This window comes from Lepeophtheirus salmonis, chromosome 9 (genome assembly GCF_016086655.4).
Source record: "Lepeophtheirus salmonis chromosome 9, UVic_Lsal_1.4, whole genome shotgun sequence".
In the NCBI taxonomy this organism is placed as follows: domain Eukaryota; kingdom Metazoa; phylum Arthropoda; class Copepoda; order Siphonostomatoida; family Caligidae; genus Lepeophtheirus; species Lepeophtheirus salmonis.
The window spans coordinates 27139021-27271945 of NC_052139.2; the positions used below are offsets into that span (position 1 = coordinate 27139021).

Below are 132925 nucleotides of genomic sequence, written 5' to 3' on the forward strand. Positions count from 1 at the left end.
TCACATGGACTTGAGGGGATTGGTCTGGCCGTTTCCTTTAACTCTTAGTCCAGTGTGGCATTTTTGACATAGTCCTTCTTCATCCGTAACGTTTAAGACTTGCTGACGGCGGTACTGGGGACACCCTACTGCTTACAGAGTGCAAAATGGAAATTCGTTGATCACGTTCAAGTATGATTTTCTCGACTTCTACATAAGCTAGAATGCTCAGATTTGTTTTGTTTAATCACTGAACCTTTATTAATTAATTAATTAGTAAGTCTTTAGATTTCAATGGACCACCCTGTATAGCAAAAGATTCCCTATGATGTAAAGCTGCAGTTAATTCGAAAATAATTGGAACGCTTGGAGTCATGTTTTTATAGCCCTTTCCTCTAATCGACACAACCACATTTTGTATCTAAATAAGAATAAAGCATAAATGAGGCCATAATCCTTTCAATATTATTAATAATACTAAGCTCTGAAATGAAAACATATAAATAAATGCATTGTTACAAAAAATAAAAATAATTTTTTGCATATTTGTTGAGCAGACTTATTCAAGCTCAATCTATGTTGAATCCTTCCAAATTGAATCAATTCATTAGACCGTATGAGGCTCATTGTCCACCATTTCAATAAGGCCTCATCAGAATGAAATAAGTCATATAATGTGTAAATATAATTATTAATTATTATTAAAAGTAATGGAATTGAATGCAGCGGGAAGTTTCATTGTTTAATGTTGTGTTAGTGTTTATGAATGCACACAACTTCTCATCTTTGAATATTTTATTTAGTAGTTGACAACAGCTTCTGAACTTTCATTGATGCCATATTTGAAATATATTACCATCCCTGATAAAGGAAAGAAGAAAAATTAATCATTTAACTGATGCACCAAAATTGTTTATTAATCCTTGCAAGAGGGGAAGGGTTAATTTATGAAAATGAGTAAATTTAATTTTATCCCAACTTTTAAGATGCAAAAAAAGCATGCTTCAGACACTTTCTAAAAGATAATTTTTCATTTCCAGCTAAATCTGTTTTCAAGGTAATAAAAAGAAACTTGCAAAGATTGCGATCACAAAAGACATAGTAACATAACTTTTTTTATTAATAATGTATAGATTTAATGTCAAATAAAAGGTTAAATGTCAAGAAAAGAGTAATTTATCTGAAAATTAATGATGAATTACAGAAGTAGGCATTTAACTAATTATCGCCAACTTATTTACACAAATTATTCTTATTATTCCTTTGGTTGTGCCACAGAGTAGCCATAATTTGTGCAACAATAAAAGGATGATCAATTTATAGAAATTATGGTTAAAAAGGGCCATATCCGCCCAGTATAAGTATCTTAAAACAAACAAAGGTTTTAAACTATAGCTTAAATTCTTGGGTATATCAACTCATCCCGCAAATTTGAATAGAAGGAATAAAAGTTTTAGCTCAAATTTTGTATGGTGGAGTATCTTTTAAGCACTTTAGAGAAAAAAAATTAATTGTCTTCCAACACCTTCCCCCCTTTACCCCAAAAATTGCATTTTCACACATGAACGCGTATTTTGTTAACCTATTTCCAAAGCAATAAAAAGAAACTCGGGAATGAAGGGATCATTAAGGTTATTTTATGCTGAAGGGAATAGTTATATAACATTTTAAGTTTTTAAAGTAGATTTTAAGATCCTAAAAAGGTCAAGGATCCCACAAAAGATACACTTCTTTGAAATTTTTATTTTAGATTGTATACTAGGTGTCCAATTTTTAGAGTGACCTGTTTATTCGATTTTTTGTTAGATTTTGATATATAAAAAATATGTTTCTAAATTCCAGTCTCCAAATGGCGTTTTCTGACCTCCATAGCCATTTGAAATCTACTTTTCTAAACGACATTTTACATTTGTAAAGGACTTTAAAAGTTTTAACTTTAAAGTTATTTTGTTGAATTGCAAAAGTTTCGTTAAGTTACTTTTTATCAAGTGATTCATTTGAATATAATTTTTATTTTTCATTTTGAAGTAAAATAAATTGTATCCTTGCCAAAATTTTGGATACTCATATGATCAGAACATTTTTATCCGATGGGTAACATCCACAAAATTCATTAATTTCCCGGAAATTAAAAATTATTTTTTCTAGAGATCTTAAAAGATGATCTCACATCTTAAAAGTAAGGCTCAAATGGAATTTGAATTTAACGCACCATCCCTAATACTAATGTTGAATCGGTCCGATGACTATTAGAAAGAAGGGGGAACAGGCTCAAACTAGAGACCTCCTATTGACGTAATAACGACACTTACTCAGGGTAATGTTCATCAAAGATACAAAGATAGGGTTAGAGCACGTAAAGAAAATGATTCTTTACACTTGTCTGCATAAATTATTGAAGGTGAAGAAGGATAAGTTTAACTGATTCCCGGTAAGTGTCAAATTGTATTCATATTATGTAAAGCATTATTATTTTCTCGGGATTTCAGTTTTCAAGATTTTTTGGAGAGGAGGGGTATCTGGGGATATTATTAAATCTCTGAGTGGAATTCCTGCTCCTAGCTAAGATGGAAGAAAATAATAAATTATAGATAGCTAGGACCATGGTACCACTGGAGAGTTAAACAACCTCCTACTTGAAACTTCGGGGACTTGTCTTTTTGAAAGAAGTTTTGATAACACTTCAAGATCTGAAATGACGTTGTTTTGAACAAAGTCGTTTAAGCTATTGCAGTTACTACAAAGCAGGAGTTCTCAAATGGGGGTATGGACACCCCTTGGAGTACTTGGAGGATCTCCAGAGGGTACTTGATATTTGGAAAGAATATTTAACAAGTGGTACATAACTCAGGAGTATCTGCAAGGGGTCGGCATCAACAAATTAAGGATTTTTTTGTATTTTTACTAAAATATAATATATACATATTTTTTTTTTCAAAAACTTAATATTTTATAATTAATTTAATTTTCTGTGTAATTGTATGATATTTTCCCAAAAAAGTTTAATATTTGCTTCTTTTTTTCCAACATTTAATATTTTTGAATTTATTTTCCAAAAAAAAATATGTTTTTGAGAATAGATGTGGATTTTTTAAGTATTTTTTGGGAATTACTAATGCTTTTTGATTTATTTTTTTTTTACAAAAATTTAATATTTTTTGAACAGCTGTGGATATCGAAATTGATTTCCAAAAAAAAATTATTGTTCAGTCAATAAGTCTAAGGATATTTGAAATGGCTTTTAAAATATAAATTTCTTTTTGTGAATAGCTGCAGATTATGATTTTTAGCAAAAAGTTTTCATTTTTACATTTATTTAAAGACCCTTCCAAAGTATAATTCTGCAGACAGGGCTTAATTAAAGCTAAAAACGCCTTGTGCTGGATAAGGGGAACTTGTTTGATAAATATTTAACAAGTTGTACATAACTAAAAAAAAGGTTGAGAATCACTGCTACAAAAGACCCATAAGGACTAGTCCTAGGACTGACAGATTCTACTAGGACCCAACTAATGGGACTCCAGTCTATTTAGTTTATAGTGAGACCGATTCAACACTATTATATACTTAGAGTGCACACTTTTATTTCCCTTCCTTTTTTTGACCAACTTAAGGCATTTTTTTTTATTAGTAAACTTGAATGAAAAAGGGAATTGAATTAAAAAATCGTGTAATTAATTCAGAAACTGTTCAGACCAGCCTTGTATAATAACAAAATATATTTGAGAATTGAATTTGAAATTATAAAATAACGGATATCAATTATCAGAGTATTGCATTAAGGAATTGAAATCTTTTTTTTTTTTTTTTTTTTTTTTTTTTTTTTTTTGCTTGATCAATTTATTTGATGTGAACTGAATAAGTTTTTTTTTTCTTCATTTATTTAGTTATTCATTACACGATTTTTTATTTCATTCCTGTTTCCTCTTCTTCTTTATACAACACTTCTTCAAATAGAAAACTAGCCTTAAAATGTTTAAAAAAATAAAGAGAAATGAGGGGGTGTATTCCTGGATCTCTGTTATACCCATAAAGACGTACCAATGAACATCCAAACTATGAATCGAACCAAAGTAAGAGGGGAAAGTCTTAAAATGAGGAAAATGTTGACTATGATCCCGAGTGTAGGTATCCAGGGTACTCCTGGAGTTACAAAACCAGATTGTCTGAAAATATATTTGAATAAGAAGTTGTAAATATGTCAAAGCTGATCCTTAAACACGTCTGCAGGGAATTTTGTTGCAAAAAAATTTGAAAAATTTAATTTTTCTGAAAAAAAATTCCAGGTATTAAATTTTTTGGAAAAACAATTTAAAAATTTACTGCTATTTTCAAAAAACCAAATATTTTGAAGAAAAATTCAAAAACCCAGAGTTGTTCACAAAAGTGATTTTTTTTGGCAAAAAAATTCTAAAATTAAATTTCAAAATTTAAATTTTTCGTAGAAAAATATCAAAAAACTCCTTTTTTTCAAAGACATTTAAATTTTTTGGAAAAAAATTTATAGCTATTCACAAAAAATTAAGTTTTTTGGCAAATATATCAAATAGTAAATTTTTGGAGAAAAATTTCAAAAATCCGAAGTTATTCACAGAGAATAAAATTTCGTAAAAAAAAAATTTTTTTTTAATCTTAACTATTCACAAAAAAATGAAATTTTTTTGAAAAAATATTCTAAACTAAAATTTCAAATATAATTTTTTTGAAAAACAATTTTAAATATCCAATTTTTCGGAACGAAATTTCAAAAATAAATAGGTTACAAATTTGTTCGAAGCAAAATTTTAAAAATCCTTAGATATAAAATTTTTTGAGAAAAATTGAAAAAATTAATTTAATATCAAGAAAAAAAAATTATTTGAGCGGCTACAGCTCCTCAATTATCTCCCTGTGGACACCCTTATCAAAATAACACTTACTTGTCTTGAGGAAATTTCGAAATGACATGAAGGACTAATCCAATCAAAAGTAAAAGAAATCCAACAACAAAACAAATGAAAATATTCAATGGGACTGTTGGAATGAGCAAATCCAAATCCATGATGAGGAGCTCTACAATGACTATGAGAATGAGGGCCAAGAAACATAGTTTGAGAACAATTTTCCCTGAGAGCTGTGAGACTGGAGTCTGTTCGTCCACTGGAAGTTGATGAAAGAATATATAATTATATAGAATGCCCCAAATGGAAGGACAAGTCTCTTCTTCCTCTCCGCAATCCACTCCCTCTGTATCAGATATAAATGAAGGATAGTTCTTCTGTTGGTCTGTTTGATAGCGAAGAATAAGTACACATCCGTCCACAAGTGTATAGGCGAGCAAAGTACCAATGCTCATCATTTCAACAAGAACCTCAAATGGTAAAATGAGAGCACAAACAGAGGCAATAAGACCCAAACAAAGAGTTGCACAAGCTGGAACACCCTTGTCGTTCACTTCCGATAAAAATCGGAATATAAGCCCGTCTTTAGCCATAGCATAAGCTATACGAGGCATCGGAAACATGGAACCAAACATGGAGGCGGTTAGTGCACTTACAGCTCCAATACAAATGACCCACTGAAGGAATGGGTAACCGATTTGAGCCCAAACCCGAACCAATGCTGCCTCCTCATTTAATTCTACATATGGAACCATGAGGGTTAGAATGATTGTGCAGGAAACGTAGGCAACCATGAGAATGATCAAAGACGTAATGATTGCCTTAGGGATTGATCTTTTGGGATCCTTGGCCTCTTCTCCAGTCGTTGCAATGACATCAAACCCAATGAAAGCATAGAAACATGTGGCAGCCCCTTTTAGTATGCCTCTTATACCAAAAGGAGCAAATGGCGACCAATTTGAGAGGTGAATGAAGAATAGACCGACAAAGACCACTATCACCCAGGACAAAAAATTAATTATGGAAAGAAAGTTATTTAATTGTATTGAGGATTTGACTCCATTTACAAAGACAAACATCATTACAAGGGTTATGAACCAAGCCAAAATATCCGGGGGTGAGTCTATAAAGGACAAAGACAATGGATTAAGAAACACGAAAGTATAAGTTGATTAGTTACCCCATACATCCCCCCAAGTAGAAGTAACATTACTGATAGCACCAGTAGAAAGTATATCCACACATGTGCTCAAGGCACTGGCACATGCAGCCGTTCCAATAATGTATTCTAAAATCATGTTCCAGCCAATGATAAAAGCAATAATTTCTCCAACGGTCACATAGCTATATATATAGGCCGAACCAGTGGTGTGAGGAACACGTACACCTAACTCTGCATAACAAAGGCCAGATAGCATGGCAGCAAGTCCTGCAACTAAATAGGAAATGATAACAGCTGGACCAGCCATGGTTTTAGCAACGATCCCAGTGACCAGATACATTCCTGTTCCAACACAGGATCCAACTCCAAGGGATATGAGATCCCCAGTTCCAAGAACTTTTTTGAGATTCTATGGTAAAAAAAGAAAACAGAACCAGCTTGTGATGGATAGACTCTAAATTTAAGAGGACGACTAGGGGTGGCGTCCGTAAGACTATTTATTAATTTTTTTAGAGGGGGGGGGGGGAGTTTTTTGGATTTCTTTTGAAAAAATACAATAACTAATTCGTTGAAAAACATTTCAAAAATCAATAGCTATTCACAAAAGATTTAAAAAATTACACATATTCAATTTTTGACAATAAATTTTTTGAAAAAAAATTTCAAATGTTAATTTTTTTGATAAAAAAACATTATTATTTGTTTCAAAAATCCACAACAATACAAAATAAATTGAACTTTGGAAAAATCCATGGCTGTGAACAATAAATGAACCTAATTTTTTTAAATTTCATATATTACATTTTTCTGAGAAAATATTCCCTAAAATTAAATTTCTTTGGAAAATATTTCAAAAATATTTTTAAAACAAAAAAATTACTTTTATTCACAAGAAAAAAATCAAATTTTACATTTTTTGCTCTGTTTTCATAAATTTCCCAAATAACTTGTTTTTTTTTTGAAAAAATCCCCTCAAAAATTAAAATTTACCTAATTCCTCGTTTCATTTTTTCAAGCTGCCAAAATAAATTTCTAATAAAAAGCAAAAATTCCTTCATTTGAGGGGGGCTACACCCCACTTTTGCGGACGCCCCTAATTATATATTTCCTTACCTTTGAGTCTTCATCTTCTTCTTGAAAATTTGTAATCTGTTTCAGGCGGAATAGCCGCTTCAGAGCCTGAGTATTATTCTGTTTTTCTTCCATGTTAACTCAAACAATTGACGAGTAATAATTCTGGTTATCCCCTCCACCTTTTTATGAAGAGTCTTAAGAACTTTTCTCTTTCTTATTTCTCTCTCCCTCCAAGTGAAGAAAACCACTAGTTGCTTCTTAAAATGAAAGCTTACTATTTCTTACTACTATTAATAATAATAAATAAAACCTTGCTACGAAGAAATAAATAAGAAACGACTCTCCATAGCAATGTATTATAATAATGTAATGTACCATTACATTAGATCCTTTCTTTTCCTTTTGAACCTCTTAAGAAGAAGAGAATTTTACCAAGTGATGGCATTGCTTTTCCATAATTGCCTAGTTTGTATCTAGACACTTCTTCAAAGTCAGAATTGAGGACATATGTTATTAAAGACGTTTAAAAAATCTGATCATTTTATTACTCTATGCAGCCAAATTAGGGTTGTGGAACTCCCACGGGTTAAAATCACCATGCATAATGCTATTTAAGCTATAAAATAAGAAAATGAGCTTTAAAAGATTGAATTAAAGCAGGTTAGGCTTTAAATGCCTTATTTTTAAATCACATTTTGAGAGTATGTACATTTTCGATTCAGAGCCATATTTCAAAATGAAATAACTTTATAAATAAAAAATTTAAGATTACAACGATTGTTACAAAAGATTCCATCATTCAAAAGAAGAATTATATTTTAAATTTTCTTGAATCTAATCATACAAACCCCCAGTAAAAAGAAGGGTCTGAATTGGAAGATTAGGTCTTACATCGAATAAAAAAAACTTGATAAAAACCCTATTACATCCTCTAAGCACAAATAACTCCGTTATATTGAGTAATGAAATTTAGATCCGTATAAAAGTATTTGTGATTTTAAGATATCAAAGATATCTTTTGATGATTTAAGTCGTTCATGCCGACCAAAACTATAATGGAAAATGGAATCTAATCAGATTTGAATTTTTAAATGTAATTCTTTACTTTCGTTCCTCTTTAAATTTTTTTTGTTTTAGATGCTCAATTGTTAACTTATTTCTGTCATTTCTTTTAAACAACACAATTAGTTTGTCAATTGATTTTTGGGTTGTCCCGTACTTTTCCTTCAGAGAACAATATGTGATATATGAAGAGTGTTTTAAATTTTTTTTTTTTTTTTTTTTTTGATATTAGTTAAAAATGTGGGCGAAAAGTATGAGCAATGCTCATTTTCATCAAAATTTCCAAGTCTGACTTTTTGGTGCTTTTTCTCATAAATGGATTGATGCTATTAGAGAATTTAATTTGCAATAATTTATCATCCCTCCATAAGAGAACATACTTTTGATGATGCAATTAGTGAAATGTGTATAACAAAAAAATCTCCCAAAATAGAACATCTTTAATTACTATGAGAACAATTGCGTCATTTATATTTTAAATCATATTTTTAACTCTTTCATCTATTTTGAATGTGTAAAATAATATTCAAATAAAATGCTTAAAGTACTTCTACATCGCTAAAAATCAAATTATTATTTTTAAAATAGTCCTAAAAACGTGGGTTTTCAAGTTTCAACAAAATATAATAGCTGTAGTAAACGGAAATCCAAAGGACGACTTAAGTAATATATATTTTAGTATGTATAAATGCGCTAGATAACATTGGAAAGATAAGATTTCGTACTACAAAACTTATTTGACAGTTTAGTGATTGTTTGACACAGTGTGTGCGTGTCAAAGATAGACACCTTCAAAGAGAAAATACGCCATAATTTATAGTTTTCTTTTAAAAAAGTGAAACTGCAGGCCAGGTAGATGAAAATGTGAATAACTTTTATGGTCCAGATAAAGGGGTTCGTCAATTCCGTTCCAGAGATTTTGAAGTCAAATTGTCGAAAATGTGGATAAATAATAAAAATCGTTGAGTCCAACGGTCTGGTATGCTCTGTTTTGATTGTCAAGAATATTAACTTAAAAATAAATATATACATTTATAGTATTAGGAAATCTACCCTCGAGGAAATGGCCAGTGGAAAATTGCCAGTTAGTAGAATTCCCCGGAAGAAAATTGCCAGTATTTTGTTCAAACTTCAGGATAACACATTATAAATTTCCTTAAAAACCACCTCCATTTCATACAATATATCCAAGGAATCCCTCTAATACCAAAAAATAGTTTCAAACCTTCAAGTTGTGCAAAGTACTCGGGGGAACCTCTGGATCCTGAAAACCCACTGCAAATTCATCCAAAGAGCCCTTCTTATATCAGAAAATAGTTAAAGTCCTTGGTTTTGCAAATTGAAAACAGCATTTTTTTAATTTTTCATGAAGTTTGAACAAAATACTGGCAATTTTCTCCAGGCAATCTTCCACGGGCAATTTTCCCCAGGGCAGTTTTCCACACAGGATATATATATATATATATTGGTTGATAATTATAATTACATTATATAATATTATAGTATATTATATAATGACGGCCATTCGTTTCCATCTCTTTGATTTCTCATCTTACAAACATACTCTCTCTCCCTTTTGGAAAGTAATTTGCTGTTTATATTGATCATTCTCGTACATTGGTAATTCTCCTCTTAGTCTTTTTGTAAACATAATCTCGGCTGGAGAATCACAGTCTCCCTTTGGTGTATTCCGAATTTCGGCTAGCGCTTTTTAAATTTGGCATAATTATAATCTACTTTTTCCATTTCATATTTTTAACTAATGATTCGACATGTCTATTTCACTGAGTGTAGTAAGGTGATGAAATCTCATAGAATATTAGTTACTTCTGTTGTTGTAGTCTTTTTCAATGGTTCAACCCAAGGAAATCCGGTAAATCTATCCACCATCAATAAAAAATCCTTCGTATCTGGGTGGAATAAGTCGAGGGATACTTGTTCCATAGGTTGACTTGCTTTCGTTTTATTATGTTCTGTCGGTTTTGGTTGAATTGGTTGAATTTCTATACATTTAGAGCACGACTCAATACTTGTTTTAATTGAGTTGTTCATACCAGGCCAAAAGTATTTATCTTGGGCTAACTTTCGGGTTCGAACATTAACGGGATAAGATATATGTAATTTCTTCAAAATATAACTAATAGCACTACTTGGTATAATATTTTTTCCATGCGCGATCAGTAGTTTGTTTTCCTGTGAAATATTCTTCCAAATTGACTTGTGATAAATTATTGGATGTGTCTTCGATACATCCTTAATTTGTTTGCCTTCCAAAACCGCATTATCATTTCTTGATAATTTATATCTTCACTTACAAATTTCTCAAGTTCTTTTAGTTTAGGATAAGACTTTATGAAATAAACGTTGTACATTTTCATTTCAGGTCGATCTGGCTTGGAAATGGGAGATCGTGACAACACATCATCTATAATATTCTTTTTTCCTGAAATCCACATAACTTTGAAGTTATAAGGTGTATTGCGCTCTAAAAATCTTATTCATCGTGGATTTAATGTATCAGCTCAATTAAATATACCTTCCAATGGTTTATGATCTGTTTCCACATAGAAATTAGCACCTTTTTAAATAGTTCAAACATTTTTCCATGCTCCAGGCAAATGTTAAACATTCAAATTCCATTGCTGAATACCATGTTTCGGCTGGAGTTAATGTTCGAGAGCCACATTGAATCAAATATTTTGTATTACATTCACCACTTTTATCATGTTGAATGAGAGCAAACCCAATACCATACAGCTTACTCGCGTCATAAACCAACTTTGTAATATTTTCAACATCGAAATGAGATGAAACAGATACTGAGCTCATAATTCTTTTTGATTCATTGAAAGCTTTTTGTTGTCCTTTTTGACCTTGAACGTCAACATTCTTCTTTAAAAGTTCTTTCAATGGTGCTGTAAATTTTGTATAGTACGGATGAAATGTAGCTAATTGATTGGCTAATCCAATAAATGATCTTAATTCAGTAAGATTTTTAGTCTCTGGGAATTTCACAATTCCATCAATTTTTTCAGGATCTGGCTTGATACCTTCACCAAATAGTAGCATACATGCAAATTTCACTTTTGTTCCATATTGAATTTTATCTTTTGATAAGGTAATATTGTTCTTCTCACAACGTCTGAGTACTTCTTCCACCTTTTGTAAAACTTCATCTTCATTTTCGCCAGATATCAAAATATCATCCACAATCTTCTTAACATTCTTGATTCCACATAAAACAGCGTGTATCCTTGCACAAAATTCATCGTTAAAACTACAAAGGCCCATCGGAGCTCGACAATATCGAAATTTTCCTCGGAGTGTGTTAAATGTTGTTAAGCATTACTTTCTCTGTCCAAAGGTATGCATCTGAAAATAACCCATTTTATAATCTAATGTACTTTACTTTCATTAGGAACTGATTGAGTAATATCTTTAACAGATGGAACAGGGTGAATCGGACGCCTGACATATCGGTTTAAACGTCTAAAATCAGTACAAGTATCATTCCTCTACCATTCGGTTTTGGAACCATCATTGAAGGTGAACACTGTAACACCTGGTTCTGGCTCAATAACACCTACGCTTTGTATTTGAGTTAATACTTCTTCTGATTGATCTTCTTCATGAAGAGGGAACTGTTCCGCAGTAGTGATCCTATTTGTTTTATAATCTTCAGCATTCCGATCGAGTACAATTTACATCGGAGGACAAGCCATTGGCTTCAATTTATTACAATCAAATACTCCGTTATATTTTTTGATTAAATTGTTGAGCTTGCAATTTGATTTAATTTTGATGCTGTTACAAAACATCGGAAAATCCTTTCAAATTATTGCAAGACTTTGACAAGTTTTCCAAAAGAGTAGCAATTCATTTTTTCTCTCCGGACTTATAAGGGCCGTTGCTTTACTGATGTTAGCATTAAATATTATAGTGAATTTACAATGCCTGACAAATTTCATTAAATTTCCACTTGCGTTGCGGATATTGGGATGATAAGATTAATTCCATTGAATACTATATTTATTGACAATATTCTTAGAAATAATGGTGATTGGTGATCATGTATCAGGTAATATAAACTGGCAATATAAATTGTATTAATTAAAATTAATTATTCTAACAATTGTCTCATCCCTACAGAGTAAAGATAAAATTTCGTTTAAATACAGGTTACGAAAATATAATTTCCTGTTTCCAATCGACAACAAAACAAAGAAATAATTAAATCGTTTTAAAAATCGTATCAGATGGGTGACGTCCAACATTGATTTTTTCAATTTTTGTTTCTCTTTCAATAACTTTTTCTTGAGAGGTTTTAGAGAGGTAGACATGTCATACATTTAATATCTTACTACATAAAATAAGAAAGAAAAATTCTTGCTTTAAATTCAACTTAAATAGCTAAAATATAACAAAATAACTGACAGAATCCTTAGATGATTATTGATGCCAATACATGCAAAATAGGACTTATTAAAAACATAAACTTAAATTGGATACAACATTTTGTCTCAATAATTTCGTTCTCATAATAGAACAGAACGAAGAAGGGGAGATGAGATGATCCAGTTTTTTAGTCCCACGCTTGGTAAACAAACCCTTGAAACCTAGCCGCCTTCACACCGGTAAAGGTAGTTTATTTTGTTATCTTACTCTCGCCCTATCTTCTTCTCGCCTCTCGACCAACTTTGTCGAGACAAACTCGTTTAGAGCAGGCAGAGCAATACTCGTCTGGGATAAACATAATTATATTGTGCTCTAGATAATAAACACTGCAATTTAAAAAGAACTTACGAGGTAACTCGGTTGAAATCGCCAGCTACCCTAAAACCATACAAGAGTTCATAATTCAACGACTTCTTACCCAATTGGACTCTAGATCAAGACTAACTTTTTGTAGTATATATTTCAGGCAGCTAGAGTTTTTTTTTCTTTACATTTGTTGCAGTTTACCCACTCGTCCTTGATGATCCCATCTGTGAAAAAAACCAGAGACGAGAGGACATAGTTGTTTTCCACATAAGAATTCTATATTGAATTAATTAGATATCTTAGTTAAAGTTATAAATGGTTAGTTGTATCGAGAATTAGTTATTACAGAATTTGCAAAGGTCTTAAAAATGTTAGGGTATCCGGAATATTCCGGCTTTAATTTTTATATTTGAACAAACGGCACTAAGTTTAAATTTTTGCAAAGTATTTAATGACATCAATTTCAGCTCTCTAGCATCATTTTGGGTGGAGTTATTTATGTTCAAATAATTTCAAATTACAAAAAGAATTGATAAATCGTTTTTGTGGATTTTCGAAAGTCCTTTAACTAATGAGTATGGTTCAGAAGTTTTCCCTCACTTGATATTTTATCTTTCTATATGGAAATTTAAAACAGCCGGAGAGGAAGTTGAGATTCAATTATAACAACCTTTTAATAATAACGGGTCTTCCATTGAAATTGGAACCCTTATTTATTCTATAATTAATTAAGGTTGATTGATTGAAATTAATTAATATTTGATATATTAGATTATTAACGATTAGTTAAAAAACAATCGGAGCTCTCTATCTTACGTAGAAGTCGAGAAAATTACATTTGAACGTGATTGACGAATTTCCATTCGCATAATCCAAGCAGTTTAGGGTCTCCAAGACCACTGTCTACGCTGTCAGCAAGTCTGTAACGTTGGAGAGGAAGATGGGATCTGTCAAAAATGCCATACTAGACCCGGAGGAGTTAAACATAACAGGAAAAGCCAATCCCGTCCATTAGAGCACATGTAAGAGATATAGGGGCTTAACATCAGACTGTCCAGGGAACTATCAAATATGTAGATAGATAGAGTCTTGGGAGAGTTGAGAGGCCACTTTTGGCACTAGCATCGAAAGACACCCATATCTTCCTTTCCAAAATTCTTTTGAATGAGTTTTTATGTGGAACATATAATTTGATTATTTTCTGCAGCTTTCTTGTTTTGAATAGTCAGTTTACTTCTTGCCGAATAATAGTGTGGTCATTTAGTTATAATTAGAATTATTGGTCTATAAAGTGCCCCAGAGACTCTATACATCCATAATAATAATAAAATTTCCAAGCAACAGCATTCAAAATGTAGGGAAAATATAAAATAAAATAACACTTAATCCACGCAACTTTACAACATATATATATAACGCAACCCATAGATATATTATCGTTATGTTCACGGCTCGCTTTTTTAAATAAACTAAGACGTAGTAGTGTATTTTCCTTTCAGGTGTTTTGGTTAATTTTTATGACCTATTATTTGTATGATTTAAATAAGCTGATCTGTAAGTATTATGAACTCAAAAAAGTATTGAATAGGATTGGGATGTTTATAGTAATTGGTATTAACCAATGGCCTTATTTTAGAATTTGTCTCATTTCATTCAATGCTATTGGTAAGATTAGTATCAATTCAACATATGAATAATTAATAACTATTCTCCAAGTAATAGTGATAAGCCACGAGCAAAAACTCGTAAATTGGTACTCGAGTTTTATGAAGTAAATAAAAAAAGATACAAAAACTCGGTTGTTGGGCATAAAAAGCAGAATATTAGTCGAAATTTGTCAAAACTTGGGATTCTTTTTTTTTTTAAGTTGTAAATCTTTCTAAAGTTACTTCCTGTCTAAGCAAAATTAAGAATATATATTTTCTCACAGGTAGAAATATATTTATTTATTTTTTTGGAATGTAGACACATAATCCCAGATCGTTTTAAAAATAATATTTGTTTGATTTTTAAAGACTAGCGGGAATAATATTGATTGGAATTACTTAGCCGTCTAAAAAATCTGATTTTTCTATATATTATCATTAATATTCATTCAAATTAATGAGTATCAGTGCCACTAGAACATATTTGTTACAAGTTATAGCCAGACTATAGTAAAATATTGATTTATTGACTATATATACTCATTGTTGAATTACACTTATTACTACGATTCAAATAAATAAAACTAATTTTTAAATTAATTCAATTACAAAAACAATAAAAAGTCCTCTAGAGCATATATTTATTTCACCCATGTACCCCTTGCTAGCGCAAAGTATTTTTAGCTTCAGTGAAATGAGTGTCGTTCGCTAGAATATATATTGGAGGACAGAGGGACTTGTTTTTTTTTTAATTCTTTTCAAAATAAAAAATCCAAAATATTTGAAAAAAATCCAAAATATTAAATTTTTTAGAATTTTTTTTTCAAAACTGCAGTTATTCTCAAAAAATGCTTTTACAGAAATTATATTTTTTGGAAAAAAATCTACAAAATTAATATCTGTTCTAAAAAAATTTAAAATATACAGCTGTTCATAAAAATAAAATTTAATGGGAAAAAAATTCAAATATAAAATTATTAAATTTTTTTGAGAAAAATTTAAAAAGTCCATAACAGTTCACAGAAAATTAAATTAAATTTCAAATTTAAAAATAAATCAAACATTAATTTTTCTTGTAATAAATCAAAAATTTCGTAATTTGGGGGCTAAAGCCCCTCCACTCCACCTCCAGCAGACACCCCTGAGTTATTTACCACTTGTAAAATATACTTTTAAAATCTCAAATACCCCTTGAAGTGCCTCCAAGTACCCCCATTTGAGAACCACTCCTCTAGAGAACTAGACAAATTTTTAAATTACCAGTTTCAATAATTAATTAATAAGAATTTTAAACAGGCAAGTTTTTTATGGAGTAAAAAGTGTTTGGCTGAGTATCGAGGGTTCAGGCAAGTAACAAGTTAATAAAGGGAGTAACGAATATTCAGGAAAGTTACGAGAAATGCCCGTAATTCCTTGAGTCTTTTTTTTTTTTAAACTCAAAAATACTCATATAGTAATATTCAGCTCGTGATACACCACTACAAGGTAATAATTAACAGCTGACCAGAAGAAAAATACAAAAGACTAAAGGGATCTGGGGAAAGAGTAGTGAAGGGAAAAATAAGAGTTCAGTCTAAGACATAGGGAAGAGTATGTTCCTAACGTAGTCAGTCCCCTTATTCTTCTCTTTTGACTATGTACTGTTACTCGTTGTGTGACGTCAGAATATTGAAGTTCCTAACGTAGTCAGTCCCCTTATTCTTCTCTTTTGACTATGTACTGTTACTCGTTGTGTGACATCAGAATATTGAAGAAAGAAAAAGGAGGATAGAAAAAATATACTTGTAGTGCGTTAACTAATAAACATCTCCCTTTTCTTCCTTGTCAAAAAAGTGTGTGTGCGTGTAGAAGTCATTTGTAGGTTCACAAAACCATTGAACCTAGGAGGTTGAAAATGTGCATTGGTACCTCTAATGCTAGCACAAGCTATGACGGGCCTGCCGATTTATGGGGAGGTTATAAAAGGTGGGCTTATGCTATACGCAAAAAACTGTTTTTTGGAGCTCAAGTTGACTAGATAGGGAGTTAAGTTATTTATTAATAAGTGATTGGCGTTTCAAAAAACAACTATAAAAATAAATAATTTCGTTTATTTTAGGTGTAAAAAAAATGAACTCCCAATTTTGTAAAAATTTGTTTGGGGATTATTCTTTGAATCTACTAAATAAAAATTGATGCGTACCTGAAATATCTGTCATCTTCTGAGTAATTTTTTATTTGTTTATAATACATAGATCAACAAATAGGTTTGATAACATTTTTCTGGGTTGCTTTGGGCCAAGGATCTTTAAATAATTTTTTTCCCCACTTTACCTCTACAAACTAAGGGCCACATTGTATTTCGCATATAATAAGGGTTCTTTGATGTTCAGGGGAGTGGCAGGAATAGAGTTTAAGCTGTTTTTTGGCCAAACACTTCCCCTGTACAACCTAAGGGCCAGGGTGTATTTTGTATATTAAGGGCTCCTTTAATTCTCAAGGAATCGGTTGTAAACTGCCAATTTGGTGTCTAACCCTGAATAAAGCAAATATTTGCTCATTGCATAAAAGAGGAGTGCAGAAAAACTAAAATAAGTTGTTTGTCAATTACTTCAGTTTAACTCATTGGCATAGGACCCAACTGAGTCCAAAATGGCAGTACTGAGAATGTTGATATCGGATTCTATTCATACTAAAGCAGAATAACTGAAAATCAACATTATTGTCATTCCATTCATCTACTTCATTGTCATTAGCTTGGGTTCGAATTCTTTTTTCATCTCAATACCATCATTCATTTGATAACATAAAAATTAAATGCTGCATTAAATAAACATAAAAATTAAAAGGTTGCATTAAATAAACACAAAAATAAATCAGGGAAAAAAGGTAAAGAACAAAAAAATACATCCATTCCCCGAGCTTATACATTTTGTAAGCAACGAAGTAACTGACCAAATGTCAAATTATACATAAAAAAACTATATCTAGTCAATTTTAATTCAAATTAATACCATAATATTTACAAAGTCTGAAAAATGCAGTCTAGCCTACACAACCATTATCATTAACATAGATAATCATAATCATAGTATTAGAAGGTTCTTTTTTCTTTTGGTTTTCTATCAATAGAGGGCGGTTAAGTTGTAACATTGCTTAGAATGGGGATGAGTAGAGGTGGGTTAGACGGAATTACTAGAGGTGAACTGTTATTTTTTGGATCTCTATTTAGAGTCAATATTATAAGGACTTCAAATAGAAATAAAATATCCTCTCCTTTTTTTTTGGTTTGGAGAGGATGCCTTAGACAAAGTTTGGAATTTCAAGAGAGCCTCATGAGATGTATGTGAATAAGTATATGAGATGAGTCTATTTAATAAAATATACCTCATGTTTTTTGCACATCACGAATAAATCTTTCGCCTTTTACTAAAGATTTCCGTGTGTAAGAAACAACTGAATGAGATTTTAAGTATTTATCTTATAGCCGGTCTTCTCTGACTGGTAACTAAATTATCAGCAATTATTATTCATACTCTCTACATTACTTTTGAGATAGAAATTAAGGATATGTTACTTTTTTTTAAATTGTTATTATCGATTTGACTCTACTTGACTTACATTTGACCCATCATTTATTCCTTCATTAATTACCCACTTATCCGAAATTCATTGAAAAAAGGGTTGTAACATTTTTGGTCATTTCTCAAGTGAATTTTCAGTTTGATTCAAAAAATTTCATAGGAAGCTGGACTCCAAGTCTAAAGTTATCCTGTGACATTTCTATAAATATGTAAGATAATTGGGATGATGATGAAATGGGTATCCTACCTATTAGAGTACAATAGAAACTTATCTACAAAATGTATTATACATATCATATATTGCTTATGAAAAAACATAAAAATGATTCACTAAGGGATGAGATTTCACTGTCTGTTTCTTTGAATAGACTTTATGAAGAGAGCTTTAGGTAGAAAGGGTTAAAAGATTAGTTGATAGGATGTAAGCATTTGCTATTTGAGTTTCATTAGTTATTTTTGAGGGGATTAGCGCGCACGCAGATCCCCACTATCAGAAATAATGCTATCCAGTTATCCACATTTGGGATAATGGAGGAGGTCAAGCCCACCGAATAGTGCAATGGAAGGCCCTCACCCCTGAGGAACTGCCTTCTTGATCACAGTTAACCTCCTAGCCAGGTAAGTATGCCTCTTCACTCGGAGTCTCCTCAATTTGAACTCACACACAAGGAATTCTTTTGGTAGAAATCTTGCAGAGAATGGGAGAGTTAAGCGAATTTGGAGTACATGGATCCTGAATTTTCTATGTCAGTAGTTAAGACCATTTCCAAGCTTGATTCTAGGGATTTTTTTTAGGGAAATTATAAAACTTTTTCCAAGACTCATACTCCTTTTTCATCCGTAGTAGACTCAAGTTCTCTTGTCCCTCCCTCTAGCGACAAATTTGGTAGAATAATTTATGGAGATACACCATGTCGCCAAGAGAGTGTTCTTGTATGGTTATTTTCCATTCCTTGGTCCTCCAACTGCTTTTGCTTTAATTCATTCTTTATTGGGATGATACATGTCCAATATTAATTAACCATCTTCATAACGTTAATTACCTATCTATAGGTAAATTTAGGTACGAATATGGATGAGTACATATGTTGTAGATCCAATTGATCTTGAGGTTGGTGATAAATGCCTAAGTTTGGTTTTCCTTCTTTTTTTTTTTGGTTTTCTATCAATAGAGGGCGGTTAAGTTGTAACATTGCTTAGAATGGGGATGAGTAGAGGTGGGTTAGACGGAATTACTAGAGGTGAACTGTTATTTTTGGGATCTCTATTTAGAGTCAATATTATAAGGACTTCAAATAGAAATAAAATATCCTCTCCTTTTTTTTTTGGTTTGGAGAGGATGCCTTAGACAAAGTTTGGAATTTCAAGAGAGCCTCATGAGATGTATGTGAATAAGTATATGAGATGAGTCTATTTAATAAAATATACCTCATGTTTTTGCACATCACGAATAAATCTTTCGCCTTTTACTAAAGATTTCCGTGTGTAAGAAACAACTGAATGAGATTTTAAGTATTTATCTTATAGCCGGTCTTCTCTGACTGGTAACTAAATTATCAGCAATTATTATTCATACTCTCTACATTACTTTTGAGATAGAAATTAAGGATATGTTACTTTTTTTAAATTGTTATTATCGATTTGACTCTACTTGACTTACATTTGACCCATCATTTATTCCTTCATTAATTACCCACTTATCCGAAATTCATTGAAAAAAGGGTTGTAACATTTTTGGTCATTTCTCAAGTGAATTTTCAGTTTGATTCAAAAAATTTCATAGGAAGCTGGACTCCAAGTCTAAAGTTATCCTGTGACATTTCTATAAATATGTAAGATAATTGGGATGATGATGAAATGGGTATCCTACCTATTAGAGTACAATAGAAACTTATCTACAAAATGTATTATACATATCATATATTGCTTATGAAAAAACATAAAAATGATTCACTAAGGGATGAGATTTCACTGTCTGTTTCTTTGAATAGACTTTATGAAGAGAGCTTTAGGTAGAAAGGGTTAAAAGATTAGTTGATAGGATGTAAGCATTTGCTATTTGAGTTTCATTAGTTATTTTTGAGGGGATTAGCGCGCACGCAGATCCCCACTATCAGAAATAATGCTATCCAGTTATCCACATTTGGGATAATGGAGGAGGTCAAGCCCACCGAATAGTGCAATGGAAGGCCCTCACCCCTGAGGAACTGCCTTCTTGATCACAGTTAACCTCCTAGCCAGGTAAGTATGCCTCTTCACTCGGAGTCTCCTCAATTTGAACTCACACACAAGGAATTCTTTTGGTAGAAATCTTGCAGAGAATGGGAGAGTTAAGCGAATTTGGAGTACATGGATCCTGAATTTTCTATGTCAGTAGTTAAGACCATTTCCAAGCTTGATTCTAGGGATTTTTTTTAGGGAAATTATAAACTTTTTCCAAGACTCATACTCCTTTTTCATCCGTAGTAGACTCAAGTTCTCTTGTCCCTCCCTCTAGCGACAAATTTGGAAGAATAATTTATGGAGATACACCATGTCGCCAAGAGAGTGTTCTTGTATGGTTATTTTCCATTCCTTGGTCCTCCAACTGCTTTTGCTTTAATTCATTCTTTATTGGGATGATACATGTCCAATATTAATTAACCATCTTCATAACGTTAATTACCTATCTATAGGTAAATTTAGGTACGAATATGGATGAGTACATATGTTGTAGATCCAATTGATCTTGAGGTTGGTGATAAATGCCTAAGTTTGGTTTTCCTTCTTTTTTCTTTTGGTTTTCTATCAATAGAGGGCGGTTAAGTTGTAACATTGCTTAGAATGGGGATGAGTAGAGGTGGGTTAGACGGAATTACTAGAGGTGAACTGTTATTTTTGGGATCTCTATTTAGAGTCAATATTATAAGGACTTCAAATAAATAAAATAAAATATCCTCTCCTTTTTTTTTTGGTTTGGAGAGGATGCCTTAGACAAAGTTTGGAATTTCAAGAGAGCCTCATGAGATGTATGTGAATAAGTATATGAGATGAGTCTATTTAATAAAATATACCTCATGTTTTTTGCACATCACGAATAAATCTTTCGCCTTTTACTAAAGATTTCCGTGTGTAAGAAACAACTGAATGAGATTTTAAGTATTTATCTTATAGCCGGTCTTCTCTGACTGGTAACTAAATTATCAGCAATTATTATTCATACTCTCTACATTACTTTTGAGATAGAAATTAAGGATATGTTACTTTTTTTAAATTGTTATTATCGATTTGACTCTACTTGACTTACATTTGACCCATCATTTATTCCTTCATTAATTACCCACTTATCCGAAATTCATTGAAAAAGGGTTGTAACATTTTTGGTCATTTCTCAAGTGAATTTTCAGTTTGATTCAAAAAATTTCATAGGAAGCTGGACTCCAAGTCTAAAGTTATCCTGTGACATTTCTATAAATATGTAAGATAATTGGGATGATGATGAAATGGGTATCCTACCTATTAGAGTACAATAGAAACTTATCTACAAAATGTATTATACATATCATATATTGCTTATGAAAAAACATAAAAATGATTCACTAAGGGATGAGATTTCACTGTCTGTTTCTTTGAATAGACTTTATGAAGAGAGCTTTAGGTAGAAAGGGTTAAAAGATTAGTTGATAGGATGTAAGCATTTGCTATTTGAGTTTCATTAGTTATTTTTGAGGGGATTAGCGCGCACGCAGATCCCCACTATCAGAAATAATGCTATCCAGTTATCCACATTTGGGATAATGGAGGAGGTCAAGCCCACCGAATAGTGCAATGGAAGGCCCTCACCCCTGAGGAACTGCCTTCTTGATCACAGTTAACCTCCTAGCCAGGTAAGTATGCCTCTTCACTCGGAGTCTCCTCAATTTGAACTCACACACAAGGAATTCTTTTGGTAGAAATCTTGCAGAGAATGGGAGAGTTAAGCGAATTTGGAGTACATGGATCCTGAATTTTCTATGTCAGTAGTTAAGACCATTTCCAAGCTTGATTCTAGGGATTTTTTTTTAGGGAAATTATAAAACTTTTTCCAAGACTCATACTCCTTTTTCATCCGTAGTAGACTCAAGTTCTCTTGTCCCTCCCTCTAGCGACAAATTTGGTAGAATAATTTATGGAGATACACCATGTCGCCAAGAGAGTGTTCTTGTATGGTTATTTTCCATTCCTTGGTCCTCCAACTGCTTTTGCTTTAATTCATTCTTTATTGGGATGATACATGTCCAATATTAATTAACCATCTTCATAACGTTAATTACCTATCTATAGGTAAATTTAGGTACGAATATGGATGAGTACATATGTTGTAGATCCAATTGATCTTGAGGTTGGTGATAAATGCCTAAGTTTGGTTTTCCTTCTTTTTTCTTTTGGTTTTCTATCAATAGAGGGCGGTTAAGTTGTAACATTGCTTAGAATGGGGATGAGTAGAGGTGGGTTAGACGGAATTACTAGAGGTGAACTGTTATTTTTGGGATCTCTATTTAGAGTCAATATTATAAGGACTTCAAATAGAAATAAAATATCCTCTCCTTTTTTTTTGGTTTGGAGAGGATGCCTTAGACAAAGTTTGGAATTTCAAGAGAGCCTCATGAGATGTATGTGAATAAGTATATGAGATGAGTCTATTTAATAAAATATACCTCATGTTTTTTGCACATCACGAATAAATCTTTCGCCTTTACTAAAGATTTCCGTGTGTAAGAAACAACTGAATGAGATTTTAAGTATTTATCTTATAGCCGGTCTTCTCTGACTGGTAACTAAATTATCAGCAATTATTATTCATACTCTCTACATTACTTTTGAGATAGAAATTAAGGATATGTTACTTTTTTTAAATTGTTATTATCGATTTGACTCTACTTGACTTACATTTGACCCATCATTTATTCCTTCATTAATTACCCACTTATCCGAAATTCATTGAAAAAAGGGTTGTAACATTTTTGGTCATTTCTCAAGTGAATTTTCAGTTTGATTCAAAAAATTTCATAGGAAGCTGGACTCCAAGTCTAAAGTTATCCTGTGACATTTCTATAAATATGTAAGATAATTGGGATGATGATGAAATGGGTATCCTACCTATTAGAGTACAATAGAAACTTATCTACAAAATGTATTATACATATCATATATTGCTTATGAAAAAACATAAAAATGATTCACTAAGGGATGAGATTTCACTGTCTGTTTCTTTGAATAGACTTTATGAAGAGAGCTTTAGGTAGAAAGGGTTAAAAGATTAGTTGATAGGATGTAAGCATTTGCTATTTGAGTTTCATTAGTTATTTTTGAGGGGATTAGCGCGCACGCAGATCCCCACTATCAGAAATAATGCTATCCAGTTATCCACATTTGGGATAATGGAGGAGGTCAAGCCCACCGAATAGTGCAATGGAAGGCCCTCACCCCTGAGGAACTGCCTTCTTGATCACAGTTAACCTCCTAGCCAGGTAAGTATGCCTCTTCACTCGGAGTCTCCTCAATTTGAACTCACACACAAGGAATTCTTTTGGTAGAAATCTTGCAGAGAATGGGAGAGTTAAGCGAATTTGGAGTACATGGATCCTGAATTTTCTATGTCAGTAGTTAAGACCATTTCCAAGCTTGATTCTAGGGATTTTTTTAGGAAATTATAAAACTTTTTCCAAGACTCATACTCCTTTTTCATCCGTAGTAGACTCAAGTTCTCTTGTCCCTCCCTCTAGCGACAAATTTGGAAGAATAATTTATGGAGATACACCATGTCGCCAAGAGAGTGTTCTTGTATGGTTATTTTCCATTCCTTGGTCCTCCAACTGCTTTTGCTTTAATTCATTCTTTATTGGGATGATACATGTCCAATATTAATTAACCATCTTCATAACGTTAATTACCTATCTATAGGTAAATTTAGGTACGAATATGGATGAGTACATATGTTGTAGATCCAATTGATCTTGAGGTTGGTGATAAATGCCTAAGTTTGGTTTTCCTTCTTTTTTCTTTTGGTTTTCTATCAATAGAGGGCGGTTAAGTTGTAACATTGCTTAGAATGGGGATGAGTAGAGGTGGGTTAGACGGAATTACTAGAGGTGAACTGTTATTTTTGGGATCTCTATTTAGAGTCAATATTATAAGGACTTCAAATAGAAATAAAATATCCTCTCCTTTTTTTTTTGGTTTGGAGAGGATGCCTTAGACAAAGTTTGGAATTTCAAGAGAGCCTCATGAGATGTATGTGAATAAGTATATGAGATGAGTCTATTTAATAAAATATACCTCATGTTTTTTGCACATCACGAATAAATCTTTCGCCTTTTACTAAAGATTTCCGTGTGTAAGAAACAACTGAATGAGATTTTAAGTATTTATCTTATAGCCGGTCTTCTCTGACTGGTAACTAAATTATCAGCAATTATTATTCATACTCTCTACATTACTTTTGAGATAGAAATTAAGGATATGTTACTTTTTTTAAATTGTTATTATCGATTTGACTCTACTTGACTTACATTTGACCCATCATTTATTCCTTCATTAATTACCCACTTATCCGAAATTCATTGAAAAAGGGTTGTAACATTTTTGGTCATTTCTCAAGTGAATTTTCAGTTTGATTCAAAAAATTTCATAGGAAGCTGGACTCCAAGTCTAAAGTTATCCTGTGACATTTCTATAAATATGTAAGATAATTGGGATGATGATGAAATGGGTATCCTACCTATTAGAGTACAATAGAAACTTATCTACAAAATGTATTATACATATCATATATTGCTTATGAAAAAACATAAAAATGATTCACTAAGGGATGAGATTTCACTGTCTGTTTCTTTGAATAGACTTTATGAAGAGAGCTTTAGGTAGAAAGGGTTAAAAGATTAGTTGATAGGATGTAAGCATTTGCTATTTGAGTTTCATTAGTTATTTTTGAGGGGATTAGCGCGCACGCAGATCCCCACTATCAGAAATAATGCTATCCAGTTATCCACATTTGGGATAATGGAGGAGGTCAAGCCCACCGAATAGTGCAATGGAAGGCCCTCACCCCTGAGGAACTGCCTTCTTGATCACAGTTAACCTCCTAGCCAGGTAAGTATGCCTCTTCACTCGGAGTCTCCTCAATTTGAACTCACACACAAGGAATTCTTTTGGTAGAAATCTTGCAGAGAATGGGAGAGTTAAGCGAATTTGGAGTACATGGATCCTGAATTTTCTATGTCAGTAGTTAAGACCATTTCCAAGCTTGATTCTAGGGATTTTTTTTAGGGAAATTATAAAACTTTTTCCAAGACTCATACTCCTTTTTCATCCGTAGTAGACTCAAGTTCTCTTGTCCCTCCCTCTAGCGACAAATTTGGAAGAATAATTTATGGAGATACACCATGTCGCCAAGAGAGTGTTCTTGTATGGTTATTTTCCATTCCTTGGTCCTCCAACTGCTTTTGCTTTAATTCATTCTTTATTGGGATGATACATGTCCAATATTAATTAACCATCTTCATAACGTTAATTACCTATCTATAGGTAAATTTAGGTACGAATATGGATGAGTACATATGTTGTAGATCCAATTGATCTTGAGGTTGGTGATAAATGCCTAAGTTTGGTTTTCCTTCTTTTTTCTTTTGGTTTTCTATCAATAGAGGGCGGTTAAGTTGTAACATTGCTTAGAATGGGGATGAGTAGAGGGGGTAGACGGAATTACTAGAGGTGAACTGTTATTTTTGGGATCTCTATTTAGAGTCAATATTATAAGGACTTCAAATAGAAATAAAATATCCTCTCCTTTTTTTTTGGTTTGGAGAGGATGCCTTAGACAAAGTTTGGAATTTCAAGAGAGCCTCATGAGATGTATGTGAATAAGTATATGAGATGAGTCTATTTAATAAAATATACCTCATGTTTTTTGCACATCACGAATAAATCTTTCGCCTTTTACTAAAGATTTCCGTGTGTAAGAAACAACTGAATGAGATTTTAAGTATTTATCTTATAGCCGGTCTTCTCTGACTGGTAACTAAATTATCAGCAATTATTATTCATACTCTCTACATTACTTTTGAGATAGAAATTAAGGATATGTTACTTTTTTTTAAATTGTTATTATCGATTTGACTCTACTTGACTTACATTTGACCCATCATTTATTCCTTCATTAATTACCCACTTATCCGAAATTCATTGAAAAAAGGGTTGTAACATTTTTGGTCATTTCTCAAGTGAATTTTCAGTTTGATTCAAAAAATTTCATAGGAAGCTGGACTCCAAGTCTAAAGTTATCCTGTGACATTTCTATAAATATGTAAGATAATTGGGATGATGATGAAATGGGTATCCTACCTATTAGAGTACAATAGAAACTTATCTACAAAATGTATTATACATATCATATATTGCTTATGAAAAAACATAAAAATGATTCACTAAGGGATGAGATTTCACTGTCTGTTTCTTTGAATAGACTTTATGAAGAGAGCTTTAGGTAGAAAGGGTTAAAAGATTAGTTGATAGGATGTAAGCATTTGCTATTTGAGTTTCATTAGTTATTTTTGAGGGGATTAGCGCGCACGCAGATCCCCACTATCAGAAATAATGCTATCCAGTTATCCACATTTGGGATAATGGAGGAGGTCAAGCCCACCGAATAGTGCAATGGAAGGCCCTCACCCCTGAGGAACTGCCTTCTTGATCACAGTTAACCCTCCTAGCCAGGTAAGTATGCCTCTTCACTCGGAGTCTCCTCAATTTGAACTCACACACAAGGAATTCTTTTGGTAGAAATCTTGCAGAGAATGGGAGAGTTAAGCGAATTTGGAGTACATGGATCCTGAATTTTCTATGTCAGTAGTTAAGACCATTTCCAAGCTTGATTCTAGGGATTTTTTTTAGGGAAATTATAAAACTTTTTCCAAGACTCATACTCCTTTTTCATCCGTAGTAGACTCAAGTTCTCTTGTCCCTCCCTCTAGCGACAAATTTGGAAGAATAATTTATGGAGATACACCATGTCGCCAAGAGAGTGTTCTTGTATGGTTATTTTCCATTCCTTGGTCCTCCAACTGCTTTTGCTTTAATTCATTCTTTATTGGGATGATACATGTCCAATATTAATTAACCATCTTCATAACGTTAATTACCTATCTATAGGTAAATTTAGGTACGAATATGGATGAGTACATATGTTGTAGATAATTGATCTTGAGGTTGGTGATAAATGCCTAAGTTTGGTTTTCCTTCTTTTTTCTTTTGGTTTTCTATCAATAGAGGGCGGTTAAGTTGTAACATTGCTTAGAATGGGGATGAGTAGAGGTGGGTTAGACGGAATTACTAGAGGTGAACTGTTATTTTTGGGATCTCTATTTAGAGTCAATATTATAAGGACTTCAAATAGAAATAAAATATCCTCTCCTTTTTTTTTTGGTTTGGAGAGGATGCCTTAGACAAAGTTTGGAATTTCAAGAGAGCCTCATGAGATGTATGTGAATAAGTATATGAGATGAGTCTATTTAATAAAATATACCTCATGTTTTTTGCACATCACGAATAAATCTTTCGCCTTTTACTAAAGATTTCCGTGTGTAAGAAACAACTGAATGAGATTTTAAGTATTTATCTTATAGCCGGTCTTCTCTGACTGGTAACTAAATTATCAGCAATTATTATTCATACTCTCTACATTACTTTTGAGATAGAAATTAAGGATATGTTACTTTTTTTAAATTGTTATTATCGATTTGACTCTACTTGACTTACATTTGACCCATCATTTATTCCTTCATTAATTACCCACTTATCCGAAATTCATTGAAAAAAGGGTTGTAACATTTTTGGTCATTTCTCAAGTGAATTTTCAGTTTGATTCAAAAAATTTCATAGGAAGCTGGACTCCAAGTCTAAAGTTATCCTGTGACATTTCTATAAATATGTAAGATAATTGGGATGATGATGAAATGGGTATCCTACCTATTAGAGTACAATAGAAACTTATCTACAAAATGTATTATACATATCATATATTGCTTATGAAAAAACATAAAAATGATTCACTAAGGGATGAGATTTCACTGTCTGTTTCTTTGAATAGACTTTATGAAGAGAGCTTTAGGTAGAAAGGGTTAAAAGATTAGTTGATAGGATGTAAGCATTTGCTATTTGAGTTTCATTAGTTATTTTTGAGGGGATTAGCGCGCACGCAGATCCCCACTATCAGAAATAATGCTATCCAGTTATCCACATTTGGGATAATGGAGGAGGTCAAGCCCACCGAATAGTGCAATGGAAGGCCCTCACCCCTGAGGAACTGCCTTCTTGATCACAGTTAACCTCCTAGCCAGGTAAGTATGCCTCTTCACTCGGAGTCTCCTCAATTTGAACTCACACACAAGGAATTCTTTTGGTAGAAATCTTGCAGAGAATGGGAGAGTTAAGCGAATTTGGAGTACATGGATCCTGAATTTTCTATGTCAGTAGTTAAGACCATTTCCAAGCTTGATTCTAGGGATTTTTTTTTAGGGAAATTATAAAACTTTTTCCAAGACTCATACTCCTTTTTCATCCGTAGTAGACTCAAGTTCTCTTGTCCCTCCCTCTAGCGACAAATTTGGTAGAATAATTTATGGAGATACACCATGTCGCCAAGAGAGTGTTCTTGTATGGTTATTTTCCATTCCTTGGTCCTCCAACTGCTTTTGCTTTAATTCATTCTTTATTGGGATGATACATGTCCAATATTAATTAACCATCTTCATAACGTTAATTACCTATCTATAGGTAAATTTAGGTACGAATATGGATGAGTACATATGTTGTAGATCCAATTGATCTTGAGGTTGGTGATAAATGCCTAAGTTTGGTTTTCCTTCTTTTTTTCTTTTGGTTTTCTATCAATAGAGGGCGGTTAAGTTGTAACATTGCTTAGAATGGGGATGAGTAGAGGTGGGTTAGACGGAATTACTAGAGGTGAACTGTTATTTTTGGGATCTCTATTTAGAGTCAATATTATAAGGACTTCAAATAGAAATAAAATATCCTCTCCTTTTTTTTGGTTTGGAGAGGATGCCTTAGACAAAGTTTGGAATTTCAAGAGAGCCTCATGAGATGTATGTGAATAAGTATATGAGATGAGTCTATTTAATAAAATATACCTCATGTTTTTTGCACATCACGAATAAATCTTTCGCCTTTTACTAAAGATTTCCGTGTGTAAGAAACAACTGAATGAGATTTTAAGTATTTATCTTATAGCCGGTCTTCTCTGACTGGTAACTAAATTATCAGCAATTATTATTCATACTCTCTACATTACTTTTGAGATAGAAATTAAGGATATGTTACTTTTTTTAAATTGTTATTATCGATTTGACTCTACTTGACTTACATTTGACCCATCATTTATTCCTTCATTAATTACCCACTTATCCGAAATTCATTGAAAAAGGGTTGTAACATTTTTGGTCATTTCTCAAGTGAATTTTCAGTTTGATTCAAAAAATTTCATAGGAAGCTGGACTCCAAGTCTAAAGTTATCCTGTGACATTTCTATAAATATGTAAGATAATTGGGATGATGATGAAATGGGTATCCTACCTATTAGAGTACAATAGAAACTTATCTACAAAATGTATTATACATATCATATATTGCTTATGAAAAAACATAAAAATGATTCACTAAGGGATGAGATTTCACTGTCTGTTTCTTTGAATAGACTTTATGAAGAGAGCTTTAGGTAGAAAGGGTTAAAAGATTAGTTGATAGGATGTAAGCATTTGCTATTTGAGTTTCATTAGTTATTTTTGAGGGGATTAGCGCGCACGCAGATCCCCACTATCAGAAATAATGCTATCCAGTTATCCACATTTGGGATAATGGAGGAGGTCAAGCCCACCGAATAGTGCAATGGAAGGCCCTCACCCCTGAGGAACTGCCTTCTTGATCACAGTTAACCTCCTAGCCAGGTAAGTATGCCTCTTCACTCGGAGTCTCCTCAATTTGAACTCACACACAAGGAATTCTTTTGGTAGAAATCTTGCAGAGAATGGGAGAGTTAAGCGAATTTGGAGTACATGGATCCTGAATTTTCTATGTCAGTAGTTAAGACCATTTCCAAGCTTGATTCTAGGGATTTTTTTTTAGGGAAATTATAAAACTTTTTCCAAGACTCATACTCCTTTTTCATCCGTAGTAGACTCAAGTTCTCTTGTCCCTCCCTCTAGCGACAAATTTGGTAGAATAATTTATGGAGATACACCATGTCGCCAAGAGAGTGTTCTTGTATGGTTATTTTCCATTCCTTGGTCCTCCAACTGCTTTTGCTTTAATTCATTCTTTATTGGGATGATACATGTCCAATATTAATTAACCATCTTCATAACGTTAATTACCTATCTATAGGTAAATTTAGGTACGAATATGGATGAGTACATATGTTGTAGATCCAATTGATCTTGAGGTTGGTGATAAATGCCTAAGTTTGGTTTTCCTTCTTTTTTTCTTTTGGTTTTCTATCAATAGAGGGCGGTTAAGTTGTAACATTGCTTAGAATGGGGATGAGTAGAGGTGGGTTAGACGGAATTACTAGAGGTGAACTGTTATTTTTGGATCTCTATTTAGAGTCAATATTATAAGGACTTCAAATAGAAATAAAATATCCTCTCCTTTTTTTTTGGTTTGGAGAGGATGCCTTAGACAAAGTTTGGAATTTCAAGAGAGCCTCATGAGATGTATGTGAATAAGTATATGAGATGAGTCTATTTAATAAAATATACCTCATGTTTTTGCACATCACGAATAAATCTTTCGCCTTTTACTAAAGATTTCCGTGTGTAAGAAACAACTGAATGAGATTTTAAGTATTTATCTTATAGCCGGTCTTCTCTGACTGGTAACTAAATTATCAGCAATTATTATTCATACTCTCTACATTACTTTTGAGATAGAAATTAAGGATATGTTACTTTTTTTAAATTGTTATTATCGATTTGACTACTTGACTTACATTTGACCCATCATTTATTCCTTCATTAATTACCCACTTATCCGAAATTCATTGAAAAAAGGGTTGTAACATTTTTGGTCATTTCTCAAGTGAATTTTCAGTTTGATTCAAAAAATTTCATAGGAAGCTGGACTCCAAGTCTAAAGTTATCCTGTGACATTTCTATAAATATGTAAGATAATTGGGATGATGATGAAATGGGTATCCTACCTATTAGAGTACAATAGAAACTTATCTACAAAATGTATTATACATATCATATATTGCTTATGAAAAAACATAAAAATGATTCACTAAGGGATGAGATTTCACTGTCTGTTTCTTTGAATAGACTTTATGAAGAGAGCTTTAGGTAGAAAGGGTTAAAAGATTAGTTGATAGGATGTAAGCATTTGCTATTTGAGTTTCATTAGTTATTTTTGAGGGGATTAGCGCGCACGCAGATCCCCACTATCAGAAATAATGCTATCCAGTTATCCACATTTGGGATAATGGAGGAGGTCAAGCCCACCGAATAGTGCAATGGAAGGCCCTCACCCCTGAGGAACTGCCTTCTTGATCACAGTTAACCTCCTAGCCAGGTAAGTATGCCTCTTCACTCGGAGTCTCCTCAATTTGAACTCACACACAAGGAATTCTTTTGGTAGAAATCTTGCAGAGAATGGGAGAGTTAAGCGAATTTGGAGTACATGGATCCTGAATTTTCTATGTCAGTAGTTAAGACCATTTCCAAGCTTGATTCTAGGGATTTTTTTTAGGGAAATTATAAAACTTTTTCCAAGACTCATACTCCTTTTTCATCCGTAGTAGACTCAAGTTCTCTTGTCCCTCCCTCTAGCGACAAATTTGGAAGAATAATTTATGGAGATACACCATGTCGCCAAGAGAGTGTTCTTGTATGGTTATTTTCCATTCCTTGGTCCTCCAACTGCTTTTGCTTTAATTCATTCTTTATTGGGATGATACATGTCCAATATTAATTAACCATCTTCATAACGTTAATTACCTATCTATAGGTAAATTTAGGTACGAATATGGATGAGTACATATGTTGTAGATCCAATTGATCTTGAGGTTGGTGATAAATGCCTAAGTTTGGTTTTCCTTCTTTTTTCTTTTGGTTTTCTATCAATAGAGGGCGGTTAAGTTGTAACATTGCTTAGAATGGGGATGAGTAGAGGTGGGTTAGACGGAATTACTAGAGGTGAACTGTTATTTTTGGGATCTCTATTTAGAGTCAATATTATAAGGACTTCAAATAGAAATAAAATATCCTCTCCTTTTTTTTTTGGTTTGGAGAGGATGCCTTAGACAAAGTTTGGAATTTCAAGAGAGCCTCATGAGATGTATGTGAATAAGTATATGAGATGAGTCTATTTAATAAAATATACCTCATGTTTTTTGCACATCACGAATAAATCTTTCGCCTTTTACTAAAGATTTCCGTGTGTAAGAAACAACTGAATGAGATTTTAAGTATTTATCTTATAGCCGGTCTTCTCTGACTGGTAACTAAATTATCAGCAATTATTATTCATACTCTCTACATTACTTTTGAGATAGAAATTAAGGATATGTTACTTTTTTTAAATTGTTATTATCGATTTGACTCTACTTGACTTACATTTGACCCATCATTTATTCCTTCATTAATTACCCACTTATCCGAAATTCATTGAAAAAGGGTTGTAACATTTTTGGTCATTTCTCAAGTGAATTTTCAGTTTGATTCAAAAAATTTCATAGGAAGCTGGACTCCAAGTCTAAAGTTATCCTGTGACATTTCTATAAATATGTAAGATAATTGGGATGATGATGAAATGGGTATCCTACCTATTAGAGTACAATAGAAACTTATCTACAAAATGTATTATACATATCATATATTGCTTATGAAAAAACATAAAAATGATTCACTAAGGGATGAGATTTCACTGTCTGTTTCTTTGAATAGACTTTATGAAGAAAGAGCTTTAGGTAGAAAGGGTTAAAAGATTAGTTGATAGGATGTAAGCATTTGCTATTTGAGTTTCATTAGTTATTTTTGAGGGGATTAGCGCGCACGCAGATCCCCACTACCAGAAATAATGCTATCCAGTTATCCACATTTGGGATAATGGAGGAGGTCAAGCCCACCGAATAGTGCAATGGAAGGCCCTCACCCCTGAGGAACTGCCTTCTTGATCACAGTTAACCTCCTAGCCAGGTAAGTATGCCTCTTCACTCGGAGTCTCCTCAATTTGAACTCACACACAAGGAATTCTTTTGGTAGAAATCTTGCAGAGAATGGGAGAGTTAAGCGAATTTGGAGTACATGGATCCTGAATTTTCTATGTCAGTAGTTAAGACCATTTCCAAGCTTGATTCTAGGGATTTTTTTTAGGGAAATTATAAAACTTTTTCCAAGACTCATACTCCTTTTTCATCCGTAGTAGACTCAAGTTCTCTTGTCCCTCCCTCTAGCGACAAATTTGGAAGAATAATTTATGGAGATACACCATGTCGCCAAGAGAGTGTTCTTGTATGGTTATTTTCCATTCCTTGGTCCTCCAACTGCTTTTGCTTTAATTCATTCTTTATTGGGATGATACATGTCCAATATTAATTAACCATCTTCATAACGTTAATTACCTATCTATAGGTAAATTTAGGTACGAATATGGATGAGTACATATGTTGTAGATCCAATTGATCTTGAGGTTGGTGATAAATGCCTAAGTTTGGTTTTCCTTCTTTTTTTTCTTTTGGTTTTCTATCAATAGAGGGCGGTTAAGTTGTAACATTGCTTAGAATGGGGATGAGTAGAGGTGGGTTAGACGGAATTACTAGAGGTGAACTGTTATTTTTTGGATCTCTATTTAGAGTCAATATTATAAGGACTTCAAATAGAAATAAAATATCCTCTCCTTTTTTTTTGGTTTGGAGAGGATGCCTTAGACAAAGTTTGGAATTTCAAGAGAGCCTCATGAGATGTATGTGAATAAGTATATGAGATGAGTCTATTTAATAAAATATACCTCATGATTTTTGCACATCACGAATAAATCTTTCGCCTTTTACTAAAGATTTCCGTGTGTAAGAAACAACTGAATGAGATTTTAAGTATTTATCTTATAGCCAGTCTTCTCTGACTGGTAACTAAATTATCAGCAATTATTATTCATACTCTCTACATTACTTTTGAGATAGAAATTAAGGATATGTTACTTTTTTTAAATTGTTATTATCGATTTGACTCTACTTGACTTACATTTGACCCATCATTTATTCCTTCATTAATTACCCACTTATCCGAAATTCATTGAAAAAAGGGTTGTAACATTTTTGGTCATTTCTCAAGTGAATTTTCAGTTTGATTCAAAAAATTTCATAGGAAGCTGGACTCCAAGTCTAAAGTTATCCTGTGACATTTCTATAAATATGTAAGATAATTGGGATGATGATGAAATGGGTATCCTACCTATTAGAGTACAATAGAAACTTATCTACAAAATGTATTATACATATCATATATTGCTTATGAAAAAACATAAAAATGATTCACTAAGGGATGAGATTTCACTGTCTGTTTCTTTGAATAGACTTTAGAAGTTTAGAAAAGGGTTAAAAGATTAGTTGATAGGATGTAAGCATTTGCTATTTGAGTTTCATTAGTTATTTTTGAGGGGATTAGCGCGCACGCAGATCCCCACTACCAGAAATAATGCTATCCAGTTATCCACATTTGGGATAATGGAGGAGGTCAAGCCCACCGAATAGTGCAATGGAAGGCCCTCACCCCTGAGGAACTGCCTTCTTGATCACAGTTAACCTCCTAGCCAGGTAAGTATGCCTCTTCACTCGGAGTCTCCTCAATTTGAACTCACACACAAGGAATTCTTTTGGTAGAAATCTTGCAGAGAATGGGAGAGTTAAGCGAATTTGGAGTACATGGATCCTGAATTTTCTATGTCAGTAGTTAAGACCATTTCCAAGCTTGATTCTAGGGATTTTTTTTAGGGAAATTATAAAACTTTTTCCAAGACTCACACTCCTTTTCATCCGTAGTAGACTCAAGTTCTCTTGTCCCTCCCTCTAGCGACAAATTTGGAAGAATAATTTATGGAGATACACCATGTCGCCAAGAGAGTGTTCTTGTATGGTTATTTTCCATTCCTTGGTCCTCCAACTGCTTTTGCTTTAATTCATTCTTTATTGGGATGATACATGTCCAATATTAATTAACCATCTTCATAACGTTAATTACCTATCTATAGGTAAATTTAGGTACGAATATGGATGAGTACATATGTTGTAGATCCAATTGATCTTGAGGTTGGTGATAAATACCTAAGTTTGGTTTTCCTTCTTTTTTCTTTTGGTTTTCTATCAATAGAGGGCGGTTAAGTTGTAACATTGCTTAGAATGGGGATGAGTAGAGGTGGGTTAGACGGAATTACTAGAGGTGAACTGTTATTTTTGGGATCTCTATTTAGAGTCAATATTATAAGGACTTCAAATAGAAATAAAATATCCTCTCCTTTTTTTTTTGGTTTGGAGAGAGGATGCCTTAGACAAAGTTTGGAATTTCAAGAGAGCCTCATGAGATGTATGTGAATAAGTATATGAGATGAGTCTATTTAATAAAATATACCTCATGTTTTTTGCACATCACGAATAAATCTTTCGCCTTTTACTAAAGATTTCCGTGTGTAAGAAACAACTGAATGAGATTTTAAGTATTTATCTTATAGCCAGTCTTCTCTGACTGGTAACTAAATTATCAGCAATTATTATTCATACTCTCTACATTACTTTTGAGATAGAAATTAAGGATATGTTACTTTTTTTAAATTGTTATTATCGATTTGACTCTACTTGACTTACATTTGACCCATCATTTATTCCTTCATTAATTACCCACTTATCCGAAATTCATTGAAAAAAGGGTTGTAACATTTTTGGTCATTTCTCAAGTGAATTTTCAGTTTGATTCAAAAAATTTCATAGGAAGCTGGACTCCAAGTCTAAAGTTATCCTGTGACATTTCTATAAATATGTAAGATAATTGGGATGATGATGAAATGGGTATCCTACCTATTAGAGTACAATAGAAACTTATCTACAAAATGTATTATACATATCATATATTGCTTATGAAAAAACATAAAAATGATTCACTAAGGGATGAGATTTCACTGTCTGTTTCTTTGAATAGACTTTAGGTAGAAAGGGTTAAAAGATTAGTTGATAGGATGTAAGCATTTGCTATTTGAGTTTCATTAGTTATTTTTGAGGGGATTAGCGCGCACGCAGATCCCCACTACCAGAAATAATGCTATCCAGTTATCCACATTTGGGATAATGGAGGAGGTCAAGCCCACCGAATAGTGCAATGGAAGGCCCTCACCCCTGAGGAACTGCCTTCTTGATCACAGTTAACCTCCTAGCCAGGTAAGTATGCCTCTTCACTCGGAGTCTCCTCAATTTGAACTCACACACAAGGAATTCTTTTGGTAGAAATCTTGCAGAGAATGGGAGAGTTAAGCGAATTTGGAGTACATGGATCCTGAATTTTCTATGTCAGTAGTTAAGACCATTTCCAAGCTTGATTCTAGGGATTTTTTTAGGGAAATTATAAAACTTTTTCCAAGACTCACACTCCTTTTTCATCCGTAGTAGACTCAAGTTCTCTTGTCCCTCCCTCTAGCGACAAATTTGGAAGAATAATTTATGGAGATACACCATGTCGCCAAGAGAGTGTTCTTGTATGGTTATTTTCCATTCCTTGGTCCTCCAACTGCTTTTGCTTTAATTCATTCTTTATTGGGATGATACATGTCCAATATTAATTAACCATCTTCATAACGTTAATTACCTATCTATAGGTAAATTTAGGTACGAATATGGATGAGTACATATGTTGTAGATCCAATTGATCTTGAGGTTGGTGATAAATACCTAAGTTTGGTTTTCCTTCTTTTTTTTTTTGGTTTTCTATCAATAGAGGGCGGTTAAGTTGTAACATTGCTTAGAATGGGGATGAGTAGAGGTGGGTTAGACGGAATTACTAGAGGTGAACTGTTATTTTTGGGATCTCTATTTAGAGTCAATATTATAAGGACTTCAAATAGAAATAAAATATCCTCTCCTTTTTTTTTTGGTTTGGAGAGGATGCCTTAGACAAAGTTTGGAATTTCAAGAGAGCCTCATGAGATGTATGTGAATAAGTATATGAGATGAGTCTATTTAATAAAATATACCTCATGTTTTTTGCACATCACGAATAAATCTTTCGCCTTTTACTAAAGATTTCCGTGTGTAAGAAACAACTGAATGAGATTTTAAGTATTTATCTTATAGCCAGTCTTCTCTGACTGGTAACTAAATTATCAGCAATTATTATTCATACTCTCTACATTACTTTTGAGATAGAAATTAAGGATATGTTACTTTTTTTAAATTGTTATTATCGATTTGACTCTACTTGACTTACATTTGACCCATCATTTATTCCTTCATTAATTACCCACTTATCCGAAATTCATTGAAAAAAGGGTTGTAACATTTTTGGTCATTTCTCAAGTGAATTTTCAGTTTGATTCAAAAAATTTCATAGGAAGCTGGACTCCAAGTCTAAAGTTATCCTGTGACATTTCTATAAATATGTAAGATAATTGGGATGATGATGAAATGGGTATCCTACCTATTAGAGTACAATAGAAACTTATCTACAAAATGTATTATACATATCATATATTGCTTATGAAAAAACATAAAAATGATTCACTAAGGGATGAGATTTCACTGTCTGTTTCTTTGAATAGACTTTAGGTAGAAAGGGTTAAAAGATTAGTTGATAGGATGTAAGCATTTGCTATTTGAGTTTCATTAGTTATTTTTGAGGGGATTAGCGCGCACGCAGATCCCCACTACCAGAAATAATGCTATCCAGTTATCCACATTTGGGATAATGGAGGAGGTCAAGCCCACCGAATAGTGCAATGGAAGGCCCTCACCCCTGAGGAACTGCCTTCTTGATCACAGTTAACCTCCTAGCCAGGTAAGTATGCCTCTTCACTCGGAGTCTCCTCAATTTGAACTCACACACAAGGAATTCTTTTGGTAGAAATCTTGCAGAGAATGGGAGAGTTAAGCGAATTTGGAGTACATGGATCCTGAATTTTCTATGTCAGTAGTTAAGACCATTTCCAAGCTTGATTCTAGGGATTTTTTTTAGGGAAATTATAAAACTTTTTCCAAGACTCACACTCCTTTTTCATCCGTAGTAGACTCAAGTTCTCTTGTCCCTCCCTCTAGCGACAAATTTGGAAGAATAATTTATGGAGATACACCATGTCGCCAAGAGAGTGTTCTTGTATGGTTATTTTCCATTCCTTGGTCCTCCAACTGCTTTTGCTTTAATTCATTCTTTATTGGGATGATACATGTCCAATATTAATTAACCATCTTCATAACGTTAATTACCTATCTATAGGTAAATTTAGGTACGAATATGGATGAGTACATATGTTGTAGATCCAATTGATCTTGAGGTTGGTGATAAATGCCTAAGTTTGGTTTTCCTTCTTTTTTCTTTTGGTTTTCTATCAATAGAGGGCGGTTAAGTTGTAACATTGCTTAGAATGGGGATGAGTAGAGGTGGGTTAGACGGAATTACTAGAGGTGAACTGTTATTTTTGGGATCTCTATTTAGAGTCAATATTATAAGGACTTCAAATAGAAATAAAATATCCTCTCCTTTTTTTTTTGGTTTGGAGAGGATGCCTTAGACAAAGTTTGGAATTTCAAGAGAGCCTCATGAGATGTATGTGAATAAGTATATGAGATGAGTCTATTTAATAAAATATACCTCATGTTTTTTGCACATCACGAATAAATCTTTCGCCTTTTACTAAAGATTTCCGTGTGTAAGAAACAACTGAATGAGATTTTAAGTATTTATCTTATAGCCGGTCTTCTCTGACTGGTAACTAAATTATCAGCAATTATTATTCATACTCTCTACATTACTTTTGAGATAGAAATTAAGGATATGTTACTTTTTAAATTGTTATTATCGATTTGACTCTACTTGACTTACATTTGACCCATCATTTATTCCTTCATTAATTACCCACTTATCCGAAATTCATTGAAAAAAGGGTTGTAACATTTTTGGTCATTTCTCAAGTGAATTTTCAGTTTGATTCAAAAAATTTCATAGGAAGCTGGACTCCAAGTCTAAAGTTATCCTGTGACATTTCTATAAATATGTAAGATAATTGGGATGATGATGAAATGGGTATCCTACCTATTAGAGTACAATAGAAACTTATCTACAAAATGTATTATACATATCATATATTGCTTATGAAAAAACATAAAAATGATTCACTAAGGGATGAGATTTCACTGTCTGTTTCTTTGAATAGACTTTATGAAGAGAGCTTTAGGTAGAAAGGGTTAAAAGATTAGTTGATAGGATGTAAGCATTTGCTATTTGAGTTTCATTAGTTATTTTTGAGGGGATTAGCGCGCACGCAGATCCCCACTATCAGAAATAATGCTATCCAGTTATCCACATTTGGGATAATGGAGGAGGTCAAGCCCACCGAATAGTGCAATGGAAGGCCCTCACCCCTGAGGAACTGCCTTCTTGATCACAGTTAACCTCCTAGCCAGGTAAGTATGCCTCTTCACTCGGAGTCTCCTCAATTTGAACTCACACACAAGGAATTCTTTTGGTAGAAATCTTGCAGAGAATGGGAGAGTTAAGCGAATTTGGAGTACATGGATCCTGAATTTTCTATGTCAGTAGTTAAGACCATTTCCAAGCTTGATTCTAGGGATTTTTTTTAGGGAAATTATAAAACTTTTTCCAAGACTCATACTCCTTTTTCATCCGTAGTAGACTCAAGTTCTCTTGTCCCTCCCTCTAGCGACAAATTTGGAAGAATAATTTATGGAGATACACCATGTCGCCAAGAGAGTGTTCTTGTATGGTTATTTTCCATTCCTTGGTCCTCCAACTGCTTTTGCTTTAATTCATTCTTTATTGGGATGATACATGTCCAATATTAATTAACCATCTTCATAACGTTAATTACCTATCTATAGGTAAATTTAGGTACGAATATGGATGAGTACATATGTTGTAGATCCAATTGATCTTGAGGTTGGTGATAAATGCCTAAGTTTGGTTTTCCTTCTTTTTTCTTTTGGTTTTCTATCAATAGAGGGCGGTTAAGTTGTAACATTGCTTAGAATGGGGATGAGTAGAGGTGGGTTAGACGGAATTACTAGAGGTGAACTGTTATTTTTGGGATCTCTATTTAGAGTCAATATTATAAGGACTTCAAATAGAAATAAAATATCCTCTCCTTTTTTTTTGGTTTGGAGAGGATGCCTTAGACAAAGTTTGGAATTTCAAGAGAGCCTCATGAGATGTATGTGAATAAGTATATGAGATGAGTCTATTTAATAAAATATACCTCATGTTTTTGCACATCACGAATAAATCTTTCGCCTTTTACTAAAGATTTCCGTGTGTAAGAAACAACTGAATGAGATTTTAAGTATTTATCTTATAGCCGGTCTTCTCTGACTGGTAACTAAATTATCAGCAATTATTATTCATACTCTCTACATTACTTTTGAGATAGAAATTAAGGATATGTTACTTTTTTTTAAATTGTTATTATCGATTTGACTCTACTTGACTTACATTTGACCCATCATTTATTCCTTCATTAATTACCCACTTATCCGAAATTCATTGAAAAAGGGTTGTAACATTTTTGGTCATTTCTCAAGTGAATTTTCAGTTTGATTCAAAAAATTTCATAGGAAGCTGGACTCCAAGTCTAAAGTTATCCTGTGACATTTCTATAAATATGTAAGATAATTGGGATGATGATGAAATGGGTATCCTACCTATTAGAGTACAATAGAAACTTATCTACAAAATGTATTATACATATCATATATTGCTTATGAAAAAACATAAAAATGATTCACTAAGGGATGAGATTTCACTGTCTGTTTCTTTGAATAGACTTTATGAAGAGAGCTTTAGGTAAAAGGGTTAAAAGATTAGTTGATAGGATGTAAGCATTTGCTATTTGAGTTTCATTAGTTATTTTTGAGGGGATTAGCGCGCACGCAGATCCCCACTACCAGAAATAATGCTATCCAGTTATCCACATTTGGGATAATGGAGGAGGTCAAGCCCACCGAATAGTGCAATGGAAGGCCCTCACCCCTGAGGAACTGCCTTCTTGATCACAGTTAACCTCCTAGCCAGGTAAGTATGCCTCTTCACTCGGAGTCTCCTCAATTTGAACTCACACACAAGGAATTCTTTTGGTAGAAATCTTGCAGAGAATGGGAGAGTTAAGCGAATTTGGAGTACATGGATCCTGAATTTTCTATGTCAGTAGTTAAGACCATTTCCAAGCTTGATTCTAGGGATTTTTTTTAGGGAAATTATAAAACTTTTTCCAAGACTCATACTCCTTTTTCATCCGTAGTAGACTCAAGTTCTCTTGTCCCTCCCTCTAGCGACAAATTTGGAAGAATAATTTATGGAGATACACCATGTCGCCAAGAGAGTGTTCTTGTATGGTTATTTTCCATTCCTTGGTCCTCCAACTGCTTTTGCTTTAATTCATTCTTTATTGGGATGATACATGTCCAATATTAATTAACCATCTTCATAACGTTAATTACCTATCTATAGGTAAATTTAGGTACGAATATGGATGAGTACATATGTTGTAGATCCAATTGATCTTGAGGTTGGTGATAAATACCTAAGTTTGGTTTTCCTTCTTTTTTCTTTTGGTTTTCTATCAATAGAGGGCGGTTAAGTTGTAACATTGCTTAGAATGGGGATGAGTAGAGGTGGGTTAGACGGAATTACTAGAGGTGAACTGTTATTTTTGGGATCTCTATTTAGAGTCAATATTATAAGGACTTCAAATAGAAATAAAATATCCTCTCCTTTTTTTTTGGTTTGGAGAGGATGCCTTAGACAAAGTTTGGAATTTCAAGAGAGCCTCATGAGATGTATGTGAATAAGTATATGAGATGAGTCTATTTAATAAAATATACCTCATGTTTTTTGCACATCACGAATAAATCTTTCGCCTTTTACTAAAGATTTCCGTGTGTAAGAAACAACTGAATGAGATTTTAAGTATTTATCTTATAGCCGGTCTTCTCTGACTGGTAACTAAATTATCAGCAATTATTATTCATACTCTCTACATTACTTTTGAGATAGAAATTAAGGATATGTTACTTTTTTTTAAATTGTTATTATCGATTTGACTCTACTTGACTTACATTTGACCCATCATTTATTCCTTCATTAATTACCCACTTATCCGAAATTCATTGAAAAAAGGGTTGTAACATTTTTGGTCATTTCTCAAGTGAATTTTCAGTTTGATTCAAAAAATTTCATAGGAAGCTGGACTCCAAGTCTAAAGTTATCCTGTGACATTTCTATAAATATGTAAGATAATTGGGATGATGATGAAATGGGTATCCTACCTATTAGAGTACAATAGAAACTTATCTACAAAATGTATTATACATATCATATATTGCTTATGAAAAAACATAAAAATGATTCACTAAGGGATGAGATTTCACTGTCTGTTTCTTTGAATAGACTTTATGAAGAGAGCTTTAGGTAGAAAGGGTTAAAAGATTAGTTGATAGGATGTAAGCATTTGCTATTTGAGTTTCATTAGTTATTTTTGAGGGGATTAGCGCGCACGCAGATCCCCACTATCAGAAATAATGCTATCCAGTTATCCACATTTGGGATAATGGAGGAGGTCAAGCCCACCGAATAGTGCAATGGAAGGCCCTCACCCCTGAGGAACTGCCTTCTTGATCACAGTTAACCTCCTAGCCAGGTAAGTATGCCTCTTCACTCGGAGTCTCCTCAATTTGAACTCACACACAAGGAATTCTTTTGGTAGAAATCTTGCAGAGAATGGGAGAGTTAAGCGAATTTGGAGTACATGGATCCTGAATTTTCTATGTCAGTAGTTAAGACCATTTCCAAGCTTGATTCTAGGGATTTTTTTTAGGGAAATTATAAAACTTTTTCCAAGACTCATACTCCTTTTTCATCCGTAGTAGACTCAAGTTCTCTTGTCCCTCCCTCTAGCGACAAATTTGGAAGAATAATTTATGGAGATACACCATGTCGCCAAGAGAGTGTTCTTGTATGGTTATTTTCCATTCCTTGGTCCTCCAACTGCTTTTGCTTTAATTCATTCTTTATTGGGATGATACATGTCCAATATTAATTAACCATCTTCATAACGTTAATTACCTATCTATAGGTAAATTTAGGTACGAATATGGATGAGTACATATGTTGTAGATCCAATTGATCTTGAGGTTGGTGATAAATGCCTAAGTTTGGTTTTCCTTCTTTTTTCTTTTGGTTTTCTATCAATAGAGGGCGGTTAAGTTGTAACATTGCTTAGAATGGGGATGAGTAGAGGTGGGTTAGACGGAATTACTAGAGGTGAACTGTTATTTTTGGGATCTCTATTTAGAGTCAATATTATAAGGACTTCAAATAGAAATAAATATCCTCTCCTTTTTTTTTTTTTGGTTTGGAGAGGATGCCTTAGACAAAGTTTGGAATTTCAAGAGAGCCTCATGAGATGTATGTGAATAAGTATATGAGATGAGTCTATTTAATAAAATATACCTCATGTTTTTTGCACATCACGAATAAATCTTTCGCCTTTTACTAAAGATTTCCGTGTGTAAGAAACAACTGAATGAGATTTTAAGTATTTATCTTATAGCCGGTCTTCTCTGACTGGTAACTAAATTATCAGCAATTATTATTCATACTCTCTACATTACTTTTGAGATAGAAATTAAGGATATGTTACTTTTTTTAAATTGTTATTATCGATTTGACTCTACTTGACTTACATTTGACCCATCATTTATTCCTTCATTAATTACCCACTTATCCGAAATTCATTGAAAAAGGGTTGTAACATTTTTGGTCATTTCTCAAGTGAATTTTCAGTTTGATTCAAAAAATTTCATAGGAAGCTGGACTCCAAGTCTAAAGTTATCCTGTGACATTTCTATAAATATGTAAGATAATTGGGATGATGATGAAATGGGTATCCTACCTATTAGAGTACAATAGAAACTTATCTACAAAATGTATTATACATATCATATATTGCTTATGAAAAAACATAAAAATGATTCACTAAGGGATGAGATTTCACTGTCTGTTTCTTTGAATAGACTTTATGAAGAGAGCTTTAGGTAGAAAGGGTTAAAAGATTAGTTGATAGGATGTAAGCATTTGCTATTTGAGTTTCATTAGTTATTTTTGAGGGGATTAGCGCGCACGCAGATCCCCACTATCAGAAATAATGCTATCCAGTTATCCACATTTGGGATAATGGAGGAGGTCAAGCCCACCGAATAGTGCAATGGAAGGCCCTCACCCCTGAGGAACTGCCTTCTTGATCACAGTTAACCTCCTAGCCAGGTAAGTATGCCTCTTCACTCGGAGTCTCCTCAATTTGAACTCACACACAAGGAATTCTTTTGGTAGAAATCTTGCAGAGAATGGGAGAGTTAAGCGAATTTGGAGTACATGGATCCTGAATTTTCTATGTCAGTAGTTAAGACCATTTCCAAGCTTGATTCTAGGGATTTTTTTTTAGGGAAATTATAAAACTTTTTCCAAGACTCATACTCCTTTTTCATCCGTAGTAGACTCAAGTTCTCTTGTCCCTCCCTCTAGCGACAAATTTGGTAGAATAATTTATGGAGATACACCATGTCGCCAAGAGAGTGTTCTTGTATGGTTATTTTCCATTCCTTGGTCCTCCAACTGCTTTTGCTTTAATTCATTCTTTATTGGGATGATACATGTCCAATATTAATTAACCATCTTCATAACGTTAATTACCTATCTATAGGTAAATTTAGGTACGAATATGGATGAGTACATATGTTGTAGATCCAATTGATCTTGAGGTTGGTGATAAATGCCTAAGTTTGGTTTTCCTTCTTTTTTCTTTTGGTTTTCTATCAATAGAGGGCGGTTAAGTTGTAACATTGCTTAGAATGGGGATGAGTAGAGGTGGGTTAGACGGAATTACTAGAGGTGAACTGTTATTTTTGGGATCTCTATTTAGAGTCAATATTATAAGGACTTCAAATAGAAATAAAATATCCTCTCCTTTTTTTTTTTTGGTTTGGAGAGGATGCCTTAGACAAAGTTTGGAATTTCAAGAGAGCCTCATGAGATGTATGTGAATAAGTATATGAGATGAGTCTATTTAATAAAATATACCTCATGTTTTTGCACATCACGAATAAATCTTTCGCCTTTTACTAAAGATTTCCGTGTGTAAGAAACAACTGAATGAGATTTTAAGTATTTATCTTATAGCCGGTCTTCTCTGACTGGTAACTAAATTATCAGCAATTATTATTCATACTCTCTACATTACTTTTGAGATAGAAATTAAGGATATGTTACTTTTTTTAAATTGTTATTATCGATTTGACTCTACTTGACTTACATTTGACCCATCATTTATTCCTTCATTAATTACCCACTTATCCGAAATTCATTGAAAAAGGGTTGTAACATTTTTGGTCATTTCTCAAGTGAATTTTCAGTTTGATTCAAAAAATTTCATAGGAAGCTGGACTCCAAGTCTAAAGTTATCCTGTGACATTTCTATAAATATGTAAGATAATTGGGATGATGATGAAATGGGTATCCTACCTATTAGAGTACAATAGAAACTTATCTACAAAATGTATTATACATATCATATATTGCTTATGAAAAAACATAAAAATGATTCACTAAGGGATGAGATTTCACTGTCTGTTTCTTTGAATAGACTTTATGAAGAGAGCTTTAGGTAGAAAGGGTTAAAAGATTAGTTGATAGGATGTAAGCATTTGCTATTTGAGTTTCATTAGTTATTTTTGAGGGGATTAGCGCGCACGCAGATCCCCACTATCAGAAATAATGCTATCCAGTTATCCACATTTGGGATAATGGAGGAGGTCAAGCCCACCGAATAGTGCAATGGAAGGCCCTCACCCCTGAGGAACTGCCTTCTTGATCACAGTTAACCTCCTAGCCAGGTAAGTATGCCTCTTCACTCGGAGTCTCCTCAATTTGAACTCACACACAAGGAATTCTTTTGGTAGAAATCTTGCAGAGAATGGGAGAGTTAAGCGAATTTGGAGTACATGGATCCTGAATTTTCTATGTCAGTAGTTAAGACCATTTCCAAGCTTGATTCTAGGGATTTTTTTTAGGGAAATTATAAAACTTTTTCCAAGACTCATACTCCTTTTCATCCGTAGTAGACTCAAGTTCTCTTGTCCCTCCCTCTAGCGACAAATTTGGAAGAATAATTTATGGAGATACACCATGTCGCCAAGAGAGTGTTCTTGTATGGTTATTTTCCATTCCTTGGTCCTCCAACTGCTTTTGCTTTAATTCATTCTTTATTGGGATGATACATGTCCAATATTAATTAACCATCTTCATAACGTTAATTACCTATCTATAGGTAAATTTAGGTACGAATATGGATGAGTACATATGTTGTAGATCCAATTGATCTTGAGGTTGGTGATAAATGCCTAAGTTTGGTTTTCCTTCTTTTTTCTTTTGGTTTTCTATCAATAGAGGGCGGTTAAGTTGTAACATTGCTTAGAATGGGGATGAGTAGAGGTGGGTTAGACGGAATTACTAGAGGTGAACTGTTATTTTTGGGATCTCTATTTAGAGTCAATATTATAAGGACTTCAAATAGAAATAAAATATCCTCTCCTTTTTTTTGGTTTGGAGAGGATGCCTTAGACAAAGTTTGGAATTTCAAGAGAGCCTCATGAGATGTATGTGAATAAGTATATGAGATGAGTCTATTTAATAAAATATACCTCATGTTTTTTGCACATCACGAATAAATCTTTCGCCTTTTACTAAAGATTTCCGTGTGTAAGAAACAACTGAATGAGATTTTAAGTATTTATCTTATAGCCGGTCTTCTCTGACTGGTAACTAAATTATCAGCAATTATTATTCATACTCTCTACATTACTTTTGAGATAGAAATTAAGGATATGTTACTTTTTTTTAAATTGTTATTATCGATTTGACTCTACTTGACTTACATTTGACCCATCATTTATTCCTTCATTAATTACCCACTTATCCGAAATTCATTGAAAAAGGGTTGTAACATTTTTGGTCATTTCTCAAGTGAATTTTCAGTTTGATTCAAAAAATTTCATAGGAAGCTGGACTCCAAGTCTAAAGTTATCCTGTGACATTTCTATAAATATGTAAGATAATTGGGATGATGATGAAATGGGTATCCTACCTATTAGAGTACAATAGAAACTTATCTACAAAATGTATTATACATATCATATATTGCTTATGAAAAAACATAAAAATGATTCACTAAGGGATGAGATTTCACTGTCTGTTTCTTTGAATAGACTTTAGGTTTAGGTAAAAGGGTTAAAAGATTAGTTGATAGGATGTAAGCATTTGCTATTTGAGTTTCATTAGTTATTTTTGAGGGGATTAGCGCGCACGCAGATCCCCACTACAGAAATAATGCTATCCAGTTATCCACATTTGGGATAATGGAGGAGGTCAAGCCCACCGAATAGTGCAATGGAAGGCCCTCACCCCTGAGGAACTGCCTTCTTGATCACAGTTAACCTCCTAGCCAGGTAAGTATGCCTCTTCACTCGGAGTCTCCTCAATTTGAACTCACACACAAGGAATTCTTTTGGTAGAAATCTTGCAGAGAATGGGAGAGTTAAGCGAATTTGGAGTACATGGATCCTGAATTTTCTATGTCAGTAGTTAAGACCATTTCCAAGCTTGATTCTAGGGATTTTTTTAGGGAAATTATAAAACTTTTTCCAAGACTCACACTCCTTTTTCATCCGTAGTAGACTCAAGTTCTCTTGTCCCTCCCTCTAGCGACAAATTTGGAAGAATAATTTATGGAGATACACCATGTCGCCAAGAGAGTGTTCTTGTATGGTTATTTTCCATTCCTTGGTCCTCCAACTGCTTTTGCTTTAATTCATTCTTTATTGGGATGATACATGTCCAATATTAATTAACCATCTTCATAACGTTAATTACCTATCTATAGGTAAATTTAGGTACGAATATGGATGAGTACATATGTTGTAGATCCAATTGATCTTGAGGTTGGTGATAAATACCTAAGTTTGGTTTTCCTTCTTTTTTCTTTTGGTTTTCTATCAATAGAGGGCGGTTAAGTTGTAACATTGCTTAGAATGGGGATGAGTAGAGGTGGGTTAGACGGAATTACTAGAGGTGAACTGTTATTTTTGGATCTCTATTTAGAGTCAATATTATAAGGACTTCAAATAGAAATAAAATATCCTCTCCTTTTTTTTTGGTTTGGAGAGGATGCCTTAGACAAAGTTTGGAATTTCAAGAGAGCCTCATGAGATGTATGTGAATAAGTATATGAGATGAGTCTATTTAATAAAATATACCTCATGTTTTTTGCACATCACGAATAAATCTTTCGCCTTTTACTAAAGATTTCCGTGTGTAAGAAACAACTGAATGAGATTTTAAGTATTTATCTTATAGCCAGTCTTCTCTGACTGGTAACTAAATTATCAGCAATTATTATTCATACTCTCTACATTACTTTTGAGATAGAAATTAAGGATATGTTACTTTTTTTTAAATTGTTATTATCGATTTGACTCTACTTGACTTACATTTGACCCATCATTTATTCCTTCATTAATTACCCACTTATCCGAAATTCATTGAAAAAAGGGTTGTAACATTTTTGGTCATTTCTCAAGTGAATTTTCAGTTTGATTCAAAAAATTTCATAGGAAGCTGGACTCCAAGTCTAAAGTTATCCTGTGACATTTCTATAAATATGTAAGATAATTGGGATGATGATGAAATGGGTATCCTACCTATTAGAGTACAATAGAAACTTATCTACAAAATGTATTATACATATCATATATTGCTTATGAAAAAACATAAAAATGATTCACTAAGGGATGAGATTTCACTGTCTGTTTCTTTGAATAGACTTTAGGTAGAAAGGGTTAAAAGATTAGTTGATAGGATGTAAGCATTTGCTATTTGAGTTTCATTAGTTATTTTTGAGGGGATTAGCGCGCACGCAGATCCCCACTACCAGAAATAATGCTATCCAGTTATCCACATTTGGGATAATGGAGGAGGTCAAGCCCACCGAATAGTGCAATGGAAGGCCCTCACCCCTGAGGAACTGCCTTCTTGATCACAGTTAACCTCCTAGCCAGGTAAGTATGCCTCTTCACTCGGAGTCTCCTCAATTTGAACTCACACACAAGGAATTCTTTTGGTAGAAATCTTGCAGAGAATGGGAGAGTTAAGCGAATTTGGAGTACATGGATCCTGAATTTTCTATGTCAGTAGTTAAGACCATTTCCAAGCTTGATTCTAGGGATTTTTTTTAGGGAAATTATAAAACTTTTTCCAAGACTCATACTCCTTTTTCATCCGTAGTAGACTCAAGTTCTCTTGTCCCTCCCTCTAGCGACAAATTTGGAAGAATAATTTATGGAGATACACCATGTCGCCAAGAGAGTGTTCTTGTATGGTTATTTTCCATTCCTTGGTCCTCCAACTGCTTTTGCTTTAATTCATTCTTTATTGGGATGATACATGTCCAATATTAATTAACCATCTTCATAACGTTAATTACCTATCTATAGGTAAATTTAGGTACGAATATGGATGAGTACATATGTTGTAGATCCAATTGATCTTGAGGTTGGTGATAAATACCTAAGTTTGGTTTTCCTTCTTTTTTCTTTTGGTTTTCTATCAATAGAGGGCGGTTAAGTTGTAACATTGCTTAGAATGGGGATGAGTAGAGGTGGGTTAGACGGAATTACTAGAGGTGAACTGTTATTTTTGGGATCTCTATTTAGAGTCAATATTATAAGGACTTCAAATAGAAATAAAATATCCTCTCCTTTTTTTTTTGGTTTGGAGAGGATGCCTTAGACAAAGTTTGGAATTTCAAGAGAGCCTCATGAGATGTATGTGAATAAGTATATGAGATGAGTCTATTTAATAAAATATACCTCATGTTTTTTGCACATCACGAATAAATCTTTCGCCTTTTACTAAAGATTTCCGTGTGTAAGAAACAACTGAATGAGATTTTAAGTATTTATCTTATAGCCAGTCTTCTCTGACTGGTAACTAAATTATCAGCAATTATTATTCATACTCTCTACATTACTTTTGAGATAGAAATTAAGGATATGTTACTTTTTTTAAATTGTTATTATCGATTTGACTCTACTTGACTTACATTTGACCCATCATTTATTCCTTCATTAATTACCCACTTATCCGAAATTCATTGAAAAAGGGTTGTAACATTTTTGGTCATTTCTCAAGTGAATTTTCAGTTTGATTCAAAAAATTTCATAGGAAGCTGGACTCCAAGTCTAAAGTTATCCTGTGACATTTCTATAAATATGTAAGATAATTGGGATGATGATGAAATGGGTATCCTACCTATTAGAGTACAATAGAAACTTATCTACAAAATGTATTATACATATCATATATTGCTTATGAAAAAACATAAAAATGATTCACTAAGGGATGAGATTTCACTGTCTGTTTCTTTGAATAGACTTTATGAAGAGAGCTTTAGGTAGAAAGGGTTAAAAGATTAGTTGATAGGATGTAAGCATTTGCTATTTGAGTTTCATTAGTTATTTTTGAGGGGATTAGCGCGCACGCAGATCCCCACTACCAGAAATAATGCTATCCAGTTATCCACATTTGGGATAATGGAGGAGGTCAAGCCCACCGAATAGTGCAATGGAAGGCCCTCACCCCTGAGGAACTGCCTTCTTGATCACAGTTAACCTCCTAGCCAGGTAAGTATGCCTCTTCACTCGGAGTCTCCTCAATTTGAACTCACACACAAGGAATTCTTTTGGTAGAAATCTTGCAGAGAATGGGAGAGTTAAGCGAATTTGGAGTACATGGATCCTGAATTTTCTATGTCAGTAGTTAAGACCATTTCCAAGCTTGATTCTAGGGATTTTTTTTAGGGAAATTATAAAACTTTTTCCAAGACTCATACTCCTTTTTCATCCGTAGTAGACTCAAGTTCTCTTGTCCCTCCCTCTAGCGACAAATTTGGAAGAATAATTTATGGAGATACACCATGTCGCCAAGAGAGTGTTCTTGTATGGTTATTTTCCATTCCTTGGTCCTCCAACTGCTTTTGCTTTAATTCATTCTTTATTGGGATGATACATGTCCAATATTAATTAACCATCTTCATAACGTTAATTACCTATCTATAGGTAAATTTAGGTACGAATATGGATGAGTACATATGTTGTAGATCCAATTGATCTTGAGGTTGGTGATAAATGCCTAAGTTTGGTTTTCCTTCTTTTTTCTTTTGGTTTTCTATCAATAGAGGGCGGTTAAGTTGTAACATTGCTTAGAATGGGGATGAGTAGAGGTGGGTTAGACGGAATTACTAGAGGTGAACTGTTATTTTTGGGATCTCTATTTAGAGTCAATATTATAAGGACTTCAAATAGAAATAAAATATCCTCTCCTTTTTTTTTGGTTTGGAGAGGATGCCTTAGACAAAGTTTGGAATTTCAAGAGAGCCTCATGAGATGTATGTGAATAAGTATATGAGATGAGTCTATTTAATAAAATATACCTCATGTTTTTTGCACATCACGAATAAATCTTTCGCCTTTTACTAAAGATTTCCGTGTGTAAGAAACAACTGAATGAGATTTTAAGTATTTATCTTATAGCCGGTCTTCTCTGACTGGTAACTAAATTATCAGCAATTATTATTCATACTCTCTACATTACTTTTGAGATAGAAATTAAGGATATGTTACTTTTTTTTAAATTGTTATTATCGATTTGACTCTACTTGACTTACATTTGACCCATCATTTATTCCTTCATTAATTACCCACTTATCCGAAATTCATTGAAAAAAGGGTTGTAACATTTTTGGTCATTTCTCAAGTGAATTTTCAGTTTGATTCAAAAAATTTCATAGGAAGCTGGACTCCAAGTCTAAAGTTATCCTGTGACATTTCTATAAATATGTAAGATAATTGGGATGATGATGAAATGGGTATCCTACCTATTAGAGTACAATAGAAACTTATCTACAAAATGTATTATACATATCATATATTGCTTATGAAAAAACATAAAAATGATTCACTAAGGGATGAGATTTCACTGTCTGTTTCTTTGAATAGACTTTATGAAGAGAGCTTTAGGTAGAAAGGGTTAAAAGATTAGTTGATAGGATGTAAGCATTTGCTATTTGAGTTTCATTAGTTATTTTTGAGGGGATTAGCGCGCACGCAGATCCCCACTATCAGAAATAATGCTATCCAGTTATCCACATTTGGGATAATGGAGGAGGTCAAGCCCACCGAATAGTGCAATGGAAGGCCCTCACCCCTGAGGAACTGCCTTCTTGATCACAGTTAACCTCCTAGCCAGGTAAGTATGCCTCTTCACTCGGAGTCTCCTCAATTTGAACTCACACACAAGGAATTCTTTTGGTAGAAATCTTGCAGAGAATGGGAGAGTTAAGCGAATTTGGAGTACATGGATCCTGAATTTTCTATGTCAGTAGTTAAGACCATTTCCAAGCTTGATTCTAGGGATTTTTTTAGGAAATTATAAAACTTTTCCAAGACTCATACTCCTTTTTCATCCGTAGTAGACTCAAGTTCTCTTGTCCCTCCCTCTAGCGACAAATTTGGAAGAATAATTTATGGAGATACACCATGTCGCCAAGAGAGTGTTCTTGTATGGTTATTTTCCATTCCTTGGTCCTCCAACTGCTTTTGCTTTAATTCATTCTTTATTGGGATGATACATGTCCAATATTAATTAACCATCTTCATAACGTTAATTACCTATCTATAGGTAAATTTAGGTACGAATATGGATGAGTACATATGTTGTAGATCCAATTGATCTTGAGGTTGGTGATAAATGCCTAAGTTTGGTTTTCCTTCTTTTTTCTTTTGGTTTTCTATCAATAGAGGGCGGTTAAGTTGTAACATTGCTTAGAATGGGGATGAGTAGAGGTGGGTTAGACGGAATTACTAGAGGTGAACTGTTATTTTTGGGATCTCTATTTAGAGTCAATATTATAAGGACTTCAAATAGAAATAAAATATCCTCTCCTTTTTTTTTTTTTGGTTTGGAGAGGATGCCTTAGACAAAGTTTGGAATTTCAAGAGAGCCTCATGAGATGTATGTGAATAAGTATATGAGATGAGTCTATTTAATAAAATATACCTCATGTTTTTTGCACATCACGAATAAATCTTTCGCCTTTTACTAAAGATTTCCGTGTGTAAGAAACAACTGAATGAGATTTTAAGTATTTATCTTATAGCCGGTCTTCTCTGACTGGTAACTAAATTATCAGCAATTATTATTCATACTCTCTACATTACTTTTGAGATAGAAATTAAGGATATGTTACTTTTTTTTTTTAATTGTTATTATCGATTTGACTCTACTTGACTTACATTTGACCCATCATTTATTCCTTCATTAATTACCCACTTATCCGAAATTCATTGAAAAAGGGTTGTAACATTTTTGGTCATTTCTCAAGTGAATTTTCAGTTTGATTCAAAAAATTTCATAGGAAGCTGGACTCCAAGTCTAAAGTTATCCTGTGACATTTCTATAAATATGTAAGATAATTGGGATGATGATGAAATGGGTATCCTACCTATTAGAGTACAATAGAAACTTATCTACAAAATGTATTATACATATCATATATTGCTTATGAAAAAACATAAAAATGATTCACTAAGGGATGAGATTTCACTGTCTGTTTCTTTGAATAGACTTTATGAAGAGAGCTTTAGGTAGAAAGGGTTAAAAGATTAGTTGATAGGATGTAAGCATTTGCTATTTGAGTTTCATTAGTTATTTTTGAGGGGATTAGCGCGCACGCAGATCCCCACTATCAGAAATAATGCTATCCAGTTATCCACATTTGGGATAATGGAGGAGGTCAAGCCCACCGAATAGTGCAATGGAAGGCCCTCACCCCTGAGGAACTGCCTTCTTGATCACAGTTAACCTCCTAGCCAGGTAAGTATGCCTCTTCACTCGGAGTCTCCTCAATTTGAACTCACACACAAGGAATTCTTTTGGTAGAAATCTTGCAGAGAATGGGAGAGTTAAGCGAATTTGGAGTACATGGATCCTGAATTTTCTATGTCAGTAGTTAAGACCATTTCCAAGCTTGATTCTAGGGATTTTTTTTAGGGAAATTATAAAACTTTTTCCAAGACTCATACTCCTTTTTCATCCGTAGTAGACTCAAGTTCTCTTGTCCCTCCCTCTAGCGACAAATTTGGAAGAATAATTTATGGAGATACACCATGTCGCCAAGAGAGTGTTCTTGTATGGTTATTTTCCATTCCTTGGTCCTCCAACTGCTTTTGCTTTAATTCATTCTTTATTGGGATGATACATGTCCAATATTAATTAACCATCTTCATAACGTTAATTACCTATCTATAGGTAAATTTAGGTACGAATATGGATGAGTACATATGTTGTAGATCCAATTGATCTTGAGGTTGGTGATAAATGCCTAAGTTTGGTTTTCCTTCTTTTTTCTTTTGGTTTTCTATCAATAGAGGGCGGTTAAGTTGTAACATTGCTTAGAATGGGGATGAGTAGAGGTGGGTTAGACGGAATTACTAGAGGTGAACTGTTATTTTTGGGATCTCTATTTAGAGTCAATATTATAAGGACTTCAAATAGAAATAAAATATCCTCTCCTTTTTTTTTGGTTTGGAGAGGATGCCTTAGACAAAGTTTGGAATTTCAAGAGAGCCTCATGAGATGTATGTGAATAAGTATATGAGATGAGTCTATTTAATAAAATATACCTCATGTTTTTTGCACATCACGAATAAATCTTTCGCCTTTTACTAAAGATTTCCGTGTGTAAGAAACAACTGAATGAGATTTTAAGTATTTATCTTATAGCCGGTCTTCTCTGACTGGTAACTAAATTATCAGCAATTATTATTCATACTCTCTACATTACTTTTGAGATAGAAATTAAGGATATGTTACTTTTTTTTAAATTGTTATTATCGATTTGACTCTACTTGACTTACATTTGACCCATCATTTATTCCTTCATTAATTACCCACTTATCCGAAATTCATTGAAAAAGGGTTGTAACATTTTTGGTCATTTCTCAAGTGAATTTTCAGTTTGATTCAAAAAATTTCATAGGAAGCTGGACTCCAAGTCTAAAGTTATCCTGTGACATTTCTATAAATATGTAAGATAATTGGGATGATGATGAAATGGGTATCCTACCTATTAGAGTACAATAGAAACTTATCTACAAAATGTATTATACATATCATATATTGCTTATGAAAAAACATAAAAATGATTCACTAAGGGATGAGATTTCACTGTCTGTTTCTTTGAATAGACTTTATGAAGAGAGCTTTAGGTAAAAAGGGTTAAAAGATTAGTTGATAGGATGTAAGCATTTGCTATTTGAGTTTCATTAGTTATTTTTGAGGGATTAGCGCGCACGCAGATCCCCACTACCAGAAATAATGCTATCCAGTTATCCACATTTGGGATAATGGAGGAGGTCAAGCCCACCGAATAGTGCAATGGAAGGCCCTCACCCCTGAGGAACTGCCTTCTTGATCACAGTTAACCTCCTAGCCAGGTAAGTATGCCTCTTCACTCGGAGTCTCCTCAATTTGAACTCACACACAAGGAATTCTTTTGGTAGAAATCTTGCAGAGAATGGGAGAGTTAAGCGAATTTGGAGTACATGGATCCTGAATTTTCTATGTCAGTAGTTAAGACCATTTCCAAGCTTGATTCTAGGGATTTTTTTTAGGGAAATTATAAAACTTTTTCCAAGACTCATACTCCTTTTTCATCCGTAGTAGACTCAAGTTCTCTTGTCCCTCCCTCTAGCGACAAATTTGGAAGAATAATTTATGGAGATACACCATGTCGCCAAGAGAGTGTTCTTGTATGGTTATTTTCCATTCCTTGGTCCTCCAACTGCTTTTGCTTTAATTCATTCTTTATTGGGATGATACATGTCCAATATTAATTAACCATCTTCATAACGTTAATTACCTATCTATAGGTAAATTTAGGTACGAATATGGATGAGTACATATGTTGTAGATCCAATTGATCTTGAGGTTGGTGATAAATGCCTAAGTTTGGTTTTCCTTCTTTTTTTCTTTTGGTTTTCTATCAATAGAGGGCGGTTAAGTTGTAACATTGCTTAGAATGGGGATGAGTAGAGGTGGGTTAGACGGAATTACTAGAGGTGAACTGTTATTTTTGGATCTCTATTTAGAGTCAATATTATAAGGACTTCAAATAGAAATAAAATATCCTCTCCTTTTTTTTTTTGGTTTGGAGAGGATGCCTTAGACAAAGTTTGGAATTTCAAGAGAGCCTCATGAGATGTATGTGAATAAGTATATGAGATGAGTCTATTTAATAAAATATACCTCATGTTTTTGCACATCACGAATAAATCTTTCGCCTTTTACTAAAGATTTCCGTGTGTAAGAAACAACTGAATGAGATTTTAAGTATTTATCTTATAGCCAGTCTTCTCTGACTGGTAACTAAATTATCAGCAATTATTATTCATACTCTCTACATTACTTTTGAGATAGAAATTAAGGATATGTTACTTTTTTTTAAATTGTTATTATCGATTTGACTCTACTTGACTTACATTTGACCCATCATTTATTCCTTCATTAATTACCCACTTATCCGAAATTCATTGAAAAAGGGTTGTAACATTTTTGGTCATTTCTCAAGTGAATTTTCAGTTTGATTCAAAAAATTTCATAGGAAGCTGGACTCCAAGTCTAAAGTTATCCTGTGACATTTCTATAAATATGTAAGATAATTGGGATGATGATGAAATGGGTATCCTACCTATTAGAGTACAATAGAAACTTATCTACAAAATGTATTATACATATCATATATTGCTTATGAAAAAACATAAAAATGATTCACTAAGGGATGAGATTTCACTGTCTGTTTCTTTGAATAGACTTTAGGTTTAGGTAAAAGGGTTAAAAGATTAGTTGATAGGATGTAAGCATTTGCTATTTGAGTTTCATTAGTTATTTTTGAGGGGATTAGCGCGCACGCAGATCCCCACTACCAGAAATAATGCTATCCAGTTATCCACATTTGGGATAATGGAGGAGGTCAAGCCCACCGAATAGTGCAATGGAAGGCCCTCACCCCTGAGGAACTGCCTTCTTGATCACAGTTAACCTCCTAGCCAGGTAAGTATGCCTCTTCACTCGGAGTCTCCTCAATTTGAACTCACACACAAGGAATTCTTTTGGTAGAAATCTTGCAGAGAATGGGAGAGTTAAGCGAATTTGGAGTACATGGATCCTGAATTTTCTATGTCAGTAGTTAAGACCATTTCCAAGCTTGATTCTAGGGATTTTTTTAGGGAAATTATAAAACTTTTTCCAAGACTCACACTCCTTTTTCATCCGTAGTAGACTCAAGTTCTCTTGTCCCTCCCTCTAGCGACAAATTTGGAAGAATAATTTATGGAGATACACCATGTCGCCAAGAGAGTGTTCTTGTATGGTTATTTTCCATTCCTTGGTCCTCCAACTGCTTTTGCTTTAATTCATTCTTTATTGGGATGATACATGTCCAATATTAATTAACCATCTTCATAACGTTAATTACCTATCTATAGGTAAATTTAGGTACGAATATGGATGAGTACATATGTTGTAGATCCAATTGATCTTGAGGTTGGTGATAAATACCTAAGTTTGGTTTTCCTTCTTTTTTCTTTTGGTTTTCTATCAATAGAGGGCGGTTAAGTTGTAACATTGCTTAGAATGGGGATGAGTAGAGGTGGGTTAGACGGAATTACTAGAGGTGAACTGTTATTTTTGGGATCTCTATTTAGAGTCAATATTATAAGGACTTCAAATAGAAATAAAATATCCTCTCCTTTTTTTTTTGGTTTGGAGAGGATGCCTTAGACAAAGTTTGGAATTTCAAGAGAGCCTCATGAGATGTATGTGAATAAGTATATGAGATGAGTCTATTTAATAAAATATACCTCATGTTTTTTGCACATCACGAATAAATCTTTCGCCTTTTACTAAAGATTTCCGTGTGTAAGAAACAACTGAATGAGATTTTAAGTATTTATCTTATAGCCAGTCTTCTCTGACTGGTAACTAAATTATCAGCAATTATTATTCATACTCTCTACATTACTTTTGAGATAGAAATTAAGGATATGTTACTTTTTTTAAATTGTTATTATCGATTTGACTCTACTTGACTTACATTTGACCCATCATTTATTCCTTCATTAATTACCCACTTATCCGAAATTCATTGAAAAAGGGTTGTAACATTTTTGGTCATTTCTCAAGTGAATTTTCAGTTTGATTCAAAAAATTTCATAGGAAGCTGGACTCCAAGTCTAAAGTTATCCTGTGACATTTCTATAAATATGTAAGATAATTGGGATGATGATGAAATGGGTATCCTACCTATTAGAGTACAATAGAAACTTATCTACAAAATGTATTATACATATCATATATTGCTTATGAAAAAACATAAAAATGATTCACTAAGGGATGAGATTTCACTGTCTGTTTCTTTGAATAGACTTTAGGTTTAGAAAGGGTTAAAAGATTAGTTGATAGGATGTAAGCATTTGCTATTTGAGTTTCATTAGTTATTTTTGAGGGGATTAGCGCGCACGCAGATCCCCACTACCAGAAATAATGCTATCCAGTTATCCACATTTGGGATAATGGAGGAGGTCAAGCCCACCGAATAGTGCAATGGAAGGCCCTCACCCCTGAGGAACTGCCTTCTTGATCACAGTTAACCTCCTAGCCAGGTAAGTATGCCTCTTCACTCGGAGTCTCCTCAATTTGAACTCACACACAAGGAATTCTTTTGGTAGAAATCTTGCAGAGAATGGGAGAGTTAAGCGAATTTGGAGTACATGGATCCTGAATTTTCTATGTCAGTAGTTAAGACCATTTCCAAGCTTGATTCTAGGGATTTTTTTAGGGAAATTATAAAACTTTTTCCAAGACTCACACTCCTTTTTCATCCGTAGTAGACTCAAGTTCTCTTGTCCCTCCCTCTAGCGACAAATTTGGAAGAATAATTTATGGAGATACACCATGTCGCCAAGAGAGTGTTCTTGTATGGTTATTTTCCATTCCTTGGTCCTCCAACTGCTTTTGCTTTAATTCATTCTTTATTGGGATGATACATGTCCAATATTAATTAACCATCTTCATAACGTTAATTACCTATCTATAGGTAAATTTAGGTACGAATATGGATGAGTACATATGTTGTAGATCCAATTGATCTTGAGGTTGGTGATAAATACCTAAGTTTGGTTTTCCTTCTTTTTTTCTTTTGGTTTTCTATCAATAGAGGGCGGTTAAGTTGTAACATTGCTTAGAATGGGGATGAGTAGAGGTGGGTTAGACGGAATTACTAGAGGTGAACTGTTATTTTTGGATCTCTATTTAGAGTCAATATTATAAGGACTTCAAATAGAAATAAAATATCCTCTCCTTTTTTTTGGTTTGGAGAGGATGCCTTAGACAAAGTTTGGAATTTCAAGAGAGCCTCATGAGATGTATGTGAATAAGTATATGAGATGAGTCTATTTAATAAAATATACCTCATGTTTTTTGCACATCACGAATAAATCTTTCGCCTTTTACTAAAGATTTCCGTGTGTAAGAAACAACTGAATGAGATTTTAAGTATTTATCTTATAGCCAGTCTTCTCTGACTGGTAACTAAATTATCAGCAATTATTATTCATACTCTCTACATTACTTTTGAGATAGAAATTAAGGATATGTTACTTTTTTAAATTGTTATTATCGATTTGACTCTACTTGACTTACATTTGACCCATCATTTATTCCTTCATTAATTACCCACTTATCCGAAATTCATTGAAAAAAGGGTTGTAACATTTTTGGTCATTTCTCAAGTGAATTTTCAGTTTGATTCAAAAAATTTCATAGGAAGCTGGACTCCAAGTCTAAAGTTATCCTGTGACATTTCTATAAATATGTAAGATAATTGGGATGATGATGAAATGGGTATCCTACCTATTAGAGTACAATAGAAACTTATCTACAAAATGTATTATACATATCATATATTGCTTATGAAAAAACATAAAAATGATTCACTAAGGGATGAGATTTCACTGTCTGTTTCTTTGAATTTAGACTTTAGGTAGAAAGGGTTAAAAGATTAGTTGATAGGATGTAAGCATTTGCTATTTGAGTTTCATTAGTTATTTTTGAGGGGATTAGCGCGCACGCAGATCCCCACTACCAGAAATAATGCTATCCAGTTATCCACATTTGGGATAATGGAGGAGGTCAAGCCCACCGAATAGTGCAATGGAAGGCCCTCACCCCTGAGGAACTGCCTTCTTGATCACAGTTAACCTCCTAGCCAGGTAAGTATGCCTCTTCACTCGGAGTCTCCTCAATTTGAACTCACACACAAGGAATTCTTTTGGTAGAAATCTTGCAGAGAATGGGAGAGTTAAGCGAATTTGGAGTACATGGATCCTGAATTTTCTATGTCAGTAGTTAAGACCATTTCCAAGCTTGATTCTAGGGATTTTTTTAGGGAAATTATAAAACTTTTTCCAAGACTCACACTCCTTTTTCATCCGTAGTAGACTCAAGTTCTCTTGTCCCTCCCTCTAGCGACAAATTTGGAAGAATAATTTATGGAGATACACCATGTCGCCAAGAGAGTGTTCTTGTATGGTTATTTTCCATTCCTTGGTCCTCCAACTGCTTTTGCTTTAATTCATTCTTTATTGGGATGATACATGTCCAATATTAATTAACCATCTTCATAACGTTAATTACCTATCTATAGGTAAATTTAGGTACGAATATGGATGAGTACATATGTTGTAGATCCAATTGATCTTGAGGTTGGTGATAAATACCTAAGTTTGGTTTTCCTTCTTTTTCTTTTGGTTTTCTATCAATAGAGGGCGGTTAAGTTGTAACATTGCTTAGAATGGGGATGAGTAGAGGTGGGTTAGACGGAATTACTAGAGGTGAACTGTTATTTTTGGATCTCTATTTAGAGTCAATATTATAAGGACTTCAAATAGAAATAAAATATCCTCTCCTTTTTTTTTTTTGGTTTGGAGAGGATGCCTTAGACAAAGTTTGGAATTTCAAGAGAGCCTCATGAGATGTATGTGAATAAGTATATGAGATGAGTCTATTTAATAAAATATACCTCATGTTTTTTGCACATCACGAATAAATCTTTCGCCTTTTACTAAAGATTTCCGTGTGTAAGAAACAACTGAATGAGATTTTAAGTATTTATCTTATAGCCAGTCTTCTCTGACTGGTAACTAAATTATCAGCAATTATTATTCATACTCTCTACATTACTTTTGAGATAGAAATTAAGGATATGTTACTTTTTTTTTAAATTGTTATTATCGATTTGACTCTACTTGACTTACATTTGACCCATCATTTATTCCTTCATTAATTACCCACTTATCCGAAATTCATTGAAAAAGGGTTGTAACATTTTTGGTCATTTCTCAAGTGAATTTTCAGTTTGATTCAAAAAATTTCATAGGAAGCTGGACTCCAAGTCTAAAGTTATCCTGTGACATTTCTATAAATATGTAAGATAATTGGGATGATGATGAAATGGGTATCCTACCTATTAGAGTACAATAGAAACTTATCTACAAAATGTATTATACATATCATATATTGCTTATGAAAAAACATAAAAATGATTCACTAAGGGATGAGATTTCACTGTCTGTTTCTTTGAATAGACTTTAGGTAGAAAGGGTTAAAAGATTAGTTGATAGGATGTAAGCATTTGCTATTTGAGTTTCATTAGTTATTTTTGAGGGGATTAGCGCGCACGCAGATCCCCACTACCAGAAATAATGCTATCCAGTTATCCACATTTGGGATAATGGAGGAGGTCAAGCCCACCGAATAGTGCAATGGAAGGCCCTCACCCCTGAGGAACTGCCTTCTTGATCACAGTTAACCTCCTAGCCAGGTAAGTATGCCTCTTCACTCGGAGTCTCCTCAATTTGAACTCACACACAAGGAATTCTTTTGGTAGAAATCTTGCAGAGAATGGGAGAGTTAAGCGAATTTGGAGTACATGGATCCTGAATTTTCTATGTCAGTAGTTAAGACCATTTCCAAGCTTGATTCTAGGGATTTTTTTAGGGAAATTATAAAACTTTTTCCAAGACTCACACTCCTTTTTCATCCGTAGTAGACTCAAGTTCTCTTGTCCCTCCCTCTAGCGACAAATTTGGAAGAATAATTTATGGAGATACACCATGTCGCCAAGAGAGTGTTCTTGTATGGTTATTTTCCATTCCTTGGTCCTCCAACTGCTTTTGCTTTAATTCATTCTTTATTGGGATGATACATGTCCAATATTAATTAACCATCTTCATAACGTTAATTACCTATCTATAGGTAAATTTAGGTACGAATATGGATGAGTACATATGTTGTAGATCCAATTGATCTTGAGGTTGGTGATAAATACCTAAGTTTGGTTTTCCTTCTTTTTTCTTTTGGTTTTCTATCAATAGAGGGCGGTTAAGTTGTAACATTGCTTAGAATGGGGATGAGTAGAGGTGGGTTAGACGGAATTACTAGAGGTGAACTGTTATTTTTTGATCTCTATTTAGAGTCAATATTATAAGGACTTCAAATAGAAATAAAATATCCTCTCCTTTTTTTTTTGGTTTGGAGAGGATGCCTTAGACAAAGTTTGGAATTTCAAGAGAGCCTCATGAGATGTATGTGAATAAGTATATGAGATGAGTCTATTTAATAAAATATACCTCATGTTTTTTGCACATCACGAATAAATCTTTCGCCTTTTACTAAAGATTTCCGTGTGTAAGAAACAACTGAATGAGATTTTAAGTATTTATCTTATAGCCAGTCTTCTCTGACTGGTAACTAAATTATCAGCAATTATTATTCATACTCTCTACATTACTTTTGAGATAGAAATTAAGGATATGTTACTTTTTTTAAATTGTTATTATCGATTTGACTCTACTTGACTTACATTTGACCCATCATTTATTCCTTCATTAATTACCCACTTATCCGAAATTCATTGAAAAAGGGTTGTAACATTTTTGGTCATTTCTCAAGTGAATTTTCAGTTTGATTCAAAAAATTTCATAGGAAGCTGGACTCCAAGTCTAAAGTTATCCTGTGACATTTCTATAAATATGTAAGATAATTGGGATGATGATGAAATGGGTATCCTACCTATTAGAGTACAATAGAAACTTATCTACAAAATGTATTATACATATCATATATTGCTTATGAAAAAACATAAAAATGATTCACTAAGGGATGAGATTTCACTGTCTGTTTCTTTGAATAGACTTTAGGTAGAAAGGGTTAAAAGATTAGTTGATAGGATGTAAGCATTTGCTATTTGAGTTTCATTAGTTATTTTTGAGGGGATTAGCGCGCACGCAGATCCCCACTACCAGAAATAATGCTATCCAGTTATCCACATTTGGGATAATGGAGGAGGTCAAGCCCACCGAATAGTGCAATGGAAGGCCCTCACCCCTGAGGAACTGCCTTCTTGATCACAGTTAACCTCCTAGCCAGGTAAGTATGCCTCTTCACTCGGAGTCTCCTCAATTTGAACTCACACACAAGGAATTCTTTTGGTAGAAATCTTGCAGAGAATGGGAGAGTTAAGCGAATTTGGAGTACATGGATCCTGAATTTTCTATGTCAGTAGTTAAGACCATTTCCAAGCTTGATTCTAGGGATTTTTTTAGGGAAATTATAAAACTTTTTCCAAGACTCACACTCCTTTTTCATCCGTAGTAGACTCAAGTTCTCTTGTCCCTCCCTCTAGCGACAAATTTGGAAGAATAATTTATGGAGATACACCATGTCGCCAAGAGAGTGTTCTTGTATGGTTATTTTCCATTCCTTGGTCCTCCAACTGCTTTTGCTTTAATTCATTCTTTATTGGGATGATACATGTCCAATATTAATTAACCATCTTCATAACGTTAATTACCTATCTATAGGTAAATTTAGGTACGAATATGGATGAGTACATATGTTGTAGATCCAATTGATCTTGAGGTTGGTGATAAATACCTAAGTTTGGTTTTCCTTCTTTTTTCTTTTGGTTTTCTATCAATAGAGGGCGGTTAAGTTGTAACATTGCTTAGAATGGGGATGAGTAGAGGTGGGTTAGACGGAATTACTAGAGGTGAACTGTTATTTTTGGATCTCTATTTAGAGTCAATATTATAAGGACTTCAAATAGAAATAAAATATCCTCTCCTTTTTTTTTTTTTGGTTTGGAGAGGATGCCTTAGACAAAGTTTGGAATTTCAAGAGAGCCTCATGAGATGTATGTGAATAAGTATATGAGATGAGTCTATTTAATAAAATATACCTCATGTTTTTTGCACATCACGAATAAATCTTTCGCCTTTTACTAAAGATTTCCGTGTGTAAGAAACAACTGAATGAGATTTTAAGTATTTATCTTATAGCCAGTCTTCTCTGACTGGTAACTAAATTATCAGCAATTATTATTCATACTCTCTACATTACTTTTGAGATAGAAATTAAGGATATGTTACTTTTTTTTTAAATTGTTATTATCGATTTGACTCTACTTGACTTACATTTGACCCATCATTTATTCCTTCATTAATTACCCACTTATCCGAAATTCATTGAAAAAAGGGTTGTAACATTTTTGGTCATTTCTCAAGTGAATTTTCAGTTTGATTCAAAAAATTTCATAGGAAGCTGGACTCCAAGTCTAAAGTTATCCTGTGACATTTCTATAAATATGTAAGATAATTGGGATGATGATGAAATGGGTATCCTACCTATTAGAGTACAATAGAAACTTATCTACAAAATGTATTATACATATCATATATTGCTTATGAAAAAACATAAAAATGATTCACTAAGGGATGAGATTTCACTGTCTGTTTCTTTGAATAGACTTTAGGTAGAAAGGGTTAAAAGATTAGTTGATAGGATGTAAGCATTTGCTATTTGAGTTTCATTAGTTATTTTTGAGGGGATTAGCGCGCACGCAGATCCCCACTACCAGAAATAATGCTATCCAGTTATCCACATTTGGGATAATGGAGGAGGTCAAGCCCACCGAATAGTGCAATGGAAGGCCCTCACCCCTGAGGAACTGCCTTCTTGATCACAGTTAACCTCCTAGCCAGGTAAGTATGCCTCTTCACTCGGAGTCTCCTCAATTTGAACTCACACACAAGGAATTCTTTTGGTAGAAATCTTGCAGAGAATGGGAGAGTTAAGCGAATTTGGAGTACATGGATCCTGAATTTTCTATGTCAGTAGTTAAGACCATTTCCAAGCTTGATTCTAGGGATTTTTTTTAGGGAAATTATAAAACTTTTTCCAAGACTCACACTCCTTTTTCATCCGTAGTAGACTCAAGTTCTCTTGTCCCTCCCTCTAGCGACAAATTTGGAAGAATAATTTATGGAGATACACCATGTCGCCAAGAGAGTGTTCTTGTATGGTTATTTTCCATTCCTTGGTCCTCCAACTGCTTTTGCTTTAATTCATTCTTTATTGGGATGATACATGTCCAATATTAATTAACCATCTTCATAACGTTAATTACCTATCTATAGGTAAATTTAGGTACGAATATGGATGAGTACATATGTTGTAGATCCAATTGATCTTGAGGTTGGTGATAAATACCTAAGTTTGGTTTTCCTTCTTTTTTCTTTTGGTTTTCTATCAATAGAGGGCGGTTAAGTTGTAACATTGCTTAGAATGGGGATGAGTAGAGGTGGGTTAGACGGAATTACTAGAGGTGAACTGTTATTTTTGGATCTCTATTTAGAGTCAATATTATAAGGACTTCAAATAGAAATAAAATATCCTCTCCTTTTTTTTTTTGGTTTGGAGAGGATGCCTTAGACAAAGTTTGGAATTTCAAGAGAGCCTCATGAGATGTATGTGAATAAGTATATGAGATGAGTCTATTTAATAAAATATACCTCATGTTTTTTGCACATCACGAATAAATCTTTCGCCTTTTACTAAAGATTTCCGTGTGTAAGAAACAACTGAATGAGATTTTAAGTATTTATCTTATAGCCAGTCTTCTCTGACTGGTAACTAAATTATCAGCAATTATTATTCATACTCTCTACATTACTTTTGAGATAGAAATTAAGGATATGTTACTTTTTTTAAATTGTTATTATCGATTTGACTCTACTTGACTTACATTTGACCCATCATTTATTCCTTCATTAATTACCCACTTATCCGAAATTCATTGAAAAAAGGGTTGTAACATTTTTGGTCATTTCTCAAGTGAATTTTCAGTTTGATTCAAAAAATTTCATAGGAAGCTGGACTCCAAGTCTAAAGTTATCCTGTGACATTTCTATAAATATGAGATAATTGGGATGATGATGAAATGGGTATCCTACCTATTAGAGTACAATAGAAACTTATCTACAAAATGTATTATACATATCATATATTGCTTATGAAAAAACATAAAAATGATTCACTAAGGGATGAGATTTCACTGTCTGTTTCTTTGAATAGACTTTAGGTAGAAAGGGTTAAAAGATTAGTTGATAGGATGTAAGCATTTGCTATTTGAGTTTCATTAGTTATTTTTGAGGGGATTAGCGCGCACGCAGATCCCCACTACCAGAAATAATGCTATCCAGTTATCCACATTTGGGATAATGGAGGAGGTCAAGCCCACCGAATAGTGCAATGGAAGGCCCTCACCCCTGAGGAACTGCCTTCTTGATCACAGTTAACCTCCTAGCCAGGTAAGTATGCCTCTTCACTCGGAGTCTCCTCAATTTGAACTCACACACAAGGAATTCTTTTGGTAGAAATCTTGCAGAGAATGGGAGAGTTAAGCGAATTTGGAGTACATGGATCCTGAATTTTCTATGTCAGTAGTTAAGACCATTTCCAAGCTTGATTCTAGGGATTTTTTTAGGGAAATTATAAAACTTTTTCCAAGACTCACACTCCTTTTTCATCCGTAGTAGACTCAAGTTCTCTTGTCCCTCCCTCTAGCGACAAATTTGGAAGAATAATTTATGGAGATACACCATGTCGCCAAGAGAGTGTTCTTGTATGGTTATTTTCCATTCCTTGGTCCTCCAACTGCTTTTGCTTTAATTCATTCTTTATTGGGATGATACATGTCCAATATTAATTAACCATCTTCATAACGTTAATTACCTATCTATAGGTAAATTTAGGTACGAATATGGATGAGTACATATGTTGTAGATCCAATTGATCTTGAGGTTGGTGATAAATACCTAAGTTTGGTTTTCCTTCTTTTTTCTTTTGGTTTTCTATCAATAGAGGGCGGTTAAGTTGTAACATTGCTTAGAATGGGGATGAGTAGAGGTGGGTTAGACGGAATTACTAGAGGTGAACTGTTATTTTTGGATCTCTATTTAGAGTCAATATTATAAGGACTTCAAATAGAAATAAAATATCCTCTCCTTTTTTTTTTGGTTTGGAGAGGATGCCTTAGACAAAGTTTGGAATTTCAAGAGAGCCTCATGAGATGTATGTGAATAAGTATATGAGATGAGTCTATTTAATAAAATATACCTCATGTTTTTTGCACATCACGAATAAATCTTTCGCCTTTTACTAAAGATTTCCGTGTGTAAGAAACAACTGAATGAGATTTTAAGTATTTATCTTATAGCCAGTCTTCTCTGACTGGTAACTAAATTATCAGCAATTATTATTCATACTCTCTACATTACTTTTGAGATAGAAATTAAGGATATGTTACTTTTTTTAAATTGTTATTATCGATTTGACTCTACTTGACTTACATTTGACCCATCATTTATTCCTTCATTAATTACCCACTTATCCGAAATTCATTGAAAAAAGGGTTGTAACATTTTTGGTCATTTCTCAAGTGAATTTTCAGTTTGATTCAAAAAATTTCATAGGAAGCTGGACTCCAAGTCTAAAGTTATCCTGTGACATTTCTATAAATATGTAAGATAATTGGGATGATGATGAAATGGGTATCCTACCTATTAGAGTACAATAGAAACTTATCTACAAAATGTATTATACATATCATATATTGCTTATGAAAAAACATAAAAATGATTCACTAAGGGATGAGATTTCACTGTCTGTTTCTTTGAATAGACTTTAGGTAGAAAGGGTTAAAAGATTAGTTGATAGGATGTAAGCATTTGCTATTTGAGTTTCATTAGTTATTTTTGAGGGGATTAGCGCGCACGCAGATCCCCACTACCAGAAATAATGCTATCCAGTTATCCACATTTGGGATAATGGAGGAGGTCAAGCCCACCGAATAGTGCAATGGAAGGCCCTCACCCCTGAGGAACTGCCTTCTTGATCACAGTTAACCTCCTAGCCAGGTAAGTATGCCTCTTCACTCGGAGTCTCCTCAATTTGAACTCACACACAAGGAATTCTTTTGGTAGAAATCTTGCAGAGAATGGGAGAGTTAAGCGAATTTGGAGTACATGGATCCTGAATTTTCTATGTCAGTAGTTAAGACCATTTCCAAGCTTGATTCTAGGGATTTTTTTAGGGAAATTATAAAACTTTTTCCAAGACTCACACTCCTTTTTCATCCGTAGTAGACTCAAGTTCTCTTGTCCCTCCCTCTAGCGACAAATTTGGAAGAATAATTTATGGAGATACACCATGTCGCCAAGAGAGTGTTCTTGTATGGTTATTTTCCATTCCTTGGTCCTCCAACTGCTTTTGCTTTAATTCATTCTTTATTGGGATGATACATGTCCAATATTAATTAACCATCTTCATAACGTTAATTACCTATCTATAGGTAAATTTAGGTACGAATATGGATGAGTACATATGTTGTAGATCCAATTGATCTTGAGGTTGGTGATAAATACCTAAGTTTGGTTTTCCTTCTTTTTTCTTTTGGTTTTCTATCAATAGAGGGCGGTTAAGTTGTAACATTGCTTAGAATGGGGATGAGTAGAGGTGGGTTAGACGGAATTACTAGAGGTGAACTGTTATTTTTGGATCTCTATTTAGAGTCAATATTATAAGGACTTCAAATAGAAATAAAATATCCTCTCCTTTTTTTTTGGTTTGGAGAGGATGCCTTAGACAAAGTTTGGAATTTCAAGAGAGCCTCATGAGATGTATGTGAATAAGTATATGAGATGAGTCTATTTAATAAAATATACCTCATGTTTTTGCACATCACGAATAAATCTTTCGCCTTTTACTAAAGATTTCCGTGTGTAAGAAACAACTGAATGAGATTTTAAGTATTTATCTTATAGCCAGTCTTCTCTGACTGGTAACTAAATTATCAGCAATTATTATTCATACTCTCTACATTACTTTTGAGATAGAAATTAAGGATATGTTACTTTTTTTTAAATTGTTATTATCGATTTGACTCTACTTGACTTACATTTGACCCATCATTTATTCCTTCATTAATTACCCACTTATCCGAAATTCATTGAAAAAAGGGTTGTAACATTTTTGGTCATTTCTCAAGTGAATTTTCAGTTTGATTCAAAAAATTTCATAGGAAGCTGGACTCCAAGTCTAAAGTTATCCTGTGACATTTCTATAAATATGTAAGATAATTGGGATGATGATGAAATGGGTATCCTACCTATTAGAGTACAATAGAAACTTATCTACAAAATGTATTATACATATCATATATTGCTTATGAAAAAACATAAAAATGATTCACTAAGGGATGAGATTTCACTGTCTGTTTCTTTGAATAGACTTTAGGTAGAAAGGGTTAAAAGATTAGTTGATAGGATGTAAGCATTTGCTATTTGAGTTTCATTAGTTATTTTTGAGGGGATTAGCGCGCACGCAGATCCCCACTACCAGAAATAATGCTATCCAGTTATCCCATTTGGGATAATGGAGGAGGTCAAGCCCACCGAATAGTGCAATGGAAGGCCCTCACCCCTGAGGAACTGCCTTCTTGATCACAGTTAACCTCCTAGCCAGGTAAGTATGCCTCTTCACTCGGAGTCTCCTCAATTTGAACTCACACACAAGGAATTCTTTTGGTAGAAATCTTGCAGAGAATGGGAGAGTTAAGCGAATTTGGAGTACATGGATCCTGAATTTTCTATGTCAGTAGTTAAGACCATTTCCAAGCTTGATTCTAGGGATTTTTTTTAGGGAAATTATAAAACTTTTTCCAAGACTCACACTCCTTTTTCATCCGTAGTAGACTCAAGTTCTCTTGTCCCTCCCTCTAGCGACAAATTTGGAAGAATAATTTATGGAGATACACCATGTCGCCAAGAGAGTGTTCTTGTATGGTTATTTTCCATTCCTTGGTCCTCCAACTGCTTTTGCTTTAATTCATTCTTTATTGGGATGATACATGTCCAATATTAATTAACCATCTTCATAACGTTAATTACCTATCTATAGGTAAATTTAGGTACGAATATGGATGAGTACATATGTTGTAGATCCAATTGATCTTGAGGTTGGTGATAAATACCTAAGTTTGGTTTTCCTTCTTTTTTCTTTTGGTTTTCTATCAATAGAGGGCGGTTAAGTTGTAACATTGCTTAGAATGGGGATGAGTAGAGGTGGGTTAGACGGAATTACTAGAGGTGAACTGTTATTTTTGGATCTCTATTTAGAGTCAATATTATAAGGACTTCAAATAGAAATAAAATATCCTCTCCTTTTTTTTTGGTTTGGAGAGGATGCCTTAGACAAAGTTTGGAATTTCAAGAGAGCCTCATGAGATGTATGTGAATAAGTATATGAGATGAGTCTATTTAATAAAATATACCTCATGTTTTTTGCACATCACGAATAAATCTTTCGCCTTTTACTAAAGATTTCCGTGTGTAAGAAACAACTGAATGAGATTTTAAGTATTTATCTTATAGCCAGTCTTCTCTGACTGGTAACTAAATTATCAGCAATTATTATTCATACTCTCTACATTACTTTTGAGATAGAAATTAAGGATATGTTACTTTTTTTTAAATTGTTATTATCGATTTGACTCTACTTGACTTACATTTGACCCATCATTTATTCCTTCATTAATTACCCACTTATCCGAAATTCATTGAAAAAGGGTTGTAACATTTTTGGTCATTTCTCAAGTGAATTTTCAGTTTGATTCAAAAAATTTCATAGGAAGCTGGACTCCAAGTCTAAAGTTATCCTGTGACATTTCTATAAATATGTAAGATAATTGGGATGATGATGAAATGGGTATCCTACCTATTAGAGTACAATAGAAACTTATCTACAAAATGTATTATACATATCATATATTGCTTATGAAAAAACATAAAAATGATTCACTAAGGGATGAGATTTCACTGTCTGTTTCTTTGAATAGACTTTAGGTAGAAAGGGTTAAAAGATTAGTTGATAGGATGTAAGCATTTGCTATTTGAGTTTCATTAGTTATTTTTGAGGGGATTAGCGCGCACGCAGATCCCCACTACCAGAAATAATGCTATCCAGTTATCCACATTTGGGATAATGGAGGAGGTCAAGCCCACCGAATAGTGCAATGGAAGGCCCTCACCCCTGAGGAACTGCCTTCTTGATCACAGTTAACCTCCTAGCCAGGTAAGTATGCCTCTTCACTCGGAGTCTCCTCAATTTGAACTCACACACAAGGAATTCTTTTGGTAGAAATCTTGCAGAGAATGGGAGAGTTAAGCGAATTTGGAGTACATGGATCCTGAATTTTCTATGTCAGTAGTTAAGACCATTTCCAAGCTTGATTCTAGGGATTTTTTTAGGGAAATTATAAAACTTTTTCCAAGACTCACACTCCTTTTTCATCCGTAGTAGACTCAAGTTCTCTTGTCCCTCCCTCTAGCGACAAATTTGGAAGAATAATTTATGGAGATACACCATGTCGCCAAGAGAGTGTTCTTGTATGGTTATTTTCCATTCCTTGGTCCTCCAACTGCTTTTGCTTTAATTCATTCTTTATTGGGATGATACATGTCCAATATTAATTAACCATCTTCATAACGTTAATTACCTATCTATAGGTAAATTTAGGTACGAATATGGATGAGTACATATGTTGTAGATCCAATTGATCTTGAGGTTGGTGATAAATACCTAAGTTTGGTTTTCCTTCTTTTTTCTTTTGGTTTTCTATCAATAGAGGGCGGTTAAGTTGTAACATTGCTTAGAATGGGGATGAGTAGAGGTGGGTTAGACGGAATTACTAGAGGTGAACTGTTATTTTTGGATCTCTATTTAGAGTCAATATTATAAGGACTTCAAATAGAAATAAAATATCCTCTCCTTTTTTTTTTGGTTTGGAGAGGATGCCTTAGACAAAGTTTGGAATTTCAAGAGAGCCTCATGAGATGTATGTGAATAAGTATATGAGATGAGTCTATTTAATAAAATATACCTCATGTTTTTTGCACATCACGAATAAATCTTTCGCCTTTTACTAAAGATTTCCGTGTGTAAGAAACAACTGAATGAGATTTTAAGTATTTATCTTATAGCCAGTCTTCTCTGACTGGTAACTAAATTATCAGCAATTATTATTCATACTCTCTACATTACTTTTGAGATAGAAATTAAGGATATGTTACTTTTTTAAATTGTTATTATCGATTTGACTCTACTTGACTTACATTTGACCCATCATTTATTCCTTCATTAATTACCCACTTATCCGAAATTCATTGAAAAAAGGGTTGTAACATTTTTGGTCATTTCTCAAGTGAATTTTCAGTTTGATTCAAAAAATTTCATAGGAAGCTGGACTCCAAGTCTAAAGTTATCCTGTGACATTTCTATAAATATGTAAGATAATTGGGATGATGATGAAATGGGTATCCTACCTATTAGAGTACAATAGAAACTTATCTACAAAATGTATTATACATATCATATATTGCTTATGAAAAAACATAAAAATGATTCACTAAGGGATGAGATTTCACTGTCTGTTTCTTTGAATAGACTTTAGGTAGAAAGGGTTAAAAGATTAGTTGATAGGATGTAAGCATTTGCTATTTGAGTTTCATTAGTTATTTTTGAGGGGATTAGCGCGCACGCAGATCCCCACTACCAGAAATAATGCTATCCAGTTATCCACATTTGGGATAATGGAGGAGGTCAAGCCCACCGAATAGTGCAATGGAAGGCCCTCACCCCTGAGGAACTGCCTTCTTGATCACAGTTAACCTCCTAGCCAGGTAAGTATGCCTCTTCACTCGGAGTCTCCTCAATTTGAACTCACACACAAGGAATTCTTTTGGTAGAAATCTTGCAGAGAATGGGAGAGTTAAGCGAATTTGGAGTACATGGATCCTGAATTTTCTATGTCAGTAGTTAAGACCATTTCCAAGCTTGATTCTAGGGATTTTTTTAGGGAAATTATAAAACTTTTTCCAAGACTCACACTCCTTTTTCATCCGTAGTAGACTCAAGTTCTCTTGTCCCTCCCTCTAGCGACAAATTTGGAAGAATAATTTATGGAGATACACCATGTCGCCAAGAGAGTGTTCTTGTATGGTTATTTTCCATTCCTTGGTCCTCCAACTGCTTTTGCTTTAATTCATTCTTTATTGGGATGATACATGTCCAATATTAATTAACCATCTTCATAACGTTAATTACCTATCTATAGGTAAATTTAGGTACGAATATGGATGAGTACATATGTTGTAGATCCAATTGATCTTGAGGTTGGTGATAAATACCTAAGTTTGGTTTTCCTTCTTTTTTCTTTTGGTTTTCTATCAATAGAGGGCGGTTAAGTTGTAACATTGCTTAGAATGGGGATGAGTAGAGGTGGGTTAGACGGAATTACTAGAGGTGAACTGTTATTTTTGGATCTCTATTTAGAGTCAATATTATAAGGACTTCAAATAGAAATAAAATATCCTCTCCTTTTTTTTTTGGTTTGGAGAGGATGCCTTAGACAAAGTTTGGAATTTCAAGAGAGCCTCATGAGATGTATGTGAATAAGTATATGAGATGAGTCTATTTAATAAAATATACCTCATGTTTTTGCACATCACGAATAAATCTTTCGCCTTTTACTAAAGATTTCCGTGTGTAAGAAACAACTGAATGAGATTTTAAGTATTTATCTTATAGCCAGTCTTCTCTGACTGGTAACTAAATTATCAGCAATTATTATTCATACTCTCTACATTACTTTTGAGATAGAAATTAAGGATATGTTACTTTTTTTAAATTGTTATTATCGATTTGACTCTACTTGACTTACATTTGACCCATCATTTATTCCTTCATTAATTACCCACTTATCCGAAATTCATTGAAAAAAGGGTTGTAACATTTTTGGTCATTTCTCAAGTGAATTTTCAGTTTGATTCAAAAAATTTCATAGGAAGCTGGACTCCAAGTCTAAAGTTATCCTGTGACATTTCTATAAATATGTAAGATAATTGGGATGATGATGAAATGGGTATCCTACCTATTAGAGTACAATAGAAACTTATCTACAAAATGTATTATACATATCATATATTGCTTATGAAAAAACATAAAAATGATTCACTAAGGGATGAGATTTCACTGTCTGTTTCTTTGAATAGACTTTAGGTAGAAAGGGTTAAAAGATTAGTTGATAGGATGTAAGCATTTGCTATTTGAGTTTCATTAGTTATTTTTGAGGGGATTAGCGCGCACGCAGATCCCCACTACCAGAAATAATGCTATCCAGTTATCCACATTTGGGATAATGGAGGAGGTCAAGCCCACCGAATAGTGCAATGGAAGGCCCTCACCCCTGAGGAACTGCCTTCTTGATCACAGTTAACCTCCTAGCCAGGTAAGTATGCCTCTTCACTCGGAGTCTCCTCAATTTGAACTCACACACAAGGAATTCTTTTGGTAGAAATCTTGCAGAGAATGGGAGAGTTAAGCGAATTTGGAGTACATGGATCCTGAATTTTCTATGTCAGTAGTTAAGACCATTTCCAAGCTTGATTCTAGGGATTTTTTTAGGGAAATTATAAAACTTTTTCCAAGACTCACACTCCTTTTTCATCCGTAGTAGACTCAAGTTCTCTTGTCCCTCCCTCTAGCGACAAATTTGGAAGAATAATTTATGGAGATACACCATGTCGCCAAGAGAGTGTTCTTGTATGGTTATTTTCCATTCCTTGGTCCTCCAACTGCTTTTGCTTTAATTCATTCTTTATTGGGATGATACATGTCCAATATTAATTAACCATCTTCATAACGTTAATTACCTATCTATAGGTAAATTTAGGTACGAATATGGATGAGTACATATGTTGTAGATCCAATTGATCTTGAGGTTGGTGATAAATACCTAAGTTTGGTTTTCCTTCTTTTTTCTTTTGGTTTTCTATCAATAGAGGGCGGTTAAGTTGTAACATTGCTTAGAATGGGGATGAGTAGAGGTGGGTTAGACGGAATTACTAGAGGTGAACTGTTATTTTTGGATCTCTATTTAGAGTCAATATTATAAGGACTTCAAATAGAAATAAAATATCCTCTCCTTTTTTTTTTGGTTTGGAGAGGATGCCTTAGACAAAGTTTGGAATTTCAAGAGAGCCTCATGAGATGTATGTGAATAAGTATATGAGATGAGTCTATTTAATAAAATATACCTCATGTTTTTTGCACATCACGAATAAATCTTTCGCCTTTTACTAAAGATTTCCGTGTGTAAGAAACAACTGAATGAGATTTTAAGTATTTATCTTATAGCCAGTCTTCTCTGACTGGTAACTAAATTATCAGCAATTATTATTCATACTCTCTACATTACTTTTGAGATAGAAATTAAGGATATGTTACTTTTTTTTTAAATTGTTATTATCGATTTGACTCTACTTGACTTACATTTGACCCATCATTTATTCCTTCATTAATTACCCACTTATCCGAAATTCATTGAAAAAAGGGTTGTAACATTTTTGGTCATTTCTCAAGTGAATTTTCAGTTTGATTCAAAAAATTTCATAGGAAGCTGGACTCCAAGTCTAAAGTTATCCTGTGACATTTCTATAAATATGTAAGATAATTGGGATGATGATGAAATGGGTATCCTACCTATTAGAGTACAATAGAAACTTATCTACAAAATGTATTATACATATCATATATTGCTTATGAAAAAACATAAAAATGATTCACTAAGGGATGAGATTTCACTGTCTGTTTCTTTGAATAGACTTTAGGTAGAAAGGGTTAAAAGATTAGTTGATAGGATGTAAGCATTTGCTATTTGAGTTTCATTAGTTATTTTTGAGGGGATTAGCGCGCACGCAGATCCCCACTACCAGAAATAATGCTATCCAGTTATCCACATTTGGGATAATGGAGGAGGTCAAGCCCACCGAATAGTGCAATGGAAGGCCCTCACCCCTGAGGAACTGCCTTCTTGATCACAGTTAACCTCCTAGCCAGGTAAGTATGCCTCTTCACTCGGAGTCTCCTCAATTTGAACTCACACACAAGGAATTCTTTTGGTAGAAATCTTGCAGAGAATGGGAGAGTTAAGCGAATTTGGAGTACATGGATCCTGAATTTTCTATGTCAGTAGTTAAGACCATTTCCAAGCTTGATTCTAGGGATTTTTTTTAGGGAAATTATAAAACTTTTTCCAAGACTCACACTCCTTTTTCATCCGTAGTAGACTCAAGTTCTCTTGTCCCTCCCTCTAGCGACAAATTTGGAAGAATAATTTATGGAGATACACCATGTCGCCAAGAGAGTGTTCTTGTATGGTTATTTTCCATTCCTTGGTCCTCCAACTGCTTTTGCTTTAATTCATTCTTTATTGGGATGATACATGTCCAATATTAATTAACCATCTTCATAACGTTAATTACCTATCTATAGGTAAATTTAGGTACGAATATGGATGAGTACATATGTTGTAGATCCAATTGATCTTGAGGTTGGTGATAAATACCTAAGTTTGGTTTTCCTTCTTTTTTCTTTTGGTTTTCTATCAATAGAGGGCGGTTAAGTTGTAACATTGCTTAGAATGGGGATGAGTAGAGGTGGGTTAGACGGAATTACTAGAGGTGAACTGTTATTTTTGGGATCTCTATTTAGAGTCAATATTATAAGGACTTCAAATAGAAATAAAATATCCTCTCCTTTTTTTTTTGGTTTGGAGAGGATGCCTTAGACAAAGTTTGGAATTTCAAGAGAGCCTCATGAGATGTATGTGAATAAGTATATGAGATGAGTCTATTTAATAAAATATACCTCATGTTTTTTGCACATCACGAATAAATCTTTCGCCTTTTACTAAAGATTTCCGTGTGTAAGAAACAACTGAATGAGATTTTAAGTATTTATCTTATAGCCAGTCTTCTCTGACTGGTAACTAAATTATCAGCAATTATTATTCATACTCTCTACATTACTTTTGAGATAGAAATTAAGGATATGTTACTTTTTTTTTAAATTGTTATTATCGATTTGACTCTACTTGACTTACATTTGACCCATCATTTATTCCTTCATTAATTACCCACTTATCCGAAATTCATTGAAAAAAGGGTTGTAACATTTTTGGTCATTTCTCAAGTGAATTTTCAGTTTGATTCAAAAAATTTCATAGGAAGCTGGACTCCAAGTCTAAAGTTATCCTGTGACATTTCTATAAATATGTAAGATAATTGGGATGATGATGAAATGGGTATCCTACCTATTAGAGTACAATAGAAACTTATCTACAAAATGTATTATACATATCATATATTGCTTATGAAAAAACATAAAAATGATTCACTAAGGGATGAGATTTCACTGTCTGTTTCTTTGAATAGACTTTAGGTAGAAAGGGTTAAAAGATTAGTTGATAGGATGTAAGCATTTGCTATTTGAGTTTCATTAGTTATTTTTGAGGGGATTAGCGCGCACGCAGATCCCCACTACCAGAAATAATGCTATCCAGTTATCCACATTTGGGATAATGGAGGAGGTCAAGCCCACCGAATAGTGCAATGGAAGGCCCTCACCCCTGAGGAACTGCCTTCTTGATCACAGTTAACCTCCTAGCCAGGTAAGTATGCCTCTTCACTCGGAGTCTCCTCAATTTGAACTCACACACAAGGAATTCTTTTGGTAGAAATCTTGCAGAGAATGGGAGAGTTAAGCGAATTTGGAGTACATGGATCCTGAATTTTCTATGTCAGTAGTTAAGACCATTTCCAAGCTTGATTCTAGGGATTTTTTTTAGGGAAATTATAAAACTTTTCCAAGACTCACACTCCTTTTTCATCCGTAGTAGACTCAAGTTCTCTTGTCCCTCCCTCTAGCGACAAATTTGGAAGAATAATTTATGGAGATACACCATGTCGCCAAGAGAGTGTTCTTGTATGGTTATTTTCCATTCCTTGGTCCTCCAACTGCTTTTGCTTTAATTCATTCTTTATTGGGATGATACATGTCCAATATTAATTAACCATCTTCATAACGTTAATTACCTATCTATAGGTAAATTTAGGTACGAATATGGATGAGTACATATGTTGTAGATCCAATTGATCTTGAGGTTGGTGATAAATGCCTAAGTTTGGTTTTCCTTCTTTTTTCTTTTGGTTTTCTATCAATAGAGGGCGGTTAAGTTGTAACATTGCTTAGAATGGGGATGAGTAGAGGTGGGTTAGACGGAATTACTAGAGGTGAACTGTTATTTTTGGGATCTCTATTTAGAGTCAATATTATAAGGACTTCAAATAGAAATAAAATATCCTCTCCTTTTTTTTGGTTTGGAGAGGATGCCTTAGACAAAGTTTGGAATTTCAAGAGAGCCTCATGAGATGTATGTGAATAAGTATATGAGATGAGTCTATTTAATAAAATATACCTCATGTTTTTTGCACAACAACTGAATGAGATTTTAAGTATTTATCTTATAGCCGGTCTTCTCTGACTGGTAACTAAATTATCAGCAATTATTATTCATACTCTCTACATTACTTTTGAGATAGAAATTAAGGATATGTTACTTTTTTTTAAATTGTTATTATCGATTTGACTCTACTTGACTTACATTTGACCCATCATTTATTCCTTCATGATGTTATGCCAGTTTTTTTGGAACTAATTGTATTTACAAGACGGATAGGAAGAAACTTTTTTGGGTCAGTTTGTTGCCTATCTTTTCTGAATTTGAAGCAATTGATGATGTGATTCGACATTTTTATTTAATTGGATAATTACAAAAGTTAGAAGTATAAATATTTTTTCAATTTTAAATATTTTTCTATCAAAGAGTGTATTATGTCCATTTTGAGTTGGTTTCTAAAAGAAAGATAGTTTTTAATATATTTGATAAAAGTTTTGGTGATTGAGCAGTTTGATTTTTTACTTTTTTTTAAATTGTTGTTACGGCTATAGCTAAAAAGTTGTCATTTTGAATAAGAATTTTCAATTCAAAATTGCATTTTCTTTCTTTTTGGTCTTGAGGTTTTTTATCTCGATGAAGTGAACAAAAAAGGCAAATACTATTAATATGGTTAATATTGAAAGTCAGAATACATTTTTAGATATTTTTCATCAAATAGCTTCTAGAAACATTTTTCATGTTATAAATTGCTGATTTTTTTTTTCTGATATTCCATTTTTCCGATCCAACTGTAATCAAAATTCGAAAAAAAGTCAAAAAACAAACTGGCCTAGTAGTCATACTTTGACAGTCATCATTGCATATTTCTATAGCTCCACTATTTTCTTCAAGACAATAGTAATTACCATTTTTGTATTTTGTACATCCATTAAATGTTCTGCCATAATATTTAAACGGTATCCTGCAATTGGTACCTTTCTGTGTCTTGCAGACCCTTGGTGTTTCAATATTTGATTGATCTGAATGATTTTTTCATGATTATTTTATTATATTTGTTTTTTATTCAAATTGAAAACCCTACTTTGACATGTTGGATCACAGTTACCCCATGAATGTGCAATGTTTCCACCCTTATAGTAGGACGTTGCACACCAAACTGTTGTATGGGCCACATTGGCACAGCTACTGTAAGTGACTCCCTTATACTTGAAGGGGAATTTACAAGGAATTCCTTCTGTAGTTTTGTCACACGCTACGGCGGGGGTTTTCAGTACTCTCTGAGAAGATTTGCAGGAGCATGAGGTCCCGATATATTGAGTTCCTTTTTTTCTGCAAAATGCATTGTCTTGGAATGGCCAAAAAGTGTCTCCCTTGTAGAAAATGGAAGTGCTACAGGAATGTGTGAACGGAGATAAGCATTCTAAAATGAAAATAAAATGATATAAACTTGTGTTGAGATTCAATTCTGGATCCATACATAATTATTAACATTGCACAAATTTGGAGTTGTGAGATATTGGACTGTATTCAGGGGGTGGTGGGATGTAATCCGATTACAAGTTTTTTTTTTTTTTTTTTTTTTTTTACTAGAATAGTTTTTCATCATTCAAGCAAATTATACAGCAATGCAAAAAATTTTATTTTATTTTTGAGTGTTTTTTCCAAAAATATAAATAATTAAATATTATAAAATAAAGAAATGAAAAAATATCTTTGGATTTTGGAAATTTATTTCAAAAAAAGTAAATTTTTTTGAATGGCTGAGGATTTTTAAATTTGGAATTTTTCTCTAAGAATTGATTTGTCTATTTTTTTCAAAAATTTAATTTTTATTAATAACTATGGATTTTGAAATTTTTTTCTACAAAATTTAAGATTTGATATTTATATATATATTTGGTTGTAAATCTTAAGCATTTTTACTGTGCTATTTTGTTGATGCTGCTTCTGGGAACACGCTGTTTTGATCATTACTTCATTTTTTGGATATAATATATAAGTATTGAATAATTACGTTTGGGTATGCTCATAAAAACGTAGATTACTACCCCATATTAATCATTCAAAAATATATATCACAAGCAACGTTTGTCTGTTGTTGATGCCTACTATTGTCAAAGTTATTAATGATATATTTGACGACAATCCCTCCCCTTGAAGGTCCTTTTTTGTTTTTTGCGTTAATAGGCGGAATTGCTTAAATTAAATTTTCTTTTTCAGTTTCAAAGTATTTTACTTATTGAAAAATAGTGTCATTAGTTTGTTAAAAAAGGAAGACGAACCAATAGGGCATGTATAAACTAACCCTTGCTCTAAGACTCACTGTTTACATACCTCTAATTAAGCAATCCTCACAGTTTTTAAACGTTCGTATTCCATTCTTTTCCACTCTGACCTCACAAGAATAACCAAAGTCACGAGTGCAGACTGAAAAAAGTATAAAACTAAATGTTGGAACCAAAATATGATTACTTAGTTAAATAAAAGTTTGTCTGTCTAGATGTTTGTAAAGGCATTAATTTTTTAGTGTGTGTATTATATTTTTAAAACAGATTGAATTTTAGGGTGTGAAGCTAAAGGTCTGTGCATCATATTCAAAATTTAAAAAAATTATCAAAAAAAAATCATAGGATAGATGAAAAGTACTTTATGGGGTGATATGCACCCCTAAGAAATACCTACGTAATATACGTTTTACTATTTAGTCAAGAGTTACTTTGTTTTGATATTTCACAGTAAATGACAAGATCTTTTGGTTATGTTTTAATCAAACTAATTGTGCCACCGTTGGGCGTTGCTAACTTACATAGTTGTTGTTTGTTTTTTTTTGGGGGCTTAACCCCAAAAATTATTGACACTATTACTTTTTCAAATTTTATTCCGACATGCGAAGACTTGATTAAAATATCACGTGGTAATATTTTAATATGGGTAATAACTTGGCTTTGTGGATATATCTGGTATTAGCGTGATGCTTACAAATCCTCAATTTATAAAAGACGCATTCAGACCTGGCAAAAATATTCATAATGCATGTTTATGCATTATTGCCTAATTAGTAGCTAAATAAAAACGATAAGCTATAATTATTAATATGTAGAAGGTTCGGACGCAAAACGTAGACTGAATGACTGATTTTAAAAAAAATGTCAATATTTTATTTTTTGATAAATAATTTTGAAATTTTTCAACAAAACTTTGAGACACGACCTTGGTGAACATGCTCACTCAATATGGCCGCCCTCAGAAGCAATCACAGCCTCCACATGGATGAGGAAAGCCTTGCAGGGTTTGATGATGAACTTCTCGTACATGTTGTTCTACTCCTTCATAATGCGGCCTTCAGGGAGTACACGTTCGGGGGAGATGTCCGTTTATTCACCCTCTCCAAAGTGCCCCAGACAGCAAAGCCCAGCATGTTCAAATATGGCGAAGATGATGGCCACATGTCCTTGGGCCAAAAATTAGCCATTGCATAACTTCCTTTGACCGATGTGTTAGAGGGTGCACCATCCTGTGTCCACATATAGTTGACCTCTGGGTAGGTGGCCTGCAGCCATAGCAGTATCGTCTACGTCAAACTCGTTAGAAAGGTGATTCATGGATTTAGTGTGATCCTTGTTAATCTTCTTCTTCAGGTTCCTCAAAAACTCAGAATCCCTGTTCAAGTTGTGTCCCCCACTTCCTTCTTTCCTTGAGAGGTCTTTTCCATCCTTTTTCATCTTGGTCACCTTGAAAATGAGGCTCTTGGAGTGCTTCACAATGTCCATACTCTCTGCCACCTCAATTTTGGCATCCAGAAGGTCTGAGATCCTCTGACTTTTTGCTTCTTGCTCAGTCATGATGAAAGATTTGAGAAATTTTTATTATTGTTTACTTATATATAAAAGACAGGAGATTTGGAATTTGCAGGAAAAAATCACAAAACCTCTCTCTATTATAGTTTCATAATTAGTACTTATTAACAGTCAGCATTTTGCTTCCAACCCCTTTATATTCAAACCGGATCGAACATTTGCGTTTGCTCATATAAGACGGTGGTTAACCTCGAGGATTTGTTATAGAGTTATATTTCTAAGTCCTTATTAGATTCAGATTATAATTGTGGATCGAAATTGAATTAATTATTGCGTATGTCCTTTTGTCCCTCATCCCTTGTCAGAGCTGATTTCTGCTGATCTCATGAAAAGTCTCTTCTCCAAAGCATTGTCTATAGTCGGTTTTCTTTTCCTTCAGTGTGAGTTTGAAAAAGTTGCTCATATTAGCCATATCCGGAGTTCTTCAATATATTAATGAGCTTTCAGTTATAAATATGAAATAAGATACGATAAATATAAATACATTAATTTTATTGCAAGAATAGAGTTGACATTTTTGTAAGGATAAAACTAATTCTATTTATTAGAAAATGAAAAACAATGATATATACTAATATTCTTCCTTAACAAAGTCCCCCAATTGAAACGCATATGGATTTAACTTTCAAGAATGGAGAAAGATAAAGACTTTAGGCCTAAAATAAAAGTTGTTCAGAAATCTATATATATATAGCTAGGGCTATGTTTCATTCTGATCAGACCAGATTCCTTGGCTCTGGGAGTAAAGGTTTTTTTTCTCTAATAAGCTCTCATTTTTTTCATAGAACAAAATCGATTACCCGTGCCTCAAAGTTTTTTAAAGATATGGCTGTTAATTCAAAAATGCACCAAAAAAAAGAAAATTAAAAATCCAAAAAATGAATTATTGTACAAACATAAAAAGGGAGGACGTATATTGAATACGAATTAAAAAAGAGAATTAGGTAAAGGAAAGAAGAAGAGGATTAGCAAGTAAGTCTTAGTATGTATCTTCATTACGGTTGAAGAAGGAAAATATGTGTTGGTATTCCAATTATAATGGCCAAAAGAATTGAATATACATATTTTATACAAAAAATAAAATAAAACTGGGCGAAACAAAGGACAGGAACAGATATTTTTTGATGCACATTATCAAGGACAATCTACTGTGAAAGTTTAAACATCACGAATATGAAAGGTAAAAAAATATAGGTGATTTTGTTTTTGTTTCATAGTACCCCATAACTTCTATATCAATAAAACAAAGTTGGTTTGTTTGTCTGTCTGATGTCCACATGCCAGTTACTCCAGCTAGTATATTTATAAAGTACTCACTTGCTGATGAGTATATAGTGTGGTTGTTGTTCGGTAGGAGATTCAAGTTCAAAATAGGAAGTTTCAATGCCTTACGATTAGCTTTTCAAAAAATAATTTCCATAATGACTACTTACAAATGTTTCCTAATAAACAAAAAATATGAATTTTAAATGTAATATTACTCTAATAAAAAAATACACTTGTCCGGTTTTTACCCGAATAAATGAAGTTGGATATTTTTTGTCCCCTACGTAAGTATTGGCAGTTGTTCTCATTAACATCTTGAGAGTTGCATTGTACTATCACAAATATGTTTATCAATATAGATTCTATGTAATTCTGCCACGAAAAATTTCACTCTCTCTACTTTTGCCGCTTGTAAATTGGCCATTGGATATTTTGCCACATTACATACTCGCCACCTTTTTGACGCTATTATATTATTGTTTCGAACTAAAATATCGAAATGATTAATTATATTGTTAGGAGAAGAAGAAAAAAAGGGAAAAAAATAAGTAAATGATTGACATAGGATCGTCGTAGCACGTCGTTACTTTGATTGTATCGCGCGAATTTTTCTAAAAGAAACAGAAAAGAGGTCCAAAAATTTGCTTAGTCATATTTTATTAAAAGATAAAGAAATAGCCAAAGTTTCTTTAAGGAAATAATAAAATGGCCAATATTTATACTATTTAAAGGTCGAGGGATCAACAAGAAATTGTATTTCTGTTCTTCTGAAATCAAAGCATAAGTATAGAATGACTTATTAATCTATGTGTTTATCAAATAAAAGAAATTATGAAATACCCATGACGTATCAAAGGAGAGGAGGGACTCCATGGCAGACAACAAAATACATAGAGTATTTTTGTGTTAGTAAAGTAACGCCGTGAGCAGTTGCAAAAGGAAAAACGGCTGAGTGTGCGCTCTTTCCTCTTTTTTTCCTTCTTTCATTATTTAATAAGTCGTAGAGCTGTTAACATCTCCCTCTCAAAGAAGAATATCCCTGCACAAATGTTATTTTAAATGTAGAAGATTTTCTTCTTTATCGTTCTAATTAATTTTCTCCCTCAAAAATATATAACAGGCAGATGATGTTAACAAGGGTCTTAATTCAAGTGAATCAAACTTTTTGCTCCCGCCTTCTCTATGCGTTCCTACTAAAAGAACATATCTAGTAATCATAACTCTACCATTTGACAGTCAGTCCTGTTCTTTTTTGATTTTGAATTGTATAAAATGGTTCTAGGATGTTACTCCCCGAGTTGTTTCATTGTTGCATTTAATTCAATATTAATATATTTTAAAATAGAATATATCAAACGTTTCGAATTCATTATAATAAGAAAGAATAATTATTTAGTTTTAAGTACTCAAATGCCATAATTTGAGTAATTAATTACGAAGGACTTCAAGTTGAAGTAAGGGATGACCTTAAATTATAGGTGGAAGATACATTTATATATGAGGGGGAAACTTCCGCAGAAGCGAAACTGCACAGGGCGTAACTTCCGGTCATGGTATAAATTGAGTCGATCCATATTTTGGGATTTCAAATAGTATCCCAAAATGGAAGGGTATTTTAAACACCACTTGATGTTGATATAAAATCACAACTACGAACAAAATTATTGCTATATTATTGTACAAAGTTGAAATGGGTTGACCATCAGGTCATTCGAAAAAATGTTTTTTATTGCATGTGATTGCATGATTGGAGGACATGCTCCTCCAAATAGAATTATATCTAATTGACTATTTCTTTTTTTTTTCTTCTACCAGCTATATAATTAAAATGATGGAGATACAGCTGTAAAGTTGAACCAACCATATACAAAGGTGGCGAATATGACAGTCGGCAAAATCTACTTTGGCAAAAATGTAGGCGGCAAAAATGTTCGAGGCAAAATTACTTGTCATGATTAATATTAAATCTTACGAATTCCGCTCATAGTGTGTACAAATGTTATTAGAGATGAAAATTGACGAATCATATGTGTCTTCATGACTTAAATCTATAAACTAAGCAGAAATCATTATGATGAATAATTAAAATAAAATTGATTCTTAAAAAACCATGATATTAAAAAAATAGGTAACAATAATTCACACTTTACCTATAATAACTCAATTAGAGTACAGGGGGTAAACGCATAACGTGGTGTTTGGAATTATTTTTGACTCTATTTTTGGTTCGGTTTCTTTCCCTTCATATTGTTTATATATATATATATTATGATGATAAGTTAAATTAAAGTGTTAATGGGTTTTCATGGTGTTAACTTCACCCTCAGAATAATATTTCTCCTGCACTATTGGTATTTTATATCATAAAAGTTCTCCTCTCTATTGCAGTAATATTTTATATCCCTTCAAAATCATAAAAACAGTTCATATTAAACAGAGTCAAAATTTTGTGATACTATAAGCAGTGATGAAAATCGTGTGTATAATGGGCAGGTGAAATAAAAAGAAACCGAAAATCAACATGGTTCCCCTGACAATTTGAAGAATGTTTTTGGAGAAGATCGGCTGTGACAAGGGAGGGGGGGAAGAAAGAAATATACAAGGACATTCCCATTAACAAAAAGCACTCCAATGTCGATCATTCAATTATAATCCGAGTCCAACAAGGACTCGGATTATAACTTTGCAACAAATCCTCTCGGTTGCACTCCGTCTTTTATGGGCACACACGAATGTTCAATCCGGTTTTGAAAATAATTGAATCGATTCTGGAAAGGATGTTCAAGTACTCAGTAATTAAATAATAATGACAACTGCTAAGGAAATGAAAAATCATTCTTCAAATTACCCATTCCAAAAAAACTGGCCAGCTAACGAATACACACGATTTAGATCACTTACTATGAGTTTCACTCCTTCCTTCTCCTCGTGCTCTACAAAAATCACATTCCATATCTTACGGTATGATCAAGGGGGGCGGGAGGAGTCATGTATTCCCCCTTGATAATTGCACTCTTGTCATAGAAGCTAACTGAATATGAATGACTAATCATTAACGAGCATTTGTAAACAAATTCAATAGTTGATCGAAAAATGGAACAAAAACCTTGTGGACTTTTGATTAACTAATTCTGAGAAATATTTACAACATAAATTTAATATATTGTGTCTTGAGGGGTTTTGGTCCTGGAAGAGGTTTTTCCTGTTAGCCCAGGAGTCGGCAACCTTTTACACTCAGAGAATTTATACCAGAGAATAAAACATTGAGAGTTGCAAATACTTTTTGACATCTAAAATGAGGCTAACATTGTTTTAATTATTCATTTTATCTTAATTTTACAATTTTCTCCTAAAACCCTCCTAATGCCAAGTTAAAGATCTCCTTCAAATGTATTAAAAAGTTGCACTTCAATTCTAATTATACATGTAGCAAACAAAAAATATGGTTAGCCATCATTTCAATCATCCTTTGGGCATCTTAAGACGTACATTGGAGCCTTGAACTGGATTTAATAAAACAATACTTCACTGAACTGAAAGGTTTCTGTTTACGAACCCCCATCCAAGAGCCGCAGCACCAGGATGAAAGAGCACTGGATTGTTGATATCTTTATAATCCTATACTATAACCTCCGCCGATCTAGGCCCCTAAGAGACTAAGGGATCACATTTTTAATTAATATAATAATCTCTTACTCACTTCTATTAATATGTAGAGTTTGAATTCCAGCAGTTGTATTTCCATATCAATGTCTTGGAATTATACAATATCCGTATCAAATTATAAAATTCTAATGCTCTCAAGACTGATTTATAGTTTTCTCTTTATTGTCGTAGTCATTACTATTAATGATAATTCATTAATTAATTTGAAACAAAGATACATCATATATAATTTATGTTGAAAAGGGATGGGCTGTGTCTTCCAGTCTAGCTCCTATTGGATAAGATAATTGGAACAGTATACCACAGTTTCCACATACATACTGGGGAAGATCCATTGGACATCCTGTCCCAAGGGATGGTAAAAAATCATAGCCACATTTTACATATGAATATCTTTTAAGACGTATATATCCTTCTTCACCCCAGTTCTTCCCCCAAGAGTTTCTAATCAACCAATAGGGTCCAAGCTCACTGTCATTCCCATAGCCCACCAATTGAACTTCATGATCAATAATGATGGTCTTGGTGAAGTCACAGCCTTCATGAATCCCAGATTTATATAAATAGAATGCACTCGAGTCCACTGAGGCTGTAAGAGGTCCTACTCTATCTAAATGTTGTAATACGGCAAGCATGTCATTGGATGGAAGAATTTCATAGCCTGATATCCTTGCAAGTGTTTGTGTCTTGTTATTTCTAAAAGTGCATTCCTCGCTATTCTCTGTGTCACCTGAGATATAAGGGTAATCCTTCTCCAGAGCCAGTCCATACAAAGAGATGTACGCGTAACCTAACACATTTATACTCCCATCACATCCTCCAGATCCCCCACAGTTATATGGGTTTGATGCACAAGATGTCAGGTGTTGTACAGAGAGGATGGGTAGATTCATGGATTTGAGATAAATATAGGAGGCAATGGTTTGAGCTAAGAAAAGTGAATATTAATTTATTAATTAAATGGACTGATTTTAGCGTGAGCGGGGCTTTAGGAAAAGAGCCAAAACGGGACATATTCAGAGTAGAGATAGAAGGGGTTTTGGGTCCTAAGTACCCGGTTTTTGTATATGTAAAATTGAATTATCTAAAAAGATAGAATAATTGAACTGGATTCGAGAACTCGAACTTTTACGGATCAATAATATGAGGGACTTTTTGTATCTTAAAAAGGTTATAGTATTGCTTAATACTTAATCCAAGTTATAAAAAAGTTATTATATATATCGAACGAAGCACTTATATTCATCTTGATTTGTGCTTGAACTCACATCGACATGAACAGTTGTATTGTGGGGTTATTCCAGACGGCATAGCCCAACTCATCTCGATGTTTGTTTCTATCTATTTTCCTCTAATATATATTCTTAATACTGATTGCTAAGATTCGAATTCGTTCCTATTAAACTCTTAACAGTTCTCACCTACATATTATTGAATAATAATTTCATAGTTGGAAGAATTTTCTAACTACCAACTGATGAGAGGTTGTGAGATACAACAAATTTGAGGACGTGCCTAATATTATTATAACAATAATCTTAAAAATTAAATACAGAGTGAATCTTATCTAGTGGGTCATTCAATTAAAATTTTAATAAATCGGAAATTTATTTGTAGATTGTCTTCAAACTCGTTGAACAATGGGTTGTCTAAATCAAGAGTCGTTTTGTAAAGTTCCGACTCAATTAAAAACAAAACAAAGAAGAACAAATAAAATGGAGCAACAAGTGAATTAAATTTTGAAGCTTCTCTCACACAGCATGTTCCCCATGGGCGCATATCAAAGGAGCTCGGATGCGACTTGTGCAAGACATATCTTCAGAACAAACAAATCCAGTTGGAAGGATGTTGTTGGACGTTGTGGCTAGCACAGAGGAAGTCTATCCTCCCATTTTGGAGGAGAGGAAGGAGTGACTGAATATAGATGCTTTCATTGTACTTCTAGATAAGAAAGTGTAATCTTGAACCAGATAAAAGTTCAGGGATAACTTTGTTTTGACTCAAGACAGAGCTCCGTGTCAATGCACCTCTAAGACCCAAGCCTTACTGAGAGATAACTTTCCAGACTTTTAAGCCCTCAAAATGTGTCCACCCTCCTCTCCAGACGTGAACCCATTGGATTATTATGTCTGGAGGAGAGTGTGAGTGCTACTCCTTACAGATGTGTCCTGTCCCTAGAGACTTCCATTATAAAAGAGTGGACCAAGCTTTAGTACGACTACATAGTCAAGGTTTGCTAAGGGATTTAGGCCTCGTATTGAGGCAACTATTAGAGGTGAGGGATCACATCGAGAATAAAAGTTGTGGCAAGCAGTATTTTTAAATGATTGTCTTAAATAAATATCTTCACAAAACCTCTCGTTAAATTAAATGTTTACCATGAGATAAGATCAAACCTAGACTAATAGAAAAAACATTGGGGCATTCATTGTTTCGGAATCACCGTAATCCGGATCCTATTTTAATTAGTTCCGAATTTCTTATAAAATTAGGGACTATTAGGGTCGTCAATAGGATTTATATTACTTTAGAAGTGAAAATGTGTAGTAACTACAATTTTCTACTTGAAAGGGTAGGACTGAGGAGAAGTGCCTCTAAGGACCACTAGACCCGGTACCGTAACCGTGTATGTGTTTGGTGATAAGTACCTAATGCAAAGGCCCAACAAGAACCGCAGAACATCTGTGCACGAACCTCTCCTATGGCGCTTGAGTTCCGCCAATCCACTTCCTTGGACAGCGTTTGGAGTAAAGACGTATTCATTGGTAGTTGAAGAGTAAAACTCCTCTGAGTCACAGTTTGATACTGGAATGATGAGTTTTCCTTCCTAAATGGAACTAATTATAATTAATTATTAATTAATATAATGTTTTTCTCTTTCCACTACTTTAATGAACTAATTTTGATGTAAAAAAAAAAAAGTATGGACAATGTATTTTTAGTTATGATATGATTAGTTTATCCCAAAAAAAAAATAAAGTTTGGTCCTCGCTTAAAAATTAAATTTGTTGAAAAAAAATTTCAAAAAATTCGCAGCTAATTTAAAAAATTAATATTTTTGGAAACAAATTGCAATAATCCAGAATTGTTGACAAAAAAAATCTAATATAATTTTTTTTTTTTTTTTGGAAAACATAAAAATTTTTGAAGAGAAAAATGAAATACTGACTTTTTCAGATAAAAATTTCAAAAATCCATAGCTAATTTCAGTGACAATTTATTGTTTTGGATACAAATTTGAAAAATTTAATTAAATTTCAAGCAAATTATACAAGTTAATATTCAACTATTGAATATTCCAATGATCAAGGATTCTTAACCTTTTTTTAATGGTATTCCACTTTTAATATATTTATATAACCCAAGTACCCCATTTATCTTCAGTGACAGTTGTGTTCATAGGATTATATTTCGAGAAGGGCTTGTTTTTAAATTTATCCCAAAAAAAAAAATTAAAAATTAAATTTGAATATTTTTTAAAAAATTAATATTTTTGAAAATAAAATCCAAAAATACAAGTTAATTATTTTTGAAAATAAATCCAAAAATTTCAAAAAAAATTTCAAAATATCAAATTTTTTTTTAAATTCAAAAATCCTTAGTTATTCACGAAAAATTAAAATTTTTGGAAAAAGAGATTCAAAATTCCACATTTATTCTCAAAAGTTAATTTGTTTTGGAAAATAAACCAAAATCCACAGTTGTTCACTTAAAAAATTTCAAATATTAATTTTTTTTTGGATAAAAATATAAAATTCCTAGCTATTTACACAAAATTTAATTAAATTTCAAATATTCAATCTTTTAGAAAAATAAAAAATCAAGTTTTAAATTTTCTATTGAAATAAAAAAATTCCTTAATTATTTGAATGGGTTGTAGAGCACCCCCAGTCCACCTCCTGCGGACGTTCTTGAGTAACGTATCACCTGTAAAATATTGGAGTACCTCCACGTACCCCAGGGATACGCATACTCCCACTTGAGAGCCACTACCATAGATTATCCCTATATTAATAGTGTAGTTTTTGACTAAAATACAAGTATTATGAAGTTCAAATGCCCACAGTTATATCATTACCCATAAATACAAAATAACCAATGACTTTTAATAGATCAAAATGGAAGGATAGTATCAATCAATCGTTGATAATTAGAATGATCAATTTTGCAATTAAAGTTTTAAGACGAAGAAATTCCAACTTGTAGAAACGTCACAACTTGTGCATCAAATCTACTATAATATATGATTAAAAACGGGTAAATTATATGTACTATGATATTATATTAGTGTAGATGTTAGTATGTATATTAAATACAAATTAAAAATGGGAATTAGGAGACAATTAGCGAGTTTGTCTTGATATGTATTAATAAAATAATTCGGAGTAAAATCTATAATACGGGGACATCCTAGTATTTATATATAAATTAATATTTAAATAAAGCTCGTTTATTCGTTTGATGGATTGAGAAGGACTCATTTTTAACGACGAGGGTGTGTTGCTATATCTCTGTGCGCCATTGTAAAAAAAAAAAACGGAAATTGGAATACATAGAGAATGTGGATCCAAAAGGATCCATTTGGCAAAGTTTCCGAGAAAAAAAACATGTTGCAACTGTTCTGGTCTCCCTAACATGACATGTCCAATGATAATTGAAGTTAACTACTTACAAATCACATCCGTAAATTGATTCACTCCCATTTTATATGTTGTATTTGGTTTAGCATTATGCTGCCGAATAAGTCGTAGATTACGAAGAAATATATTCTTTTTTTGGTCCCGTTCTCTTATTTCATAGGACCGATTATAGCTTTTTACGAATTCATTAAAGGCTTGAGTCTCGTTGGGGATAGAAGACACATTTTGAGCTTTCAGGCGAGTAAGGAAGAAGCAAAGAAGGATGATTCCATCCGAAGAGCAAATCATTCTTTGATAATTGATTAATAATGGAATATGATATATGTACCTTTAAATAAACAATATTATAATTTGTTTATTTAAACTACGAATAAATTGAATTGTGAGACGACTTTAAAAAAAAAAAAATCATTATATATATCCGTTGAAAATGAATTGTTTCTACGTTAATTTATTTATCCTTTATGTGTGTATTTCACGTACGGGCTGAAATGTCCTGGTATTAACAAACCTCTTCTTTTTTTTTTTGTTCAAAATTGGCTATTTTTTTATCCACTTGATGGAGTGAAGTTTTCAGGCCATTGCTTAGTTGGAATAGTATTTTTTTCCCCCCATAAAGAAGCATTGTAAAATACAAACAGGATTTTTTTTAACCCCTTGTTTTGGACATAACCAAAGTAACGTCACAGTTATCGCAATAACTCACAAACTTTAAAAAAGGTTGTCTTGAAATTTTGACAGATGTCTTTGAAGGTCCTGGTGGTCCATTGAAATCTGAACACTTACTTGGTCAAGAATTAATGGCGGCTTAGCGATTGAAACTAATTCAAATTTCGAAATATTAAAGCATAAACAATTAGTTACAAAACAAAATCATCCCTCTAGCTACGTACAAATCGAGAAAATGACACTTGAACGTGATGGACAAATTTCAATACGTGCACTCCAAGCAGTTGGGCGTCTCTAGGACCACTGTCTACGCCGTTAGCAAGTAAGAAACGTTGGAGAGGAAGATGGGTTCTGTCAAAAAGGTCAAACTACACCCGGAGGAGTTTAAAAAAATAAACCAGGTCAAAACTCTTAAGTCAATGAGATCATATGCAAGAGATCTCAGGATTTCCCACCAGACTGTCCAGAGAGCTATCCAAAAAGTGGGTGGAAAGAGCCTTGTGAGGGTGGAGAGGCCACTTTTGACACCAGCAATGAAAGGAACACATTTTGCAAGTGTAATGTATTTCATAGTTCCTTTCCCCTTGTTCTTATCTTCTTTTATTTTCTTTAATGTATTAAAGTACTGTATTTAACAACGTATAAATAGTCGTGTATTTTGTAAATAAATTAGAGTATGGTTGTGTATCATAAAGAATACACATGATCTTATAAGTAAGTGTTATATTATTCCTGCACATGATTTCTTCTCCTCATGTCTCTCGGTCGTCCTGGATCTCTCCACCTATAAATAAGTTTGTGTCTCTCCCTCGTCAAGACACAACAGCAAGACTCTTTTGAAGTAGAGTTTTTTGACACTTTTGCCCCCTTCATGAAGCCCTAGCCCTAATGCCAACCCCCTGAACTATACCTTTATGGTGCATGTCGAGGGGAAGACTTGAAGTGTCCAACATCCAAACACCGGACCATATACATTTTCCGTATATGTTAAGCTTTGAATTAAATATAAACAAAGGTATGTTGAAATGATTTTTTCGTTAGTGAGTGCTCTAAAGACTAAAGTACTCATCAGACATCCCAACATATTAAAAACAAATCACAAACTCCTATAATAATTCTATAGCTCTTGAGGACAGAACACAAAATGTGAATTGATATAAGTATTGAGTAGTGACGTGTACTCTGGACAATGCTAGGTATTACTTCTGGTTCGACCTTTAAATTCAAATTGTTTTTATGCAACATTATGTTTGCACAAATATTTCTCTCTATATTTCATGTTGCTAAATCTTTTTCTCACTCAAAATAGTTAAATGTATGTTTACTGTTTAGGCCATTGCTTATTTAGAACACCTTTAGTGATATCTACATAAACAAATATCCTTTACCTACAATTTTAACTCCTTAAATGATTCACTAGTTTGAACATTAGACATGACTTAATCAAGATATAGCATATATTTACCTACACATGACGAATAATTTCCGTCTATAAGGACAAGTAACGAGCCTAAATAAACATTTTGAATATTAAAGAAAGAATGAAGGAAAAAAATTTCCAAAAAATTTAATATTGGAAATTTAATTTTCAAAAATTAATATTTTTGATTTTTATTTTTTTTCAAAAAATGTGATATATAAAATCAAAAATTTGAATATAAATATATAATTTAGTATTTAAATTTCTTTATTAAAAATTTAATTTCCCTAATTTTTTGAGTTTGCTTTCATCAAGATATGATATTTGATTTTTATTTTTATTCAAAAAATTATTTTTTTTTGTGAATAGCTGTGAATTTTTGATTTTTTTTTTCGAAAAACATATATATAGGATTTATTATATAAAAATTAAACCTTTGATCTTATTATTGAAAAAATGTAATATATAAAATTAAATCTTGGAAATTTTTTTCTAAAAAATTTAATTTTTCCAATTTTCATTGAATTACCGTAGATTTTGATTTTTTTTATCAAAATTTGGTATTATCATTTTTTTTATTTAATTTCTTGTGAATTTATCGATTTTTTTTTTATTTAATAATTAAATTTTTTTTACAAAAAATATATTACATAAAAATTAAACCTTTGAAATTTTTTACTCAAAAAATGTAATATATAAAATTTAATCTTGGAAATTTTTTTCTAAAAAATTTAACTTCTCCAATTTTCATTGAATTACCGTAGATTTTGATTTTTTTTTATCAAAATTTGATATTTTTTTATTTAATTTCTTGTGAATTTATTTTTTTTTTTTTTTTTTTTTTTTTATTTAATAATTAATTTAATTTCTTGTGAATTTAAAAATTGATTTTTTTATTAATTTCTTGTGAATTTATTGATTTTTTTTTTTTTTAATTTCTTTTGAATTTATCGATTAATTAAATTTTTTATATTACAAAAAATAAACCTATTTTTTCTCAAAAAATGTAATAAAAATTAAATCTTGGAAATTTTTTTCTAAAAAATTTTTTCAAAAACTGTAGATTTTGTAATATTTGATATTATCATTTTTTTTATTTAATTTCTTGGAATTTATTTTTTTTTTTATTTAATAATTAATTTTTTTACAAAAATATATTACAAAAAATTTAAATTTTTACTCAAAAATTAATATCATTTTTTCTAAAAAATTTAACTTTTCCACATTGAATTACCGTGGATTTTGATTTTTTTTTATCAAAATTTGGTATTATCATTTTTTTTATTTAATTTCTTGTGAAATTATTGATTTTTTTTTTTTTTATTTAATAATTAAATTTTTTTACAAAAATATATTACATAAAAATTAAACCCTTTGAAATTTTTACTCAAAAATGTAATAAATAAAATTAAATCTTGGAAATTGTTTTCAATATAAGTAATACATAGAATTAAATATTTGAAATTTTTTTCCAAAAAATTTAATTTTCTAATTTTCACTGAATTACTGTGGATTTTGAATTTTTTTTATCAAAATTTGATATTAGATTTTTTTTTAAATTTAATTTTTGTGAATAGCTGTAAATTTATTGATTTTTTTTTTAAATTTAATAATTAATTTTTTTTTTTTTCAAAAAATGTAACATAAATTTTTTTTTATAGTAATATAATTTTTTTAAATATATTTGATTTTTCTAAATGTAGACTCCCATATCGCCGAAACTAATTTAACTAATTGATTTAATTTTTTTTTATGTTCTATTAATTGGTTAGATGGAGTTGAACAGATTAAGTATAAGTAAAGATTATAGTATTTACTCCATCTAACATCTTAGAAATCTTGTGTGAAGTACATACATATAAATAAAATATAATTTTTTATCTAGGAATTACCGGGGCGTTAACCTACACATATTCAGTTCAAGTTATTAATTTCTCCGGAGCGCGTTGTCTACAAGTTACGACGATTCCTTTGGTTTAGCTCCATTAATTGGTGAAATTGATTTGCACAGATTAAGTAAAAGTGAACATTATAGTATTACAATTACTCCATCTAACCAAGGAGTTTTGTATGAAATTGAAACGCACATTGAGTTCAAGAGAATAACTTCTCTCGAGCCGTTGTCCATTGAGCAATTCTGCCAAATTTTCATTATTTTCATTTTTACATTCTGTAAAAATATTAGTCAATTCTGAGATATATGGTTATGTAAAAAATTTATCGTTATTTTCTTTTCAAATTATTGACTGGTCAAAGAAAAATATTTTCTTTTTAAAAAAATATTTTTGTCCCTTTTTTGTCACCCAAAAAAAAGAATAATAATAAATTTTTTTATCCAAAGTTGTAAAAGTATCTATATTCATATTAGATTCATTTGTCGACTATCAATTATTGAGTGATCACTGAATCACTCAAAAAATTGTTCAATTTAAATTTTTTGCAAAAATTTGCTCCTTTTGCAATATTTGGTGTAAAACTTGCTCATTTTTCTAAGCTGCTATTAAATAAATAGGGAACATTTGAATTTAAGTTAGATTAAACAATGGCTTTTCAAAATACTTTTTTGTAGAAAAATCTACCTACAAAAACATTTCTTCATTTTACTCTCTTTTTTGGAAAGAAAAATCTTACATTGGTGCAATCCGGATTAAGATTACATGATCAAATTTGTGAGAGAACCAGATTCTGACAACAGCTAATTAGAGGGTGGAAAAATTGGCCCAAAATTGACTGTTGAATAATCTTCTTTGAATCTTATAACAAATCTTAATGAAAGGCACAAATTTAGAGAATAAATCAAAAATCAAGGTTTGTTGATAGAATATAGCAAAATCCATTCATAAATTATGATAAATTTAGAACAATAAATTATCCTGATGAAAATGTATTTTTCTTTAAATAAAAATTGTTTAACTTTGATATTTTGTGTGCTCATTTTTGAAACATTATGTTCATTTTGGGCCCACAAAAATCGCTCAAATATACCAAGTCTATTCATTAGATATTCCAGACTCCACTTTGTTTCATAGAAAGAGATATCAGAATGTCTCTTCGAAATGTCAAAAAAAAAATATATACAAGCTATCTTTGATGTATACGAAACTGAATTAAGTATTTGTTTGTGCTCACAAACGTAGGAGAGTACGCCGGAGGATTTGATACGGAATCATAATTGTAAGGTTTTTGATTGACTCTGAGTAGAATTGAGAATCGATATTGGATTAATCCTTGCCTATATGTCCTTCTTATTTCCATCACCCTATCCTGCCACAAGGGGTTTTAGCTGATCTAATTAATAAGATTCAGGGCCGTTACTAGGATTTTTAAGGGGTAGTATTCTTGACAAAATATTCACTATTTTGATAAATTTTTATTTTGTTTTATTTTTATCACCGTTCTTATCTATTGAGCCCAAGGCTTCACCTCTGGTATTTCTATATATTCAATGTCCAGGACATTGTTACAAAAATTAAATCACGCAACCTACATTTCTTCTGAAAAGAGCCAGAAAAAAGTCTCAAAATCAGTTGGTAATTTGGTCACTCTTTCCCACTATGGAAGCGTTTTTTTTTTTTTTTTGGGGGATAACCACGTACAACTTTATTTAACTCACATTTTGAATAAAAGGTGTTCCAAGCGCTATTTTCAGATGATTTAGTTAAATAATTGTCCTCAAAAAACCTCTTGTTTAAATTTTACTCCTGAAAAATGAAAAAAATACAGGGTGCGTGGACAAAATCTGCCGCTTCAAAAAACAACAACTACAAGCTGATTTTATAATATTTATTGATACAATAAAAACGAATATCTTTATTAGGATATAGAGCAGCTCTCTATTCAATGTAGAACCATTTGCGGTCAAAACCTTTTCAATGCGGCTACGAAACCGACAACAGGCATTTTGGATCTGCGCTGCTTCTATCTCACTGAATTTCTCCTTGATGCAGGTAATGAGAGACTGCTTGGTGCTATGGAAGGAGCGGTTGGTCATGTTCTCCACGTAGGACCAGACAAAGTAGTCCAACGGGTTCAAATCCGGTGATTATGGAGCCCAAGAGGAGAAGGGTACGAACGCAAAAGCATTGCTTTTCAGCCATTCTTCCGTCCGCTTAGCTTTGTGGGCCGGAGTCGAGTCCTGCTGCCACATCCATGGCCTGTCACTGACAACAGACTTGCCATGGCTCTCATGGAACGCTGGGGGTCCTCGTCGACGATGTCTCTAACCTTGTTGATGAAGGTGACGTCCCGGACAATCCTGGTGCTCTTCTCCTCCTTCTTCTTCCTGTCAACAACGTCCATCGGATCCGATGACTTCCTTCTCCAGCTGCTTCCTGAGACTTCTGAACGTTCTAACTTGCATTGACAGAAGGCCAGAGATGTCAGCATTGCTTAATTTCATGTGATCACTAAGCATAATCTGAATAGCAGCGCACCTACGATCTCTCTCATTGAACGTAATGACTTTTCTTGGGCACTTAAAATGATGCTATGGCTACAAATGGTAAACAATAACTAAAGCCTCTTACCTGGAAAAAATTTTAACACCAAAAACAGACGGATCAGACGTCAGCTGATGGAACAATGTCGTCTTTAAAATGTGGTAGATTTTGTCCACGCACCCTGTATAAAGTGTACCACTAAATAAAATCAATCCTATAAGATCCATAGTGAGTTAAGACTTTTCCTGAGTTCAGTATAAAATGTGTTCCTAGTTGATGTAGACTCGGGGGTGTTACTAGAATTTTTCTTCCGGGGGGGATATTTTTAACGAAAAAATGACAAAATATTAACAGAATGTTGATTCTTTGAAAAGATTTTTTTTTTAGAAAAAAACCAATAAAATGGACAACAGTCAATTATTTCAAATTTTGACAAAATTGATTAACAAAAAAACAATCTTTTCGATACATTTGACAAAAATCTTAGTCAGGGGGTGTAATACCCACCTACCATAACCCCCTCCTCGCAGTCACGGGCCGGAGTCGAATAACTATTCTTAGCAATTGAGTCCAAGGCTTCACTTCTGGTATATCTATATATTTTATAACGAAACATCGTTCCATCAATTATATCACACAACCTTTCATCTCAAAAGATATAGACAAAAGGCTCAAAATCAGTTGTCAGTTACACCATTCTACCCAAATATGGAATTGTTATTTTTTTTTGTATACACGTACAACTTAATTTAAGAAATATACAGAGGTAATTAAGAAGCAGTTTTTTTCTAATTGGCAACCTGAAATCCTTTTTTTTACTTTCTAAAGCTCTTTTCATTGTTATTTTATTCTTAAGACGGGAACATCTAATTATACAGTAATGATCACAAGTGCATGTGCTCATGAAAGACTCAGAGTAACAATGAGGATTTGCTCAAGAGTTATAAGAGTAAGTCCTTATTGAACTCTGAGTAGAATAGAAGATCGACATCCAGAGCAATTTCAGTCTAAATGCCCTTCTTTCTTCCTCTCACGACTGCTGTCAGCTGAATGTCATGAGAGCTACGCTCTTCTCCTACCAAACATTCTTCGAATTGTCAGGGTTACCATATTAATTTTCGGATTCTTCCATTCATACTGGCAGGACATGTTTTATCAAAGTGACTATACATCAGGTGTATAAATACGGAGTGATATTTGTGTTTATTTCATTCTCTCACGGCTGTATTGTAGCTGATCTAATAAACTGTCATGGCAGCCAATTTTACTAGAACAAGGTTAGGCAATAAATATCTCTCTTTGTATTTCTGATGACGTCATTGTGACGAGTCTTGCTAATGAATACTATATTAATTACTCGATATTTCTTGAGTGATATTCTACTGAATATAAAGCCAAAAGTAAGTTTTTCAATTTCATAAATTATTAAGACATAGATACAACAGATATTTATAAATAATATGTTATAATATCTTTAATATAAATTAGAAAATTAATACAACTAAAAGAAACTGTACAGTAGATATTTGTAAAAACCCTAGAGGGGTTTCACATCACCAATTCCCGAAAGACCTTGCAAAAGGGATGGCTTGGATTTCGGTTTTTCGAAGAAAAGACAAATTCTATACTGATGAAGCCCTAATTGGTCCTAATCATTTTGATCCTTTGATAATTGAATAAATTTTATTTAGTAAAATATTGCTTAAGAAATATATCCTATGCTAATGATATCATTTATTTAAGTTTTTACTTTTTGTAGTATCAATAACCAAGACTCGTCCCAATGACGTCACCAGAACTAGAAATAGAGACAAATTTAATTAAACAATCTCCTGTTCATGCCCAACCATTTTCTTGTTACCTAAGCTGGCTAACATTGATGACAGCTAAGCTGTTCTCCTTCTAAATATTCGTCAAATTGTCAGGGTTACCATTTGATTTTTGGTTTCGTTTCCTAACATTCCCAAAGGGCTCCAGATCACCATCATTGCTCATCACATCACATTAAAAAAAATTATCAAGCCGTTGTAATTTAAAAAAAAAATAAGGAATGGAAATGTAGATGTCGTAAAATAAATATGAGATAATAATTTTAAATGACGAATTTGAAGTACATGGGATAAGCAGATCATATAATAATTAAATATTATATGGAAAATATACAAGGTTAAAACATAACGCGTGTATGATTGATGTTTGTCTTCTACGATGCTTTTTAATATTGACATCAGAGTAAGAATGGTTGCGTGTTTAGTCAAAATATGTCTTTCTTACTCGGCAGTGTGTACAATACATCAAATTGAAAATTCTAGCAATAGTGGCGTCATAGACTATGATTGGTTGCGTGTTTTGTCAAAATCTGTCTTTCTTACTCAGCTGTAGGTAGGATACATCAAATTGAAAATTCAAGAAATCCCAATTACATGACCTTGTATTTCTATTAACCTAGGATAACATAGCTATTTGATTTAATTTTTGACTATTATGAAAAAAATCTACTAAAATATAACTATTCTGATAGGTAGTATAAAGTTCAAATGCCCATAGTTATATTATTACACATAAATACATAATAAGCATGGAATTTTAATTACTCAAAATTAAATGATAGTATCTATTAATAGTTTGTAATTAGAATGACGGATGTTGTTAATAAATTATCTATTTGAATACAAAAAATGTATTAAATGTTCAATTTGCTTCTTTTTTCTTAATATGAGCTTTTTATAAAAATTAAATTATCATCCGACACACAAATAAATGGAAAAACAAAACTTTATACTTTATTTATATACATAGATATTAACTGATTCTATAAGAGATAAAAATTTTAAAAGCAATGAAAACCCCATTAGATTTTTGCAAAAAAATATTATTCTCAAAAAACTACATCCAAGCAGTTTCATCCAATATCTTGAAGAAAAGTTGCCGAGAGGGATTGACTTTTAAGCCACAACTATCAACATGATGGGGAGAGTAAGGATACTTGTTACGGAGGAGACAAGTTACACTCCCAAAAATGTAAAGTTATGTGACCACTCTGTTCTTATACAATTGAATGCCTTTTTTTGTTTATCAAATCAACATATAACTCTGTTTGCCTAATGTTTACAGTTATAGAGAATTTGGACATTGAGTGATTGTTGAGATATATTTCGATTATAAAACATGAGATTTTAATTTAATTTTATCAAATTTCATAGTCTAGCAATTTTTTTAATTAATTAACATGCTTGCAATATATTATTAGTTCCAATATTCAGTTCACATCATTTATTCTGATTCCAACACTATGGGGAGACTTTGTTATATATACATATATATTATATTTAATTACGTTTTGTTTATTGTCTAATTTCATATTATACTTTAATTATCAATCACAGTAAAGAGTAAAAAATATTTTTATTTACTTTTATTATTAACTATTCTCTATTTCTGTAAATGTTTTATTTGTATATCTCATATATGTAATTATACGTATTTACTTTTTGCTGACAAACTATAACAAAAAGTAAAATAAATGCTTGAATATAACAAATGGTAGTTTTTACATGTTTCCTCCTGTTGTAACATATATATACACCTACCCTGTACTATTATGTCTCCTCCTAACCTGTGTCATGTCCCTCCTAGTGTATCCTTTGACATTTTTAACTTTTGAAATATATGAGGAAGCTCAATTAAGCCCTATTAAGATCCAACTATGATTATTGGTGTCCTCTCTTGGAATCAAGCTACGACTATATCAAAGAATTAAAAACTTTGGAGTGGTCAAAAAGTTGTTGATACAAAGAAATGATATGTTGGAATTTTGATTGAAATTCAGAGTTTTATACGCTTATATAATATTTTTATAGAAATAAATTATCTAAAATATATTCTAACATACAAATTAAGTCAAGATCCCTTGGAACTTTTCGTCTGTGTAATTCCCTCTGTCAACGGGCAAAATAATAATCTTTCAGTCAGACAGTTTTCCTCCACTTATAAAAGATTGATTATTCAACATGAGATTAAAGCAGAAACGAGAGGAAATTGCTTCAGTCAAGATAACACCACCTTTCTATCTTCCCAGGGAAACAAAGGAAGATGACAGATAAATATGGATAGGAACCATGTGGAATTTATTCGTAAACATGGCTTAATTGATGAAGGTCCCTTGCAAATCGACCATGATTCTTGCATAGCAATTAAAGACACTAAAAGAGTGGTCATCACTTACATTGCCGGATTTGTAGTCAAACAATTGAAAAAAAAAACTATATTTTGTGAAAAATGCATTGAATCTTTGTGGTGTCTTGACAAAGAATTCCAGGTCGATTATGCCTTGATAAAACAAACAGATTGGGGAGGATCCCATCAAACAGCACTCACCTATCCTTCTAAGGATGTAATTGAAGTTTGTCTAGAAACTGAAAAGATGTTTGAAAGACTTTTTAATGCTACAAAATAGGCCTTGCCGAAAGATTCACGCCTGACTCTGAAAATTAGCATTGTAGTTTTGAAAAATATTAACTTTCATAAAAATTAGGTATTTTTCAATGCCTTAGTGATGATAAATTTTATTCATCTCCAGAATCTAATCATTTATTTTCCCTTATAAAAGTAATTTCTCGATGTTACGCAAGTATAAAACTGTATCACTTGGGAAAGCTAGAAACTGAGACAGTAGAGGGAACCAGGATTCGATGCTTCCTCACGAATCTTAAACAGTTTAAGAATAAATAATTTGAAAAATATCACTAGTATGTTGAAAGAATTAACTTTATTAGTATATAATATTTGTTAAAATAAGTTATTCTTCATTGATTAGATGTTTATTTATCTTAAATATTCTAAAACCTTTTTTATTAAAATTAGTACGTACTAGAACAAACGAGAATATTAGGAATTTATAAATAAAAATCAAGTATGAAAATGTTCTTCATTGTGTTGTTAAGGGCTTCATGCGATTCAAGGGAAATTTAAATACCAATCGTGGATATTCCTATTCCTTTTAGAGATGAATTATGACACTCCTTCCTAAGATTGAAAATTGAGGTTGACGAATTATTATAACATATAACAGATTTTATCTTTATACTTTCCATTATCCATTAGGCCCCTAAAATTGCATTATTAAGTATGACGTTGTTTATATCATTTTTTCATTTATCCATCATGAGTATTATTATTTCTTCCTCCAAAATATTCTTCAAATTGTTAGGGGTTCCATCTTGAACTTCGTTTTTTTATTGATTTTTTTAACATGCCCATTCTTACATGGAATTTTTATCATTACCTATGGATATTATAGTACGATAATGCATTTAATAAACATATTAAAACCTTCTGATAATTATTTGTAGATGTTACACTTTTGATTTGAGGAAAAAAAACATATTTTGCAAGAGTCTCTTTTTACAAACAAACACTGTCTCCCCTACTGCAGACAACTATAAAGTGGCGATAATTTTATACAGTAATATTATAATCAAAATTTGCTTCTCCTTTGCCTAAGACGTCTTTGACTAATCGTTACTTTTACTTTTAGTAAAAGATGTCTTTGCTCCTTAGAAGTTAAAAGAGCGCTCTCTTGCACTGCAGTTTGTCTCAATCTTCTCTATCTCCTTCCTTTCCTCTCACGGCCGCCTTATTTATTTATTTTATATCAATTCACATAATAATTTGTTAATATACGGAATATACATTTTCACGCAACCTCTTACAAAATGAGTTTCCTTCCCCTAAAATACATAAACTAAATACTAGATTATCATAGATGATGTAATAATTATCTAATGTTAGGGCTCTGTCTGAAAATCCTAGACCGGTCTGAGCCCTTTATGAATTGTAGTAGATCACAGCTAATTCGGTTCTTAAAAGAACTTCGGTCTGGACTGATATCGAAGAATAATTCGGTCCAGATCCGTGTGAATGAACAATTTTGTCGGTGTTACAAAAAAATTGGTCGAGATCGGCATCATATAAAATTAGGTATAGACTGATTCTATTGAGTGTTTCACTGATAAATTAAATTACATCATAATTGAAGGCGACACCATCTTAAGGGTAATCAAAGTTGCTATTTTTTAGTACATATAATGGGCAAATTTCCTATTAACCTTCATTGAACACCAACAAAACCCTTCAAAATTAAAAACAACTTTATATCTGCATTGAAAACAGATATAAGGCAAAATAAAAACTGATAGTTCAATCAAATTAAAGTAATATCTCTTAAAAATCAATAAAAATGGCTAGATTTGTATTATTTTTTGATCAATTAGAGACAAAAAAAGAATTATTCTATTCATTGTAATAGTTAATTTTTATCTAGAATATGGAAATAAGATTATAGAACGATGTACAAAGTTATTTTAATACATTCATATAATAAAACTAGCCCTTAGAGGCGTATATATCTGATAAACAGTAAGGATGAAGTCCTTTTATTTATTTGATATGAAACAATAGAGCACTATCTTCTTTAATATTAATGAAAAAGAGGTTTCCTTGCTATTAAACATGGTCGTGTAGGCCCACAAAATAACCCGACATGAACTATGGTAACGTCACGTGAAAACGTCCAATGACTTGCATAAATAATGTTTGTACATCTTATAAACCAGGATCGATCCACGTTATAAAAACGATTAAATTCGGATGTACGGTCGGAGATCCCTGTCTAAACCGACGTAATATCAATCCAAATCGGTCTTGGACCAAGTTTCAACATTAAATAGTACCTAATTTAATAATCCCTCTATCCATTCTTTGTCATTTTCCCCCACAAAATAAGTAAAATCTTCGTGCTGCTTCCATCATCTTAATCGTTGCAAAAATACATAGAACTTAGCCATGTAGGCTAGATACCAAATGAAATGAGATAAGACATAAATTACTAGCGTGGTACTCTGAGCGATAGTAATAATATTCTTAATAACTCGTAACAAAAGGAACGGCCATTTTGTGAAACTGCTGTTGCTGTTGTTCCTGATAAGAGCGCGCACACGTTCTTCTCTAATATTCTGCTGAGTGATAGACTTTATTAAATAGGTACATAGTTGTTAATATAAATATAGCATATAAAAAAAGGAGTCTTTTTGTTTTACACGGCCGCTTTTTTGCTCGACGCGAATGCTCTGGAACACAAAAATAATCATTCGGCCGTCAACAGTGTTTACCCGATTTATAGTTTGTTTTGTACGAACGTAGACAGTCAATAATATATTGATTTACATTTGATTATATTATACAGTTTATACTACATACAGTAGTATTCTTTTGAAGTAGGGGGGGAGGGAGAAGGGAAGAAAAAGGAAATAATATTATTTCAAAATGGAGGATTTTATTTGACGTCATGAACGAACTACATGGCATGGGGAAGGGGAATCTCTCTTCTACCTATTAATCAATTACGATAGTTTTTGTACAAAGTACATAATATTAATTGAATTGCACAATTATCAACTTTTATTGATTAGGTAGTGCTTATATTAATATTTTAATATCAATTATATTATTTTATATAGAAAGAAAAGGAAAAGCATGGGGAAGGAAGAAGCACGCGGACCAACTTTGCTGCTCTCAGGAATTAAACGCACACTCCAATAACTGGGGATCTTCAAAGATATTAATAAAGGATTTTCATGCACTGTTTATTTCGTCCACCATCTTGAAGGTCTAAATTGTGGTGTTTATCAGAATGTATTTAAAGAGTTTTACGATTCTTGTCGCCGAAACTCCAAGGGGGTAGCCGAGTAAATGGGAGTCACGGAATGGAGAGGAATGATTGTAGACGGGAAATTAATAAAAACGTACAGAGCATTTGTTAACTGATAAAAGACTACTAAAAAATAGAATATGTAACATTGAACGTACATTGGTAATTAAAACCAGTAAATATTACTAATAATGTACATGACTAAAATAAGAGGTGGTTTTAAATAAAAAAGGTTTCATATAATTAATTGTAAAAATATGCTAATATAATATATAAACCAACAAGTTTTATAAGAATGAAAATCCTTGTTTCATTAATATTAAGGAAAATAGTAAACTATTTTGATCATGTCAAAATGGGACGTACGAATAAAAGGACATATACCTTCATCTCTATCGATCTCCAATTACAATATGAGTTCAACAAGGACAGTATTTTACAAGGAGAGGCAGCAAGGATATTCAACATTTGTGTTTTTTTCATTATAAAGAGAAGAAGGAAATTTTAATGACGTCACTGTTGAGGCACATGGCACACTAGTTGTATATAATGGTAAAGTAATCATTTTAAAATTCAAAATACGGGGCATCCCCTGGATTGGGACAGACATTGGCACAAATACGCTTTGAGCCTCGAGATGACTCCATAAAAATGACTCTGTACGATAATAGTCCAGAATCACTATAATCTCAGATATTTCATAATTCAGATGATTGAGAGAAAAACTAAGCTCAGTTTTGGATTCTGTTCCTAATTGTTCCCCTGTGTTATTCAAAAACTTAACAAGAACAAACCTTTATGAAACTTCATTCAATGGCTTTAAGAATAAAATAAGACTTAATATCTGCATTGCATAATACTTGATGCTAATGATAAATAGTGATAATTGAATATATTCAAAGTAATATGTACTGAACCTATGTACCTATGAAAAGACTAATTTTGTACAATTACATACCTTTTTTTTATTGATTAGCCACTCGAAAAGTAGGATAATTAAAGGAAAAAATATCATTCTTTCCATTATAATCTTTAAGTTGTATCTTTACATTGGAAATAAGATTTTAAAACGAGGTACTAACATACTTTAAATACATTTTAGGGTGAAACGGTCAATAAATTATGCAATAGTGATATATTGCTGATAGAGAGGAAGGTTGAATCTTTTTATTTCTTGGTCTCATTTTGAGATGATCCAATAGTAGTTCCTTGATAAATTGGAAAAAAGGGTGTTTTTTAGGTCCCCAAAATGTCCGGCATCAACACTAACGACGCCAATTAAGGCTCTTTAGAAATATCAGTGTTATCTTTGATGAAACTTATACCATAAAACGCTCAGAATATTTTTCAGTGTCGTTTAAAATTAGTTCATATTCTGGTATATTAGCTACAAAAAAAAACACGACTAGTCTTTCTAGCGTACATACAATTTAAGAAAATGACACTTGAACGTCATCTACGAATTTCCATACGCGCAATCCAAGGAGTTGAGCATCTCCGGGACCAACCCGAAACGTTCGAGAAGAAGATGGACTCTTTGGAAAAGGCTAAATTGGACCCATAGGAGTTAAAGAAAACAGGCCAGGTCAATCCTCTCAAGTCCATGACGGTAAATGCAATAGATCTCAGAATTTCATAACAGACTATCCTGGGAGCTGTCAAAAAGTAGGTGGAAAAGGCCTTTTGAGGAAGGAGAGGCCAATTTTGACAGCAGCAGTGAAATAAACCCATCTCCTCCGTTGTAAAACCCTTTTGAACTATTTTTTTTTATATTTTTGCCACCGCAATCTCCCTACAACACCCTTAATGTCAATCCCCTCGACTACAACTTTCAGGGGAATTTTGAGGGGAAGGCCTGCAGTGGAATATCATAGCTTATATTATAGATAAATATTCATTGTATAATTTTATGGGCTGCACTAGCAAATTGGAACATTATCATCATATTTTTTCCGATTTCAATGCCCATTTTTGACGTCATGCTTCCTAAAAGGGAGAACAAGGGAACCGAAGGAAGATACTTCTAACATTTATCCTCCATCTCAAGATGTGTTCCAATTCAGATTCTGAATTCCACGAGGGACGACGGGAGGAGAATTCATCCGAAGAAAACTACCAGACCTCATACGGGAGTAGAGTCCACTCCTTCCTTGGGAATGAGATACCAGGATCGAAACTATAAAGCGATCCATTCACAATGAGTAGAGAATACTCATATTTCAAAATGGGATCACTTACAAAATTCTAAACGAAACGAAAATCCTTGGAGATTCATATTTTTTAAACAATTTTTTTTTTAAATTATACCTTCAATATAATTCAAGCTTCAAAAATGTCAAATCATTTTTTATTTGAATGTTAAATTAGGAAATGAATTTGCAATCACTGAACTAGAACATTTTATTCAAAATTGAAATTGCATCTAAGAGCTTAATACTACAACTATATATACTTTTAACATATGTTAAATTAGTTTTCTAAAGCATCTCCACTTTTATATAGCTTAGAATGGTTTGTAATACATACCAATAACAGTTTTTTAACTAATAATGTGAATGATTTTCTAGTATCTACTCGCCTGACAAGAATCTCAATAACGAATTAGGATTTGCATGTCCAAAGTAAAACAGAATGAATCAATAAAATACAAAAAATAATAACGGATAACTCATAAATAGGGAATTTAAACTTAGAAGAGTATCTTAGACGTTCTTATTATTTCTATTTGTTCAATCAATAATCGAACAATCGTAGTATAATTTTGATGTATTTCAACTATTGTCTTCAATCAAGCAACTTATAATTATAATACTTATAATCACTTAATAGTTCTTATTAACTATTCATATGGAATAGCAGAATAGTATATGCTATGGAGACAAAACTATTGAGAAAAGAGAGGCACATTATCTTTAAGAGTCTATAATCATCTTCCACTTGTTTTCCAATCCCAAAAGAGACTCACAAGTATCAAGGACACTTATCAAGTAGTTTTCTTAGAGTTGGAGATGAAGCAGAGTTAACTTAAGGAGAAAAGGACTTCAATTAAGGAGCATTGGATGGAGGATAATAACTCTTCCTGTTCCTCACTGGCTCTTTCGATCGATTATTCTGTCATTTTAAGAAAATCCATAGTCCATTACGTAGAAGTATATGATGATATCTTAAAAATATCTGGAGGAAATGATGTATTCTTGAGCATAGATTTAATAATTCACGAGGTCAGCTATCACTAACATAGACCTTAATGTGAAGCACATTTGCAGAATGCAGCATTCTTCTATTAAATGAGATTATACCCATCGAGTGAGGTGCAAAGATGCAAGATCCCTTTAATATAAAGATGAAGAGAGAATCAAAAGACGTATTGTATTGGATATCCAAATGGGGAATAAAAAAATGAATTCCTAAGATTGGAAAGGATCAGTGGATGAGGATGAATATATCTTAATTCTTCGTACGAAAGATCCATCCAAATCACTATGAATTAAATGTGTGGTTCCACGCAGTTCACAACTTTTTTTATTCTCCTTCCACTTCTAGAATTTACCTATAATTAACAATTATCACTGAGTAAGACTCAACTTGGGTCCACTGTGACGTTTTCAAAAAAGTTTTCAGCTAACATCTACCAGGCTGTGTTGCATGTTTCTTATCGACACACCTAATTTATAGTCCCCTTGATAAAACATGTCCTGCCTCTATGTAAATATAAAAAAGCAGAAGAATAATGTGATAATCCTGACAATTCGAAGAATGTTTAGTAGGAGAACCGCAAAGCTGTTATGACGTTCAGCTGCAAGGAAGGAAATAAACCCAAATATAGCAAAAACCTTTAGTTTGAAATTATGTCGATATTTCATTCTACTCAGAGTACAATAAGGACTTACTCTTATAACTCTTGAGCAAATCCTCATTGTTACTTTCATGAGCACATGCACTTGTGATCATTACTGTATAATTAGATGTTCCCGTCTTAAGAATAAAATAACAATGAAAAGAGCTTTAGAAAGTAAAAAAAAGGATTTCAGGTTGCCAATTAGAAAAAGACTGCTTCTTAATTACCTCTGGATATTTCTTAAATTAAGTTGTACGTGTATACAAAAAAAAAAACAATTCCATATTTGGGTAGAATGGTGTAACTGACAACTGATTTTGAGCCTCTGTCTGTCTCTTTTGCGATTAAAAGTTACGTAATACGATTAATGGAACGTTGTTTCGTTTATAAGATATACCAGAGGTGAAGCCTTGGACTCAATAGCTAAGAATAACGAATTGACTCCGGTCTGTGACTGCGAGGAGGGGTATATGGTAGGTGGGTTTTACAACCCCTGACTAAAATTTTAGTCAAATGTATCGAAAAGATTGTTTTCTTGTCAATAAATTTTCTCAAAAATCTAATTGTCGCATTTGAAATAATTTATTGTTGTCAATTTTTTTGGTTTATTTTTTTTTTTTCTAAAAAAAAATCTTATCAAAAAATAAACATTACGTCAATACTGTGAAAGTTTTTGCTAATGATGCCCCCCTCCAAAGAAATATTCTTTTAACGCCGCCGTCTTTACTTCAACTCGGAAGCTGTTTTATACTGAACTCAAGAAAAGTCTTAACTCACTATGGATCTTATAGGGTTGATCTTATTAGTGGTACACTTTATATTTTTTTCATTTTTCAGGAGTAAAATTTAAACGAAAGGTTTTGTGAGGACAATTATTTAACTAAATCATCTGAAAATAGCGCTCGGCACAACTTTTATTCAAAATGTGAGCCTTCAGCTCTAATAATTGCCTCAATACGAGCCCTAAATCATTTCCAGACCTTGACTATGTAATCTGACTCGAGCTTAGTCCACTCCTTCTTGATGGAAGCCTTTATAGACTGGACACTCCTTTGAGGAGCAACACACGCAGTCCAAGGGATTCACGTTTGAAGGAGGGGGAGGCCATATGTTGAGGTCACAAAATTCCGGAAAGTTGTCTCCCAGGAAGACCTGTGTCTTAAGCGGTGCAATGACACAAAGCTCCGTCTTGAGCGAAAACAAAGTTATCCCGAGCTTTTCTCTGGCCCAAAGTAGCCCTTTCTTATCCAGCTGTTTGATGTAAGTATCTGTATTGAGCCGCTTCTCCATCTCCACAAAAATGGGAGGGAAAACTTTACCTGTGCTTGCCAATCGACTTTTTTTTTCTGAAGACATGTCTCACTGAAGCTGAGCAAAACTTTGCCCAAATTTTTGTCGGCAATCAGATAGTTTAGAATATTCTTTGTTCTTTCCAACCGTCTCATGGTAGCCCTGACAAGTGGAAGAATGTTTTAGAGGAGAGCAGCTTATATGTCAAGACGTTTTATTAGACCAGCTACAATAAGCTATGGCAAGGCCTATGATGAGTGATGAAAATCCTTTGTAGAATGGGCTTGTTAAAAAAAACCACGAACCCCAAAACCAATACGGTAACTCTGACAATTTGAGTAATTTTTTGAAGGAAACTAGTAACAACTCCCATATCGATCCACTATTCTACTATGATTTCCAACAAGGACTTACAATTACATATATCTCTGCAAAAAAGTCTTAGGGTAACGCTCCATCTTTTATGAGTACACACGAATGTTTAATCAGGTTTTGAAAATAATTGCATCCATTGAAAAGAATGTTAAATACTTAGGAACTAAATAATAATGACAACTGCGAAAGAAAAGAAAAATAATTTTTGAGATTACCAATTCCAAATAAAACGGACCAGCTAAAAAATTCACTGGATTTACATCATTGTATATAATACTAGAGACCTGTAAGCGAAGGATTAAGTGCGCCGTTACAAATGAGAAAAAAAGTATCTACTAGATTTAAATAGTCAAACATATAACTATATAATAAAAATCAGATCTGTGAAATTCATGTATTCCAGTTTTTAGGAAATTATTTAATTCCAATATCAAGCCTATCACAATAGGCTTCTTTTTTATGTAGAGGTATACATTTGACTATTTGAATCTAATAAATGGGTGGGTTTTTTTCATAAAAATACGACAAATATTTAATAAATAGCCTTTTGAACTTATTTCATGTCATTGTGGTAATTTCTCAGTTTATATACCTCATTTTTAGAGGACGTACTTGAGCCCTTGCTAACAAGTTTTTAGTATGGAATGGACAACAGAGGATGCGTAGAAGGAAATAAAGAAGTACATAGGCGAAAATTACTCCAATATCCATCCTCAATTCTATTCTGAGTCCAACAAGGATAACTCCAAAATAAATCTCTCGTTCTCTTATGTGCACACCCAAATGTTCAATCTTAAGAAGAGAAAATTCAATTTTGAGTTTGCCAACTTAAAAAAAACGGACGAGATACAAAATATTCCAGATTTTCATTTATTTTTAATTTGACACGCTGAGCTTTAGCTACATACACTCGTTGCTGCATTGTTATTTTTAAATCACACAGTTCTCAGATATTAAGTCTGCAATCAAAAATGATCTCTCTACAGGCAGGTATATAGATGGATTAACTTTTATTTGCTAGTATTGATAATTAATTCGCTATTAATATCGCTACTTATAGGTAACCTTTATTGTATCTCGCAACCTTTCCTTCAAAAAGAAATACACATACTCCCAAATATAATTTGGTAGTTATTCAATTCACCCCAGCTCTGTACCGGCCCAACCGTTATTATTTACCCATTTTAACACACAAAGTGTTGTAGCACATTGTACATTTAGGCGCACGTAGAGGCAAAGGTCTGCAGGAGACGCCACAACAGTACCCGCGTCCTGAAGACATCATTAAGCAAGGTCTGTGCCTCCAGTACATGTCTTTTGATGCCACAGAGCCCACCCCTTGGGGTTGAGGACTGGACTCTGCGGGCTTCAGAAGACAGGGTCAACATTAATGATCTTCTCATCAGTAAATATAACAATGAGTTCACAGGTTCCCTTAATGTGGTTCAGGATCTTCTTTTTTTTTGACACTCCACAGGGGTACCTGGCCTGCTATCCGACCTTCAACAGCATGGAGATATTGTAAATCGTCTTCCTTGAGGACCAGGTCTGCTCTCAGATGGTCTTGTGGGACAATTCCGCGCGGACCAGCGGTGCGATTTGAATCCTCTTCTTGTACGCTGTGCTCATGGTGGCTACTAGGGCAATATTTTTCTTAGCAATTGAGAGTTAATATTGTGTTCAAAAACCCTACTCATCGGAAAAATAAAATATCTCTTAACTTTTTAAAATTTCCATGATAGAGAATAGTAAATATTAACGGTTGCCCGGTAAACATTTTATAATAATTAGCAACCATAGTTGCTCACAGCTAAACAAGAGTTAATCCTAATTCAACCAATCCGCGTACAGAACACGGAACAGGGCAAAAGATGAAAAATAATCAACAGCTGACAACAAAATACACTCTACGTGTAGGGACGTCCACAAGAGGTGGGATGGAGGGGCTGTAGCCTCCCCTCCCCCCGCCCCCAATTAAGGAAGTTTGGTTTTTTTCTTGAACCTTTAATATTTGGGATATAATTTTGATTTTTTTTGTAATTTTTTTTTGTCAACAGCTATGGATTTTTCCAAAAAATTTAATTTTTCGAAAATAGTAATGGAATTTTTAAATTTTTTATTAATAGCTGCGGATTTTTTAAATTTTTTTCCAAAAAAAATAATTTCCTGAGAATAGCTATAGATTTTTGAATTTATTTTCCAAAAAATATAATTCTTTGTAAATAGCTTTGTATATAAGAAAAAAAAATTCCAAAAAAATTTAATTTCTTTTCAAAAACGAGGATCACTTTTATTTAAGTCCATGTTACCTTTGTATGTCAGGAGTGACGAACGGATCCCTTAATGTCTAAATTGACGTAAATATCAAGTTATAATTTATAATCATTGTCATGATGTAATAAATACGTTGTGAGGCGCGCACTTCAAGATGACTTGGTATGTACTCAAACATTATCCATTACATAATAATATTAATAGTTCCTCTTCACGTGAATTTGATTCTTAGGCATGAAAAAGTAGAAGGCTCCTGAAATAAGAAAGAAAGAAAAAACACACAGAGAGCGTTTGTGTATTTGCACCAAAGATATCACTCATATTCAATACGAATGCTTACAAGTTACAGTCGAGTGTGTAATTCTTATATACATATATTGCCTATTGTAATCAAACGAGTCATTTGATATATAAATGAATCACTTGGAATAAATATATGGTGGGTCAACATAAAAACCATCTAAATTTATTATTTGACTTTATACAAATACATTTTGAATCTGGGATTTTAACACGTTGTACATATTTTGGGAAAAAGGGAAAGTACATTAATTAAACTTTGCATAGATGTTGGAACATGTGTTGAACCCATTTCCAATCTTTAATGTAGCTTTCATCCCCTTGATGCTCCGCCCAAAGCTCTAAGAGATGGTAATAATGTTATAACGACACATAAAGTTTCATAGCTCCTCAACGGAACCCTTGAGAGCTTCCAGAGGGGGTGCCCTTGTACACCCTAAACTCAAAAAGTGGTCCGAAGGAAACGTCGAGCAGTTTGGCGTCTGAGTAGTATGGTGTTTACTTTGCCTTCAAACAGAATGAAACTTAAATACTACAGATGAAAATATGAGTGTAGATAGAGCCAATTTCTGAATATATATAATACTAAATATTATATACAAGTTTTTACAATCTGTAAAGTTTGGTGTTTAGCAGTTAGTAATTAAGTGGAATCGACTGCACCTCTTTAAACCTGTTCCAATTCTTTATAATACAGTACAAATTAACATATAACAATTTGAGGGAAATTGAAAAGGGACATGTTTGATTCTTTTGTTTTAGGTCAGAATATTGATCTCGTGACTTTATGGATTATCAACTTATTTTTAATGGCTGAAACTATAATATACAACAAAATCATAAAACAATTATCTATTAAATCGTTTTTGAAAGTAGATTCATATCGTCAAAAACATTGTAAATACTGCGATTTAAAAATGGGGTAGGTGGCGTCGTGGCTTTAAAAGCCTCTAAATCTAGAACTGGAGTAGAAAAAAGAAGGAAACTTTGGATTTTTGAATTTTTAATTAATATTGAAATATGTGCTTAATGTGAAAAAATAAAAAATATTGAAGATGAAGCTGGTTTTGAGTGATTGAGTTGGCTTGGAATGACCACTAGCTCAGTTTGCTTATACAAGTTGAAAGTTGTCAACAGCATAATATATACATGCTATAACGTAGGTTCCATTGCATCATCATAATTTCTTGTTTCCTCCAACTAATAGTCCTCAATTTATCAATGATGCATGACATGACACCTCCATGTGTGACAAACTAAAAGTATATGGCAATTTCACATCTCAATACCTTCAAAACATACATCTATGCAGATGGATGTCAATATGGGTATATTCAACAGCCCAATGCACTTTTTCACCTTGAAAAACGTTTTTCAAAAAAAGGTAAAATCTTATGCAAGGCATACGAGGGTCCTTTGAAGAGTACGTGCAGAATTTGAGAGATGGCGCTACTGGTGCGGGGTGAGGTTATGTTTAGTTAGTAGCATCTCAGTCAGATCAGTAATCTATTTCTTCTTTTTTTTTTGGTATTCTTTTGAATCAAGGAAGTGGAGTGATTTTCAAAAATGGAGAAAAATAATTTCATATGTTGCTTAAACATTACCTTATCAAATGCAAAACACTTCAGGAGACTAAAAAGAAGCTTGTTAAACATTATCGGGACTCTGTGTCTTTAAATAGAACAGGTCATAAGGGGTTTCAAAATTTTCAAAGTGGCCATATGGGCACAAGTGACGCTGAGAGTTCTGGACGCCCTGTTGAGATTACTACGCCAGAAATCATTTATATATCAATGAAATAGTGATGGATGATATAAGAGTGAAGGTGCGGGAGATTGATAATGAGGGAGAAGTGTTGCGTTATAAGCATTATATACATTAATTTTGCGACCACAATTGCTGAGGTGTGAGCTCGTGCATTGTCATAATTGAAAATGACTTTTTTTGTGGGCCAATCATTTCTTGCAGCTCGGTTTTCCAAGGTCCAATAACGATGAATAATATGCACCTCTAATAATTTTACACTTTCCCCAAAAGCCGATGAGGCTTATTCCTTGCAAACCCAAAAGACATACGCTATAATCTTTTAGGCCGATTCCTCGATTCAAACGAATGTCAAATAGTAAGAAATAAACTGGTCGGGCTGAAATTTGGTGTGTGTTCTTTCAAGATATGTTACTAACTAATTATAAACTCAAAACGCGTTAGCAGTGCCATCTCTCGGACTCTTTACTTTGGAAGGAAAAAAACTGACGTCATACGTCGTAAAATAGTATTTTATTTGTGATTTTATTCACAAAATAATCATTTTACGATAAAATTTTGATAACACTTTTAAAAGATTGTTGTTATTCTAATATTAGTTAATGTTAAGATATTGCTCTATTTCGACTAATATTAATTATTTTATAGGTAAAAATTCCATTTATTTTCTACAAATTTGTGAAATTTACAAATTCAAAGCCCCTGCAACTCTTTATATTTTACTTTAGGTCTTAGATGATGTTTATTTAATTTTTTTATCAACACAAAAGCAAGGTAGATGATTTTTGGATTTTGATATTTGACTCAGATATTTGGCTATATACATATGAAGTATATAAATGTATTGCCATTTTTTTCTTGTCTTGATTTTTGTTCAAGATTGCCTTTATCTAGATCCATCATAAATAATCTACATTTTTGACTACAATAACTGCTTCCCTCTGCACAAATTATTACCAATTATTTTTTTCCCCACTTAGCATCAAATTTTTCGACTGATTTACCATTTTTCCATTGTGGGGAATCAAGTTCATATTGTTTTTTGTTTTTTTTGAGGAAATAATGAAATGTTGAATTGTCCTACTTTTTGTATGTTTCTAAAGGAAGTAAATTCCTGATATAAATAATGATCTCTTGAGTTAATCTGTTCTAGGATATGGTTCATATCCTTCTTATAAATGCGTATTACGAAGAAAAATCAATTAATCTGTACTAGTATGGACTGAACACACCCTAGGTGATAAAATGTTCCTCAAACAGTGTGGGGAACCAAAAGTTGCAGAAGCACTAAATTATGAAAAACTTGATTTTCATAGAATCATTCAAGTACAGCTCAAAACGAATTTGGGATCATTTTAACTTTTATATTTATTTACCTATATTGTTTATTTAATATTTCCTACTTCACAAGTAATAAGCCACATAAGAACGGAATAAAATGCAAAAAATAACGTCGCCTTCTGTCTGGATTTCTGAAAATGGAGGCCCAGGAATTTGGAAAATACTTACCGGATGAGAAACAGATGGTTTGTCGGATTTGTCGATATAAATGTGCCTTTAGTCCCCTGTCTAGAATTACACGCCACTCATTATCCTCATCTCATATTAAGAGTATCGATATTCATCTATAAAATCAATTTAACGATGAATACATCAAGTCAGACTTTAACTCTGATCTCACAACGATGCTTATTGCATGTAATATAACCTTATCCATTGCTAATCATCTACGTTCAAAAAATTTATGGAGAAATACAAGGGTAAACACATCCCTTCCCGAGGAACCATCATTAAATTAATGGAGGATGTTGGTACTGATGTCATTTATAGAAATACATATAAATGTTTTGAGTCATCCACACCAAATGACGATCAAGTTATCAGTAAAAAGTATTTACGAATATCGAAATGGAACTCTGAATTTTGTACTATCTCACAGTAAGTATTCAATTTTTTTAAATCTAACCATAAAATATGATTCTATTTTAGCTAAACATATCAAGAATTATGATACACAACTCAGTAAAGGGCAAAAACAACTGCTTAAATGGTCACAACAACGCGGGTAGTCGCTTTGGATGGTTCGCAACTAGTTTGTCTGGCATTAGTTTCTTCACTTAAAGCCTTGGGTATGATAATTAGGTTTTCCAATATTACGTAGTCAATAAATATTACTTTTTTATCACTTAAGGCTTAGCTATGGTTGATGGGCTCCAAGAAGTGGTGTTCAGAAAACTCATAAAAGGAAAACACCTGTTTAAATGGTCATAACAACGAGGGTAGTTACATTGGGTGTTGCATTATAATTAACAATTGTGTATATCCTTCATGATAATAGTATGTTGTTATATAATCATACCTAAATAACGGGGGGAAATCTTTTTTGATGCTCTTAATAGAGAGTAATATCGCCGGACATTACTACATAATCAGCTTTGCTCTAAATCTTTACGATTAATTTATTTCTAACATTTTTTTATTAATATATTTATTGTCTAATTTTATGATTTTGACATTTACTTTATTATTAATAATTAGTTAGATCTCATCGGTAGAGATATATCTATCCTGTGCACAATTGTATATAGCAACTTCCACATGAAGAAGAGGGGTGATTATCTTTTGATTAAACTCCAAGTCTCGCTTGTGTATTGCAACCTAAAGTTATGACATATTTAACTGAATTCCAATGTTACAACAAGAAAAAATTATCAGGATCAATCTATTATTTCAATATTCTGTATTTATAATTTATTATTATTAATAGTTATATGATTTTAATTGTTTAATTTTGTATATTTAACTTAAATGTTTAATGGTTTATTTTTTAGTATGTAGATTATATTTAATTAAAGCCTTCTTTTTTAAACTTTGAGCTTCAAATATATTCCAAATACTCTACTTTGTCGTTTCATTAGCTATTATTCTGAGAATAAGGTTCATAATGAATTACAATTTCATGGAGTGTGACGTTTTCAAATCTACTGTAACGGATAAAAAACGTCGAAGTCAATTATACGTAGTATATCTTCATTAAACATTTTGCTAATAAATACATTCGTTATACCCTCAAAAATCATAATAAAGCAGGCAGATGATAATCACATCAGTATTTTAAACAATGATACCATATGTCTTTTTTTCCCCCTCCTCCTTGGACGCGTTTTTCTCTACAAAATTATCAACTATAGTAATGATTATATACTCATTCTTCTCTCTTGGAATAAAAGAATGATAATGACCTATAATGTAAATCCAGTGTGTTTTTTAGCAGGCCCGTTAATTTGTAATTAGTAGTATAAACAAGGAATTTTCTTTTTTCCTTAGCAGTTGTCATTATTATTTAATTCCTGAATCCTAAATGGATTCAATTATATTCAAAATCCTCTTTGAACACTCGTGTGTGCTCATAGAAGACGGAGCGTAACCTCGAAGAGTTATGGAGGGGTTATAATTGTAAGTCCTTGTTGGACTCAGAGTTGAATTGGGGATCGATTTTTGTTTTGATTTTTGTTGGGGTTACCACTCTCATTTTTGGTTTCTTTTTTTAACATACTAGTAAATAATTTTGTTATTAAAATCTATGATGACAGCTTTCGTAAAATATGAATTCAAATTATTATTTATATACTGCTCACTTTTAAAGTCCCGCAATCTCTCTCAATTCACCATACTCTTTTGATTCGATTATTTAAAAAGTATTTAATATTTTTACTATTTTATGTAGTGAAGTATACCTACATTTAATTCATGTTTATCTTACTAATCAATTCCCTTCCGCTGACGTTTCTGTAGGCAAGATAATACATTTCATTTTTTCTCGGTAGTTATTCAATTGTAGTTTCCAAAGTTGTGATAAGGCGCTACAACTCCCATCCATTCAACTAATTGGCTCTCCTTATACAAACGAAACATTCAAATAAACCACAAATGTTGACTTAATTTGTCAAAAGAAAATATAGTTTAAAAAAATTCACATATCTACATAAATAAATTAAAGATGTTTTCTTGAGCCATTCACTTTTCCAGTCAGTAGAAATCGAAATTTGAAGCGAAAAGAAGTAATTTAACAGTTTATAAAACTGCCAGAATTTGCTGTCCAAAACTATTAGTGTAAATATTTATATGAATACTCCATTTAATTTGTTCTAACACAGTAGATACAGAGTGAACCATAATTCTTAAGACAACTTTAACAGCCAAGAATGTACACCAGCACAATAATTGTGAAATTTCCTTCATAATGACTGTCAGTTCATTTCAAATGTCCACCATTTGTGGTAACTACAGTTCTTATACGCATCGGAACTGGTTTACAAGCTAGCTGTACGTATAGTTTCCTCCAACAAATTGTACCGTGGGTACAATTTGGCGGTCATCAATTCGTCAACACTGCCGTAGGAAGTCCTCCCTCTCTGGAATAGACCATAGGAGAAGACCTTGAGGTCTATGGAAGAAGGAGGAACATGTCCTTACTCCAAATGTGCTCGAAAGTGGTTAGGACCACTCTTGCACAGTCTTTGCAGTATGTGAGGATTCTCCGTCCTGTTGGGAGCAGTAAGACCTCTCCCAGTGCTGTTTTAGGATCCAGGGAAGTACATGGGACTGTAACATGTCCAGATAGACATGTTGGTTGACCTTCACACCCTCGGGAATCAAACAAGGGCGTCCTCCTCCTGAAGGAGGTGACGTCCCCAAACCATCACAGTGGCCGTTTTTTAATCTTGTCACCCTGCACTCGTTAAGGGAAATATACTCGATACTCCGACCCAGCACCCGGTCGTTGTGGTTGTTTTAAGCTAGCTTAATAGTGAAGATTTTATCGTCAGTCCAAATAATTCATACCTGAGTACAAGAATTGAGGAATTTCAGAAGCCCCTTTGTTATGTCTTCTCGTTTTGTGTTAAGACACAATCTAAGTAACAGAGAATCCAGGACGACCAAAGAGTAACGTGGAGGAAACCAGACTTGGTATGATTTATAAGGAACACATGACGTATATTATATAGAGACATAATACATACTTACTACTTTGACGTACAATGCACATCTCAGCCTATTTATACTATGAGATCAAACAGTACTTTATATAAACCATTATTGGACATTGTTATATTATTGGCCATTGAGGCCAATTATAAATAAATTAAATTTTAGAAGTTATGTCTCAAAAAAATTTCATTTTCTGTGAACAGCTTTGAATTTTTGAAATTTTTTTTGATAAAGTTTATTTTTTTGAGAATAACTATGGATTTTGAATTTTTGCGGAAATTTTTTAATTTTTTTTTCCAATAAACTGTAATTTTTGGATATTTTTTTTTTAAATAATAACTTCACAATATAAACTCCCCCCTACAAAAAAAATATATAATCTTGCGGAAGCCCCTGAGATTACCATGTTCATTAGGAGTTCCTTTTACTTTTTTCATATCGATGGGACATGTTCTATTTATCACTGAGGATTGTGCAATGCTTGAATATTATTTAAATGATGTAATTTTTGACTTTTTCAATATAAATGATTAATTAATCAGACGTATTCCGTTGTATGTATATTATAAAGTTCAAATGTCTACATCATTGTTATCTATTCACTCCTTTATAGATAACAATGATGTAATTTGAATATATCAAAATGCAAGGGTGTGCCCCGTTCAGATTCAGCATTTCTATCGGTACCGGTCTTGGTTCTTTAACTTCAACGGATTGGGTCTCAGTTTCGTTTCAGGTTTTCCGCCTCGATTATTTTTTATAGATGCTCAGTTTGCTAACAAGTACATAAAACTCTTGTTTTAGAGTAGTTAGAAAATGTTGGCCCAGGAAATAATATTAAATACAAACAGGGCCACACCTACCTTATACACAGAGTGCAGAGTACCCAAAGCTCCAGCAGAGACCCTGAAAACTAAGGTTGCTTCAGATAGTGTTTTCAAAATGGGACCAGGAGAGGAGGCAAGGGGGGATGGATTCGGTTGCTTAGGAAGATGGTTGACTTATTTAGTTAACTACCAAATGATTTCCCCCTTTTTGAGTTTATTTTTTGAGTAAAGGTTGCGTGATACAATCAAGGTAACGACTATATTGCGGTCTCCGTTCGACTTGGTCGGTTCCAGTTCACGCGGTTCAAGAACCAGAACCACTTGAACCGCTATAACTGCTATACTGATTAAGTTACAACCTTGTCAAACTGAAATGATGGCATCAACTTGTAAATAAAAGGACGAATGTTGTAATTAAATAAAGTGTTATGAGATGTAGAAATGTGAAGTTGTACTTTTAGATTAAAGCAAGGTTAATAGAAATACAAGGTTATACCATAACGTGTGTACGACTAATGTTGTACTTCCCCCACGCTTTTTAATATTGACGTCATAGTAGATAAGTGGTTGTGTGTTTTGTCAAAATCTGTTTTTTTCTCGCAGTAGTCGGTACGATACATCAAATTGAAAATTCTAACAAGCCCGATTATAAGACGGCCTAACATTGTATTTCCATGAACTTTGGATTATACCAGAGCCCTATAAGAAGATATACGACACCAAGCAAACTGCCTAAAATCAGCTGACAATCAGCTGAAATTAATTTGTGGCCTTATTCCAATCTTATTAACTGTGAAGACAGAGTAATTTTTTCAATAAATCACCCTGAAATCCCAAAATTAGGATAAAATGTCTTCGTGAAGTGCTCTTAAATCCTTGAGCAAATCCGGAGACAAAGATGCCACGCTTTTTTCCTTTCCAAAGGCTAAGAGTATATCAAAGAGTTGAATACTACGAATTAAGAGAGGCAACTGGAAGCCTTCTACTCATTATGCTCAAAGCACTTCGAATGGAGCAAATTTCAAAGATTAGACCACTCCAAACGGCTTTGTTTTGGAGCTATTCTTGCCCTATTCAGCCACCTGAAGCCCATTGTGCAAAGAGAAACACAGAATTATAGAAAATCAGATAAGGAAGGAGAAGGTAAATGAACATAAGAAAAATTGTATTTGTACTATTTTTCGGGTTATTAGAACTAGACAACATGAAATTAGGCTCCCATGATCATACATATGGCGATGATCCTCATTTGGAAGACTTTGCAGCAAATAATAACACAGGCCATCTTCTCTCTCTAGAAAATTTATCAACTATTGAGAAAGAACCTTTTGATTTTGGACAACATCAAAGTAGGATTTCTTATTAATTAAAAAAATCTAAATATGAACGTTTTTCTGTACTTAGGGCTACATAATATGGAATCATATTCTCAAAATCATCTATACAGTACTGTTCATCCCTTAGAAAGCTCTCCATTGGAGGATATTATGGAATTTTCTTTGGGAAGAAAATCTGATGAAAGTTTTCCAACACATCCCAAGGAATGAATTCATATTAAAAATATCATGGTAGGATTATATATTTTTTGACGTCGTTATCAATTACCCTATTGGTAATGATTATTATTTTATTACATCTATTATAGAGCTTTTACAAAAATTGAAAAAGGTAAAAGACATGAATTACTCTCTTTAAATTCAACTAGATTTAGAAAGGAGAAGATTGTTGAGCTGAAGAAAAAAATTCATCAAAGAGATACTAGAGTCTGTAAATGCAAAGAGAAATATGTTTACCTGAAAAATATGATGTCGGTAACCAATTAGAAAGAGGTTACGATACCCTTAAGCCCTCAAGTGATGAGTTTGCCACACAAGTCAAAACTCGTGTGAAGCAGGTCGTTGCCCACCGTTTTACGGGATCGAGTTTCAATAAAAAGATGTTGCCTTGGCTTTAAAGGAAATTGTGATTGTTGCTCATATGTCCGGGTTGATAGTCACCCACGTTCCATCAGATATGGGGCCTTGTAATCAAGGAGTTTAAAAAGAGTTGGGAATTTTAATTAATTGGAATAAAATCATGCCTAAAATTCCTAATCCCATCTCTTCCTTGAAAAATCTTTTCATTTTTTTCGGATGTTCTTCATCTCTTAAAAAATTTGCTTACCCATCTTACTAATGGCCAAGATATCACACTGGTAGCAGACATAGTCTCTACGTATAAACTCCCCTCATCTACGATATAATTACAGCCCTTCCAAGATTTAACACTATTCCAAAGAGATCGGGAGCTCAATCTCCAGGCTCCTCTTTCTCCCAAGAGTATTAATCTTGGAAATTTTGAAAAGATGAAAGTTTCATTTGCTTCAGACCTTCCGGTTCATTCAACTGGAAGTGCAATAAGATTTTTGGTTTATAAATGTGATTATCCAGAATCTTATTTAACGACTGCTCAGTTTTTTGAGCAAGTTGGTCACTGGTTTGATTTAATGGCATCAAGAAACTTGGGAAGAGCCCTAAGTATGACAAACATAAAAAAAAAAGTTTGATTCGGCAGTCAGTTTGTGGCAAGATTTTAGTCAATGAGATAGTTCTATAGGAATAGGAAACAAAAATGAATGTACTTGGAAACCAGTTCAAAAAGGAATTATACTTTCTACCAAATCCTACATTGAGGTGTCCAACTTTTTGTTATCTCAAGCAGGTTTTTCTTTTGTATTTCGATATAGATTTACTCAAGACTGTGTTGAGAATATATTTGCCCAAGTAAGATAATTGTTCCTCTTAACACAATTTCCACATAGAAAAACACGGGATAAGTTATGAGGAGAATAATTCTCCATTTTTAATATCGCTAGAGGAATCAAAAAAGATCAAAGAATTTCACAATGAAGAACAGATTAAGGATCTTGAATTCATTTATGTTAACTCTCTCAACTTAGCTGAAATGAATTCCTTCACTTATTTGGTTCGTTATCATTGTTTGCGTGTAAAACATTTCAGTGTCATTCTCATCGTATTGAATACAAGTCATTCTATATCGATGAAGAAAAGTGGACAAGTGATTGGACAAGCCTCATATCCTTACGAAATTATACGTCTTCAAATGGATTAGTTTACGGTTCAAAAAAAAATGCGAGCAATTTTCGAACGTGGAAATCATTTTTAGATCAATGATTATAAAAAGATGACAAAAGTTGAAAAATCTCTGACCAAAATGGCTATTGGAATGATAAAATCGTCTACGGAAATTCATAAAATGCCCTGACATAGTTCATTTTCTTATTAGTCGCAATATTCGTATTTGACTGGGCAAACATTTATGAGAACAAACCACAATTATAAAAGAGAGTAAAAAAGTCACCTATAGTTTCAGTTGTCGTGAGTTGAAACATCAAAATAAATATTTTTGTAAAAAACATTGATAAATATTTTAGTATAATCTTTTTCCTTATAAAATCATTTTTTTTTTGACATTATAAGTCAATAGAATGAGTTTTGTTTGGGATTCTTAAAGCTAAAACATTATTCAGTTCATTTTAGATTGAAAATATTGGTATGTGCTGTTGGTTTTTTTTAGCTACAAGCAATTACTTCATTTCTTATAACTTCCTCTTAAAATTGGTGAAAATTTAAGACTAGAATATAGTATAAATTCTAGTTGCTCCCCTGACAGAAGAAATCAATAATTAAAATTAAATTTAGAGCAAAAAGTTTATAAGGCTATATAAATTTTGAAAATAGTGTATAAAAGAATTGTCGAATCTAATTGAGAATTGGAAGTCACTAAGAATAAATATTTAATGAAAAAGGTAATTCCTTATTTCCATAACACATTTATTTAAATTATATTTTTTATCATTTATAATTGCAAGCAAATATTTTCCGCAAATGTTATTTTTCATATTTATTGAGTATATGTATAATAGAAAAAGTCGTCAAATCTTATATCATAGTCGTAATGTTATGTAATTTGAATTAGTTGTTTAAACTATTATGCTTTAAAAAAATATTGTCAACATTTAATAATGACTTTATTAGGTTTTATCTACTTTCAATGTAATGAATTTTAGTTGTTTTAGGCCTCAATTATAGTTACATAAGGTTGACGCAAGGTGGCACTCAAGTCTATTGTCGAACTCTTATTATAGGGCTCTGGATTATACAAGTTACAACTTGTAGAAAACCTGTAACTTGTACGCAATATACGTTTGTGGTGTGTCAACATAAAAACGAGAAAATATCAATTTATTTTTTTACTTTAGCGAGTGGTCCTCTGTCATGTCATCCAGTGCTGGCTGACAGTGGCTTTTAGGAACTCGATACTTAGATGAAGGACACTATAAGCCTTCTCCTCGACATGCACTCAAGAGGTGTAGTCGAGGGGTTTGTATCAGGGCTACATTGCAACAGAGTCTTGAGTCAGAGGCTTCCAACAGAGGAGATGGGTTTATTTCATTGCTGGTGTCAGAAGTGGCCTCTCTATTCCCACAAAGTTATTTCTGCCCACTTTTTTTATACCTTTCTGGATAGTCTGGTGCGAAACCAGGGGATCTCTTTCATGGGCCTCATGGAATTGAGGGAATTTGCCTGGGCTGTTTTGTTTAATCATCTGGATCCAGTTCGGCCTTTTTGACAGAGTCCTTCGTCCTCTCCAACTTTTTGGACTTGCTGACTACGTAGGCAGTGGTCCTGAAGACACACATCTGCCCGGAGTGTTAGAATGAAAATTCGTCGATCACGTACAAGTGTTTTTTTCTGGAGTTTTATGTAAGCTAGAGAGCTTAGATTTGTTGTTGTTTTGTAATAACTTTTATAATTTAATAATTCAAAATATGAATTAATTTCCATCCCTCAACCTTCATTAATTATTGGATTAATAAGTGTTCAGATTTCAATGGGCCACCCGGTATATATACATGCAGCCAATATTTCATTGACATAGCTGAAAAAATATGATAATGGAAGATTGAACGATTGTAAAGGAAAATGTGTTTCTAATTTTCCAAGGCTGTTATCATTAGTCTTGTATTCTTGAATAGATAAAACCTAAGTATAAACTAATCACAAGTACGTGAAAGATATAAAGGACTCCTGAGGATTTGTTGAGGACTTATAAATGTAAATCCTCGTTGGAGTAGAATTGAGGATCGACATGGGAGCAGTTATTGCCTATATCCTTGTTTGTTTGTTTCTCATGTCGCCAAAGCTACTAATTTAATGAAATGTCATCACGGCTAAGCTACTCTCCATCTAATGGTGTTATTAAATATTAGTTGAGTATTGTTTACAGGTTATCTAGAGCTAATTCAAAAACTACAAATACACGTAACCGTTTAAATAATAGATGAAAACATATACTATTTTTAGTTGCTAGATAAATATCAACGTTAATATAAATACAAGGTTATACCATCATATAATCGAACTTGCTAGAATTTTCAACTTGATGTACCGTACCAACTGCTGGACAAGACATACATATATGATGTCATGGAGTACAACAGCGGTACTCTAACAGTAAAAGTTAAGAAGGCGATATGTAGTTCCTCTTGCTAACAGTAAATACACTTTGATGGCACTATTAATAAGCTTGGTGGAAGTCAAACATTATAGGAAAAGTGCAATGGTATAATCTTGTATTTCTGTTAACCTTGCCTAAATATGTGTTTTTATTTTCCAAAGATGAAATTATTATTATTTTATTCTTCAGGAGAGAACATATAACTTATAAGTATAAAGTAATCACTAGTTTGTAATTATGAAAAGTAGCTTTTAGGTTTTCTAGGGGGAGTACAAGGCTTATGGACATACATGTTTAGACCATCATTTAATCGGCCCTACTAGAATTTTCAATTGGAAGTACCATACCGAGTCCCCAACAAGACAAGCAAATTTTGACAAAACACGCAACCAATCATAGTGTATGACGTCATTATTTCTAGAATTTTCCATTTGATTTATCATACCCACTGCTGGGTAAGAAAGACAGATTTTGACAAAATATGCAACCACTCATACACTATGACGTCAATATAAATAAGCGTGATGACAGTCAAACAAAAGTTGTACACGCTTATGGTACAACCCAAGGTTAATACAAATACAAGGTTAGACCATCATGTAATCGGCCCTACTAGAATTTTCAATCTGCTGTATTGTATCGACTGCTGGGTCAATAAGAATAATTTGTTGATAAAAAATGATGATAATTTATAGAAGATTACAAAATTGATCCCCACTCAATTTTGAGAAATTTATAGTTTGCTTTTCTGTTGACAGATCCCATATATAGTCGAATCAATTTCTGATCTTATTAGTTAGGTACATTTGTGACCCGCAATTTGCACAATGAAAGTCAACATTTTCTAATAACTACTTTTCCCTGTTAGCTTGTTCTTTGCTATTGAAGACCCCCTTATTATTTTCTTCGATTTCCTCAACAGCAGTGGGATTGTTAAGCCCTTTAGTATATTTCACGAATCCTCTTCCAACATTATTCGGGAATTGACAAATTGAAACAAAAAATTAATAGATATCGTAGAAATATTATAATATATTTAAGTGCCGCGCCCACACAGATCTGATCAACTCTTGAGGATACCATCTCTCCAGTATAGCGTCTTCTAGCAACTGATGCAAGACGCTAGTATCGTGGAAAAACCTCAAAGGATTTTAAACGATCCCTATAGGCTGAATTGTAAGCATTTTCGGTATGCTTAAAAAAATAAACTGAAATCAACACTGTAAACATGACAACTTTAAAAGATGTTTAGAAGGAGAGCAGCTGAGTGTTATGATTTTTCATTAGATTAACTCCTAGCAACTATGAACGACATGAGGGAAATAAATATAAGCCCCACTCAGTATCCTGAAAGGACAAAGGTAAGAAGAACTTACTCCGTTTTCTATCCTCAATTCTACTCTCTATCCAAGATGGAATTAAGGTGGGTTGATTGAAGTGCATGTACACTCATTTAGCTCGCATATATCTTGTTAACTTTGATAAATGACATAATGCAGACATAAATCACCATAAAAATACATACAGTGCTCCTTTCTTGCTAATGCGTTTGAACTTTCAAAATAGGGATAAATAATTAATATCTTGCAGGTTACAAAATTATCCTTTTTTTAAATGTATGCTCAAAAGGATGTATACATTTTTCACATCCCTGCTTATATCTTTCCTACAAAAACCTCTTCATCAGCCATAAGCACTCACATTCCTGGTTATACCGGGAAGAAACTTGAAACTTGTATAATATTGATTTGAGAGGTTCTGTGTTAATAAAGTAAAACTTTCTGTAATTGTATAGGTAGCCATGTATCTAAAGCACCTACTACTTTTTGATTTTTTTTAAATCGGACGAGAAATGCCATCGCAGCGATACTCAAGGCTCAGGGTATTATATATTTTTATTTTTTTGCAAAAAAAAGTGCATAAACTCTTCTTCTTCGTGGGGAGTCACACTCCAACAAGCTGACAGGAATGGCTCGTAGACCATCTATAATGTTAAGAAGAGGCTAGACCACAACTATATTATGAAAAGGAAGGAGGACTCTGGAAAAAAAAAAGTCAAACATTAATGCGGATGCCCGATGGATCCCCTGATTTGTTTCCCGGTGGGTTACAGGCTCACACCAGCCATGTACACCGACGTTTTCAGGACCAACCTGCTTTCCTAAGTCCAGCTGAATTTCCTCGCCGGCAATGTCGTCTTTCAGGAAGATGGGGCCCCTATTCACACTTAAACAAATACTCAGACCTTCCTAACTAACAACATAACTTTCTGGGACAAGAGAATGTGGCCACTATACAGTCCGGATGGTAATCCTCTTGAATTTTCTTTATGTCCACACATCGAGAGGAGGGCCTATAGCATCATCATCCAAACCTTGAATCCATCAAGGTCTCCGTCGACGAGAAGTGGGTAGCCATGGACCAGAACTTCATTCGGAATACTTGCAGCTCTTTTCGCAAGAGGTTTGTGGCCATATTATTAGGCCAATCGCGGTCAAATAAAATAAATCCATTCGACATTGGCTATGTATCAGAAATAAATTAATAAAGATTTTTGTTACACCTATCAGTCTATTTTCTTTTTTCTTTCCAATTGTGTAGGTTTCAAGTTTCCGCACGTTACTTCTGGTTTCTTCTCCCCTAAGAAAAGAATAAGGGTAACGGCTTTAGAAAATACAAAACATTGTTCAGGCTGCTAACAACACAAGATAAATCAGTATGATTAACAACCCTATATAACGGCATTAACTCTCTAACACAAAAATATACAGTGCATTTTGTTGTCAGCTGTCGATGTTTCTGCTTCTTTTACCCTAATCAGTGTATGGAGTGTATTTTCCTTTCAGCTGTTGTCATTAATTTTCATAAGTTGTCTCTCGTATGATTTAAAACAGCTAACTTTTAAGTACCATGAAGTCAAAAAAGGATTTGGATTTTGTATATGATAATTAATAACTATTCTCCAAATCAGGTGTTCTTAATCTGTGGGGAATTCCCCATTGATGGAGAATGGAAGAGTTGCCAAGTGGGGAATGGTCAGTCGTACCCAAGAATCACTGCTTTAAAATTTCACCAATTTGAACCAATGTTCAAACAATATATGAGGCATTGTAAGTCGTGTTTGGTTAAATGTGACAAGACTGGTGGTGGCTTAGAAATGTCAACTGCGGCTCCTCTCAAAATCACTCCTGTCTGTCACGTCTCTCCTTGGTGTAATAGGTAGGTAACAGACCTCCCATTATTATGTAATAACTCATAATATTTATTTTATTTTGTGTGTATGTTATGTGATGATATTGTTTGTTAAGGGTTAAGATTTGTGAATGCATAGGAAAAACGAGGCAAGTTTGAGATATGCCACAGCACAACGGCTTTTCCAACCTTAGCAAAAATCACCCAGACTGCTAATAGCGTCAGCGACGTTCTCAAGAACGAATCCATAATCAACCTCAACAGGCTGTTGGACGAGTTTGAGCACTATTTTCTGGACTTCAAAAGCGAGAACCCCAAAGGGATCCCTTCATCTTTCGAGTTGTTGACAACTAGCCAAAAGAAGCAAAAGACATCGGAGATCAGTTTGTTGACCTAGTGCATGACTTTGTAGTAAAGACTGTTTTTGCAGAGAAAAGCCTGAAGGCATTCTGAGCTACTATAGGTGGTTCGTATCCTCGCATTGCCGTTGCAACAGTCACACTACTGGTTGTATTTCCCTCCAAGTACCTATCCTAGTTGGTGTTTTCGACCATGGTTGAGATCAAAATCAAATCGCAAAACGACCGGATTGACCTTGAATCTAATTAGTCTCATTCACTTGTATGCATCAACTCTTGCATTTTTGTATGTTTTTTAAGTTATGGGGGAAATAAATTGAGAAAATATATATATATATCAAATCTTTTGATGTGTATGTTATTTCCATGTGATAACTGTTAATAAACAAAAATCAAGGCTCTAAAATGGCACAAAAAAAGCAAAGCTTACTTATTTACGTACTATGTAGACACTGCAGGGCTTCCAATCGAATTTGTCAAAGTGGTGGGAAATGGAGAGTTCGATCACTAAAAAGTGGGGAATTTGAGAAAAAAAGAGATTCAGAACTTCTACTCTAAGTAATATTTAACAGTTGACAACAAGAGAAATACAGAAGACTAGCTACCACATGTTTTTGTTTTTTAATTTTTCCTTTCCCTTTTGACAGTCGAGGTTAAGAATGGATAAAAAAGTTAGTCGTGTGAACGTTGATTGGTTGAATTAACCCTTTTAAGCTGTGAACAATTCCAACTGATTTTGGGTCCCTTTTTTCTATTTCTTTTCGGAGGAGAGGTTATATGATACATTAAAGGTAAGGACAGGATAAATACCCTTTGTCCATCACATCTTTCCAAGTCTGGTCTTTGGACCATACTGAACAATATAAATGAATAGATTTAAAGGGAAAAATTTGTCAATGAAGGTCAATGCTACCAATTGAATTGAAGGAGAAAACAATTCATAGTTTATTAAGTCCAAATCAACAAAAAAGAGCAACAGAATTATATTGTTAAAAAAAGAAAGAGTAAAACATGAGGGAGTTGAAAAGAAATGCTAATAATAGCCGCATAGAGTTAGTGAATCCGGATTCACTGTCGCAAATTCTCCTCGACTACTAACGTACTAGCCAGCCATGTTCATTTTATCTTGTACCGTGTACGTAACTACCCGTACATATCCTACTAAATGCAGCGTACGCTCAATAATAATGACT

General features: G+C 33.0%; 2 protein-coding genes, 2 long non-coding RNA genes and 76 other non-coding genes across 93 annotated transcripts; 40 read left to right on the forward strand and 40 right to left on the reverse strand.

Annotated features, from left to right (window-relative positions):
- Positions 1 to 422: 422 nt before the first annotated feature.
- LOC121124690 (solute carrier family 7 member 14) lies at positions 423 to 7384 on the reverse strand. Its single transcript, XM_040719868.2, has 5 exons — positions 7135 to 7384; positions 6040 to 6430; positions 4899 to 5982; positions 4021 to 4145; positions 423 to 840 (listed from the first exon to the last, which is right to left on the reverse strand). Exons 1-5 carry the CDS (start codon positions 7225 to 7227, stop codon positions 779 to 781), a joined length of 1755 nt encoding a protein of 584 aa, XP_040575802.1. The 5' UTR covers positions 7228 to 7384; the 3' UTR covers positions 423 to 778.
- A 10544-nt stretch (positions 7385 to 17928) lies between these two features.
- Positions 17929 to 18049, forward strand: LOC121124913 (U5 spliceosomal RNA). The gene has a single exon (XR_005866449.1). It is a non-coding gene; the product is annotated as a U5 spliceosomal RNA (small nuclear RNA).
- Positions 18050 to 18586: 537 nt separating this feature from the next.
- LOC121124969 (U1 spliceosomal RNA) lies at positions 18587 to 18753 on the reverse strand. Its single transcript, XR_005866502.1, has one exon. It is a non-coding gene; the product is annotated as a U1 spliceosomal RNA (small nuclear RNA).
- Positions 18754 to 19553: 800 nt separating this feature from the next.
- Positions 19554 to 19673, forward strand: LOC121124933 (U5 spliceosomal RNA). The gene has a single exon (XR_005866468.1). It is a non-coding gene; the product is annotated as a U5 spliceosomal RNA (small nuclear RNA).
- A 536-nt stretch (positions 19674 to 20209) lies between these two features.
- Positions 20210 to 20376, reverse strand: LOC121124970 (U1 spliceosomal RNA). The gene has a single exon (XR_005866503.1). It is a non-coding gene; the product is annotated as a U1 spliceosomal RNA (small nuclear RNA).
- An 802-nt stretch (positions 20377 to 21178) lies between these two features.
- On the forward strand, positions 21179 to 21299 carry LOC121124914 (U5 spliceosomal RNA). The gene has a single exon (XR_005866450.1). It is a non-coding gene; the product is annotated as a U5 spliceosomal RNA (small nuclear RNA).
- Positions 21300 to 21834: 535 nt separating this feature from the next.
- On the reverse strand, positions 21835 to 22001 carry LOC121124971 (U1 spliceosomal RNA). The gene has a single exon (XR_005866504.1). It is a non-coding gene; the product is annotated as a U1 spliceosomal RNA (small nuclear RNA).
- Positions 22002 to 22801: 800 nt separating this feature from the next.
- LOC121124938 (U5 spliceosomal RNA) lies at positions 22802 to 22921 on the forward strand. Its single transcript, XR_005866473.1, has one exon. It is a non-coding gene; the product is annotated as a U5 spliceosomal RNA (small nuclear RNA).
- Positions 22922 to 23457: 536 nt separating this feature from the next.
- On the reverse strand, positions 23458 to 23624 carry LOC121124973 (U1 spliceosomal RNA). The gene has a single exon (XR_005866506.1). It is a non-coding gene; the product is annotated as a U1 spliceosomal RNA (small nuclear RNA).
- A 798-nt stretch (positions 23625 to 24422) lies between these two features.
- Positions 24423 to 24543, forward strand: LOC121124915 (U5 spliceosomal RNA). Its single transcript, XR_005866451.1, has one exon. It is a non-coding gene; the product is annotated as a U5 spliceosomal RNA (small nuclear RNA).
- A 535-nt stretch (positions 24544 to 25078) lies between these two features.
- LOC121124974 (U1 spliceosomal RNA) lies at positions 25079 to 25245 on the reverse strand. Its single transcript, XR_005866507.1, has one exon. It is a non-coding gene; the product is annotated as a U1 spliceosomal RNA (small nuclear RNA).
- Positions 25246 to 26042: 797 nt separating this feature from the next.
- On the forward strand, positions 26043 to 26163 carry LOC121124916 (U5 spliceosomal RNA). Its single transcript, XR_005866452.1, has one exon. It is a non-coding gene; the product is annotated as a U5 spliceosomal RNA (small nuclear RNA).
- Positions 26164 to 26700: 537 nt separating this feature from the next.
- Positions 26701 to 26868, reverse strand: LOC121124987 (U1 spliceosomal RNA). The gene has a single exon (XR_005866518.1). It is a non-coding gene; the product is annotated as a U1 spliceosomal RNA (small nuclear RNA).
- Positions 26869 to 27666: 798 nt separating this feature from the next.
- LOC121124917 (U5 spliceosomal RNA) lies at positions 27667 to 27787 on the forward strand. Its single transcript, XR_005866453.1, has one exon. It is a non-coding gene; the product is annotated as a U5 spliceosomal RNA (small nuclear RNA).
- A 536-nt stretch (positions 27788 to 28323) lies between these two features.
- On the reverse strand, positions 28324 to 28490 carry LOC121124975 (U1 spliceosomal RNA). The gene has a single exon (XR_005866508.1). It is a non-coding gene; the product is annotated as a U1 spliceosomal RNA (small nuclear RNA).
- An 800-nt stretch (positions 28491 to 29290) lies between these two features.
- On the forward strand, positions 29291 to 29411 carry LOC121124918 (U5 spliceosomal RNA). The gene has a single exon (XR_005866454.1). It is a non-coding gene; the product is annotated as a U5 spliceosomal RNA (small nuclear RNA).
- A 535-nt stretch (positions 29412 to 29946) lies between these two features.
- LOC121124976 (U1 spliceosomal RNA) lies at positions 29947 to 30113 on the reverse strand. Its single transcript, XR_005866509.1, has one exon. It is a non-coding gene; the product is annotated as a U1 spliceosomal RNA (small nuclear RNA).
- Positions 30114 to 30913: 800 nt separating this feature from the next.
- Positions 30914 to 31033, forward strand: LOC121124934 (U5 spliceosomal RNA). The gene has a single exon (XR_005866469.1). It is a non-coding gene; the product is annotated as a U5 spliceosomal RNA (small nuclear RNA).
- A 534-nt stretch (positions 31034 to 31567) lies between these two features.
- On the reverse strand, positions 31568 to 31734 carry LOC121124977 (U1 spliceosomal RNA). The gene has a single exon (XR_005866510.1). It is a non-coding gene; the product is annotated as a U1 spliceosomal RNA (small nuclear RNA).
- Positions 31735 to 32534: 800 nt separating this feature from the next.
- Positions 32535 to 32655, forward strand: LOC121124919 (U5 spliceosomal RNA). Its single transcript, XR_005866455.1, has one exon. It is a non-coding gene; the product is annotated as a U5 spliceosomal RNA (small nuclear RNA).
- Positions 32656 to 33192: 537 nt separating this feature from the next.
- LOC121124960 (U1 spliceosomal RNA) lies at positions 33193 to 33359 on the reverse strand. The gene has a single exon (XR_005866494.1). It is a non-coding gene; the product is annotated as a U1 spliceosomal RNA (small nuclear RNA).
- An 801-nt stretch (positions 33360 to 34160) lies between these two features.
- LOC121124929 (U5 spliceosomal RNA) lies at positions 34161 to 34281 on the forward strand. Its single transcript, XR_005866464.1, has one exon. It is a non-coding gene; the product is annotated as a U5 spliceosomal RNA (small nuclear RNA).
- Positions 34282 to 34808: 527 nt separating this feature from the next.
- Positions 34809 to 34975, reverse strand: LOC121124972 (U1 spliceosomal RNA). Its single transcript, XR_005866505.1, has one exon. It is a non-coding gene; the product is annotated as a U1 spliceosomal RNA (small nuclear RNA).
- Positions 34976 to 35776: 801 nt separating this feature from the next.
- LOC121124991 (U5 spliceosomal RNA) lies at positions 35777 to 35897 on the forward strand. The gene has a single exon (XR_005866522.1). It is a non-coding gene; the product is annotated as a U5 spliceosomal RNA (small nuclear RNA).
- Positions 35898 to 36419: 522 nt separating this feature from the next.
- LOC121124985 (U1 spliceosomal RNA) lies at positions 36420 to 36586 on the reverse strand. The gene has a single exon (XR_005866516.1). It is a non-coding gene; the product is annotated as a U1 spliceosomal RNA (small nuclear RNA).
- A 799-nt stretch (positions 36587 to 37385) lies between these two features.
- Positions 37386 to 37506, forward strand: LOC121124992 (U5 spliceosomal RNA). Its single transcript, XR_005866523.1, has one exon. It is a non-coding gene; the product is annotated as a U5 spliceosomal RNA (small nuclear RNA).
- A 522-nt stretch (positions 37507 to 38028) lies between these two features.
- On the reverse strand, positions 38029 to 38195 carry LOC121124997 (U1 spliceosomal RNA). The gene has a single exon (XR_005866527.1). It is a non-coding gene; the product is annotated as a U1 spliceosomal RNA (small nuclear RNA).
- An 800-nt stretch (positions 38196 to 38995) lies between these two features.
- Positions 38996 to 39116, forward strand: LOC121124920 (U5 spliceosomal RNA). Its single transcript, XR_005866456.1, has one exon. It is a non-coding gene; the product is annotated as a U5 spliceosomal RNA (small nuclear RNA).
- Positions 39117 to 39650: 534 nt separating this feature from the next.
- Positions 39651 to 39817, reverse strand: LOC121124979 (U1 spliceosomal RNA). The gene has a single exon (XR_005866511.1). It is a non-coding gene; the product is annotated as a U1 spliceosomal RNA (small nuclear RNA).
- Positions 39818 to 40616: 799 nt separating this feature from the next.
- Positions 40617 to 40736, forward strand: LOC121124936 (U5 spliceosomal RNA). Its single transcript, XR_005866471.1, has one exon. It is a non-coding gene; the product is annotated as a U5 spliceosomal RNA (small nuclear RNA).
- A 535-nt stretch (positions 40737 to 41271) lies between these two features.
- LOC121124912 (U1 spliceosomal RNA) lies at positions 41272 to 41438 on the reverse strand. The gene has a single exon (XR_005866448.1). It is a non-coding gene; the product is annotated as a U1 spliceosomal RNA (small nuclear RNA).
- Positions 41439 to 42237: 799 nt separating this feature from the next.
- Positions 42238 to 42358, forward strand: LOC121124921 (U5 spliceosomal RNA). The gene has a single exon (XR_005866457.1). It is a non-coding gene; the product is annotated as a U5 spliceosomal RNA (small nuclear RNA).
- Positions 42359 to 42895: 537 nt separating this feature from the next.
- Positions 42896 to 43062, reverse strand: LOC121124980 (U1 spliceosomal RNA). Its single transcript, XR_005866512.1, has one exon. It is a non-coding gene; the product is annotated as a U1 spliceosomal RNA (small nuclear RNA).
- An 802-nt stretch (positions 43063 to 43864) lies between these two features.
- On the forward strand, positions 43865 to 43985 carry LOC121124922 (U5 spliceosomal RNA). The gene has a single exon (XR_005866458.1). It is a non-coding gene; the product is annotated as a U5 spliceosomal RNA (small nuclear RNA).
- Positions 43986 to 44520: 535 nt separating this feature from the next.
- LOC121124981 (U1 spliceosomal RNA) lies at positions 44521 to 44687 on the reverse strand. Its single transcript, XR_005866513.1, has one exon. It is a non-coding gene; the product is annotated as a U1 spliceosomal RNA (small nuclear RNA).
- An 803-nt stretch (positions 44688 to 45490) lies between these two features.
- On the forward strand, positions 45491 to 45610 carry LOC121124937 (U5 spliceosomal RNA). The gene has a single exon (XR_005866472.1). It is a non-coding gene; the product is annotated as a U5 spliceosomal RNA (small nuclear RNA).
- Positions 45611 to 46145: 535 nt separating this feature from the next.
- Positions 46146 to 46312, reverse strand: LOC121124982 (U1 spliceosomal RNA). The gene has a single exon (XR_005866514.1). It is a non-coding gene; the product is annotated as a U1 spliceosomal RNA (small nuclear RNA).
- A 797-nt stretch (positions 46313 to 47109) lies between these two features.
- LOC121124924 (U5 spliceosomal RNA) lies at positions 47110 to 47230 on the forward strand. Its single transcript, XR_005866460.1, has one exon. It is a non-coding gene; the product is annotated as a U5 spliceosomal RNA (small nuclear RNA).
- A 527-nt stretch (positions 47231 to 47757) lies between these two features.
- LOC121124989 (U1 spliceosomal RNA) lies at positions 47758 to 47923 on the reverse strand. Its single transcript, XR_005866520.1, has one exon. It is a non-coding gene; the product is annotated as a U1 spliceosomal RNA (small nuclear RNA).
- A 797-nt stretch (positions 47924 to 48720) lies between these two features.
- On the forward strand, positions 48721 to 48841 carry LOC121124993 (U5 spliceosomal RNA). Its single transcript, XR_005866524.1, has one exon. It is a non-coding gene; the product is annotated as a U5 spliceosomal RNA (small nuclear RNA).
- A 523-nt stretch (positions 48842 to 49364) lies between these two features.
- LOC121124923 (U1 spliceosomal RNA) lies at positions 49365 to 49531 on the reverse strand. The gene has a single exon (XR_005866459.1). It is a non-coding gene; the product is annotated as a U1 spliceosomal RNA (small nuclear RNA).
- An 800-nt stretch (positions 49532 to 50331) lies between these two features.
- Positions 50332 to 50452, forward strand: LOC121124994 (U5 spliceosomal RNA). The gene has a single exon (XR_005866525.1). It is a non-coding gene; the product is annotated as a U5 spliceosomal RNA (small nuclear RNA).
- A 535-nt stretch (positions 50453 to 50987) lies between these two features.
- Positions 50988 to 51154, reverse strand: LOC121124935 (U1 spliceosomal RNA). Its single transcript, XR_005866470.1, has one exon. It is a non-coding gene; the product is annotated as a U1 spliceosomal RNA (small nuclear RNA).
- Positions 51155 to 51953: 799 nt separating this feature from the next.
- On the forward strand, positions 51954 to 52074 carry LOC121124926 (U5 spliceosomal RNA). Its single transcript, XR_005866461.1, has one exon. It is a non-coding gene; the product is annotated as a U5 spliceosomal RNA (small nuclear RNA).
- A 537-nt stretch (positions 52075 to 52611) lies between these two features.
- LOC121124983 (U1 spliceosomal RNA) lies at positions 52612 to 52778 on the reverse strand. The gene has a single exon (XR_005866515.1). It is a non-coding gene; the product is annotated as a U1 spliceosomal RNA (small nuclear RNA).
- Positions 52779 to 53578: 800 nt separating this feature from the next.
- On the forward strand, positions 53579 to 53699 carry LOC121124927 (U5 spliceosomal RNA). The gene has a single exon (XR_005866462.1). It is a non-coding gene; the product is annotated as a U5 spliceosomal RNA (small nuclear RNA).
- Positions 53700 to 54237: 538 nt separating this feature from the next.
- On the reverse strand, positions 54238 to 54404 carry LOC121124986 (U1 spliceosomal RNA). The gene has a single exon (XR_005866517.1). It is a non-coding gene; the product is annotated as a U1 spliceosomal RNA (small nuclear RNA).
- A 799-nt stretch (positions 54405 to 55203) lies between these two features.
- Positions 55204 to 55324, forward strand: LOC121124928 (U5 spliceosomal RNA). The gene has a single exon (XR_005866463.1). It is a non-coding gene; the product is annotated as a U5 spliceosomal RNA (small nuclear RNA).
- A 535-nt stretch (positions 55325 to 55859) lies between these two features.
- Positions 55860 to 56026, reverse strand: LOC121124968 (U1 spliceosomal RNA). Its single transcript, XR_005866501.1, has one exon. It is a non-coding gene; the product is annotated as a U1 spliceosomal RNA (small nuclear RNA).
- Positions 56027 to 56827: 801 nt separating this feature from the next.
- Positions 56828 to 56947, forward strand: LOC121124930 (U5 spliceosomal RNA). Its single transcript, XR_005866465.1, has one exon. It is a non-coding gene; the product is annotated as a U5 spliceosomal RNA (small nuclear RNA).
- Positions 56948 to 57474: 527 nt separating this feature from the next.
- Positions 57475 to 57641, reverse strand: LOC121124946 (U1 spliceosomal RNA). Its single transcript, XR_005866480.1, has one exon. It is a non-coding gene; the product is annotated as a U1 spliceosomal RNA (small nuclear RNA).
- A 799-nt stretch (positions 57642 to 58440) lies between these two features.
- LOC121124996 (U5 spliceosomal RNA) lies at positions 58441 to 58561 on the forward strand. The gene has a single exon (XR_005866526.1). It is a non-coding gene; the product is annotated as a U5 spliceosomal RNA (small nuclear RNA).
- Positions 58562 to 59084: 523 nt separating this feature from the next.
- Positions 59085 to 59251, reverse strand: LOC121124954 (U1 spliceosomal RNA). The gene has a single exon (XR_005866487.1). It is a non-coding gene; the product is annotated as a U1 spliceosomal RNA (small nuclear RNA).
- A 797-nt stretch (positions 59252 to 60048) lies between these two features.
- LOC121124998 (U5 spliceosomal RNA) lies at positions 60049 to 60169 on the forward strand. Its single transcript, XR_005866528.1, has one exon. It is a non-coding gene; the product is annotated as a U5 spliceosomal RNA (small nuclear RNA).
- Positions 60170 to 60692: 523 nt separating this feature from the next.
- On the reverse strand, positions 60693 to 60859 carry LOC121124955 (U1 spliceosomal RNA). Its single transcript, XR_005866488.1, has one exon. It is a non-coding gene; the product is annotated as a U1 spliceosomal RNA (small nuclear RNA).
- Positions 60860 to 61658: 799 nt separating this feature from the next.
- LOC121124999 (U5 spliceosomal RNA) lies at positions 61659 to 61779 on the forward strand. The gene has a single exon (XR_005866529.1). It is a non-coding gene; the product is annotated as a U5 spliceosomal RNA (small nuclear RNA).
- A 523-nt stretch (positions 61780 to 62302) lies between these two features.
- On the reverse strand, positions 62303 to 62469 carry LOC121124956 (U1 spliceosomal RNA). Its single transcript, XR_005866489.1, has one exon. It is a non-coding gene; the product is annotated as a U1 spliceosomal RNA (small nuclear RNA).
- Positions 62470 to 63267: 798 nt separating this feature from the next.
- LOC121125000 (U5 spliceosomal RNA) lies at positions 63268 to 63388 on the forward strand. The gene has a single exon (XR_005866530.1). It is a non-coding gene; the product is annotated as a U5 spliceosomal RNA (small nuclear RNA).
- A 521-nt stretch (positions 63389 to 63909) lies between these two features.
- LOC121124957 (U1 spliceosomal RNA) lies at positions 63910 to 64076 on the reverse strand. The gene has a single exon (XR_005866491.1). It is a non-coding gene; the product is annotated as a U1 spliceosomal RNA (small nuclear RNA).
- An 801-nt stretch (positions 64077 to 64877) lies between these two features.
- LOC121125001 (U5 spliceosomal RNA) lies at positions 64878 to 64998 on the forward strand. Its single transcript, XR_005866531.1, has one exon. It is a non-coding gene; the product is annotated as a U5 spliceosomal RNA (small nuclear RNA).
- Positions 64999 to 65522: 524 nt separating this feature from the next.
- On the reverse strand, positions 65523 to 65689 carry LOC121124958 (U1 spliceosomal RNA). The gene has a single exon (XR_005866492.1). It is a non-coding gene; the product is annotated as a U1 spliceosomal RNA (small nuclear RNA).
- Positions 65690 to 66489: 800 nt separating this feature from the next.
- On the forward strand, positions 66490 to 66610 carry LOC121125002 (U5 spliceosomal RNA). Its single transcript, XR_005866532.1, has one exon. It is a non-coding gene; the product is annotated as a U5 spliceosomal RNA (small nuclear RNA).
- Positions 66611 to 67130: 520 nt separating this feature from the next.
- LOC121124959 (U1 spliceosomal RNA) lies at positions 67131 to 67297 on the reverse strand. Its single transcript, XR_005866493.1, has one exon. It is a non-coding gene; the product is annotated as a U1 spliceosomal RNA (small nuclear RNA).
- Positions 67298 to 68095: 798 nt separating this feature from the next.
- On the forward strand, positions 68096 to 68216 carry LOC121124907 (U5 spliceosomal RNA). Its single transcript, XR_005866443.1, has one exon. It is a non-coding gene; the product is annotated as a U5 spliceosomal RNA (small nuclear RNA).
- Positions 68217 to 68738: 522 nt separating this feature from the next.
- Positions 68739 to 68905, reverse strand: LOC121124961 (U1 spliceosomal RNA). The gene has a single exon (XR_005866495.1). It is a non-coding gene; the product is annotated as a U1 spliceosomal RNA (small nuclear RNA).
- Positions 68906 to 69702: 797 nt separating this feature from the next.
- On the forward strand, positions 69703 to 69822 carry LOC121124931 (U5 spliceosomal RNA). The gene has a single exon (XR_005866466.1). It is a non-coding gene; the product is annotated as a U5 spliceosomal RNA (small nuclear RNA).
- Positions 69823 to 70345: 523 nt separating this feature from the next.
- Positions 70346 to 70511, reverse strand: LOC121124988 (U1 spliceosomal RNA). Its single transcript, XR_005866519.1, has one exon. It is a non-coding gene; the product is annotated as a U1 spliceosomal RNA (small nuclear RNA).
- A 798-nt stretch (positions 70512 to 71309) lies between these two features.
- LOC121124908 (U5 spliceosomal RNA) lies at positions 71310 to 71430 on the forward strand. Its single transcript, XR_005866444.1, has one exon. It is a non-coding gene; the product is annotated as a U5 spliceosomal RNA (small nuclear RNA).
- Positions 71431 to 71952: 522 nt separating this feature from the next.
- On the reverse strand, positions 71953 to 72119 carry LOC121124963 (U1 spliceosomal RNA). The gene has a single exon (XR_005866496.1). It is a non-coding gene; the product is annotated as a U1 spliceosomal RNA (small nuclear RNA).
- Positions 72120 to 72917: 798 nt separating this feature from the next.
- On the forward strand, positions 72918 to 73038 carry LOC121124909 (U5 spliceosomal RNA). Its single transcript, XR_005866445.1, has one exon. It is a non-coding gene; the product is annotated as a U5 spliceosomal RNA (small nuclear RNA).
- Positions 73039 to 73559: 521 nt separating this feature from the next.
- On the reverse strand, positions 73560 to 73726 carry LOC121124964 (U1 spliceosomal RNA). Its single transcript, XR_005866497.1, has one exon. It is a non-coding gene; the product is annotated as a U1 spliceosomal RNA (small nuclear RNA).
- Positions 73727 to 74524: 798 nt separating this feature from the next.
- LOC121124932 (U5 spliceosomal RNA) lies at positions 74525 to 74644 on the forward strand. Its single transcript, XR_005866467.1, has one exon. It is a non-coding gene; the product is annotated as a U5 spliceosomal RNA (small nuclear RNA).
- A 522-nt stretch (positions 74645 to 75166) lies between these two features.
- LOC121124965 (U1 spliceosomal RNA) lies at positions 75167 to 75333 on the reverse strand. Its single transcript, XR_005866498.1, has one exon. It is a non-coding gene; the product is annotated as a U1 spliceosomal RNA (small nuclear RNA).
- Positions 75334 to 76131: 798 nt separating this feature from the next.
- LOC121124910 (U5 spliceosomal RNA) lies at positions 76132 to 76252 on the forward strand. Its single transcript, XR_005866446.1, has one exon. It is a non-coding gene; the product is annotated as a U5 spliceosomal RNA (small nuclear RNA).
- A 524-nt stretch (positions 76253 to 76776) lies between these two features.
- Positions 76777 to 76943, reverse strand: LOC121124966 (U1 spliceosomal RNA). The gene has a single exon (XR_005866499.1). It is a non-coding gene; the product is annotated as a U1 spliceosomal RNA (small nuclear RNA).
- Positions 76944 to 77743: 800 nt separating this feature from the next.
- LOC121124911 (U5 spliceosomal RNA) lies at positions 77744 to 77864 on the forward strand. The gene has a single exon (XR_005866447.1). It is a non-coding gene; the product is annotated as a U5 spliceosomal RNA (small nuclear RNA).
- A 524-nt stretch (positions 77865 to 78388) lies between these two features.
- LOC121124967 (U1 spliceosomal RNA) lies at positions 78389 to 78555 on the reverse strand. The gene has a single exon (XR_005866500.1). It is a non-coding gene; the product is annotated as a U1 spliceosomal RNA (small nuclear RNA).
- A 1117-nt stretch (positions 78556 to 79672) lies between these two features.
- On the reverse strand, positions 79673 to 93202 carry LOC121124595 (cathepsin L-like proteinase). 14 transcript variants are annotated; one of them, XM_071890913.1, is made up of 13 exons: positions 92798 to 93202; positions 90774 to 90962; positions 88160 to 89053; positions 88016 to 88107; positions 87884 to 87962; positions 86610 to 86699; positions 86432 to 86514; positions 84708 to 84791; positions 84511 to 84635; positions 81671 to 81763; positions 80418 to 80756; positions 80179 to 80355; positions 79673 to 79791 (listed from the first exon to the last, which is right to left on the reverse strand). In XM_071890913.1, exons 1-3 carry the CDS (start codon positions 93051 to 93053, stop codon positions 88356 to 88358), a joined length of 1143 nt encoding a protein of 380 aa, XP_071747014.1. In that variant the 5' UTR covers positions 93054 to 93202; the 3' UTR covers positions 79673 to 79791; positions 80179 to 80355; positions 80418 to 80756; positions 81671 to 81763; positions 84511 to 84635; positions 84708 to 84791; positions 86432 to 86514; positions 86610 to 86699; positions 87884 to 87962; positions 88016 to 88107; positions 88160 to 88355. The 14 variants fall into 14 exon arrangements, with proteins under 14 accessions (XP_071747014.1, XP_071747022.1, XP_071747013.1 ...); XM_071890921.1 differs by having other exon boundaries at positions 86432 to 86507; positions 88016 to 88115; XM_071890912.1 differs by having other exon boundaries at positions 88016 to 88115.
- A 13-nt stretch (positions 93203 to 93215) lies between these two features.
- On the forward strand, positions 93216 to 94148 carry LOC139906291 (uncharacterized). The gene is made up of 2 exons (XR_011781700.1): positions 93216 to 93442; positions 93507 to 94148. It is a non-coding gene; the product is annotated as an uncharacterized lncRNA (long non-coding RNA).
- Positions 94149 to 106574: 12426 nt separating this feature from the next.
- LOC121124568 (uncharacterized) lies at positions 106575 to 107244 on the forward strand. Its single transcript, XR_005866343.2, has 2 exons — positions 106575 to 106714; positions 106811 to 107244. It is a non-coding gene; the product is annotated as an uncharacterized lncRNA (long non-coding RNA).
- Positions 107245 to 132925: the final 25681 nt, after the last annotated feature.

Excerpts from the sequence above, each read along its gene's own strand:
- LOC121124690 (XM_040719868.2), bottom strand. The coding sequence starts at position 7,227 with ATGGAAGAAAAACAGAATAATACTCAGGCTCTGAAGCGGCTATTCCGC. Across the intron at positions 5,983-6,039 it reads TACTTGGGGGGATGTATGGG|ACTCACCCCCGGATATTTTG; the intron begins GTAACTAATCAA and ends TGTCCTTTATAG. Across the intron at positions 841-4,020 it reads CATAGTTTGGATGTTCATTG|GGATGGTAATATATTTCAAA; the intron begins GTACGTCTTTAT and ends TTCCTTTATCAG.
- LOC121124595 (XM_071890923.1), bottom strand. The coding sequence starts at position 93,053 with ATGATTTGCTCTTCGGATGGAATCATCCTTCTTTGCTTCTTCCTTACT. Across the intron at positions 90,963-92,797 it reads TCAATTTACGGATGTGATTT|TTCCATTTAGGAAGGAAAAC; the intron begins GTAAGTAGTTAA and ends AATTATAATTAG. Across the intron at positions 89,054-90,773 it reads TTGTTGGGCCTTTGCATTAG|CTCAAACCATTGCCTCCTAT; the intron begins GTACTTATCACC and ends CACTTTTCTTAG.